The 144179-nt window shown below is 41.8% G+C and overlaps 1 long non-coding RNA gene across 1 annotated transcript; it reads right to left on the minus strand.

The window, feature by feature from the left end:
- Nucleotides 1–4915: 4915 nt before the first annotated feature.
- On the minus strand, nt 4916–105776 carry LOC129136813 (uncharacterized). The gene is made up of 5 exons (XR_008538766.1): nt 105147–105776; nt 104761–104844; nt 101024–101147; nt 71555–71620; nt 4916–5366 (listed from the first exon to the last, which is right to left on the minus strand). It is a non-coding gene; the product is annotated as an uncharacterized LOC129136813 (long non-coding RNA).
- Between the last annotated feature and the right edge of the window lie 38403 nt (nt 105777–144179).

Raw genomic sequence — 144179 nt, forward strand, 5'->3', positions numbered from 1 at the left:
TTATGTGGGATAGATAACTTCTAAACAGCACGATGACTATGGTTAATAATACTGTTATTATATATACTGAAATTTGCTAAGAGAGCAGAGATCAAGTGTTGTCACCACACACACACACGAGTAACTAGGTGAGGTGTGGATATGTTAGCTTGATTGTGGCAACCATTTCACAATATATACGTATATCAAAATATCACATTGTACACTTCAAATGTATACACTTTTTATTTGTCAAGTATACCTCAGTAAAGCTGGAGAAAAAAATAATAATAAAGAGTAAGACCCTTGGAAATGCCTTGAGGTACTTGGTGACAGTCAATCTTCTGACCTCATCTATATCCACAACCCAGGTTATATTTCTGTTTAAGAGAATAAGGTTGTATTTTTGTTTACTGGATTACAGTGTCAGCATTAGTCTTAACTCTGTCTCCTTCTCTCTCTCTCTCTCTCTCTCTCTCTCTCTCTGTATCTAGCTCTGCTTCCCTCTCTTCCCATCTCCCTCCATCCATCTAGTAGGAATATTGCGCTAGCCTTGGTTTCCATGCTCTCTCTCCCCTATGGCTCCCTCACTCTGCCTCGGCCTGAGCGAGCATGAATCACTTCTGCTGGAGTGTGCTCTGCTGTACTGCTTTTGTTCTCAGAGCTGTGATGTAAATACGACTACTTCAGTGTTTTAATTTTCCCTTTCTCTGGTATTGTGCTTCTTAACTCAACATATTCTAAACAAATCTCTTAAGAATCTTTACACAATTGTTAGTGTTTTATGTGTAAATGCCAAGGTTGACAAACTGCTCTGAGAAATTTAATTATAAACCGAGTAAGCTTATTTGAAAATTGAAAGTGGTATTTTATTTGCTCCTAAATATATTTACACATAAAGAGAACATAATGTGATGCCAGACCCCACGAGAGACTGAGCACACATTAATTGATGCCGATGGCAAAAGCTTAAGGGTATCATTCCATTCAAACTCTGCAGATCCAATTTAATTCAATAATGCAAATATCTGCATAGCTAATGGTTGTCAAACCTTAACAATAGTCACTTATGTCAGACAATATAATCTAAATATGAAAGATTTGAAGCATTTTTTAGAGATCGTTGCAATTTGTTGTCCTATAATGTAAGGATGTACTACCGTCTTCAACAGGCAACATGGCCTTTCAGAGTTCAGTTTTCTTAGATCAGTTTGAAATGAGATTGTCAGATCAATACATTGAAACTCTGAAATGGCAATCTCACCATTCAAACAATTATAGCTGGCTGTTTAAAACTTGCATTTTGTAAGGTAAACTTTTTACCACGGGAAGTCTGGAGACATCCTTAGATTTTAGCAGAAAGCAACAGCTTGGTTAATTACATGAACTCTGTTGGGCTACTTATTAGAATACTATTAGGTTTGTGTCAACATGATATAAACATCAATTGCTGTCTAATCTCTGTGGATCTAGAGAATTAATGTTCTGATTACAAATAATTTATGTGTGGTAAGAACAACCCTGCTGTTAATAGGAATAATTGCTGTGAATATTTTTTACAGTAAAACTGGTTTTGAACCTTCAAAGTCAGTTTTAAAGACCTCGACATGATGAGAGGATAGCAAAGAGAATACACTTTTCTTTCTAGTTAGAGCTTTTGTTAGGTTTAGCTGCCTTGTGTATAATTATCAGGTTTTTATTCTTTGCTCTATTGCTGAACAAAAAAAAGAAGAAAGAAAGGAAAGAAAGAAAAAGAAAGAAGAAAGAAAGGAAAGAAAGAAAGAAAAAGAAAGAAAGAAAGAAAGGAAAAAGAAGATCTGGAACCAAACCAATTTCCAGTGGGTTAGAAGTAGAGTTGTTAGCATCTTTGAATATAAAATTCAAATTCAAGTTCAAAATATCAAGAAGATGACTTGTTGGCAAAACAAGTTAAAATTATGTTTATTGGGAACAAGAGTATATTTGAGTGGAAAGCCTACGGCAGTGAAAAGAGCCATGGATTAAGAGTGAAAAGATGCCATCCTGGCTAACACAGTGAAACCCCATCTTGACTAAAAATACAAAAAAATTAGCCAGGCGTGGTGGCGGGCGCCTGTAGTCCCAGCTACTGGGGAGGCTGAGGCGGGAGAATGGCGTGAACCTGGGAGGCAGAGCTTGCAGTGAGCTGAGATCGCGCCACTGCACTCCAGCCTGGGTGACAGAGCGAGACTCCGTCTCAACAACAACAACAAAAACGAGTGAAAAGATGTAGGTTCTAGCACTGGCTTGAGATCCTGAAAAATTCGCCAGACCTTTCTTGGCCTCAGTTTCCTTATGTGTGAAATGGCTGATGAGACCTGGTAGTCTGTAATGTATCTTCCCAGTAAGAAAAAAATGATTTCCCTGAAACAAAACTGAGAAAGGATTCATTACATACAAATACAGAAGAATTGCTAGGGTTGCTAGTGGTAGATGAGATGACCATGTCATGTAAAAGAAGATTGTTCTTGTGCTGAGAGGCAGCCCTATGGCAACTCTCTTCATTAGACGCCCACTTGTGTCCCTCTGAATCACTCTCTGCTCTTCAACCCTGTGGATGAAAAATGATATGGGCAGATGTCTCCAACTGTTGCTGAATATGTCTACATTTCACCTTCTTGCCGTTGGGCACTCAGCGTGCAGTCAGCTCTCTTGAGGCATGCAACTGTTATACCATGTGGGAACCTCAGGCTTTGGGCTGTATCACGCTGTCATGCATTACAGAAGTGCAGCTTCATGTCACCTATGACCTTGGCACAGGATGAAGTGCTATATGTTTCCGAAGATGCCTCTCTGTAGCATGACTTTTCTCGTCAGAACTTTTCCTCTAACCATGACCCTTGGGATCATTCGTTAGTTCACCTTTCCTCTTCCCTGTTCCCTGGAGATGCTGGGAATCTTTTCTACCTGGATCCAGCGGCTGTCTTTTGGGCCACACTATTTTAATGCCATATATGTACCCTGAAACACTCTCTCCTTTTAAGTCTATATCTATATCCATATTTATCTTTTGTAAAATCTCCAAGAGCATGTATAAATGTCCAGGACACTTTTATTATTGGTGCTGTTTACCTGGCTTGCATGCTCTGAACACCAGAACCTTGGTGGTAGTAGAAGAGTTACTGAGGTCTTTAGTAGAAAGTCTGGTTTGGCTGCAAGAAAAAGAAAACTCCCAACTCAATTGGCTTAAACAAAAAGAAGATGTATCACATATAACAAGAAGTCTGGCTCCAATGTTGACTGACTCATGAACTAAACACATCATTGAGAACTCGGGGTGGGTAAAGTAATAATCCAAGTTCAAACCTCTCAGCATCCTTGCTTGTCCTCATCATTGCAAAATGGCTGCAGCAGCTCAGTCATCACATGTTATTGTCATCATGTCAGCAGCAGAAGGGGGATTTTCCTGTGTGTGTGTGTGTGTGTGTGTGTGTTTGTTGTTGTTAAAAAAAAATACCCTTTTTGTATTGCCCTCCCCAACCACCAGATTTTTCTTAGTATTTCAATGACCAGAGTTGTATGCCCCATGCCCTCACCTGTTACTGGTAAGAGGAATAAAACTATCATGGCTCCTATTTAACTGCTATCTTGTTTTATTTCACAAGTTTATTCATATAGGCATAATAAGAGGTGTTAACTAATAAATAAATACCTTTTTTTTGGTATGGCTAACAAAGCTAGAGCCACATGATATTGAAGCTTTAGAATGAACTTTTTTCTGGAGGCTTTGCACAGTTCCCAGAGGGGTAAATTTCTTATATGTGTGAGAATAATTTTTATCATTGTTATTAGCACTATTTTCTCTGAGATCCTCATATTTGTTAATATTTCTGGCCTGCTAGGAAATGAATTTACTGTCTGTGAGTCCTAATGTCACAAGTCATCTAGTGGATGAGTTTCCTAGGGAGACTTTGTAGATGTCATTCCCACATGTAAAATATAGGCTTTGTTCTGTAATAGTGAGCTTATCACATCTAATTAAAAGGAACTTTTGGCATAGGCAATACCCAATTATATTCTGGTAAGAAAGGGAAATGATCATAAGTATTAATTCCCCCCAGTGGTGAATAAGCTATATCAATTTCTTTAGCTATTTTTTTTAAATTTATGAAATAGAAAATTTCATTGTGAAAAATAAATTAAAAAGGGCACTATCCACATTATTTAATCTTTGTTATTATTGTTTTGTTGACAAGGCCAATGAATGTATGTCATACTCTACAAAATTGTTATTTTAAAATTGTCTTGATGACATATTAGCTTACAATTTATATCTCATGGGAGAAGATCGCTCATGGGATTTTTTTCTTTTGAATTTTGACAGTTCCTCTGGGACAAAATACTAGGTAAAGAGTGCTTTATTCTAGTGTGTGAGTAGATTATAATCTGTTAAACTGAGGGTGAAGGATAGATTAAGAATAACTTTTTTCTAATGTAGATTCAAATAAAATATTAATCATAATGAAAACAGTTCATTTAGTTCAATTAGTCCTAGGTAATTTTTGTTATGTTGAGCTTGGGCTTTTGATTTTTTAAGAACATTTAATACCATGAAGTTCAGTTTCTGAAAAATGTACAGTTCAGTGGATTTTAGTATATTCACAAAATGCTGCATTAATCACCAGTTTTACTGCAAAACATTTTTATCACCTCTAGAAGAAACCTCATACTCACTTTTCCCTTCCCTCAGCCCGTGGCAAGTACTAATTTACTTTCTGTCTCTATGGATTTGCCTATTCCGAATATAGCATATAAACGGAATCATAAATACATGTTTTTTTGTGCTTGGCTTCTCTCACTTAGCACAATACTTTTAAGATTCATCTGTATTGTATAGCCTGTATCAATACTTCCATTGTGTGGATGTACCACTGAATTAGTTTCCTATGGCTGCTATAACAAATTACCACAAAATTGGTTGCTTAAAACAGCACGCATTTATTGCCGTACAGTTCTGGGGGTCAGAAGTCTGAAATCAATTTCTCTTGGCTGAGATCAAGGGTCAATAGGGCCATACTTGCTCTACAGGCTCGGGGAGTGTCCATTTCTTCACCTTTTTCAGCTCCCGGTGACTGCTGGCATTCCTTGGCTTATGGCTCCTTCCTCCATCCTCCAAGCCAGCGTGTAGCATTTTGCTTCAGTTGTCACATTGCCTTCTGTTCTGTAGTCAAATCCTCCTCTACCTCCCTCATATGGGGACCCTTCAGATTACATTGGGTCCACCTGGATAATTCAGGATATGCTCCCTCTTTTAAGGTCCTCAAGGTAGCCAGGCATGGTGGGTCATGCCTGTAATCCCAGAACTTTGGGAGGCTGTGGCAGGAGGGTCGCTTGAGCTGAGGAATTCAAGACCAGACTGGGAAACATCTCTACAAGGAAAAAAAAAAAAAAAAAAAAAAATAGCCAGGTGTGGTGGCATGCAACTGTAGTCCCAGCAACTTGGGAGGCCAAGGTGGAAGAACTGCTTGAGCCCAGGAGGTTGAGGCTGCAGTGAGCCAAGATGGCGCCACTACCCTCCATGCTTGGGTGGCGGAATAAAACCTTGACTGGAAAAAAATTCTTAACGTGATCCCATCTGCAGAGTGCTTTTGCCATATAAGATAAAAACCACAGGTTCCAGGGGTTAGGGCCACTGGAGGCCACTATTCAGTCTATCAGAACCACGGTTTGTTTATCCATCATTAATTAACGAGCATTTGGTTTGTCTACATTGTCGCTGTTATGAATAAGGCTGCTCTGAACATTCATTTACAGGCTTTATGTGGACAAGTGTCTTCAGTTCTCTTGGGTGTATACCTAAGAGTAGAAATGCTGTGTCACATGTCACAGCAATTTGAGGAATTGCCAAACTGTTTGTTTGTTTATTTATTTATTTATTTAGACGGAGTCTCGCTCTGTCGCCCAGGCTGGAGTGCAGTGGCGCCATCTGGGCTCACTGCAAGCTCCGCCTCCCGGGTTCACGCCATTCTCCTGCCTCAGCCTCCTGAGTAGCTGGGACTACAGGCGCCCACCACCATGCCTGGCTAATTTTTTGTATTTTTTAGTAGAGACGGGGTTTCACCATGTTGGCCAGGACGGTCTCGGTCTCTTGACCTCATGATCCACCCACCTCAGCCTCCCAAAGTGCTGGCTGCACCATTTTCCATTTCCACTATCAATGTATGAGGGTTTCAATTTTTCCACATCCTTACCAACATTTGTTATTGTCTGTCTTTTTGAGTATAGCTATTTCAGTGGATGTGAAGTGGTGTCTCGGTGTGGTTTTGATTTGCATTTCCCTGATGACTAACGACGTTGAGCATCTTTTCATTGGCTCATTGATCATTTATCTGTCTTTCAAGAAATATCTATTGAGGTCCTTTGCCTATTCTAAAACTAGGTTATTTTGTTGAGTTGTAACAGTTCTTTCTATATTCTAGTTATAAGTCCCTTATTAGATATAGGATTTTCAAATATTTTCTACTGTCTTGTACATTGTCTTTTCGATTTCTTCATGTTGTCCTTTGAAGCACAAAAGTTGTTAGTTTTAATGAAGTTTACCTATCTTTTCTTTTGTGCTTTTGGCATCCTATCTAGTACCATGGCGACCTACCATGGTTCAGACCAATGGGAACCACCCCTTTTGACACTTATAGCTGTGTGGGTTATCTTAGAAAAGCAGGGCTAGAACAGGTGCGGTGGCTTACGCCTGTAATCCCAGCACTTTGGGAGGCTAAGGCAGGCGGATCATGAGGTTGAGAGATCAAGACCATCCTGGCCAACACGGTGAAACCTGTCTCTACTAAAAATACGAAAACTTAGCTGGATGTGGTGGTGTGCACCTGTAGTCCCAGCTACTCAGGAAGCTGAGGCAGGAGGATTGCTTGAACCCGGGAGGCGGAGGTTGCAGTAAGCCAAGATCGTGCCACTGCACTCCAACCTGGAGACAGTGAGAATCTGTCTCAAAAAAAAAAAAAAAAGAAAAGAAAAAAGAAAAAAAAAAGAAAAGAAAAAAAGAAAAGAAAAGCACAGCTGGCCATCACCAGGGTCCCCTGCAGGTCCCCCAGGTCAGGCAGTTATTTATCACAGTACTTGGATGGGTTTTAACCTCAGAACTCTATAAAGTCACAGAAAAATTACTTCAATGTGACAGAACCCAAACTAGGAAATAAGATCTCTTTGCAGTTTATGTTACACACACACACATACTCTCTCAACCATAATTAGACACAGCAAACCATAAATAAGACACAGCGGGGTTCACATGTCACCTTCCATCTCTCTCATGAGAGAGCTGGAGGGCGCCTTCGTCAGTGTGGATCCTGTCCAGCCTGCTCCTCTGTGAGCTCCCTGACATGGGAGCAGTGCTGTTCTGTGCTGATCTCGCCCAGCAAGTTGCTTCCTCCTTTTGAGCCTTTGTTGTCATTTGTATTAAAGTCTTGGCCTCCACTTACTCTCGATCTGTGTTCACTGAATCAACCACCCAGGGCTGTTGCTAGTGTCACATAACCTGGGAATGGCTTTACAAACAAAACAACACCCATTCCTGGGACCTGCTGCTCCTTTCTAGTCTCTGACCTGCATTCAACTGCCTCTCTATTGCATCCCTGCTTTAGCCACAGGAAGGGTGCTTTGTATTCAGCATCTTTTTTCTTTAATTAAACAAAAACAAAACTTCTGAATTGGATCTTCTGTTGTAGGGAAATGCAATGTGTGTCATTCCTGGGGGACACTCCAGTGGGCGTCTCTGCAGCTCCTGCAGCCGGCAGTGCTCACTCATTATGGCATGTCTACTGAGGCACAGGTGGGACAGGGACCCCACAGGGCCTGAGAATCATGTAGTAGGTCTTCAGCAAAGCCTGACTGAATGAGTACAGGTTAATGATGGAAACTGAGATCCTTAGAAATGGAGTAACTCTCTCTAGAGACAGAGGACGAACTAAGTGGCCTTTTCTAAGTGAGTACTCATCAATCTTTGGGGGAACAGATACCCAGTTTCATTATAATTCACTTTTCAATTTATTGGAAATACTGAATTTATTATTCAGTTTATTGATGAAACGGAAGTAACAGTCCCCTGCAGTGTGTGTATGTGTGTGTTTGCTGAAGGAGGTGGCCATGTATTTAATGGTAAATTTCAGTATCCAGAGCATTTTCTGCTTTTAGTTTTGATTTTCTTTTATGTTACTAGATACATTCTTAACGTGATCTTAATGTAGTTAAGTTAGCTTATAATGGCTACGGGATAAAATAGGCTCCTAGACAGCACATTATAATGACCCTTCTGAGAAAAGAATTACAGCAAAAGCTGGACCCAATTGTAAGAACATTAAACTTATAAAAGCATGAAATTGCTTCATAGGGTGTACATGAATTAATATCTTCTTTGCACTGGTGGTTTTCCCATATAGTACATCACTCAGGCTCAACAACACACAAGTATGCTTTTGTACCAGCGAAGATTGCATTGCAAAGCTGTATCATCTACTGGAAAAAAAAGAATAAAAAAGAAAAAGAAATACCCAGAATAGTTTGGGCTGGTCCAGGAGTGAAGGACACTTTAAAGATTGCCTTTCTCCTGAACTCCTACCCTGCTCTCTGCCCTTTCTTGTGGACTGATGGCCTTTCATGAGTTGGCAGGACTTACCTAGCTTGATCTTCTGGTCTCATGTAAAACGCACGTTCTTATATCCAGAGGATCAGAGCCAGCCTAGACAGCCCAACACCATGCAGACAACCGTGCCATGGACACTTCAACTCAACTGCAATGTCGATTTGTTTGCAAAGATGGGCCAGTACGGTAAATGTCAAGCAACATTGCTCTGTGCAGCAGAGTCAGCCATCTTTGAACTCACCAGAAAGTACCTATGAGACTTGCGGACTTTTGAGCATATTACATTGATCATGTTGAAAGGTAGAGGCAAAAAGAACCTGTTCCTGCCTGTGTAGAAGTTTTTATTCTTTTGATTTTGAATAAGAGTAACATTTTTTGGCCAGCACTTTGAAAATGCCCCTCTCTGAAGAATGGTTCTCTAGCATACTTATAAAAGGGCGGTAACTTTTTTACTTTGGAATGACCTGCAAGGAGCTCCATCTTCCAGAACAGGTGAAAAGGGCATGGGCTCTGGAATCAGAAAAAGCACGTTTAGCTGCAGGCTCTTAACACAGCGGGCCATATTAATCTCTGTATTGTTCCAGTTTTAGTTCATGTGCTGCCAAGGCAAGCACAGCCATAGCCTTTTAACATGTTTCCTGGCTTTACTAATAAATCCACAAAAATGGGAAAGATTTAAGACTTAATATTTTTAAAATGCAGATCTGATTCTGTCACTCTCACCCCTACCCTGATTTCCTCAGTGGCTTCCCACTGCACTTGGAATAAATTCACACTCTTTGCCATGGCCTAATGGCCCTGCACAACCTGGTACTTTCTACTCTCAGACCTCACTTTATACCTCCTTTCCCTGGCCCCCAGCTCCAGTTATAGTCTCTCTTTCCTAGAACACCCCAGACTTGTTCTGCCTCTGGGCTATTGCACCTGTGATTCCCTTTGCTCGGAACTCTCTTTCCCTAGAGCTTCAGCTCTTCATATGCCTGCCTCTCACCCTTCAGATATCAGCTCAGCTGGGTGCAGTGGCTCACATTGGAATCCCAGTGTCCCCATGATTTGGGAGACCAAGGCAAGAGGATTGCTTGAGACCAGGAGTTTGAAACCAGCCTGGGCAACATAAGGAGCACCCCCTCACTACAAAATTAGCTGGGTATAGTGGTGTGCACCTGTGGTCCCAGCTTCTTGGGAGGCTGAGATAGGAGGATCACTTGAGCCTGGGAGGTCGAGGCTGCAGTGAGCCACAGCACACCAGCCAGGGTGACACAGCGAGACTCTCAGAAAAACAAACAAACAAACCAACCAAAAAACCAATCCCACTCCCTTAACAAAATTCAAATATCTAGCTCACATGAAAGTAGCACCTTTTCAGAGGTGATCCTTTTTTTTTTCTTAAGTCAACTTTTATTTTAGATTCAGGGCGTACATGTGCAGGTTTGTTACTTGTGTATATTGCATGATGCTGGTGTTTGGGGTTCATAGTTGACCCTATCCTCCAAGTAGTGAGCATAGTCCTCAATAATTAGTTTTACAACTGTTGTCCTTCTTCTCCCTCCCCCTGTATTAGTTCCCAGTGTCTATTGTTGCCATCTTTATGTCTATGAGTACCTGATATTTAGCTCCCACTCATAAGTGAGAATATGTGGTATTTGGTTTTTTGCTCCTGCATTAATAATGGCCTCCAGCTGTATCCATGTTGCTGCAAAGGACATGAATTCCTTCTTTTTAATGGCTGCATAGTATTCCCTGGTGTGTATATACTTCATTTTCTTCATCCAGTCCACCGTTGATGGGCACCTAGGTTGATTCCATGTCTTTGCTATTGTGAATAGTGCAGCAATGAACATAATGAACACATGTGTCTTTTTGGTAGAACGATTTATTTATTTTTGGATATATACCCAGTCATGGGCTTGCTTTAAGTTCCTTGAGAAATCTCCACACTGCTTTACACATTGGCTGAAGTAATTCATGTTCCCAGCAACAGTATATTAGCATCCTCTTTTCTCCATAGCCTTGCCAGCAGCTGTTATTTTTTGACTTTTTAGTAATGCTTCAGACAACAGAATTGCTGTCATGGTGGGCTATAGACTGCATTCTAGACCCTGGAGCTATTGTAGCCCACGCCCCAGACCCTGGCTCCTCAGCTGCTGTACTAACACCCATTCCTGGCACACCATCTCCAACACTGCAGTGGAGGAGGGGGTGGTGCCTGCATCCCAGGCACCAGTGCCACTGCTGCCTCAAACCCAGGGCCCATGGTTCTTCCACAAGTACCTGAATTCCCAACCTTGGCCCTGTGGCTACTTCACAGGTGCTGCACACCAAGAGGATTGCTTGAGACCAGGAGTTTGAAACCAGCCTGGGCTGGTGGCAGTAGTGCCACTGCCACCATGAGCATGCCTGTGAGCTGGCTCTGGCCTCAAGAGGGATCTGTCACAACTTCACCTGTGGGAGAAGAAGAGATCGGGAAGACCCCAGCATCCTTCACCACCCCATAAGCCCTTGCTGTCTTTGTAGACACCTGCAGCCTTGGCCACTGAGGACCCCTACCTCTCTACAGTTCTGTCAGCTGAGGTGAGCATTAGTGAAGATTATAGGGGAGGTTCTGGCCAAAGGGACCTCTTGGCACAATAAATGACAATAGTTAGTTCTTGCCTTTCAATAATTACTTTAAATGTGAATGGATTAAATTCTCTAATCAATAGACATAGGATTTAAAAAGTAGGATCCAACAATATGCTGTCTACAAGAGTTTCATCTTAGCTTTAAGGATACAAATAGGTTGAAAAAGATATTCCTTGATAAAGATATTCCATGCAACTGGAAAGCAAGAGAGGGAAGAGGTAGTTATATCAGACAAAATAGACTTTTAGTCAAAAACTGTAAGAAGAGACAAAAATGTCAATATGTAATGATAAAGGGGTCAATTTATGAAGAAGACATAATAATTATAAATATATACACATCCAACACTGGAGCACCTAAATATATAAAGCGAATATTAAGGGATCTGAAGGGAGAAATGGAGAGCAATGAAATAATAGTAGATGACTTTAATACACCAATTTCAACAGTGGGTAGACCATCTAGGCAGAATACTAATAAGGACACATTGGACTTGAACTACACTTTAGACAAGGGGTGTCCAATCTTTTGGCTTTCCTGGGCCATATTGGAAAAAGAAGAATTGTCTTGGGCCACACATAAAATACACTAACACTAATGATAACCGATGAGCTAAAAAAAAATCACACAAAAAAATTTCATAATGTTTTAAGAAAGTTTGCGAATTTGTGTTGGGCCACATTCAAAGCCATCCTGGGCTACATGTGGCCTGCTGGTTGTGGGTTGGACAAGCTTGCTTTAGACCAAATGTACTAAACAGATATATGCAGAACGTGCCATTCAACAACAGCAGAATACTCATTCTTCTCAAGCTCACATGGAATATTCCTAGGATAGATCATATGTTAGGCTACAAATGAATTTTTATCAAATATCTTTACTGACCGCAATGCTATGAAACTAAAAATCAACAACAGGAAGAAAATTTGAAAATTCACAAGTACGTGGAAAGTAAAAACACTTCTAAATAACCAATGGGTCAAAGAAGAAATCAAAAGGGAAATTAAAAAAATTTTTGAAATAAATAAAAATGAAAATACAGCACACCAAAACTTATGAAATGTAGCAAAAACAATTCTACAAAGGACCTTTATAGTCACAAATGCCTACATTATGAAAAAAGAAAAATCTCAAACAAATAATTTAACTTTACATTTCAAGAAACTAGAAATAGAAGAGAAAAAAGAAGCCCAAAGTCAGCAGAAGGAAGGAAATAATAAAGATCTGAATAGAAATAAATGAAATAGAGGCTAGAAAAACAGTAAAAAAAAGATCAATGAAACCAAGGGTGGGGCTTTTGAAAAGATGAAATTGACAAAACTTTAGCTAGACTAAGAAAAAAAGAGAAGACTCAAATAAATAAAATCAAAAATGAAAGAGGTGACATTACAACTGGCACACAGAAATACAGAAGATTATAAGAGTTTGCTCTGAGCAATTATATGCAACAAATTTGATAACCTAGAAGAAGTGGATAGATTTCTTCAGGTAAATTTCTATATGTACCCATGTAGGTACATATAACCTACTTAGAATTCTGAAGAAATAAAAAATCTGAACAGACCAATAACAAGTGATGAGATCAACTAGTAATAGAAAGTAATAAAAAGACTCTATCAAAAAACTGTTAAACTAGTAAACAAATTCAGTAAAGTTGCAGGATACAAAATCAACATATAAAAATCAGTAGTGTTTCTGTACAGTAACAAGAACCTATCCAACAAGGAAATTAAGAAAACAATCCCATTCATAATAACATTAAAAAGAATAAAATACTTAGGAGTAAATTTAATGAAGGAGGCAAAACATCTGTACACTGAGAACTATAAAACATTGATGAAGGAAATTGAAGAAGACACAAATAAATGGAAAGATATCATGTTTATGGATTGAAATAATTAATATTGTTAAAATGGCCATACTACTGAAAGCCATCTACAGATTCAATGCAATTTCCATCAAAATTCCAACGACATTTTTCATAGGAATAGAAAAAAAATTCTTAAATTGATAAGGAACCACAAAAGACCCCAAATAACCAAAACAATTTTGACAAAAAGAACAAAACTAGATTTTAAATTATGTTATGAAGCTATAGTAATCAAAACAATATGCTACTACTACACCCCCCCAAAAAAACCGCAGACATATAGGCCAGTAGAGTAGAGAGCCCAGAAATAAACCCATAAATATGCAGTAAAGTAATTATCAATAAAGGCACAAAGAATACACAATGAGGAAAGGATAATCTCTTTCATAAATTTTGGTGCTGGGAAAATGGAATATCCACATGCAAAAGAATGAAATCGAGTCTTTATCTTTTTTTTTTTTTTTTGGAGACAGAGTCTCTCTCTGTCGCCAGGCTGGAGTGCAGTGGCACCTCCGTCTTGCGGGTTCAAGCAATTCTCCTGCCTCAGCCTCCCAAGTAGCTGGGACTACAGGTGTGCACCACCATGCCCAGCTAATTTTTGTATTTTTAGTAGAGATGGGATTTCACCATGTTGGCCAGGATGGTCTTGATCTTGTGACCTTGTGATCCGCCCACCTTGGCCTCCCAAAGTGCTGGGATTACAGGCGTGAGCCACTGCGCCCAGCCGAGCCTCTATCTTACACCACACACAAAAATCAACTCAAAATGGAGTAAGGAGTTGAAGGTAAGACCTAAAACTGTAAAACTCCTGGAAGAAAACATACGGGAAAAGTTCCTTGATAATAGTCTTGGCAATGAATTTTTTTGACTTGACACCAAAAGCACAGGCAACAAAAGCAAAACTAAACAGATAGAACCACATTAAACTAAAAAGTCACAAAGGGTACATAAAGCACAGCAAAGGAAACAATCAACAAAATGAAAAGCAGCCTATAGGATGGGAAAAATATTTGCAAACCATGTTTCCAACAAGGAATTAATGTCTTAAGGTACATGAGGACTCATACAACTCAGTAGTAACAAAAGCCAAATCACCCAATAAAAAATGTGCAAAGGACCTGAGTAGATATTTTTCCAAAGAAGACATATAAATAGGAAAGAGGTATATGTAAAGATGTCACTAATCATCAGGGAAATAGAAATCAAAACCACAATGATATGTCACTTCATACCTGTAGGATGGCTATTACAAAAACGTTAAAAGTTAAGTGTCAGTGAGGATGTGGAGGAAAGGGATCCCTTATACATTTTTGGTAGGAACGTAAATTGGTGCAGCCATTATGAAAAACAGCGTGGAGATATCGCAGAAGCTTAAAAATAGAACTACCCTGTGATCCAACAATCCCACGTCTGAGTATATATCCAAAGGAATTGAAATTACTATCTTGAAGAAATATCTGCACCCTCATGTTCATCTCAGCATTATTCACAGAGGCCAAGATTTGGAAACAACATAAATATTAGTCAGTGGATGAATGGATAAAGAAAATGTAGTGTGTGTGTGTGTATACATATTTCATTTTATATATACATATACATTGTATATATAATGGAATATTATTCAGCCAACAGAAAGCTACCCTGACATTTGTGACAGCATGGATTGACATGAGGTTGTTATGCTAAGTGATATAAGCCAGACCCAGAAAGACAAATATTGCAGGATTTCACTTACATGTGGAATCTTGGAAAAAAAAAATTGAACTCATGGTAACAGAGAGTAGAATGGTGGTTACCAGGGCTGAGTGATTACAGGTGGGGTAGGGATTAAGGGTACAAACTTTCTGTCCTAAGATGAATAAGTTCTGGATACCTAAAGTACAGCACGATGACTATAGCTAATAATAGTGTATTGTACACTTGAAATTCTCTCAGGGAGTAGATCTTGTGTTACCAGGGACACGCAAAAAGACACTATGTGAAGTGATGGATTTATTTTATTTTAGTTTATTTATTTTTTATTTTTTTTTGAGAGGGAGTTTCACTCTTGTTGCCCAGGCTGGAGTGCAATGGCATGATCTTGGCTCACTGCAACCTCTGCCTCCCATCAAGCAATTCTGCTGCCTCTGTCTTCTGAGTAGCTGGGATTACAGGCGCCAACCACCATGTCTGGCTAATTTTTGTGTTTTTAGTAGAGACGGGGTTTCACAATGTTGGTTAGGCTGGTCTTGAACTCCTGACCTCAGGTGATCCACCTGCCTCTTCTCCCAAAGTGCTGGGATTACAGGCGTGAGCCACCATACTCGGCCAGAAGTGATGGATTTGACTGGGGTAATCATCTTACCATGTATACATATATCAGAACATCACATTGTACACCTTAAATACACACAATTTTTGTTAATCATACCTCAATAAAGCTGGAAAAAAAGAATAAATTCAGTTCTATCATCTCTCTTCTTTTTAAAATTTTCACTGACTCTCCTGCCCTCATACACACATTTGCACAACTAGACACGTCCTAGCACATGTAGGTACCTTTCTTAAGACTCTCATTCAATCCTCACTCATCGATTTACTACGTTAGTCATTCATCCATTCACAAACCTATCTGCCTACTTCTTTCTTCTATGGGCTTCTTGAGGACAGAGTGAATGCATTTTATCTTTGTGTTCCAAGCACATAGTGGGGATGTAATACATCTTTCTTTAATGAATGAATGAATGTATGAATGTTTTCTCCAAAGAGCAGAAGTGAGCAGACAGTTGGCAAGTGAATTGGGAGAAGAGGAGAGAAAAATATTTTTAAAATATTAAAAAAATCTAATATGATGCTCTGTGGCATTACATATGCTTCCTTATATAGTTACTGATTTGATCCTCACAAAATCCTCCAAATGGGAGCAGATAATACTATTTGCCTTCAGAAATGAAGGGCCAGAGGCCTAGTGTGTTTGAGTCTGGACTGACAAAGTTAGCAGGTAGCGAATCTAAGACAAAAAGCCAGGTTATTGGATTCCAAGTGCAGTGCCTTTTTGTTTTGTTTTGCATCCATCTAGGGTGAGTTTGTTTCTGATACAACACAATGAGATGCATGCTCTTTTTTTTTTTTTTTTTTGAGACCGAATTTCACTCTTGTTGCCCAGGCTGGAGTGCAATGTCATGGTCTTGGCTGACTGCAACCTCCGCCTTCCAGGTTTAAGAGATTCTCCTGCCTCAGCCTCCCAAGTAGCTGGGATTACAGGCACCTGCCACCATGCTGGCTAATTTTTGTATTTTTAGTAGAGACAGGGTTTTGCCACATTGGCCAGGCTGGTCTCGAACTCCTGACCTCAGGTGATCCACTCATCTTGGCCTCCCAAAGTGCTGGGATTAAGGGTGTGAGCCACTGTGCCCTGTGGAGATGCATGGTTTTTTGTGTGGCTGATACACATGTGAAGGCAAATCCATAGAGGACAGCTGACATTGCTTTAGGCAAGTGCAGCATCACTGGAATAAGAGTGTCACTGCAAAAGGGCTAGGGTGGGAAGACCCACTTAGGTGTACAAAGCCGTGGGGTTTTTTCGCTTGTTTGTTTTTAATTGTTTTTAATTAAGAGTCTCAGCTGGGTGTGGTGGCTTACACCTGTAATCCCAGCACTTTGGGAGGCCAAGGTGGGCGGATCATGGGGTCAGGAATTCGAGACCAGCCTGGGTAACATGGTGAAACCTCGTCTCTACTAAAAACACAAAAATTAGCTGGGCATCGTGGCGAGCGCCTGTAATCCCAGCTACCCAGGAGGCTGAGGCAGGAGAGGCAGGAGAATTGCTTGAACCCAGGAGGTGGAGGTTGCAGTGAGCCGAGATTGTGTCACTGCACTCAAGCCTGGGCAACAGAGCAACACTCCATCTCAAAAAAAAAAAAAAAAAAAAAAAGCCTCAATTTCATTCCTCGACTAAAACAGGAGCTGAGAAACAAACGAAGCATGGGTCAGAACTGGGGGTAGCGTAGGGAAAAGAGTGGCCGGAGCAGGGCATGGTGGGCCAAATGAAGCCGGCAGCCTTGAGGACTAGAGGAAGCTGGGTGGTACTTAAAGGGACAATGAACCTTTGGTGGCAGGAAAGTGGCCAGAGGCCAGAGTGCCTTGTGCCAAGGTGAAGGACAAAGTGAATGCCCCAAGGCAGGCACTGGGAGCCGGTGTGCCAATACCAGACATTCTCCAAATCCACAGCAGTGTCCTGATCTCGGGAAGCCTCTGCAGGGAGCCCTCAAAGCATGGCTGCGTGCATTTCCTATGGGCTCTTTTACTCTCTCTATACCTCAAGCTTTGTCTTTGAACAAGCTGAACGGTCTACACTGGATCCTGAGAGCAAAATGCCGTAAAGTTGCAACTTCATTCTTCTCTTCCTTCATCCTTCGGGCAGGGCGCTTTTGCTATGTCTTTGTGTCCTCTCTGGGTGGTGGATGCAGGGGGATAAGAACCGGCTGAGGAGTCCCCCTGGAGCCCTTGAGGGAGCTTGGAACATAGACAAGTCCCCCTGGCTGTTCGAGGCCATTTCACCTTCGCCAGCGGTTCATCCCTGGGGCTTGGCAGCAGCCTTGCTCAGCGTTGGTTGCCTTTTCTGAGCACTGGCCACTGCTGTGGCTGGTAAAGGCATTTTGGAAGTCCTTATTACGCCCACCAGCTTCACCTGTCCCTAAAATTTTGATCCCTAAAATTTTCCTCACTTCTTCAAACAACCCCCAAATGTTGCTGCTTTTCATAATCTCAGATTTTTCCTAACTCTTCCCCTCCTTCTTTCCTTTGCAGCACAAAATGACCATGGGAACCACACCCCTGACATCCATCACCACCCTTTCAACAGTGGCCCTCAAACCTGTCTGGAAAATGATGACATCTGAATTATATCATTTATAAATCATTTATATAATACCAAAGTGCTGGGATTACAGGCATGAGTGGGGGCAATTTTAAATTAAGAAAATTCTATCAATGAACATAGTCTCCCGTCCCCAAATGGGGATGGAGGGATGATGAAATCCTGGCAGTGGAGCCCCTTGTGCTGCTGTTGGGAGGTGGCAGTATTTTAAGGAAGAAGTAGAAAGGGGGTGAGAATAACATGGATTGAGCACCTGCCATTGGCCAAGGCCGGGGCTTTACAGTTTTCACCCAGGAGTCATTGTGGGTGGGCCCAGAGGACTGGAGAGAGTTAAAAATGGCCAGCGGGTCCCTAGGAAGCTCCAGGCCAGCATTTTTACACCCTGGAGGAGAGCTGAGAAGAAGCTGGAAAGGATAATATTGTAAGAGCTAACACTTATAGTGCTGATTATGTTACACCAAGCACTGTTTTAGGTGCTTACGTATATTAATTTGTGGAATCCTTGCAACACTGTGTGAGTAGGTGTATTTGAATTATCTCCATTTTACGGACGAGAAAACTGAGGCACAAAGAGTTAGCTAGTCACCCAAGGTTACTTAGTAAAGGTGGGATTTACACAAATTATGCTTTTTCACTGCTGCCTTATACCACCTTGCTGAGAACTTCTCCACACGCCACCAGTGTGCTGGCTCATGAAGTCATGTGTGTGTGTGTGTATGAATGTATGAGTGTGTGAGTGTGTGCCTGTGTGTGTGAGCTTGGGGTGAGCACTAAGCTCCAGAGGTGCTGAGACTGTTTTACTCACTGCTTTGTCCTCGGCCCCTAGCACAGTGCTCAGGAAATGTTTGTGGAATCAATGCAGGAATAAATACACTTAGATTTTTCTAAGTACAGGCTCCTGTAGCTCCTTTGTTAGGAGTTATTTTGTGGCTGTCATTATGGCCCAATTTTCTTTTTTCATTTGGGTGAAAAATGATTTTGGCATTTAAACAGCATGACTTCATTATTGATTTTTTAAAAAAAATCTGCCCCTACTATCAAATTCCCCTCTTGGCATTTTGTTACTCTGGATATATTTAGAAACATCTTTGTAGTGTTCTCCTTCGTTCTTTTGTATCTAGGATGCATTTTAACAAGGAGTATTCTATGTATGCAAAATTGCTGTATTTTTATTTTTGTTTATCTCCTGCACTCCATAATAGAGGTTAAGAGTATGCCATTTTGATAACAAAGAACTTTCTTACTATCTTTTTGATTGACTGAATAGGCAAAGGAAACACCATAATTGTGTGAAATGGTCTCATTTAGAAACCAATTATAAGGAATGTAATTATCTACTAATGAAATATGCATGTAAGTCCTTGGTTTGCTGCTTCTAATGTCACTGTAGACAAATGCATAGCCAGGAGAAAACTTGCATAAAGTAAATTGAAAATCACCCATTTCTAGATTATTACTGAAAATCTCATGACACCTAACATCTCAGAACCAAAAAGAATACCTGCTTTTCACCTGCAAGTGTCTCACTGTGTGTGTATGTATGTGTGTGTGTACATGTAACATGTATGTGTATATGTGTATGTATTTGTGTATATATGTGATATGTATGTGTTTATATGTGCGTATGCATGTAATATGTGTATGTGTGTACTTGTGTGTGTATGCATGTGCATGTATGTGTGTGGGTGGGTAAATGTGTGTGTGTATGTGTGTGTATATGTGTGTGCGTGTATATGTGTGTGCGTGCGTGTGTGTATATGTGTGTGTGTGCGTGTATATGTGTGTGTATGTGTGTATGTGTGTGTGCGCATGTATATGTGTGTGTTGGGGGGTGAGTGGGGTAGTGGGGGCTCAGACGGGGTGTTTTCTGGTCAAACCTTAAGGTCCACAACTCCCCCTTACTGTCTACTGATAATTCTTGATGATTAAATCCATAGGTTTCTCTGGGCTACAAAGCCAGAACTCTAAGGTCCTTTTTTTAAATTATAAGAACGAAAATAGAAGAAATTCCCTTTGGTTCTCTTAGGAAATGCATGATTGAGAAACAGCCCGTTGTCCTCTTCAGTTTTCATAAGCCGTGCACAGTGAGACAGGGGAGCAGAGCCCTGGGAGCCGGCGCGCACTCGAGACGTGGGCTTTCGGCCCGGGGAGAAGACAGCAGACTGTGCTTCTGAGCTTTCGCCCTCTCCTTCCTTGGCAGAGGCGCTTGTGAAACGTTTGCTACAGTTGGGGCAGGATGGAGAAGGCAGAGTCAAGCTGCACAGCCCCAGGGCAGTGTTGCCATTCTCCATGGTGCTAACAGACTGTGAGTGGGATGCTGAAATTTTAGGGTCCCATTTCCCACAGACGTTTGCCTTGCTCATGGCTGTGGTATCAGAGCAAATTCTCCTTATCCTAAGCCAACCAAGCTTGCTTTATTAAAATATCTTTTATGCCCTCTTGTCCCCACTTCACTGCTCCAGTCTCTTCACTTCCTGAATTTTGTCAATTCTAAGACACGTTTTGGGTACATTTGAGCAATTCGAAGTGAGGATGCCTCTTACAGTCAATGCTTGTCATAGTTTAATTGGCAGCCTTGGGACATAACATAATGGTATGCTTTATAATCTATGATGCCCTAGGTTTGATGAAATATGACAAGAACTCTATGGGCTTTGCAAAACTGTCTCCCTTTCGAGCCTTGTCATATGCTACTGCTTCATACAAACTCTGTCCCATAGGATGTTTTGTGATGACTTGTGTCCCTGGAATGCACTTTCTTCCCGGGCGATCTTTGCTCTGGTTTTTCTCTGCCTCTGACGCTTTCTATTATAGCTTCGTCTCTGCCTATGGAAATCCGTCCTCTTCTTCAGGGCCCAGCTCAAAGGCTCATCACCACCTGGAGTCTCCCCTGATGATCTCATCCTGAAATCATCCCTTCCTGCCCTAAAATCTTACAGGGATTTGCTTGTGCTTCCTCATGGCATTTAGAGGCCTTTAAAAAACTAATGATCAAATTATTTATCTTTCTTAATAAATTCTTATCCTTATCTTTCTTGGTGTTTGGAAGCAAATATTACATTTATATTCTCAAACAGTTGATTTTTCATGGGCAATGTGGTAAGGAATGTTGGGCAAAACTCAACTCCAATTCAGCTGGAATATCTGTAGTCAATTTTATGCAAAACCTTTCTTTTTTTTTTTTTTTTTAAAAAAAAACACTTTTTGAGGTATGATTGAGATATAAAAACCTGTACATATTTAATGTATACAATCTGATGAGTTTGGAGATGAGTACCATCAGCCTTCCAGATCTACAGTTTCTGCATCTGGGGATTTAACTAACTCGAATCAAAAATATTTGGAGAAAATATATACAAATAATACAAATAAAAAACAATGCTGTATAGTAACTACATAGCATTTAGGTATTATAAGTAATCTAGAGATGATTTAAAGTGTATGGGAGGATGTGCTTAGGTTATATGCAAATACTATACCATTTTATATCAGGGACTTGAGCATCTACCAGTTTTGGTATCTCAGGGGGTCTTGGAACCAATCCCCCTCAGATATTGAGGGATAACTGAAATCGCCTTTGCCAAAGTATAACTGAGGAAATTATGACAGTGAAAGAGATCAGACCTAACTGACTCCATCTTTCTTCTAACCTTTAAGCTGTCCTTGTTCATTCCTGGGCATAGGCTGAACTAACTTTGGGAAGGAATTCAGTTTATGGATTCCTTAACTGTTTTTGTTCTGAAACAAAATTGATAATAGCCCTTTCTTGAAAAGACCTCTTTCCTGCCTGGGGACAAGTTTGCCTTTGCAGGACTAACAATTTAGCTACAATATTAGAAATTACAGTTTAGGAGTCATGCAACCTCTGGTTCCAGGAGTCTGAATCTCCCCACCTTGCTCCTGGAGATAACATCATTATTGTAAAACCTAAGATCAGTGCTTGAGATATTTTGCAGACTCTGCACTTGATGGATTAGCTGACACCATGGAGACTGGTAATTTGGCTCAACCAGTTCTGCAACCCCACCCAGGAACAGAAGACAGTAAGAAAACCTCACTTCGACCCTTACCCGCCAAATTATTTTTAAAAACCCTACACCGGGCCTGGTGGCTCACACCTGTGATCTCAGCACTTTGGGAGGCCGAGGTGGGTGGATCATATGAGGTCAGGAGTTCGAGACCAGCCTGGCCAATATGGAGAAACCCCGTCTCTGCTAAAAACACAAAAGTTAGCCAAGTGTGGTGGCGCATGCCTGTAGTCCCAGCTACTCAGTAGGCTGAGACACAAGACTTGCTTGAACCCGGGAGGTGGGGGTTGCAGTGAGCTGAGATTGTGCCACTGCCCTCCAGCCTGGGCGACAGAGGGAGACTTTGTCTCAAGAAAACAAAAAACAAAACAAAACAAAAAAAACTCTGGTCCCCAAATGCTCAGGGAGACTGATTTGAGTAATAATAAAACCCTGGTCTCCCACACAGCTGGCTCTGTGTGAATTAATGTTTCTTCACTGAAATTCCCCCGTCATGATAAATTAGCTCTGTCTAGGCAGCGGGCAAGGTGAACCCACTGGGTGGTTACAAATTTGGGGTCTTTCCCGGGATTGCCCTTGTGGTTACCTGACCATGGTTTGGTAGCCCCTCTCTGGCAATAGATCCAGAGGCCAGCCCAAGTGGCTGCCTAGTTCTCTTGAACTGGGGGCTGACTCTGCTACCATCTCCATCCATGGGGCACTGCCTACCCAACGTATATGGATTTAATTGCAGTGGAGAAATAGTCCTGGGGAAACATCCCATAACTGGCCCTATCACAGGGTGTGTCTGTCTGTAGCCCTATTGCAGGGTGTCTCTCTGTAGCCCCATGGGGGGGTGTCTGATTTGTTGAGTATTGTAGGCGCTGCCCACAGCCCCTTTCTTCTCCAGATGTTGGCCTCTCTGGAGGTGCTGTTGTCTCTTGGTAGCCTCTTGGGGTATCTATCTGCAGCCCCATCATGAGCTGTCTATTTGTAGCCCCGTTATAGGTGTCCATAGCTGTAGCCCTGTTACAGGGTGTCTTATTGGACAGAGAATAGGGGACTTGTTTGGAGGAATACTCTTGGTTTGAAACTGGGTCTGGAATTTGTGTCTTGAAGGCCTTCTGTTCGTTTTACTCTGTGTGTGTGTGTGTGTGTGTTTATATGTGCGGAGGGGAACCCTGAAGGAATTGCTGATGAACGAACGTCCAGCAGGCCTAACTCAGGGTGACTGCTCTTCTATCTTGCCTAAAGATGCCCATTGAGTCCATGGTGGGAGGTTATCTCTCCCCACTGTGAGTGGATTAAAGACAACAGGGACCAACAGGAGACGGTTTGAGCCTTGCCAGATATTGGGTGCTGAACGAGGTGACTAGTGTCTGGTTTGTTACGTGTATTTTGCCTCGGCTGGGATGAAAAATGTTAATTCGTTTCCCCGTGCAACCTGCTGGGCAGCATCTTGCAAAAATAAGAATCTTTTGCCTACGGTTCCGTAAAAGAGAAAAGAGTGATTTTCTTTTATAAAGTGGTTTGACCTCTATAGCTATGGCACAGGGAACTGGGTCATCAAAAGCCGCTTCGTTCTTCTGGAAGCTGCAAAGAAGGGGAACCTGGAAACCTAATATGCAGGCAAAAAGGGTAAGAATTTCTTACCAGACAAATTTCTGGTATTTCTCTCTCTCTTTCTCTCTCTCTCTCAATCTCTCTCTCTGTCTCTCTATGTGTGTGTGTGTGTGTGCTTGAGTGCAAACAGTAAACAACACTGTCTGTCTCCTCTGCAAAGGCAGACTGGTCCCCAGGCAACAAGGGGGCCTTTTTGGGAAAGGGTTATTATTAATTTTGTTTCAGAGTCAAACCATGAACTGAATTTCTTCCCAAAATTAGTTCAGCCTATGCCCAGGAATGAACAAGGGCAGCTTAAAGGTTCGAAGCAAGGTGGAGTCAGTTAGGTCTGGTCTCTTTCACTGTCATAATTTCCTTAGTTATAATTTTTGCAAAGGCAGTACACCATATATCTGTGAAACCATCACCACAACCAATGCCATAAGCCTCCTTCAAAAGTTGCCTCTTACTCTATTAATATTTTAATGTGAATCTTTCCATTTAAGGCTCAATTGGAGGATACAAAAATATAAGTAATTAAGAATATTTTACCCTAAACATCTTATTAATTTTTCTAAAAATTCCAGATATATTTTTTCAAATTAAAAAATTTCAGGAAAAGTACAGAAATAAACAGATTTTAGGCCAAGCGCAGTGGCTCATGGCTGTAATCCCAGCACTTTGGGAGGCCGAGATGGGCAGATCTCCTGAGGTCAGGAGTTCGAGACCAGCCTGGCCAACATGGTGAAACCCTGTCTCTACTAAAAATACAAAAATTAGCCAGGCGTGGTGGCGGGCACCTGTAATCCTAGCTACTGAGGAGGCTGGGGCAGGAGAATCACTTGAGCCCGGTAGGTGGAGGTTGCAGTGAGCCAAGATCACACCACTGCATTCCAGCCTGGGCGACAAGAGTGAAACTCCATTAAAAAAAAAAAAGGTTTGAATCTGAATTTTTGTCCTTCGTTCTCCAGTTCTAAGCCTTTCATTTTTGGCATTGATGGGGACAGGGAACTAGCCCATATTCTGAGGGATTTGCCTTAAATGCCAGGATGAATGTTTGGGTTCAATTCTCCTTAGCTCTGAGAAGCCATGGAAAGTTTTGAAGTGAGGGAAGTGGTTGAGAGTGACACCAGTTGGGTGGGGACTGCATTTTCCCCTGTCATGGCCATGGGAAGATGAGCATGGCACCAAGTCAGCCCACAGTTAGCGCTTCGACTGTGTGTCAGGGAGAGGAGGAACGCACGTGTTTGTGAGGAATGCATACCTGGCACCGGGCTTTCCATGCTGTATATAAAAATGAGTAAAACTTTGGACATGTCCTAGGTTAAAAGTGTCAAATGTTGAGTCTGAATAAACTGAAGGATGGGACCACAGTAAAAGTAGATAAATAAGATAGAGACATAATTTTAAGAGACCAAATGAGGAGTTCAATTAGGCTCCCCAAGGAAATCTGTACTGTCTTGTGAACCCCAAAATATCTGAGTCAGGTCTCAATCAATTTAGAAAGTTTATCCTCAGGAGGTCCTGACAACATGTGCCCAGGGTGGTCGGGGTACAGCTTGCTTTTGTACATTTTAGGGAGACATGAGACATCAGTCAATACGTGTGAGATGTACATTGGTTCGATCTGATCTGGAAGGGTGGGACAACTCGAAGTTGGCAGAGAAGAGTTATTATCAGTAGAAAGGAATGTCTGGGTTATGACAGGGGGTTGTGGAGACCAAGGTTTTATCATGCAGATGAAGCCTCTAGGTAGCAGGCTCCAGAGAAAGTAGATCATAAATGTTTCCCATCAGACCTAAGGTCTGTGTTGATGTTAATGCTGGGGGGATCTAATGAGGCATGTCCACACCCGTCTTTCATCATGGCCTGAGCTAGATTTTCAGGTTAACTCTGGAAGGCCCTTGGCCAAGAGGAGGGGTCCATTCTGATAATTGGGCCTCTTAGAATTTTACTTTTGGTTTACAGTCTCGGCCTTAGATGAAAAACTTCTTTAAGCTGTTATCAGCATGTCTGCCTCAGTGTGAGTGAGTTTCAGTTTTCACAGAGCAGGTTTTAGAACAGCAGGAGTGGGGAGCTCTCTGCATCGCTGGTGTAGGGAAAGGGTGGCTGGGGAGGAGGCTCCTTCCCCATGAGCCCAAGGCTGCCCTGGAGGAAGAGTCAGGGCCCAGGCCTGCTCCTGTTTTCCTCTGGGCAAGGGTTATGCCTGCTGGGTGACCTGCAGATTCCTGAGAAGCTGAGTTCCATCTCCAGCACCTCCCCTGCAGGACACACAGTGAGTCAGCCACTGTCAGCCTCTGCTGGGTCTGAATGCTGTGAATAAGGTGGCCTTTGCAGCCACATGCCTTGCACGCACCTTCATCAGCCCTCTTTCCACAAGTCTTACTTACACCTGTGATGCAGCACATAAAGAAAGCTGGGTGAGTCACCGAGTGTCATGGTGAGAAACGGACTTTCTGTCATTTCTCCTGGAGACACCGAGAGTTAATATTGCATGGGCGTTGAGGCAGCCGGTGTCATCCGGCAAATAAGTATTCCAGTGTGTTCTCACTCCCCCATCACTCAAGATTCTTCCCTGCAGGAAACTCACAACCAAACAAAAGGGTTGTTTTCTTACTCCCTTAGGTGACAGCAATATTGAATCATTGCATCGATCTGTCTTCTTATGGCTGGCTTTGTGTCTTTTAAGTGAGAATGGGATACACAGCCTAACTGTACATCTTAAGAGCTTTGCCTTGTTTTTCAGAGCACGGCATGGCAATGGTAACAAGCATATACTGTCCACAGAAGGCCTTGTGGTCTCCCCACGGAACGGTTTATTGGCAATGCAATTTTCTTAATTCAGCTCCAAAGCAATTAAACATATTGAGCATCTGTTATGGGTAGTCTCGGGGCAGGGAGGGGGAGTGCAATAATGAATAAGAAATCATCGTTCACTGAGAGTTTCATTCATTTCTTTATTCAACAAATCCCTGTTCTAGGCACTGGTGACACCACAGGGAATAAAATAGAAAAAGTTCCTGCCCACATGTTGTTTTATTATAGCAGGGGCAGGAAACACCGTCATAGCAGGCAGTGATATGTCATAGGAAGCAGGATGGTCAGAAAGACTTCTCTGAAGAGGCGGCATTTGGGTAGAATTGAATACCTCAGTGAGTGAGTGTGGGTTACCTGGGGGAGGAAACCCCTAAGTGAGGGCAGAGGCCTTGAGGTGGGAGCCTGTCTATTATGTCTGAGGAACAATGAGGAGGCAGTGTCGCCAAGCTTAGGGAGCAAGGGGGGCTCTGCAGGCCATGAAGGTCAGAGAGCCAGGCCAGATGGTGCAAGGGTTAGGGGCCACTTACGGACCTGGATTTTATGTCATTTCAGTTTAATTTTTGCATTTGGGTTTTTTATTCTTTTTTTAGCATATGGGACTTTGAAAAGTAAAACTTTTTACTGAAACATAACCAACCTGAATCCTCAATGCATAGACACAGCACTTGTGTCTGTGTTACACTTGTGTAACCAGTGCTCAGAGTGAGCAATCGAATTTCACCAGCGCCCCCACCCTAGTGGCCTGTCTCAGTCACCCTCCCCTCCCCATGGAGAGCCACTATCTGATTTCTAGAAAGATAGACTGAGTCTGAACTTTATGTAAGTGGAATCATACGGTATGTACTCTTTTATGTCTGGTTTCATTCATTCAGTATTATGGTTGCGAGATTCTTTCATGTTATGGGTTATAACTGTTCATTCTTGTTGCTATTTTCCAGTGTATGAACATTCCACAGTTTATTTGTCTATCCACTAGGGTTGTTTCCAATTTTTGGCTAATACAAATACAGCTTCTAGGAGCATTCATCTGTGTGTCTTTTGGTCTATATATATGCGTTTCTGTTGAGTATAATAAACCTAGAAGTGGAATTGCTGGTTCGTGGGCCATATATGTGTTCAACTTAGTAAATATTGCCAAATATTTCCATAGCGCTTGTATCAGTTCACTCCCACCAACATTAAATAAAAGTTCCCATTGCTCCATATTCTTGTCAGCACTTGGAATAATTTGTATTGTTTGTTTTAGCCATTTTGATGTATATGTAGTGGTATTGCATTGTGATCTTAATTTGCATTTCCCTGATAACTCATGAAGTTAAGCACCTTTTCATATGTTTGTAGGCCATAATTAGGAAATCTACTTTTGTGAAGTACCTGTTCAAATCTTTTGCCCAGGATTTTTTCTGTTAATTGATCGTCTTTTAAAAACAGGTTATAGGCATTGTTTGTGTATGCTGGACATAGGTCTTTGACTGGATATTTATACTGCAAGGAACTTCTCCCACTCTGTGGTTTGCATTTTCATCTCTTAACGATATCTTTTAGGGGAAAATTTCTTGATTTTAACATAGCTCATAGGTTTTGATGACAGTCCTCATAAGTAAGTTACAGGGTAATACTGGCCTCATAAGTGAGTTGGGAAGTATTCCCTCATCTTCTAGGTTTTTTTCTTTTTCTTTTTTTTTTTTTCTTTTTTTTGAGATGGAGTCTTATTCTATTGCCTGGGCTGGAGTGCAGTGGCTCAATCTCGGTTCACTGCAACCTCCACCTCCCGGGTTCAAGCGACCCTCTCTCCACAGCCCCCTGAGTAGCTGAGACTACAGGTGTGCGCCACCATGCTTGGCTAATTTTGTATTTTTTAGTAGAGACAGGGTTTAGCCACGTTGGCCAGGCTGGTCTCGCACTCCTGACCTCAAGTGATCCACCTGCCTCGGCCTCTCAAAGTACTGGGATTACAGGCGTGAGCCACTGCACTCTTCTCTGTTTTTTAAGAGTTTGTTAAGAATTGGTTTGAGTTCTTCAAATGTTTGGTATAATTTCAGTGGTGAGGCCATCTAGGCTTGAGCTTTTCTTTGTGTATAGTTTATGGATTACTAATTTAATCTATTCACTTCTTATAGATCTATTCAGATTTTGTATTTCTTTTCAAGTTAATTGTAGTAGTTTGTGTCTTTCTAGGAATTTGTCCATTAATCATCTAAGTTATCCAAGTTATTGGCATACAATTATTTGTAGTATTCCTTTATAATCCCTTTTATTTCTGTAAGACTAGCAGTAATGTCCCCTCTTTTATTTCTGTTTCTAGTAACTTGAGTCTTCTTTCTCTTTTTTTCTTGGTCAATATAGCTAAAGGTTTATCAATTTATTTGATGTTTTTGAAGAACCAGGTTTTGATTTCATTGATTTTGTCTGTTATTTTTCTATTATTTTCTTTCATTAATTTCTGCTCTGATCTTTATTATGTCCTTAGTTTTGCTTGATTTTGGTTTATTTCGCTTCTTTTTCTATGTCTTCAGGTAGACGTTTAGGTTAGGTTATTGATTTTAGATTTTTCTTCTTTCTTAATATAGGCATCTAGAGTTAAAAATTCCCTCAAATCACTGCCTTCACTCTATCCCACGAGTTTTGGTATGTTGTGTCTTCATTTTCATTTAGCTCAAAGTATTTTCTAATTTCTGTTTTGATTTCTTATTTGACCCTTTTTTAAATTGAGAAATGTATTGTATTATTTCCACATATTTGTGAATTTCCTAAATTTCTTTCTGTTACTGATTTCTAATTTCATTTAAAGATGGTCAGATAATATGCCTTATATTATTTTTATTCTTTTGAATTTATTAAGGTTTGATTCATGGTCTAGCATATGGTGTATACGGGAGAATGTTCCATGTGCACTTGAGAAGAAAGTATATTCCGTTGTTGTTGGGTGTAGTGTTCTATAGATGTCTGCTGGACCTAACTGATTTATAGTGTTGTCCAAATTTCTATCTCTTTTCTCATTTGTTGCCTAGTTGTTATATCTATTATTGAAAATGAGGTGTTGAACTCTCCCACTATTATTGTTGAATTGTCTATTTTTCCCTTCATTTCTGACAGTTTTTGCCTCATATATTTTGGTGCTGTGATATTAGGTACATATATGTTTATAATTGTTATATCTACCTGATGGATAAAACTTTTTATCATTATAAAATATTCATGTCTGTTTTGTCTGATATTGGCAAAGTCATTCTAGTTTTCTTGTGGTTTCCGTTTGTACGATATATCATTTTCCATCTTTTTACTTTCAATCTATTTGTATCTTTTAATCTAAAGTGTGTCTCAGGTACGTAGCTAACATATAGTAGGATTTTTAAAAATCCAATCTGACAATCTCTGCCTTTTGATTATATTGTTTAATCCATTCACATTTAATGTTTCTAGTTGGATTTACATCTGCCATTGTACTTTTTTTCTATGTGTCTCATGTCTTTTATTCTTCAATTGCTTCTTTACTACTTTCTCTTGCATTATTTAAATATTGTCCAGTGATATATTTATGTTTCTTTAATTAGGTTTTCACTATGTTTAAAAAATTTCTTTACATTGGTATCTCTAACACTTACCATATTCACCTTGATTTATCAGAATCAGCCTCTGATTTACACTAGCTAATTCTAGTGAGATATAGAAGCATTACTTCTGTTTAGCTTTATTCTCTTCCCCTTCTTTTGTATTATTATTATTATTATACGTGTTACATTTATTCACATTACAAGCCCAACAATATATTGCTATAAAGACTTTATCATTTGTAATCATTTTTATACAGCTTTGCTTCCACCTGCCTCCTTTTTTCTATCATTGACAAATATATTACACAGAAATACATTACATTATGGAAATTTAATATAGATATCACATTTCTGTATGTTATGGGTTCAATAATATGAGGAGTCTTCACAAAATTCATGGAAAATGAATATTATGAAAAACTATGCATAGGTTTCAAACTTTTTTTGTACCAAAATAAACTTGTACTAATGTTTTATTAATGTCTGAATAGGATGTAGTTTGAGTTGATGTTGAAGATGGAGACCATGGTGCAGACTATCCACATCAATTTTTGGTGCCCTAATTTATGCACCAATTGAAGATAACTAACAATAATACTACAAATAATGCCAACACCACAGACATCTCAGTTGGTTCAGCTTACACAATTCTGAAGGAAGAATTAATGTTGAGCAAAGTTTCCCCTTGATGGGTGCCAAAACTGTTGTGCCCACACCAGCTGCAGGCAACAGAGCTTTTGATGGAAATTTTAAACAAGTGGTATCAAGATCCTGAAGCATTTCTTTGAAGAATTGTAATAGGAGATGGAACATGGCTTTGCCAGTACTATCCTGAAGACAAAGCACAATCAAAGCAATGGCTACCAAGAGTTGGAAGTGGCCTAGTTAAAGTAAAAGGAGACCAATCAGAGCAAAAGTCATGGCAACAGTTTTTTGAAATGCTGAAGGTATTTTGCTTGTTGACTTTCTGAAAGGCTAAAGAACAATAACACCTGCTTGTTATGAGAGTGTTTTGAGAAAGCTAGCCAAAGCTTTAGCAGAAAGGTGCCCACAAAGCTTCACCAGAGTCCTTCTCAACTACTATGAATGCTTTTGTTCATTCCTCTCATCAAACAAGGGAAGTTTGGCAAGAGAGTTTTGATGGGAAATCATTAGGCATCCACCTTACAGTTCTGATTTGGCTCCTTCTGATTTCTTTTTGTTTCCTAATCTTAAAAAAGTCTTTAAAGGGCACCCACTTTTCTTTAGTTATAGTGTAAAAAAGTGGCTCTCAAGTGGGGACATGTTTAACTAACCAGGGACTACAGTTCTTTAAGGATGGGCTAAATGATTGGTGTCATCACTTACAAAGTTGTCTTGAGCTTGATGGAGCATATGTTGAAAGGTTAAGTTTATACTTTTTGTTTTTATCTTTTAATTTCATTAACTTTCTGAAGGCCCTTTGTATATTATATACATATTATTATATACAATTGCTTTTAAAATCAGTGAAGAGAAGAAAGGAGAAAAAATTGCAGTTAAACTGTCTTTTATAATGGCATAATTATTTTACTGTTGCTCTTTCTTATTTTCTTGCAGATTTGAATTACTGCCTTGGGTCACTTGCTTTCAGCCAGAATCTGTCCACTCTTTTTTAGGATCTTTCACTGGTTGATTCTCTTCTTCCCACCCAGAGTTCATGTTCCCTAGGATTTAGTCTTTGGCTTTCTTCACTGCCTTTAAGCAAAAATTTGTTTTCTCATGGCTTCAATTTCCATGTAGTTGACAAGGACCAAATTTATGTATTAATCTTCAGTCTTGATTTCTCTTTTGATCCCCATATCCATCAACTTACTATACAACTCCTCCTATATATCCCTCCCCGTGGGGTACCTAACACAAAATGTCAAACCAAATTCATTACCTTTCCTAATAAAATTTATGCCATGGGATTCCCCCATCCACCCCAGACTACGTATCTACACATATTCCTTTATTGCTTTTCTTCCTTGTCTTCCCTAGACCCAGTGCTCACTATGTTCTTCACAACATCTCTGTTCTTCCAAAGCTCCTGTCCCTCCTTTCATACTCACCTCTCCATCTTGATTCTCTTCCTCTGCTTTTATAGCCATTTGTAACCTCTTTTATAGCTTCTTTTGTAACCTTTTACGATGGTGGCTCTCAAATGGGCACATTTGGCAATGTCTGGAGATTTTGGTTGTCACAACTGGCAAGGAGGTAGGGGAAAGTGCTACTGGCATTTAGTGGGTAGAGGTCAATGATGCTACTAAACATCCTACAGTGCACAGGGCAGCCCCCACAACAAAGAATTATCCAACTCCAAATGTCAACAGTGGCAAGACTGAGAATTCCTGTTTTAATGCAAAAAGGAATAAGTTCAGATTTTATAGCAGCTGAAGCAAATATAATTTGGGGGAGCCTCTTTAAGCAAAAAATATAAAATCACAAATAGAAAATTGGCTAGATTCTTTTTTTTTTTTTTTTTGAGATGGATTCTCACTCTGTGTCCCAGGCTGGAGTGCTGTGGTGCAATCTTGGCTCACTGCAACCACTGCCTCCCGGGTTCAAGCAATTCTCCTCCTGCCTCAGCGTCCTGAGTAGCTGGGACTATAGGCATGTGACATCACGCCTGGCTAATTTTTTTGTTTTTAGTTGAGATGGGGTTTCACCATATTGGCCATGCTGGTCTCAAACTCCTGACTTCAAGTGATCCACCCGCCTTGGCCTCCCAAAGTGCTGGGATTACAGATATGAGTTTCAGCGCCTGGCTGAAAATTGGCTAGATTCTTTGTTTGGTCTGCTATAACAAATGACCACAAACTGTGTGGCTTATAAACAAAAAAAAAATTATTTCTCATAGTTCTGGAGGCTGGGGAGTCCGAGATGGAGGTGCTGGCAGCTTTGGTGTCTGGTGGGGGTCTGCTTCCTGGTTCATAAATGGCTGTCTTTTCACTGTGTCCCCGCAGGTGAAAGGGACAAGAGAGCTCTCTGGGGCTTGTTTTATAAGGGTAATAATCCTATTTGTGAGGGCTCTGCCTTCATGATCTAACCATCTCCCAAAGGCCCCACCTCCAAGTACCATTACTTTGGGGATTGGATTTCACCATGTGAATGTGATGTGTGGGGGGTTGGGGTACAGACATTCACATATAGCAGCTAGGAATGCAAATATTAATCTAGCATAAGAAAAGAAATCACAAAAACTACTAGAGTTTTAGATATCCAGGTCTCATTCTTCAGAGATATTTTTAGGGACATTTTCAGCAATGCCTCCTGTTTGCAACCTGACTTCCACTCCCCACCTAGACCACCCCAGGAACCAGTCTGGTGCAAGTAAAGAGCCCAGATGCTTAAGCTTCATTATCTTCAGGATAAATCTGCTTCTGACTGTATCATTTGTCATATTTGCATTGCAATTGTCTATAGCAGGAAGGGAAAGACTAGAAACCTAACACAATTTGCTTCCTCCTTCTAGAAGATGTTCATATGCATGAGTGCGTGTGTGTGTGTACATGAGTGTGAGTATGTATGTATGTGTTTATGTATGTGTGTGTAAGTGCATGTGTAAATGAGTGTATGAAGATATGTGAGCGTGCATGCACGTGTGTGTCATGAGTCAAAGCATAAATGAGATAAATCTCCACTGCATCTTTCTGCTCAGAGGTGCTATTAAGAGGGGGAGGGGCCTGAGAATCTGATCCTGTTAAAAGACTGTAATTTGCACTGTCAAAACCTGGAGTCTTCTACTAGATGGCGCTTGGTTAGCAGTCAACCCAATGAGGCTTCTAACTTATAAGGCAAGATCTGGAGAGATACATGGGCAGGGAAGGGACTTTTCATGACAAAAGTGGGAGAGAATCAGGTTTTTCTGCCACAGAGAGAGGGGAAGCTGGGTGCTCTGCCGGAATGACCCCAGCAGAGTGGTTTCTAGAGTGAGCTCCAGGATGCAGGCCAGAGCAGTTTGTAAAAGCCTCAAGGCCAGGTGAGCTATGGAGGAGGGAATTTGGAAGGCGCAGAAACTAAGAGCCAAAGATCAGTAGGCGGTGGGAGGGGGTTGGGCTCAGAAAAGCTGTTTTTATTAAAATATTACAAAATGTAACTTCCCAATGTTGGTGACATCGTGAACACCTAGGCAGCCTGATTTGTTCCTGTTACTGTCTCCCAACATGGGAAGTGAACTCCTCCGGAAAAGGAAAAGGGCCTTCATTTGAGCACACCTAGAACATCTGACATCCAGCACAGCAGGAGGCTTGGTTGTTGAATTAATCAATCAATGAGTGAGGGATGAATAAGGATGGGAGAGAATCAAGAGAGAATAGAGAGACTAGGCATGCTAGAGCGGGCCAAACAAGCCCGAGTAATCTAGGCTGGGATTAGACACGAAATCCACAAGATCAAATTCGGCTGGGCTGAGACGCGCAGCAGCCACATTTTCCTGAGCAGAGAGGTGAGAGCGCTGCAGGGTCCCATCCAGCTGGGCTGTGAGGTCGCAGAGGAAGATCATTACTCTGGCTGGGGACTGTATTTCCAGGCTTTTTTTTTTTTTAAAGGCAACCACTGACCACTTGCCTTGATTATAAGAAGTATTGCTTGAGTGACTTTGCTCTGCCTGGACAATACTCAGTGAAGCGATGATGTATGGCAGCCATTGAGAGCAGTTGCAAACCCATCCCTGGGCCAGCGAGATAATATTGCTGTGTTCTCCAGAAGGTCCTTCTCCGGAATTTACTATCCTTCTTGTGGCTGTAGTTGAACAAACTTACATTTGACTTGAAGGGAGGTGTTTATCTAAGCTGTCTTCCTTTTAGGAAAAATAATGGACACAGTGACGTGTAAATCCACTGAGCACCTTGGACATCACAACCAGAGGGTCATGTGCCCCTGAGATTGAGTGGACTATACCTTGGGGGATGGGAAAGGTGGGGGCGGAGTGAAAGCCCGCAGTTACATTCAGACAGCACAGCCCTGGAAATGGATCTTAATTCATTTCACAAGCTGCTACAGCAGCTGAGCCCTGGCTGCATTTGCTTGTTTGTTTAGCAAAGGGAAATGTCCTTAGCCTAGCAGCCTGCACGAACTGTTTGCCTAGAGACAGTCACAATAATTGAGCCAACCTGGAAGGCAGGAAATAGGGCTCTAAGAGTAGGTTTTGGTTTCTTTTTTTAAAGAGGTATTTAAAAAATGGCTAGGCAATTTTCCATCCCCCCAAAATGAACCATATTTTTAAGACTGTCTCTGTTTTGTAGCTCTTATTTTCTGAGTGTCACATAGAAAGCACTCAAATAAATATTGCTTCAATACATTTGGTTTGTTTCCAGTTTTTGCCTTTTTTTTTTTTTTTTTTTGAGACAGAATCTCACCCTGTTCCCCAGGCTAGGGTGCAGTGGCGCCATCTCGGCTTACTGCAACCTCCGCCTCCTGGGTTCAAGCCATTCTCCTGCCTCGGCCTCCTGAGTAGCTGAGACTACAAGTGTGTGCTATCATGCCTGGCTAATTTTTGTATTTCTAGTAGGGATGGCGTTTCTCCACGTTGGCCAGGCTGGTCTTGAACTCCTGGCCTCAAGTGATCCACCGCCTTGGCCTCCTTAAGTGCTGGGATTATAGGCATGGGCCATCAGGCCCGGCCCCAGTTTTTGTCTTTTTAAGCAATGATGCATTCAACCCATGGGTACCTGCAAGCTGTGCATGCATCTGATTACTTTCTTGGGATAAATTCATTTATTCCTACAAATAAATTAGAGCACCTTAGGGTGTGTATAAATCACTTGGTGGGCTGGGTCTTATTTCAATGCAGGATCTGATTCCATAGGTCTGGGATGGGGCCTGAAAGTCTGCTTTTTTAAGAAGCTTCTGAGGTGTGCCAGTGCTGCTGGTCTGGGGACGACACTTCGAGATGCAAGGCCCTAGGTACCACCATAAGCAAGTGGAGCAGTGCCCAGCCAAGGTGGTGGCTCACCTCCTGGAGGCAGCTTAGAGCAAACCAGGCCCCTGTAGATTCGGGGAAAGGAGAACATTAACCCTGTCTCCAGTATCAACCCCCAGACTCTCTGGTGTGAATTTCTGCCTCTGCTCTCATGAAATGTCAGAAAGGGTAAAGATATCTCAGTGGCGAATTTTGTGATCTATTTGGAATCAAATGGTTGCTTTGGGAGCCCAGAGGAATTATTAATGAGCCAATAAATGGGATACTGGCAACTTGCCAATTGCTAATAGTGTCCCTCCAAGCTGCAGATGGGGAGCAGGTCATAATAGTGGTCAGCTCAGAGGCTGGCTTTGCTGGGGATAGTCACACTGTGGTCCCCCCAACTTTGCTTAAGGCTTAGAGCAAGCTGCTCCCCCCCTTTCTCCTCTGTGGAGTTGTGAGGAGTGCTTGCCTTATCCTGCCCTTGGTCAGCAGAAAACCCTTTCTTAGGGGAAATTTGACCCTTGATGGCTATTTTCCTTTGTCCAGTTTTCCGCCTTTATTTATTTATTTTTAAAATTATTATTATTATTATTATTATTATTTTGAGACAGGGTCTTACTCTGCTGCCCAAGCTGGAGTGCAGTGGCATGACCTTGGCTCACTGCAACCTCCACCTCCTGGGTTCAAGTGATTCTCCTGTCTCAGCCTCCTGAGTAGCTGGGACTACAGGCGTGCACCACCACACCCAACTAATTTTTTGTGTATATTTTGGTAGAGATGGGGTTTCGCCATGTTGGCCAGGCTGGTCTTCAACTCCTGACTCCAGTGATCCATCCGCCTCGGCCTCCTAAAGTGCTGAGATTACAGGTGTGAGCCACTGCGCCCGACCAATTGTACTCCTTCTTATACTTCCAGAAACTGTTCTCTTCAAGGCAGTATCCAAGGGGGCTTGTCAGAGAGAGGCAGGAAGACCCTGTGGGTAGCACGCAGCATCCAAGAACATCCCTTCTGGCAGATTTCCAAATGAAATCTGAAATCTGGCTTTTGGCTGACCTTCAGGGATAGCCTTAAAAGTTGCTGCGGTTTTACCTGGTCTTATGAATGGTTTCATTTGGAGAGCTTTGCCCCTGAGGTGGAATGCAATCTAAAAACTAAATAAAGAAATGATTCATCAAAAGCATCTTTTGACCAACGAGGGGAACAAAATGACTGCTTCCATCCAGCCCTGTGTCTGCTAAGAGCTGAATGACTTGAGAATGTGGAAGGCATGTCACTAAATGCTGCAGTTACTTTCAGGTGGTCTGCTACATCTGTGTTTCTGCTGGTTCGACCACCTGAGAGGAAATTTTGCCCTCAGCAGGCAGTTCCAGGGAGTTGAGGCATGCAAGCCACCATCCAGGCCCCCTAGGAATGTAGGAGAGGCCTGGAAAACTTGGGTGTGCTTTAGCTCGGCTACATGACCCAGCTGGGGAGACAAACTGGAGCCATGCCCACTGTCCTGGGACCCCAGCCAATGTGGCACATTCACAGGAGTGAAAACTAGAGACCAGCCTGACCCACACATCAGTCTGATTTCCCAGGGGAAGCCGTGTCTCCCACCATGAAGTTCGGTGATTCCTGTCTCTTCTGTGTAACACTCTCATGTCACTTCTGCTTTTCATCTTGAAAAAGTTATTTACCAATTCATCTTTACTCCCTAACTTCTAAGCTTCTTGGAGACTCTGTTAGGTCCCTCTCCACTCGGTAGCCTTTGCACATAATAGACTCTTGGGCTCTTTTGAGTGAATAACTAGTGGAGGATTAGATAGGGCCCAGTCAATCTAAGAGGGCTCCCTGGAGGAGATGACTTTCCTCCTAGGTTTTAAAGGAAGCGGTGGTCTTGGATTTGTTGAATTATCCCCTAGGTTCTCCTTTTCCCTATTTTATTTATTCTCTACCTCCCTGTTCTTATTTTTAAATGTGACTGATCCTCCATGTCCATATATATATGGGTATCTATATACACACACACACACACATATACATTACAGGTTGAGCATTCCTAATCTGAAAACCTGAAATCCAAATTTCAAAACTTTTTGAGTATCAACATGACACCACAATTAAAAATTCCACACATAAGGACTTAACATAACTTTGTTTCATGTTAACATAAACTTTGTTTCATGCACAAAATTATTAAAAAATTGTATAAAATTACTTTCAGTCTACACACAAAGGAATATATGAAACGATGAATTTTGTGCTTAGACTTGGGTCCATCCCCAAGATATCTCATTATGTATATGCAAAGATTCCAAAATCTGAAAAAATCTGAAATCTGAAACATCTCTGGTCCTAAGCATTTCAGATAAGGGATACTCTTTGTGTGTGTGTATGTGTATGTGTGTGTGTGTGTATATATTATCAAAGGAAAGAGTATTGTGCGCGCACACACACACACACACAATACTCTTTCCTTTGATAATATTAACCCTCATCTACATTTAGATGACTTCTCCCTTGCTCTCAAACTTCAATTTCACATTTCTAAATACCCTGTGGCTGGCAGCCTCTGAGATGGACCCTAATGATTCCTGCCTCCTGGTATTGATGACTTTGTAAGATTATATTCCCTTTGAGTAACTTGCTTCTAACAAATATGGCAATATGAGAGATGTCACTTCCATGATTAGGTTACAAAAGATTGTAATGTCCCTCTTGCTAGAAGACTGTCTGTGTGACCTCCTTGGCTTGCATGCTTCCATGCAGCTGCTGTGTTGGAGAGGCCCACATGGCAAGGGACTGAGAGTGGCCTCTGGCCAGTAGCCAGCAAGGAACTGGGGTCTCCAGGCCAACAGCTCATGAAAAATGGAATTCTGACAACCATATGAGTGGGCTTGGAAGTGGACCCAACCCCAGCTGAGCCTTCAGATGAATATGCAGTGCCAGCTGATGCCTTGACCACAGCTTTGTGAAAGATCCTGGAACAAAAGCACCAGCTAATTCCTGACCCACATCAGTTGTTAGATAATAAATGGGTATTGTTTTAAGCCACGGATTTTTTGAAATAATTTGTTACACAGCAACAGATAACTAATACATACTGTCAATCTAAATAACAAACAGAGAGAAGCTCTCTAGAAGAAAAATATATTTATTCCGGAGTAGGGCATTGCAATGGGAATAGAGGTGTATTAGCAAACTGTGTGTGTATCCAGGGAGGTAAAGGAGGGAAAGGTTTTTAAAGAAAAATGAGGAGGATTACATAATTGTTTTGAGATAATTATCCTTGGGTACAAGGATCAATAACAAGGGTGACGCCAGTTTGAGGTTGCACAGGCGGTTGCTGGGCAGATGTCCTCAAAGACATATATTTCTGTGTGTGAGGTTGTGATGGTCTTTGTGCAAAGTTGTGGCTTTTGCAGTTTTTTGAGATAGTTTTTGTTATCAGGCATTTAGGTATGAGAATCCTTTCATCATAGCCTTCCCTGGCTCTATTTGTCAGGGTTTTTTTGTTTTTGTTTTTGGTGCCACACACTTTTAAACAACCAGATCCATGAGAACTCACTATCATGAAGACAGCACCAAGTGAGGATGAAATTAAACCATGAGAAATCACCCTCCCCCCAAGTCCAATCACCTCTGACCAGGCCCCACCTCCAGCATTGGGGATTACAATTCAACATGAGATTTGGGTGGGGACACAGATCCAAATCATATCAATGGAGAAACAGTGTGGGAGGCTCTCTGAGGTCCATACAGTTCTTTCTGGGCTGCAGTACCCCACAAAGGAGGCTTCCCTGCCAACGTTTGTGTGGTCACAAGCACTCATTTGTTTATGGTGTATGTCTTATCAAAATGGCAAAAATACTCCTTTTTACTGCCATTTTGGAGGAAAAATCCCATTAAGAGCTGATCATTTGAAAGGGAAAAAAGTCTACATGCCAAGAAAAAAATTTTCTCTTCTAATAAAGACCTTTTCCTGTTAAAAAAAAAAAAAACCCAAATAACCCAAAAAACACTGGTGACTCCAGTTTAATTCTGACAACTTTCACAATATGCCATGACTTTTGTTGCTGGAATATCAAGACTGAACTCATCACCTTCACCCTAGTTTTCCCTGACCAGCTCCTTCTGCTAATCCCCCTGCCCTGGTTCTTGGCCTCTCAGTCCCTATCTACCCAGTCTGTAGGCTTGGAAGCCCTTCTCACTCCTGCTCCCTCATCTGTATTTCTACATCTTGGGTCCTGCTCATTCTCCTTGTGCTGGTCCTAGGAGTGTCTGCCACGAAGGCCTTTGCCAGGTGGAAAGCTCCTTCCTCTTTCCCAGGGTGGGCCTGCATCATCGGGCTCCTCTGCTTCCAGAGGCTTCCTCCTCCAAACAAGATGCCAAAGGAACCTATCAGTATCACTTTCTCTAGGCAATTCCTTTTTTTCTTTTTTTTTTTTTTGAGATGGAGTTTCGCTCTTGTCACCGAGGCTCGAGTGCGATGGCATGTCCTTGGCTCACTGCAACCTCCACCTCCAGATTCAAGCGATTCTCCTGCCTCAGCCTCCAGTGTAGCTGGGATTACAGGCACACGCCACCACACCTAGCTAATTTTTTTGTATTTTTAGTAGAGACTGGTTTCGCCATGTTGGTCAGGCTGGTCTTGAACTCCTGACCTCAGGTGATCCACCTGCTTCAGCCTCCCAAAGTATTGGGATTACAGGCGTGAGCCACCGTGCCCAGCCGGCAATTCTTTTTATTACAGCCCTTCAGTGGCTCCCTCTTTTCTTCTCCTCCATTGGTGGTCAATGTTGGCCTGTCTCTAAGGTCCTCCCAGATCCACCCCCTTTCACAGTCCTGCCTTCCCCCCTGTCTCTTCTACCCTGTAGGGTGCTCTCCTCACCACTCACACATATGCCTCATTGATGCCAACATTTAGGTCTCTGCTCACCTTGGTGTGGTCGCTCATGCCTGTCATCAGCATTTTGGGAGGCTGTGGCAATAGGATTGCTTGAGGCCAGGAGTTCGAGACCAACCTGGGAAACACAGAAAGACCTCATCTCTACCAAAAAATTTAAAAAATAAAAAAATTAGCCAGGGGTGGTGGTGGGCACCTGTATTCCCAGATACTAAGGAGGCTGAGGCAGGAAAATCGCTTGAACTCAGAAGTTCAAAGCTGCAGTGAGCTATGATTTTGCCACTGCAATCCAGCTTGGATGATAGAGTGAGACCCTGTCTTTAAAAAAAAAAAAAAAGGTGTTCATGTTGAAATCTCACCTGAGGGGATACAAATCCTGTACTTTCCTGGAAGCCCAGCTCAAGCTCTATCACCTGTGCTCAGTGGCAGATCCCACTGGAGCACCTTCTGTGTGCAGGCTCTGTGCTGAGGGTCTGAAATTCAGCGATGAGCAAAACTGACGTATCCCTGCTTTCAAGGTGTTAACAGTCCAGCAGGAAGAGAGAGAAAGTAGCAAATACACAAAGCAAATCAACACTGCAAATTGTGTCAAAGTCTCCGGGGGAAAAGACTCAATAGAGGATCAGAAAAGGTACCTTGAGGAAGTAGGCAGTGAAAGCAACCCCTGAGGAGGATAGGAGTTAACTAGATGAAGAGATGGGAAAAGCACGCCAGGCAAAGGGAACAGCACATGCAAAGACTCTGAAGCATAAGTGAGTGAGTCTCTCACTTCTTGTCTCCATCTCCTCTGATTCCCCACAGACAATCAACTCTGTGCTGCAATATTTAGCAATTAGCCTCATGTCTTTCTCTCTCTGCCATTTCATGGATTAGCCTTGTCTTCCCAATTAAACTGGAAGCTGCGACCATATCTCATAATTATTTTTTCTTTAGGGCACTGAAGCACAATGAGAAGGACAGAGCGGATTATAATAAAAAGGCATCAGCTGCTCGGCCTGAGGCCCAATGGTGCATGTCCCCTGGAGCTCCCAGTGTGGGTCTTAATTCAGTGATGGGACTGAAGAGCCACTGCGTGTGGGCACCAGCCAGCTGTGGGCGGACGTCCAAATACACAGAACAGACCATTTCTACCTTCATGAGTGAGCTACCCCACTGGGGTGCAGGTGGGGGACCTTCAATTTTGGCCCACGTGATTCTGTGAGGACCTCCTGTGCAGCAGGCTTGTTCCCACTCACTGAACAGTGCATGTCAAGCAGATATGACCTTGCTGACAATCTGACTCTTTTTGTAATTCCATCGCGGAACTGTTGATTCACAGTTTCCTTGCAGCCTTTTGCTGAGTGTGACTCAAATAATCTGTGACATTGATTCAATGACAGGAGGCTCACAGCTCAGGGGGAAATGTGCTGTGGCATCAGAGTGGGCAGAAAATGTCCACCTCCTCCTGTTTGTGCAAACATTTCAGATCCAAATTCAAGGTGCTCTCACCTTTGGCTCTGCTTGATTTATGAACTAATTAGTCATATTTGCAGTGAACCAAGCAGCGCTATAGGAATGACCTGATTTATTTCCTCTTTCAAGAATTCGTTATCAGCAACCTGAACCAGAAATATCTATGGAGCACATACCGTAGACACACATCTGGGAGGGCTGAGATTTAAAAATGAAGGGGAAAGTGGGCAGGGGTGATTCTTTGGTCATTAAACTTAACTTCCCAGGCATGGACAGGCAGGTCTCTGGGGAACAGGAGACACGTTACCTTCTGATCCACGGCAGGCAGGGGTGACTTCAGCTCTGCTGTATTCCATGCTTCTGGCTTTTCATAGGCAAACTAGAGCTCAATGGGGTGCCCTGGGGGGAGATCGTGAGGCAGGAGCAGAAGCAGAAGCCTTTTAGAAGAGCCTAGCATATTGGAGACCAGGAGAAAGCAGGAGAATAACATTTTATAGCATTGTATTTCGTGCATATTTCATCATGCAAATAAGAGTGTGACAATTAGGTGAGGGCAATAGTGAAGGATAAGACCATATTCATGTTGTCAGCAGTGTTTAGAGAGAGGAACACCAGGACACTAACAAGAAATAGGTACTTAGGGCTTCACAACTCCAGCTCCATAGGCAGATCAGGCTTTGATTGAGGACTGTACTCCTGGAATAAGTACAATCTTCCTTCATCTTCTTCTGCCTCTTCACTTCACTGAGCTGTTATTCCTTTTTTTTTTTTTTTTTTGAGATGGAGTCTCACTCTGTTACCAGGCTGGAGTGCAGTGGTGCGATCCCAGTTCACTGCAAGCTCCGCCTTCCGGGTTCAAGCGATTCCCCTGCCTCAGCCTCCAGAGCGCAGATGGGAGTACAGGTGCAGATGGGACTACAGGCGCCTGCCACCATGCCCAGCTAATTTTTGTATTTTTAGTAGAGATGGGGTTTCACCATGTTGGTCATATGCTCTCTATCTCTTGACCTTGTGATCTGCCTGCCTTGGCCTCCCAAAGTGCTGGGATTACAGGTGTGAGCCACCAGGCCTGGCCACTGCTATTCTTAATTCTGGTGCTGCTCAGTGCTTGGACACCAGCGACGGGGTTTGTCAGGCAAGTTTCCTTGTGTAATGTGCGCATCATGTAATCATTGCTTAACTTGCAGGGTTTACTTTGACAAATGATTTGCTCTCCATAGCGCCTCTTATGTCTGCTTTTTCAAAAAAAAGCTTCTGGTAGCTCTTCCAGTTAAAAGACAATAGTCTTGTCAGTGAGGGGGGAGTGTGTGTGTGCGCGCACGCATGTGTGAAGAAGGGAGAGGGAGAGATTAATGCTGAGTTGATTCTTTAGAATGTTTTTGACTTGACTATCACCAGAACTAACAGTCTACTTCTCAAAAGGAGCCTAATTCTTTTTTTTTTTTTTTTTTTTTTTTGGTGAGATAGAGTCTCCCTTTGTCACCCAGGCTGGAGTGCAGTGGTGCGATCTTGGCTCACTGCAACCTCTGCCTCCTAGGTTCAAGTGATTCTTGTGCCTCAGCCACCTGAGTAGCTGGGATTATAGCCACCCAGCACCACGCCGGCTAACTTTTTTGTATTTTTAAAAGAGACAGGGTTTCACCATGTTGGCCAGGCTGGTTTTAAACTCCTGACCTCAAGTGATCCACCCACCTCGGCCTCCCAAAGTGCTAGGATTACAGGCGTGAGCTGCCACATCTGGCCCCTAATTCTTTACAAACCAAACATGAGCAGTTTCTCTCCCTTGGCAGCGCCTAACAATAGCAGAGGCTATTTATAAAAGACGAGTACCCTGGGCACCATTTGAGCCGCAGCGCCTCTAACTCTGAGACAACTTGGTGATAAAGGGTTAGCACATCAAGGGAAATGGGTGTTCCAGTTTCTCTCCCTGTCTTTGACCATTTTTCCTAACAACCTGTTTTTAATTCACTGTGTTCTCTAAAACCTACCAAAAAGACTGCAGGATTTTGTAGCAGAATTCTAGAGTCCCTAACTACCAGTAAGTAAAGAAAAAGCAGCAGCAGGAAACACAGAGCACAGGGAAGACCAGTTTTCAGATGCAAGTGAGTCTGGCTGGGGTTAGAAACTCTGTTACAGCAGGGCTGAGTGGCCTATAGCCCGACTGCACATGGCTTACTCCACAGTTCAGGAAGAAATGACAGGAAGGTGAGAAAGCCATCTATGGTGTCATTCCTCAAATTGGCCCAGATATGCACTTTGTGTGTAGGTATGTGTAGCAGAAAAATGATGGCGATTTCTTCCTGGGCATTCCTCTAATTAATAAAGCAGATACAGGCTGGGTGCGGTGGCTCTAGCCTGTAATTCCAGCAGTTTGGGAGGCTGAGGCAGGTGGATCACTTGAGGTCAGGAGTTTGAGACCAGCCTGGCCAACGTGGTGAAACCCCATCTCTACCGAAAATATAAAAAATTACCTGGGTGTGGTGGTGGATGCCTGTAATCCCAGCTACTCGGGAGGCTGAGGCAGGAGAATTGCTTGAACCCAGGAGGTGGAGGTTGCAGTGAGCTGAGATCGTGCCACTGCACTACAGCCTGGGTGACAGAGTGAGACTCCATCTCAGAAAAAAAAAAAAAAAAAGGCAGATACATCTAGGACTTTCAGCCCTAAATTGGTTCTTACACAAAACACCTGCTCCACTCAGCTGTGAAACCCTGCTCACCGCAGAGTTTGCTTTCTAGGAACCTTCCAGATCCCCTGGATTTGAATTTCAAAGAGCTTTCTGAAGGGCCTAGAAGTCTATCTGTGAGCCTAGAAGTATTTAAAACAGGATGGAACATGAAGATGATTCTCTTTCTCATCATCTGTGAAAACAATTTCTAAAATATCTCTGGTGGGTCAGGGTCATGGCCAAGGTGGGAAAAGCAATGAGTGCCTGAAACACAGGCTTAGACCATCCCATAGGAGCATGTGCTCATCAAACCCTTGATTCAGAGTCTTGGGAGGAAGGTGTGTGGATGTGGAAGAAGCCTGGGACCCAGGGAACAGTGTGGAAAGTGGGACCAGGAGAAGAGTGGGGAGAGGAGAGACAGTGATTCATGGGGACACCTCCACCGTTGTCTTCAGACCTTTTGCTACTGAGCACCTTGAGTGTCCTGGGCGATGTACTGGCTCCGTGGGGTCCAACGATGCCATGACTCAGCCGCTCCCACCTGCTTCTCAGAGTCTAGTGGAAGAGTCGGTGTGAGGACTGCAACTCTTTGAATGCATGGAACACTGTATTGTAATAAAGGTTTCATAAGCGCTCTGGGAACCCGCAGGAAGGAGAGACTAATTGTATCTCGGGCCAGAGGGAAAGCCTTCACGCAGGAGAAGGAAGCTGAGTTCTTGCAGGAGACTGTTACCTAAGCCTGGGTTCTCCTCTCGGATGAAAAGCTGGGGGAAGACCGCGAGGAACAGAATTCTTTTTGGAATACTCCAGGGACTTGAAATAAACTCAGGATACTATTGGCATATGGAGACTGTCACAAACTATAAATAGAGACCAGAAAATATATTCCGAATAGTTTCTGAATGTAGAGGAAATCTATAATCTTTGGCAGCACTGAGGCATGTTCCACTCAAGCTGGAGCACTTGGCAGAATCCATTGACCGATCGCTTTCCTTCCACAGGGAAGCTGATAAGCTCCGGAGCCTGGGGGCTGACATGGTGCTCAGTACTCAGTGCTCGATGCTGAGTGTTCAGTGCTCAGGGCTCAGTGTTCAGCACTCCATAGTCATATGGAGGACAGAAGACACTCTGGGATGTTAATGGTTTAATGGAATTCACAGACTTCTCAATAGCTTAAGAATATTGGACAATTATAACTTCCACTCTTCTTGTAGAGAAATCCAAAGAAAACAGTTCTTTGGGCTGTAAGGGCTTTCTGCATTTTTCAGAAAAAGCAGTCCTGGAATGAAAGAAACAGATGAGGGTTCTGATCCTACCTCCTCTCTGGCCTCAGTTTCCTCATCTGTACCAAGAAGGGGTGGGACCAATGAGGCACAAATATTGCTTTCTGCGGTGACATTTTCTCAGTCTGAGCTCTATGCAGCCCAGCAGCTGTTTGCAATTACTTAGCCAGGCAGGGTATGTTCTCTCCCCGCCATACTTCTGCATCTGCCAAACTGAGTTCTTTTTTGGGGCAACATCTGCTTTTATTTCCCATGCGAAGTTGTCTCAGTTGACCACAAAAATAATTACATACTTATTCCGAAGTAATCATTTCATCCCAAACCTTTTCAACAGGATAGCAAATTTCCCTGGGAAAGGTGACATCTCAGGAACAGAGTTGCTCTGGGGTACCATAAATCAGGGAGCTTACCAGTGAGTGTCCTTGACTTTGGTGTTGGGGTGGGGGTGGGGGAAAGGCAGAGATGACCCTGTCATTTGAGCCATGCTAGACCTGAAAATCAGCCTCCTTTTCCTCCCCTCTCTTCTTTCCTTTAGTGCTGAGCCGTGGGAGTGGGGTGTGGGAGGTGACTCAGATGGAGAGCCAACTCTAATATAAAGTTTATGGTCGTGTAGGCAAAAGGAGCAAGAGATTTTATTACAGCCAAGAGTAACAAAATTAAATACATTCTATTTCCTTTTATATGCACCTAAAATTCATAAAGTAAGAAAGTAGTAAAATGAATAAACAGTATGCTTGCAACAATATCATGTCTTTTTGAGCTCTTGTACGTAACATGACTAGGGAGGTAGGGTCCAGGGGTGGTTCAGGATGATATGAGATGCATAGTAATTTCAGGGAAGTGACTGAGGGTCTGTATAGCAGAAGACAGTACTGGAAAGATAGACTAGCTGTTAGATCTTGGATGACCTTGAATGACAGGCTGAGGCTTTGTAGTCATCTTTATGGTAATTCATCGGAGGGCTTTAAACACTCCGTTTAGTCGGATTTCATGTCTTTCTTATCTCAGACAGCCCACTGTGAGGGAGAGGGAGCACAATGTATCATCTATCCCGGGGGTGTCGTGTTCTGAGCTCTGTATACTACCTTCTTTTTCCCCATATGATGGTTTGGCATAAATGTTTTCCAGGGAACTGGAGCTTTCCTGTGTCTGGGGGTATTGTTAAACTTTTTAAAGGCAATCATTACGGAACTGATCTGTGTTTATTTATTCGGTTAACTAATGTATTAAACACCTACTGTGGGTCAGATACTATGTTAGCTTCAGGGATGTGACAAGTAAATTATGGTCCCAGACCTCAAGTACCTTACAGCGGGGAGAGAACCACTAAGAGATCATTATATTATAATATAGTAAGTGAGATAGGAAAACCACCAGGATTTGTGGGATTATAGAGGTTCAAAGGAAAGGCTTCTTAGAGAAGATGAAATATGCCCTGCAGGTTAAAGGATAGTTAAGAATTCAGTAAACAGGTCAAGAGGGGTACAAGTGCATTTCAGGCAAGGAGAGCAGTTTGGTGTGTACGGTTTTGTGTTATTAGAATGGAGTGCTTCAGAGAGAGGAAAGCAAAAGCCAGATTGTCACCCTTGGGAACTGAAAGGAACGGGAAGAAGTGGAGGCAGGGAGTGAGCAGGCCTGTTTCAATAAACATGCTGGTTCTAGAAATATGCAGAGCTAGAAAATCTCAAATCCTTCTGCAAATACCCAGAAATTCTGGAAACAATGTAGCAAATAGTCCTTTTTTTTTTTTTTTTGAATGACTAGCTAGCTTTTTGTGAAAGAGAAGAAATCTCTTGCTTTTAGAAACAGAGAGAAAACTAAAAACCAGAATGGTAAGCTCTTGTTTATTACCTGGGTTAGGAAAGAGGAGGGCAAAGAAGGCTGTCGGTCTCTGTAGCCCAGGAACTTGGATTTTAATGTTCATTTGGCAATAGGACTTGAGGCCATGAGCTGATGAAAAAGAGCTTCAAATGAGCCAAACCCTTCCTTTAATCCAGATGCTTAAATGGCTATACCCTCAGCAAAAGGTTTGAGTAGGAAAATCTGTGCACTGGCACAGAAAGATAAAGGAAGCTGGTTTGTCTTTGAGTAGAGAAAAAGAGACCCTCCTTCCCCCAAATCCATAACCACAAGACCACGTTTCATCCGAGTTTTGGGTAGTAAATTTACACTACCCATATAATCCAAACCAAACTACCACTACCCAGCAGCCAAACCAAATTTTTTTTTTTTTTCATAAAACCTGGTCCTAGATTGGGGATATAGCTAGGACTCTCTGCAGGAATGAATGCAAAAATGTCCTGGAGGGAACTTGTGCATGCAGGAAAGAGCTGCTGCATATAATTTTAAATATTATTTAAATACTTAAATAATATTTAAAAAATTCAAATATGACCAGGTTACTCTACTGCTCAAAATGCTTTCTTGACTCTGTGTGTGACTCACCAGCAAACAGTAGGACTCTGTCTCCACTTCAGTAACAGATTGTTCTGCATTGTCTTCCCAATGTTAACAGCAAACCAGTGCATTTGTATTTATTGTTTTATAGTTACGCAAAGTGCTATTACTCAGGTTCTTTTTACAGATTAATTTTGGAGTTGCACAAATATTTACTAAACACTTTCCCAACAGTGCCTTGATTCCACATTCATTCCAGCTGCTTCTCTTTCTTAAAAGAGAAACTTGAAAGTTTCTTAAAAGCCAAACTTTTTCAAAGAATGACTTACACTCACATCTCCATTTTCTTACCTCTTATTCATGACTCAGCCCTCTTTAATCAACCTGAACAGCTCTCATCAAGATCACCGCATCATTAAATCCAACAGAACTTCTTCATTTTCATCTTACTGGCTTTCAATAGCGTTCAACCCAGTTGATGCCCCCACTTCTTCTTCAACAACCTCTTCCCTGGGCTTCCATGAAATCATTCTCTCTCTTCTCATATGTGATCCACTATCCAGTCTGTTAACTTGCTTTCTTGGTAGTCTCTTAATTCTTTTACTACACTTCAAGCTACCTTACCTCTTGCATGGATTACTACAGTGGTTTCCTAATTGATTTCCCCTCTTTCCTCATTCACTCAAATTAGTTCTCCACCCTCCAGACAGAATAATATTTAAAAAATTAAAATGTGATCAGGTTACTCTAGTGCTCAAAAGTATGTAATGGTTCACGATTGCTCTTAATATAAAGATCAAATGTCCTAATATAGCTTAGGAGACCCCACGAGCTCTATAGCCTAGGACTCCAGCCTCATTTTTACATACCACTCTTTGCTTCTTGCGTGGCAGCACATTGGTCTTTTTTCCCCAGTCTTTCAAATTCACCATTTTTCTCTTGCAAATGCATTAGTTTTTGCACGTGCATCACTTCTTGACCATCTACTTGGTCAAGGCCTACTCATCTTTAATTTTTTTTTTTTTTAAAGAGATGGAGTCATGCTATGTCGCCCAGGCTGTTTTCAAACTCTTGGGCTTACATAATATCCTCTTCCCAGCCTCCTGAGTAGCTGGGACTGCAGGCACATGTCACCTACTCATCTTTCAACTTTTACTTCAGAATTTACTTCCTGGAAGAGGACCAGCTAACCATACATGAATAATTGAATTAATTCTAAGGAATGATAGAATTAGTCAAAGACCATTCTGCAACTGCTGATATAGTAACTGATTCAAGCTATGGATCCTCAATGGATGCTGAAACCATTGGGGGAAATGTTATTGAGAAACATATATATATATATGGAAACATATACACACACACACACACATACATATAGGGGGAAACGTTATTGAGAAATATATATATATCTCCTATTTGTAATTTTTCAAAATAAAAAGGGAAAAATACGGAAGGCAAGAAGGGTTTATGTGGCATAGGATTATAGTTGGAGTCATAATTGTGAACTCATATATATATATATACACACACACATATATACAATGCTATACATGGTCTCCAGGGATCTCCCCACAGACCACCTCATATTACCAGAGGAAGATATGTTGTTACATGGAGAGGCCTGGTGGATGCCACCTTGACCAAGTGATCTCATTTAGCCTTCCTAATGGAGACAGCCTGACAAGGTGTACCTCCCAGTTCATCAATAAGAAGAACACAACTTCACCAGTGAAGTCCTCTTGCCAAAAATGTTTAACCTGAATTTAATAATAATGAAATATTAGATAAACACAGAATATGAGAATTTTTACAAGATAACTGGCTGAATTCTTCAAAAGAGTCAATGTTATGAAAAATAAAGTAACAACAACAAAAAAGACAGGAGACTAAAGACTCAAGTGATTAAAATAGATTAAAATGATTTAACCCAATGCAAATGTGCACTTGCATTGGATTATAAAACAAACAAACAAAATCCAAGGAGATATAAAATATTTAGGACAATCAGGGAAATTTGAACATGAACTCTATATCCTCATATAAGTATATGAGTATATAAAACTCAGATATGAGTATAACAAATATAAAATATTTAGGAAAACTGGGGAGATTTGAATATGAACTTTACAGTAGATGATATTATAGAATGATTGCTAATTTTCTCAGGGATGTTAGTGGAATAGAGGTTATGTAGGAAAGTGCCTTTGTTCTTATTAAATACATGCTGAAGTGTCAAGGGTAAACCATCATGATATCTACAACTTACTTTCAAATATTTCAGCCAAAAGAAAAAAAATTCTCTCTTTCAACAAACCAAACATAGCAAAATAATTGGTGAATCTAAGTGAATAGTATATCCTATATTCTTTCCTGCTCTTTGTACTATTTTTTCAACTTCTCTGTAGGCTTGTAATTTTTAAAATAAAAGTTAGGGAAAAATAGGGAAAGCTAGAAGGATTTAAGTGGTATAGGATTAGAGTTAGAGACACAATTATAAACTCATGTTTAGCTTAATATAGGTACAAATGGATACATCTAGAATAGTTATAGTTGTGTGTATAAACAAGGGTTCTTATGTACACATGCATCCCCCTTGCTCTGTCATCTGGGAAGACTTAGAAACAATGACACCCCAGTAGCGATGAGCATAGCTAGCCTCTGATCTTGGTTTCTTTCTTTCCTTTTTTTCCCTTTTCCAAATGTCATCTTTTAATTGAAATCTGAAACAACTTCAACTTTTTTTTCTTTTGGTCATAAAATCTTTCATGGAGTTTTAAGTTATTATTCATTTTCATATCTTTCTAAGTGACCTATGCATACTTTTATGTACAAAGCCGTCTATTTTAATTGACTATATTAAGATCTGAAACTTCCAGACTAGTATAGGAGGTTCATTTTCATAGTCTCACTGTTCTTTCCAGTTAAATAAGTAGCTTCTAAAAATATTAAAAAGATGTTTGTTCTTCTCATCAAGGGAAAAAAATAAGTAAAATAAATTTCATACTCAATTAGGCAATTGTGCTAAAGGAGGAATAATATATGAGTAGCTGAATCCATAGTATGAACAGAAGGAACGATGCAATGAAGGACTGCAATCCAGGTCTTGGTTTCTACTAGCATTCTCCAGTAAAAGAACCAGGGCTCTTTGGAGGAACGGTTGATTCTGTGACTGGGGTAGAAAGTAAAGAAGAAAAAGAAATCTCACAATGGTGGGTGGGTGAGGGTGTCAAGGCACCACAGGAGCCGACTGGAAGAGTTCCCAATAACCAAAGCTGGGACGACTTGAGTAACAAAATCAATGTATAACCCAAAGCATAAAATAGATATCCACGAGTCCATAGTGAATAAATAATTATATAGTTAAATACCGAGGAGAGAGAATAGACATATCTCCTGTGCAGACAACTTCCAAGTAATTTGTATAGCTACTTCATCCTCAAGAAGGTGGAGCGTAACTCCCCACTCTTTTAAGTTTTTAAGTGTGGGATTCCCAGAGCGACTTCCTTCCAAAAAGTACTGTTTGGAAAGGTGGGGAAAGAGTAACTTTACAGTGAAAAGGCTGATGGACACTACCTCCACCAGGTGATGAGGTCAGTGTCAACAGTCATGACCCATGTTGCCATTATGTAGCCTCGATATGATGTAGTGAAGCATGAACTTTAGCTAAATAATGATGTATCAATACATTTTATTTATTATAATAAATGTATATGTTAATGTTAGCAATAGAGATACCGGGTGTGGGGTGTACGGGAACCCTCTATTATGATCTTTGTAACTTTAAAAATAAATCTAAAACTATTCTACAATAAAAGTTATCTTAAAATATTAAAAAAAAGGCGGGGGCGGATAGGAAGATGCTTACTTCTCCAGGGAAGACTTTCCTGACTCCTGAGGGAGTCAGATTCTCATTAGGTGTTCCTGTGGCACTGGACTTTTTTCCTTTATGAACCAGCAGGCACATTTGCATCCTTCTAGAACATAAGCTCTGAGGGCAGAGGCTTGGTTTTCTTCTCCACTGTGTCTTCAGTGACTGGAATCATGCCTAGCACAGGGTAGACTCTGGGTAATATCTGTTGGGTAAATGTGTGAGAGCATGTGGGTTTTTGATTAATGACTCTCTAATCATCTGTAAGTTTCATAAGGCCGGGGCTTGGCTTTGCTCACTCTCAGAGCCTGGCCAGAGTTGGAGCTCAGGAGTGCAAGATGTGTGAATAGGTGAACACCAGGTGTGTGCTGGGCATGTGGATATGATAAGCAAGACTCAGCCTGGTCTACGCTTGGCTTTGTAGGACAGAATTGGCCAAGCTGGAAAGCTGGGAAAGCCATTGTTCATAGGGAAGGAGATCTTCCTCCTGTGTGATGTCTACATAGGCTTACACACTCTCCCCAGCCAAGGAGTGAGGGAACTAGCTGTCTCTCCTCTGTGCTGGGGAAGTGGTCAGTGTAGACCACTCAGGCCCGTTAGACCTGCAGGAAATGACAATGAGTGAGAGGCCAGTTTGACGCCATGGTCAGGGCAGCCAAGACAAGAAGCAGTCATGGTCAGTGAGGAGTTACAGGCCACATGAGGGCAGGGCCCACATTTGTCTCCTTCATGGTTGTAACCTCAGGTCTAGCACAGCATCTGGTGTGGTAAATGCTTGTTATGGGCAGAATCATGTCTTCCCCTAAATTCACATGGAAGCCTCAACCCTCAGTACCTCAGAATGTGACTGTATTTGGAGATAGGGCCTTAAAGAGGTGATGAAGTTAAAATGAGGCTCTTGGTGGGGTCCCTGATCCAATCTGACTTGTTTCCTGATGAAGAGATTTGGACACACAGAGACACCAGAGGTGCACGCCCAGAGGAAAGACCAGGTGAGTGCATAGCCAGAGGAGGCCATCGCAAGCTAAGGAGCGAGGTCTCAGAAGAAAGCAATCCTGCTGCAGCTTGCTCTTGGACTTCCAGCCTCCAGAGCCATGAGAAAATATATTCCTATTGTTGAAGCCGCCCAGTCTGTGGTATTTGCTCATGGCAGCCTGAGCTGAGGAAGGCAGTGCCGTGTAGACACCAAGGAAGTGACCCAGTGCTGAGGCTGTGGACCTGTGCTCCAGAGGTCTAGGGCAGCCTTCCTAAAGTATTTCTTCTTGCACTTTAAATGCCTGCAGACCACCCGGGGCTCTTGTTAGAAGTGGGATTTCTGGTTTCCAAGGTCTGGGATGGTACCTGAGCTGTTGGATGTCTGATGAAGTCCCAGGGGAAGCATCAGGTCTATGGGCCACAATTTGAGCAGCAGGGTTTGGGGAGCACTAGCTTAGGAGTCCTAGAGTCCCGAGGTTTGTCTTTGAATTGGACCATCTTTGGTGACTTTAGAAGAATATGGTGGAACTTATTCAAATTCAATTCAGCAATTACTTTGAGCAGTTTTTCACATCTGACTCTGTGCCAGCCTGTGTGCCCCTCCGGAACACCGGGGGGAGGGGAGAGGTGGCAAGACAAGGGCCTGCCCACACCCCAGGCTGTCTTTCGTCCAGGAGAGCCAATTTTATTCCACTGCAGGTATAAAGGATGAGGTCTGCCCATCAGTCATGCAGAGCCGCTAGGGAGACAACTTTTTCATCAAAGCTTAAGAAAAACTAGATGAGTTTTTGAAAAGAGTGGGAGGCAACTGGGAGTTATTTGTTGATGTCGGTGACCTTGGTAATTCCAAATGAGATTCTCTTTCATTTTCGTGCCCTTGGGTCGGGCTCCTTCTGCCGAGGCATCATTCTCCTCCCGTACCTTGCCTGCTAGGATGCTGGGCTGACCATCAGGGGTCAAAGTCAAGCGTGTCCCCCCTGGGGTCATTTTAATACACCTTCCTCTCCGCAGAAGCAATCAAGACTCCTTGAGGAACAATGGCATGAACAGTTTCTAGTGTTCATGTGAATAAATAACCCAGTCTTCACGTGGCTCATTTTCCAAAGCTCCAGGAAAACAATTTGTGATGAAAATTAGGTCTGAGCCATTGCTGAGAATTACAAGATGGTGGCATTTTTATTATTATTCGTTAATAAATCTATAAATAACCTAAAAAAACCCAAGTGACTTGGTCATCCCGAGAGGGCAGAGTCTGGGCTCCCTTGGATTGCTCTAGTGAGCTAGGTCAGGCTGGAAGAGCAGAGCTTTGAAGGGTGCAGGCCAGGCCTGGGGAGAGGCCTGCGGCAGATCCTGCAGGAAGGGGGCCCTCTCTGTGGAACATTTTGGGTAGAAGCTAGGATTTCCGTAAGGAGTTATTTGTAGAGGGTGCTGGGCCCTTTGAGTTTTTGTTTTTCTTTCAATAGAAAGGACCCGCAACCACAGTATCTGCTTTAGAGTAGAGCCAGTCTCTTGGCCCCTAGGAGGGTGCCCCTGGCACCGTGGGCCTGGGAGCAGAAATGCCCTCCACTGCCTCTGCTCTAAACACAGCCTGCAGCTTCTTCCCAGAGCACAGGGAGAGTCCCGAGATCCACCCCTTGCTTGTCACTGCCCCTCGGTGGGATTCTGTTCAGAGAAGGCCATTAGAACAAATTTGGGGTTCTGAGACCTGGCCTTCCCTCATTTAAAAAAGCCTGACAGCTTTCACCCTTTTTCCTGGCTCATAGTGACATGCCAATTTAGGTGTCAGGCAGGTGAAGTTTCATCCAGAGACTGGGTTCAGGATGTAAGGCTCTGCCCAAATTACACCTCAGCGACTCGTGGAAGGGGCAAATCAATCACCAGAAACACCAACTGAGGGCAACTAATTTAGCTGTATATTTAATGTACAATCTGGACATTGCCAAATAGACTCCATCACTGCTGCGGCTCCTCTGCCTTCTTGTCTTTGCTGTTATTATCACTATTATTATTATCACACCTCCTCTTCCTGGCTCATCAAATGAAAGCTGTCTCTCCTACCAGCCAAGGCTAGTTACTCCACCTGTGGGTCAGACCTCCCTGCCCTCATCCGTCATCTCCAGGAGCGTGATCCTCTCCTGTATCTTCAGCTCCTTCATCCTATGCAGGCTGCCTCGTCTCTTTGTCATCGTTAGACTGAGGTCTTTCCCTGCTTTTTATTGGTTGGAAAGAAAGAATATCCAATTGGGGAAAACAGGCAAGCAGGATTTATTCTCTGGCTAGAGAAGGAGTGAGCACTCGCTCCCAAGACACCTCCTCCTCCCGGAGCTGTGAGGAGCTGGGGAATTTTAAGGAGTTAGATAGGGGGCGGGAGGTTTGTATGTGCAGGGAGGAACTTTAGACGCGCAGGCGCAGATCATGAGCATGATCCTTCCTAGGGGGCATGTTCAGGAAATGGCGGCCATATTCTTCTAGACGTGGGGATTTTAATATTATAATGACGTGTTAATGATCTGAAGGTCACAGGAGTCACTGGTTCTGGGTCGCTCTGGTTTTGAGCAGGCCTTCTCTTCCTCTGATGATGGCAAAGGGTCCTGAAGCTCCCGGCCCACCTGGAGTCTTTGTAAATGAGCATAGCTAGAGATTGAGGGACTAAAATAGACTGTTTAAGAGACAATACAGAGCCTTCTCAGCTACCTACTGCTTCAGAAAATAATGAGCTTTTTCAGCTGTGCTACCTTCTCAACTATTTCTCCAGGACTGCTCTGGTAACATCTGGAAAAGCCTCCATGCTGGTGACAATGTCAGGGACAGGAAGGCTGAGTTTCTGGTGCCTGGTGGTTAACGGTGACATTGATGGTGGTTTCCTCAGCAGGATAATTCTGCAGAATGGTTTGGGTATTGTTCTAGAAGCAGCCTTGAGTCTATTTCTCCAACTCACTTTCTAGCAGATTCCATTATTTCAGTGAATGAACACTCACCTTTATCAGCGACTTCTGCCCCTTAGCACATAATCAGGCACACATCTCAACTGTCTTAAACATCTTTCCTCAGCACTATACCTTTCTCCAACTAGCCTTCATTGCAGCCAAGCACCTTAAAAGCTTCAGTTGTTGTTTCTGCTACCTCGCCCTCTACTTGACTTACCTATCCCACAACAGTTGAGATCTTGCCCTCACCAATCTATGGAAATCACTCTCACTGACCACTTTGTCACTGAGTACTTTGTCATCAAATTCAGTGGGGGCTTCTGGGATTTCCCAGTTCTTCTCATACTGGACTATCATAGCATGGAATAGCATAGATTGCCTCATTCCTTCCAGCATTTCATCTTACTGTATCCATCAGAAGGCAGTGCAAGCTGTAGAAAGCTTCTTCTGTAGTTACTCTTCTTAGGAAATACCATCTAGCAGTTTTTCCTCTCCTCTGTGTAAGTGAAACCACCTCCTAAAAACCTCTTCATCTGAATGACCACCTCACCTTCTAGGTAGTTTTCTTTCCTCAAGTTGTCTGTCATAGATATACAGGGAATCATGTGCTTGCAAAGCCACTGGGAGAGCTGCAGGAGCAGAAGTAGGGATGCCACTGCCAGGATAGAGCTTCAAAGTTACCACTGCAGGTGCAATCAGAGCAAGAAAATTGCTGTGGTCATCACTGCCACCTTCACAGACACCGAGGCTCACAAAGCCAGTGCCTAGACAGGAGAATCTGGCCTCTGCCACACTGGCATATATTAGAGCTTGCCTGTTGGCCAGCTCTAGGGCTGAAGGAAGGCCTTTGTCTCCCATCCACTTTCCTGGTATATCTTATTGGTAGAACCTAAGTTACATAGAATCTAGCTGCAAGGGAGTCTGAAAATACAGCTATTAGTCTTTTAGCCTCTGTAATACAGAATAACACAGCAGGGAGTGAGATGCCAAGGGCGAGCTGATTAGACCCAGGGTCACTTTGGTTCTGTGACTTCTTTCTCTTTCTTGGATCACCTCTTACCAATTAGATTATTCCTTCTCTGCCTCTTTTATGTACTCTTATTCCTCAGCTTATTTCTTAAACTCAGTGTTGTCCAGGAATCTCCTTACATACCACTTTCCATTTCACCCCACTTATTCTCCTGATTGAATTATCATGGTTATGCCTATAATCTCAGCGCTTTGTGCATATTGGTGACTCCCAATACACATCTCCAGCTCCTACACTATCGTGGGCTCCTGCCTTGCACTTCTGTCTACTGGGCATATTCACATGGTGATCACACAGAAACCTCAAACTCCACATGTTCAAAACCAAACTCACTAGCTTCTCCAAGCTTGTTTGCTTTTGTGTTTGCGCCCTTGGTTAGTGGCATCTGCCCAGTCATCCAAGTTAGAAGCCTGGTGTCAACCTTGCCGCCTCTCTTTTACCCCCTACTTCCAAGTCAATTACCAGGACAGTTGGTTTGGCTTCTTTTGTACCTCTCATATCCTTCCTTCCTGTCTGATTCCATTATTACTGTTCTCATACAGCACGTTTTCCTCTATGCTGGATAGGTGAAACCACCTCCTAAAACCTTTTCACCTGAATGACCACCTCACCTTCTAGGTGGTTTTCGTGCCTCAAGTCTGTCACCCTCCCCTTCCATCCATCTTGCTCATTAACATCATTGTGGTCTTTCTAATGGGAAAGTCTAGATATGCATATTAATCTCCTATGGAAAACCTATTCCATTTCCCTACACTTGTGGAATTAAGTCTAAACTTCTTAACATGGTGTTATGGTTTAAATTTTGTCCCCAAAAAGATAAGCTCAAGACCTAATGCCCAATATCTGCAAATGAGACCTTATTTAGAAATAGAGTCTTTGCAGATATAATCAAATGAAAACGAGGTCATAGGGGATTAGGGTGGGCTTTAGTCCAACAATTGTTGTCCTGATAAGAAAAGGGAGGCTTGGCATGGTGGTTCATACCTGTAATACCAGCACTTTGAGAGGCTGAGGTGAGAGGATCACTTGAGCTCAGGAGTTTGGGACCAGTCGGGCAATGTAGTGAGACCCAGTCTCTAAGAAAAATAAATCAGATGCATACACCTGTAGTTCCAGCTCTGTGGCAGGCTGAGGTGGGAGGATCATTTAAGCTCAGGAGTTTGAGGCTGCAGTGAGCTATGATTGCACCACTGCACTCCAGTCTGGGCAACAGAGCAAGCCACTGTCTCAGAGAAAACAAACAATAACAAAAAAGAGAAATTTGGACAGAGACAGGCACACAGGAAAGAAGGCAATGTGGAGACAAAGTGGGAGATTGGAGTGGTGTGTCTACCAGCCAAGGAAGGCCAAGAATTGCTGACAACCATCAGAAACTAAGAAGAGGCAAGGAAGGAATCACTCCTGCAGCCTTCCGATAAATCATGATCCTGCCAACACTTTGATCTTGAATTTCTAGCTCCCAGACTGTGAGACAACACATTTCTGTTATTTACGCCACTCTGTTTATGGTACTTCATCACAGCAACCCTAGAAGATCAATACACATGACTTCATTGTCTTCATCTACCTGCTTATCTCATCTCTTGCCTTTCTCTCAAGTAAATCAGTCAAAGGAAAGCTTCTCCCTGCTTCCAGCCTCTGGATCCTCTCCTTTGCCTCTGGGCTTTTGCTCTGGAAAGGGTCCCTACCTTGCATGCAGACTCCTGCTCTCACCTTTTGAGATGACGTCAATCCCATCCTCCGCAGGCTTCTGTCATTCACACAGATTAACCATTCTCTCCTTGTGAGCTCTTGGCAAGCACTGGCAGCATAATATGGATAATACTGGGTGATAATTATGTTTGTAGATTTGTTTCCCGCACTAGGCCAGGAGCTCTTTGAGGGCAGCAATAAGCAGATCTTTCCGTCTTTCATATTCGGGGTAGAACCCAGAAGTTAGTTGCTGACCATTTGCTGAGTGATGGTCCTTTGATCCCAGGTCACTGGATCATATTTCTGAGAGGGTGCCTTCTAGAATTGGTGAAATGTGATACTAAGTGTAGAGGAAGGTGCTGCCAAAATGTGAAGTGGAGCAGTTAGCAATCCTTGTTCTTGAAGGGGACTGGTGGGTCCCTGAGCAAGTGCTTGCTGCTCTTCTGGCACTCCTGCATTCCAGAGCGTGCTGTGTCAGAGGCTCAGGACTGACCATGCGGGGCATTATTCAGAGTGTGGATATAGTATTTATATTTTATGGACTGTCATTGAGAAAGTGGATTTTCCACTCAGACTGCAATCTGGTATTTCTGGGCTGTAGGAGAGGAGAGTGAATGTCAGGTTGCTGGATGGTTCCTTTTAGTCTGCACAAGCACCACTGTGTCACGTTCAAGTTCATGTGCAGATCACTTGAGCTCCACTGGAAATTGGGTGTAAGTGAAGGGGTGAGTCTTGACATCTTGCCTTGCCTAAACAGATTTCTATCAGAATAATTGGTAATGCCTTCCTGAGAATTCATTTTTCTCTTCTGTCTCCTCTCTGGTCAATTCTGCCTGCTGCTGTTATATTTCAATCATGTCACCCTCTGCCCCCAAATTGTGGAAAACTCCACATGTCACACAGGATAAAGTTCAAGCTTCCACATACTCTTCACGTCTCTCTTCTCTCTGGCCTCAGTCTGTTATTGGGCTTGCTGCTGGCTCCCCTCCCTTCTCTCCTATTCTTTGTTGAAGGCCTTCCACTTAAATGCAGCTGTTGAATTGCTGTTCATTCTTCAAGGTTGAATGAGATGGCACCTCTTCCCTGAAGCCTTTTTCATTTCCCGATGGAAGCCATTGCTTCCACTTTAGGACTCAGAGAGTTTTGTTGATATAGTCCATCCTGCTCTACACTGGTTTCTTTTATGTGAATTTCTTCAAGTGTTACTGGAAATAGGAAGTAATTTCAGTACAACTGAGGAATTGTGATAGTTCCCTGTGACTTTTTTCAGTATGCTAATGTTTTCCAGAAATCAAGAGCATGCCTTCTCATAATTAGAGAGCAATATATGAAGACATTAAAGAAACAGCCAAAGATCTATAGAAGTGCCTTCCTTTAGTGCAAGTAGTGGCTAGTTTGGTATATTAGTCTGTTCTAATGCTGCCAATAAAGACATACCCAATGCTGGGTAATTTATAAAGGAAAGAGGTTTAATTGACTCACAGTTCAGCATGGCTGAGGAGGCCTCAGGAAACTTACAATCATGGTGGAAGGGGAAGCAAACACGTCTTTCTTCACATGGTGGCAGGAGAGAGAAAATCAGTGAAGGGGAAAGTCCCTTATAAAACCATTAAATCTTGTGAGGACTAACTCACTATCATGAGAACAGAATGGGGGAACTGCCCCCATGATTCAGTTATCTCCATCTAGTCACTCCCAGGATGTATGGGGATTATGGGAACTACAACTCAGGATGAGATTTGGGTGGAGACACAGCCAAACCTTATCATTTGGTGACCTCAGGCACCACTATTCTTTGTACATTTAGGTATTTAGTGAAGCTGTGTTGATGAAGAAGCTGCAAAGACATTTACCCATGTGTTAAGACAATGGGTTGTTAAAGAAAGCCACATTCCAGATCTGATGTTTAATTATAAGAAACAGATTTCTGTAAGAAACAAATGGCATCCAGAATCTACATCTTGAAGGAGATCATGGTATCCCTGGGTTGAACACTGCACAGGATTAATTGGCTAATTCTGGGTGCAAATGCTGGGAGGGTCTTAACTATGCTCCTAATTTTGTTAGAATTTTTACTTTTTGTAAGTGGTTTAGATGCAAAGTTATATACTTCTTGAATGGTTTTCACCTAACCCTTTTCCCCCAAGGTCTGTTATTTCTAGTGTGTACTTGTGCAGAACCCCAGGTTTTTCAGAAGCACACATATGGTGTAATAGAGGAGACTGCTGTAATGTACATCTGGCACATACATCTTTTTGTTGCTTGTCTACTGATGTCTCACTTTTTCAATCATAAAGGCAGAAACCAGGCCTTATTTTTTAAAATATATTTTCCACATTGGTGAAGGGGATATTTTCATAGCTTTTGACAGTTGTAATGGTTAATACTGAGTGTCAACTTGATTGAATTGAAGGATACAAAGTATTGATCCTGGGTGTGTCTGGGTGGGTGTTGCCAAAAGAGATTAACATTTGAGTCAGTGTACTGGGAAGGCAGATACACCCTTATTCTGGTGGGCATAATCTAATCAGCCACCAGCGAATAGAAAGCATGAAGAAAAATGTGAAAAGGTGAGACTGGCCTACCCTGCCAGCCTACATCTTTCTCCCATGCTGGATGCTTCCTGCCCTCAAACATCAGACTCCAAGTTCTTCAGTTTTGATACTTGGACTGGCTCTCCTTCTCCTCAGCTTGCAGACAGCCTACTGTGGGACCTTGTGATCATGTAAGTTAATAATAAACTCCCCTATATATATATATATCTTATTAGTTCTGTCCCTGTAGAGAACCCTAATACAACAGGTGTCTAGGTGAAGACACATCGTGTTCTATTTGAAATTGATTGAGCTGATTCCTTGTCCAACTTGGTGTCCTCAACACAGCAGCCATATTTTCAATGTAAGAATAAATGTTCAGGCAAGGGGGTTCTTCCTGATTATTTTGCATAGGGGTTGTCTCAACCTTGAAGATGTATTAGGATCTCCTAGAGGGCTTTTAAAATGTTATTAGTATCGGGGCCACACCCCTAGATATTCTGATTTAATTTGTCTGGAGTAAGACCCATGATTGAGGGCTTTTAGAAAACTCCTTATATTAGTCTAACATGCAGTAGGATTGAAAACCACTGGTGTAGACCATATGTGCTATAGAAAGAACAATAGGCCAGGCATGGTTGCTCATGTCTGCAATCCCAACACTTTGGGAGGCAGAGGTAGACGGAGCGCTTGAGGCCAGAAGATGGAGACAAGCCTGTGCAACATAGAGAGACCACCATCTCTAAAAAAAAACACACACACACAAAAAAACAAACACTCCAGCATGGTGGTTAATGCCTCTACTCCCAGCTACTCGGGAGGCTGAGGCAGGAGAATCCCTTGAGGAGCTCAGGAGTTTGAGGTGCAGTATGCCATGATCACGCCACTGTACTCTAGGCTAGGTGACAGAGTGAGACCTTGTCTCTGGAAAAGAAAAATAGAAAGAATAATAAATTAATTCAGCTATGACCAAGATGGTTTGGCTTTGGGATGCAAGCAGGGGTCCTATCACCACAAGGGGGTGATGGTTCTTTTGCTGCAGAGATCACAATTGAAGGCCCTGGTACCCTTCTCAAAGACTTTCAGCCTCTGCCTCTGCTGGACTTATGGTTGCAGCTTCACTAAGGCTAACAATCCAGCTGCCATCACTTTATTGACTCTTCTAGAATTCTCTCTCACTTCCCTTTGTACTTTCATACTCCTCCTCTGGGATTCCAGTTTTATTTCATTCATCTTTCTCCGTGTACTTTTAGGGTTCCCATCTGAATTCGCTTCCTGCTCATCATCTCTCAACTCTGGATCTTTTACATTCCAGCCATTACCCTCACTTTAACAGTTTAACTATCAGCCAAAAATGCTTTGGGAGTTCCCCATGGAAGCTCTCTGATATTTCTATTTGTCCCACAGGAAGCTGTTGCTGTTTTAAAATAACTTATTTATTTCTGACCCTTTAGAGTAAACTGTTTCTCTTTAAAAATAAATTCTAATTACATAAGGGAAAATTCATGAAGACCTGAGCATGAAGAATAAAGATAGATCTTCACATTCCTCTAAAAGGAAGTATAAATACCACTATTTCATCAGGGCCCTACCAAGAAATTTGATATAGTGGTAAATCCAAGGCTTTGGCTATCAGAAAGATCTAGAGTTAAATTATGAGTCTACCATTTATTAGTTGTGTGATCTGGGGCAAGTTATTTGTGATTTATGAGAATCAATTTTCTCATCTGTAAAGTAAGTATGATAATATCTATTTCATTGGGCTGTAAATATTTAAAAATTAAATACATGCAAAACAGGAGATTTGATTTTCTAGTCACACAGAATAATTTGTATGAGACTTATCCTTCACCATAAACAATGATAAAACTAGACAGAATATACAATGCAATTACCTCCAGTCACTGGACAAAGGTAAAGAAGGACTGTGATCCCTGAGAGTAGGGGAACACATGTGGTGAGCCCTACATTCTTCCTGGTTCCCTAACCGGGAACACTTTTCATACTACGCTTCAGGGAGGCAGAACCCAAGCATAGTAGCAGTCTTTCTGAGCAGGGATGGCAGATACTGGAATTGGTTCTTAAAGCAGCTGAAATTGGTGACTAGGGTACCTAAAAAGGGAAGTGTGTAGGATGGAAACTTTGGAATTCTGTGTGGAATTCACCGTAGGTCTGTGGCTAAGAGCTGGCATTTAACACACATAGCAAGACTCCACAAGTCAAATTGAGAGCTACTGTATGTCTGAGAGCTAGAGAGAGATACCAGATGTGCCACAGTGTTAGGAGGCATGGAAACTCTAGCTAAGCCAGAGTGGGGAGACCATACTGAGTGTCTCAGGCAATAAGCGGAGAATCAAGAGAGGCCACACATTGATTAAGAACCATGCCCTAGCATAAGATTATGTCTTAGGACTAAGGGCAAAACCAAACTAGACCTATCCTGTTATAGACTGAACGTTTGTGTCCCCTCTCCCACCCAAATTCATATGTTGAAATCCTACCCCCAGTGTGATCATATTAGGAAGTGGGGACTTTATGAGGTAATTAGCTCATAAAGATAGAGCCCACATGAATGGGAGTAGTGCCTTATAGAAAGAAACATGAGAAAGAGAATCTCTGTCTTGGCCATGTGAGCACACAACAAGGTGGCTGTCTGAAAACCAGGAAGAGTGCCCTTATCAGTCACTGGACCTGCTGGTGCCCCGGTTTTGGATATTGCATCCTCCAGAACTGTGAGAAATAAATGTTTGCTATTGAAGCCACTCAGTCTATGGTAATTTTTTATAGCAGCCTGAATTGCCTAAGGTATAACTTAAGAGAATTAAACTAAAACTATCTTGTTGAACCTAACTAGATAAAAGAAGCCAACAGTTATTTAACTTCGTACCAGAAAAAAATTCACCACCTTTTAACAGAAAATGACATAATACAGATTCCATATAACATTCCATTACAACATCTAGTTTACAATTAAAATTACTGGACATGTGAATAAACAGGAAGATGTAACCCATAGTCAAGAAATGAAAACAGTTCATTTAAACATATTGTTGAGATAACACAGATGTTGAAATGAACAGAGGAGGACTTTAAAGTAGCTATTATAGCTCTGTTCAAAGATTAAAGGAAAAGATGGTTGTAATAACTGCACAGATGGAGAATCTTTGTAGAGAAATGGAAACCAGAAGAAAGATCTGAATATAAATTATAGTGTTATAAGAAAAATATCTGAAGTAAAAATTAACTGTGTGGGATCAATAACTGACTGGAGACTGCAGAATAAAGTGTTGGTATATTTAAAGATGTATCCATAAAAATTATTTAATCTTAAGAACATAAAGAAAAGGGACTGAAAAGAAGACACAGAGTCTCAGTGAATCAGGAGATAATATTGAGTGATCTAACATGCATGTAATGGGGGCTCCAGGAGTATAAAAGAGAGAAAATAGGTAAGAAAAAATATTTGAGGAACATTTGGAGAATTAATGGCTGAAAAGTTCTAAAATTTAGTGAAAAACTCAACCTATAGATCCAAGAAGCTTAGTAGACCCCAATCAGGATTTTTTAAAAAAAGCCTACCAAATTTAAGTATGTTAAACTGAAATAAAAAAACCTGTTAGCATTGAATTTTATACCTAATGACAATATTTTAAAAATATGATGTGAAATAAAAGCAGTTCACATAAAAGCTGAGAGAATTCATCACCAGGAGACCTGCATAAGAAATGTTACAGGAAGGTTTTCAGACTGAAGTAAAGTGCAACCAGAGAGGAATTTGGATTTATGGGAAGGAATGAAGAAAATCTAAAATGGAAATTACATATGTGAATATGAAGACTATTTGTTTCCCTTAATTTTTTAAAAAGACAACTCAGTGTTTAAAACAAAAAGGATATTGTATTGTCATTTATAAAATATGTAGAAGTAAAGAATATAACAATAATAGCACAAAGAATGGGAGTATATGGGGACCGTCTTCCTAGTTGTAAGTTGTAAATTTTTACATTTCCATGTAAAGTGGTAAAATTTTAACTCTAAGTAAACTGAGCTAAATTAAGGATGAACATTATCATCTCTAGAGCAATCAAAAGGTATATCTAAAAAAGGAATTAAAATGAAATACTAAAAATAGGCAATTAACCTATGATAAAGTAGGAAAGAAAGATCAGAGCAACAAAAACCACACAGCAAAAGAGGAAACAAATAGCAATATGATGGACTCAAAACGAACCCTATCAGTAATTATATTAAGTGTAAATAGCTAGTCATTTCAGTTAAGGAAAGATATTGTCAGACTATATGAAAAATAAGGTTCAAATATGTGCTATTTACAAAAGATGCACTTTAAATATAAAGATACAAAGATTAAATGTAAAGGGATGGAAAAAGATATACCATACAATGGTAAGCATAAAATTAAAATTAGAGTGGATTTGAAGGTAAGAAATATCATCAGAGATGAAGAGAGACATTGCATAATGATAAATATATATTCATTCAGAAATATGAGGAATGAAAGAGGCAATATTATCTCAGATCCTATAGACATTAAAGAATATTAAGGGAAATGTTATGAAACTCTTTATGCAAAAAACATAATAACTTAAAAAGGACAAATTCCATGAGAAACACAATTTATCAGAAATGTAGAGGCTGGGCATGGTGGCTCATGCCTGTAATCCCAGCATTTTGGGAGACCGAGGCGGGTGGATCACGAGGTCAGGAGTTCGAGACCAGCCTGGCCAACCTGGTGAAACCCCATCTCTACTAAAATACAAAAATTAGCTGGGTGTGACGGTGGGTGCCTGTAATCTCAGCTACTCAGGAGGCTCAGGCAGGAGTATCACTTGAACCTGGGAGGCGGAGTTTGCAATGAGCCGATCGAGCCATTGCACTCTGGCCTGGGTGACAGATCGAGACTCTCTCTTGAAAAAAAAAAGAAAAAAAAAAAAGAAATTCTAAAGACATGCATGTTTCCTGTGAGAATAGTGAATTCCCACATCTCCCTGAACCTTCTGGGCCTGCAGAAGTAGCCCACTCAAGCCTGATAAAGGCTAGCACCTTCCTTGCTTAAACATAATGAAGAGACCTCTGCCTTGCAATACAATGTATACTTCTCTCAGGATCTATTTCCACCTCCTCTCCAGGTGTCAGATGAATAATGGGTTCAAGTGTCAAGCCAATCTGGCTGCATAAGGATTGGTTCTGTTTAGGGAGGAAAGGCACTCACTGAAAGAGCCACAGGTCCTCCACATTTACTGGCAGGAGCTGAGAAAGTCTATGTGGCACTAGATTCTGAGGAATGGTTCAAGGGTGGCAGAACACACACTTGGGAAGGGAAAGTTTATTGATATGTTAGCATTCTCTAGGGATAAGGACTTAACACCCTGACATGGTGCTAGTATGGCTTGTGATGGAAGCTTGGAAAAAGTGATGGTCCAAACAAAATGAAGTAGAAATGTCAGAATTGCTGTGGCAGACAGTGAACTTCTTCCACTGTCTAAGACCAAAAGGTGTAGAGAAGTGGGCAGGATAGAGTTAACATGCTACACAAAGGTGAAAAACCCACCAGCCAATCCCAGGGGACACCATGTTTACCAAAGAGACAGGTAATGCAAGGGTGAGGGCCACCACCCAGGCTGCTGGTAGGCAATTCTGTTAAATAACTGGGCTCCTTGATAGTAATGCGGATAAGACCCTGAATAACAGAGGCCAGATGGCACAACGTTCTTAATGAGCATCAAAGTTGAAAGCCGCCTCATGGGCATGTGATGCTGAGCTATAGAGATGAGTAATGGGACATGGTGTCCTATGGGCAAGAGAGATGGGCTGCCAACAAGGGTATTGTTCAACTGAAGCAAGTAAAAGAAATCAAGGATAGATTACCATGAGGCTGAAGGCAGCTGCCCCAATAAAATAGCGTAATCCCTTGCCCTATTTCCTCATTTGAACCAGTTTTCAGGCCTAGAGCCCATTGACTGAAGGAGAGGCTGGGTCCCCAGGAGGAACAACCCTGCCACACCACAGCAAGTATATATGATAAGTCTCCCACTCCTTCCTCCAGGGACCTATGGCCATTTACTTGGGTAATTGTACAGCATGGAAAGGGATAACCAGCTGTTTCAAGGACTGTTGGACACAGGTTTTGAGTCATTGGTACCTGCAACTGAAGCATCATCGTGGCCACCCTATGAGAGTGGGGACCTATGGAGGCTGGCTAGTGAATGGAGACCTGGCTCAGATTTGTTTCATGGCTCTCTTATCGAACCCAAGCTCCCTCCTGGTGGTCACTTCTCTGGTTCCTGGACACATATTTGAATGTGTGTCCACATTCAAACATGGTAGTATGGTAGTATGTAAACTACCACATACTTGGTAGTTTAAATAATTCCCACATTTGAGCCCAAAACTATGCTATAAAAGCTAATATAGGCCAGGCGCGGTGGCTCACGCCTGTAATCCCAGCACTTTGGGAGGCTTAGGAGGGTGGATCACCTAAGGTCAGGGGTTTGAGACCAGCCTGGGCAACATGATAAAACCCGTCTCTATTAAAAATACAAAAATTAGCCAGGCGTGGTGGTGGGTGCCTGTAGTGCCAGCTACTCGGGAGGTTGAGGCAGGAGAATTGCTTGAACCCGGGAGGCAGAGGTTGCAGGGAGCCGAGATTGCGCCATTGCACTCCAGACGGGGTGACAAGAGTGAAACTCCGTCTCAAAGAAAAAGCTAATATAGTGGGGAAGACCCAGTGGAAACCGCTGAATCTTCACTCTGTCCCCAAAGATAGTAAAACAAAAATCATATTGTATCTGGGGTTGAATGGTAGAGATAGTGCCACTCTTAAAGATCTAAGGTCAGGGCATCGTGGCTCACACCTGTAATCCCAGCACATTGGGAGACCGAGATGAGAGGATCACTTGAGGCCAGGAGTTTGAATCCAGCCTAGGCAACATAGTGAACTACAAAAAAAGTTAAAAAATTAGCTGGGCATGGTGGCAGGTTACCTGTAGTACCAGCTACTCAGGAGACTAAGGCAAGAGGATCACTTGAGCCCAGGAGTTCAAGGCTGCAGCAAGCTATGATCACATCACTGTACTCCAGCCTGGGCAGCAGAGTGAGACCCTGTCTCTAAAACAAATACATAAAGAAATTAGTTAAAAAAATGTAAAGGATGCGCAAGTGATTACCTCCTCACTTGTACATGTTGCTCACTTGACTGTCTCCTACACTGGATCCCAGGAGTGGGCTCCCACCAATTCAACTAGGTTAAAGCCCTAATTACAACTACTGGGCTAGATGTAGTATCATTACTATGGTATATGAACATGGCCTCTGGCTCATGGAATATGGCCATTCATCTAGCAAATGTGTTGTCTTCTCTCCATTTCAGGAAAGGATACCAGAAGCAGTTTGCATTAATGTGTGACAAACAACAGTATGGATTTATAGTCTTTCTCTAGGTTTTATGCTAACTCATGCCCTCTGTCATAATATAGTCCCATGGGACCCAGACTATCTGGACATTCTAGAAAACATTATATTGGTCTAGTATGCAGAGGAATTACGTTAATTGAACTGATGAGCAAGAAGTGGCAAGTATGTAGGAGGCCTTGATAAGACACATGCACTCCAGAGGGTAAAAGATAAACCCAATAAGGTTTCAGAGGCCACCTGGGCAATGAAATGTTAGAGGTCCAGTGGTCTGAGGCATGCCGGGATATTCCTCCAAAATAAAGAGTGGATTATTTCTTCTTGTACCTTCCACTAGTAGAAAGGAAGCACAATGCCTGATTGGCCTTTTGGGTGTGTGGAGAAAGCATAGTCCACACTTGGGCATAATGCTCAGACCCATTGATTGGAGGATGTGGAAAGCTTCCAGCTTTGAGTGGGGTCCAGAGGAGAAAGGGCTCTGGGGCCTGGACTTGGCAGACTTTGCCCAATTTTGATAGTAAATGGATAAGGACAGTGGTAAGAGGCCAAGGCCTGAGAAGCCATGGTGACTAGGACTCAGACCCCTTAGGAAGGAAGTTCTGGTTCACTCCACCAGGCAAGTCACTAGAACAGCAGACACACTAGTCTAGGGTGAGGGAAATGTAGAATGGGTGGTAGAGGAAGGAAATCATGAATATCACTTGGGGTCTGTGACAACCTGCAGCAGCTGGGACTGTAGTTTGTCCTGTTAACATTCAGAATCCTAAAGGAGCTATTCCCAGAGGGGGTAAACTTACTATACAAGTCAAGTGAATACAAGCAGTACAAGGGCTGCACTATAGTGGAGTCTGTGCTGGTCACCCAGATGCCCCCTCTGGGACGGAAGAGCTTATTTTCCTAGCTGCTAGGGTTGCTGGCTGCTGCTGGCTGCTGGCTGACGCCTACCCTGGGTGAAGCCCACAGTTAATGACGGGTCAAGGTGATGTTTTGAAGGCCAGACAATGTGGCCTCAATTGGTGACATCTATGAAAGGCCCTCCCCGTTTCAGAGCTCCCTGTGGTGTCTGCTGGGGCCTCTCTTGCAATTGTTTTATGGTTCAACTTCTTTCCCTGCCCAGGTCTGCTATCTAATTCCCTGATAGGTGTTGTTTCCCAGATCATGCCCAAATATGCTTCCTATACATGAGGGTTTTTCTCAGATATTTTCCCCCCAGAGCAGACCCACAACACTAGGAAATCCAGTATGTCATAGCCCCATCCACCTCCCCCTGGCCATCAGATTTGAAGCATTTGAAAGTCTGCTGATAGACAGAGTCCAAGCCCATGTCACAACTGGTCCAGAGTGTACTGACCCACCTGTGGTCATTTCCCTGGTCCTTGGGCGTATAATGTAAATGGATATATTAGTAGACAGAAACCTCAGATTGGTTATTTTACTTGTGGTTCTCTGACTCATAGGGAAGGCCAAGTGGAGGCCTCTGAGATGACCCCCACCCATTCCCACATCTCCAGCCAAGATAATAAGTCAAAAACAAAATCTCATTTTGGTGGGATGGCAAAAATTAGTATCCGCTACTGCCCCAACCCCTGCCCCAGAGATTTGCAGGGATGGTTGTCTTGACCTTATCCCCATGCAAGTCATCTGCCTGACAACGGCTGCTGTGAATTTAATCAAGTGGTAGCTCCAGATTATAGTTGTGTATATATTGTATCTTTACTTGAACAAATTAGCCCAGCCTCTGTCAGTTAATATGTAGCTATCAATCTGGCAAATGCGTGCTTTTCAATTTCTATCAAGAGGAAGGATCTGAAGCAGTTTAAATTTACTTGTAATGGACAGCAGGATACATTCCTTGCCATGTCTCAGACCTATGCTTTTGCTATTGTCTGAATATTTGTATCCAATATTTCAAGACTATGCTTTTCTATTGTCTGAATATTTGTATCCAATACAAATCCATATATTGAAATCCTAACCCCCAAGGTGATGATATAAGGAGGTGGGGCCTTTGGGAGGTGATTATGTCATGAGGGCAGAGTCCTCATGATTGAAATGAGTACCCTTATGAAGGAGACCACAAAGAGCTAGCTAGCCCCTTCCACCAGGTGAGGATGCAATGAGAATGTGCTGTCTATGAGGAATGAACCCTAACCAGACACCAAATCTGCTGGTGTTTCGATCTTGGACATGTTAATTTAGATCTGGAGGAGGAGGCGGCAAATACTTTGGATGCCCTGTTAGGACACCCATACATCAGAAAATAGGAAATAAATCTAAAAAATCCAGGGGCCTCTCAGATTAGTGAAATTTTAGCAATCCAGTTGCCTGGGGCAAACTGATGCTCTATGATGTAGCTATGGTGTACCAGAATGTTTTATGGTGTCTTTGACAAACATCACTGGGAGGGTTGCAGGGCAGAATCCTAGAGTTCTAGAGCAAGACCTTGCCATCTGTACCACAGAACTATTCAGCACTTGAGAAGCAGTTCTTGGCTTGCTACTGGGCCTTGGTATAGACTGAATAACTGACCTTGTGACAGCAAGTGGCTGGAGTCTTCCATCATATCTTGGGTATTTTCAGACTTACCAATCAGACAGGTGCAGCAGCAACCCATCATACCATGGAATTATTACATTTGGGACCTGGGCATCTCTGAAAAACACAAGTTATAAGAATAAATCATCCATATCTATGTACACCTATCTCTTTTGCACCAGTGTCTGCACTATGGTCTTATTGGTGCTTCCCTAGGACCAGCTGATGAAGGAGGAAAAGTCTTGGACCTTGTTCATGGGTGGGTCAGCTCAATGAGTTGGTACAATTGGTATGTTGCTACATTACAGCTCTGCTCAGTGATCGCTCTGAAAGACAGTGGTAGGGGAAATTCTCCCAGTGGGCAGAGCTTAGAATAACATGCCTGGCAATCAATTTTATGTGGAGGGAGAAGTCTGAGGTAAGGAAACACTCAGATTAATAAGCAGCATTGAATGGCTTAGCTGTTCAGCCAGAGGCTTAGGATAGGCAAGATTGGAAGCTCAGAAACAAGATGTCTAAATAAGAGGTGTGTGATACATCTAGGGGAGTGTGAGGACCTTTGTGTTCTCATCAATGCCAATGAGAAGCATCGTCTGCACAGGAGGCACAGAACAACCAAGGGAGTAGGACGATGCATTCAGCGGAAATCAGTGTGGACCCTTTCCTTGGTCACCCTAGTTATTGCATAATGAGGCTGTGGGCATGTTAGTAATGGAGGTGGAGACAGAGGCTATGCATGGGCCCAATAACGTGGGATTAATTGCAAGGCTGATCTAGCTTCTATCATTGCTGACCGTCCGAACTGTCAGCAGCCAAGACTGGCTGCTGACAGTTCTGACAGTCAACAATGATAGTAGCTAGATTCCTTGATATGGAATCACCTGCTAGGAGACCAACCAGCTATCTGGTTGCAGGTTGATTACATTAGGACTCTTCCATCCTGGAAGGCATGCTGAGTCATCCTACTGGGATGATTTCAAACTCCAGGTATGGGTTTCCTTTCCTGCCTTTAGTGTTTCAGCTAGCATGAGTCTACAACGGTTCTCAGTCTTTTTGATTTGTCATCATGGGATCCCACACCATACCACCTCAGACTAAATGACCCACTTTACAGTGAAGGAATGTGACAATGGACACATGACCTTGCCCTCCACTGGTGCTACTGTATTCCACATCATTCAGAAGTGGCTGGCCTGATAGAATGTTGGGATGGCTTCTTAAAGGTGCAGATTACTTGTCAACTTAGAGATGATACCCAGAAAGGATGGGACACCATTCTTCAAGATGGAGTGAATACTTTAAACCAATGACTAGTATACATTTTTCTCATAGGTAGAATACATAGGTCTGGGAACCCGGTGGTTGAAGTAGGACCCTGTGACCTTGCCTTAAAAAAAAGCAGCACAAGTGGATCTGAGTGGTACAAGGGCTGGACTGTGACAGCCTCTCTTAGTGCCCTGCTCACCTATCTGGGATCCTAGCATTTCATTGCATTCTGGATGACTTTCAACTCCCAGTGTCTACTTCTCTGCACTAGAGAACTTTTCCTACAAGTGCAGAAAGCTGCTCTGCCTGCTTGCCCAGCAAGCTGGAAATACTGGGGAATTAACAGCTCTCTGGGATCAGCCCTCAGCCCAAAGGCAGACAGAAGTGAATGTATAAATACCCCAGGTCCTTCATCAGTCAAGTAGGATAGCTTTGAGGCATGTAATTTGCAGTTTCTTAGAGTTTTCCTGTGGGATTACTCAGTAGCTGCCCATTGTTTCAGCTGGTTTAATATGCACAATTTATTCGCCGCTTTTTCCTGTCTGTATCACTTTTCTACTTCTCTGCAATTTTTGCTTGTGACTTCCAAATAAACTACTTGTGCTCAAATCCTTGTCTCAGAGTCTGTGTCTGGGAGAATCCAGATGAGATAGTTTCCTACAATGTTTCTACCTTTATTCTCCATTTGCATGGGTTTCTTACTCATATGTCCCATTCTGTTTTATCATACGTCATCTTTTGAATTATGTTTCCCGGCAATAGACCCCTACAGTTCCTTTTCCTTCACTGAAGGCAATCTAGTCCCTGTTACCTTCAGGCTCCAGACCAAGTGGAAAAATATCACCCGGGGCTAACTGAAAAACAGAACTCAAATATCTAAGGCAGTTTAACAAAAGCCATATGCAATTAGTAGTAGAACTGGGAATAGATATGCCTTTTCAAAGACAACAGAGCTGGCATAAGTTTCACCAGGTTGGGAATACAAATGATAACCTTAGGCCATCATCTTGCCCACAAGTTCTTAACATCCCTCAAAGATGATACCAATTATTTCTGAGTGATTGATTCCAAGTTGGCATTCCAGAATTTGGGTTCTTTCTCTCCCTTTCTGGCTCCCGTTCTAGTCAACATCCACAGCGCTGGAACTGGCCAATATGTTCTTGGTGATAATGCCAATGACTTTGCCAAGGGGATTGTCTCTCAAGGCTCTGGCTCCTTTGGTTCATGACACAGTCCAGGAAGCTGTCGAGTGTCCCTGTCAGCCATTGTGATGATGTCCCTGGTGAGAATACCCATGTCCTCACTAGAAGCCTGTCTCTGAAGCTCTCAGAGCTGCCATTCCTGGGGTGCAGGAATAGTCCAACCAAAACCACAGAGCGTGGCCCCTTCCAGACTTCTGAAGCTACACGGTTGGTGCTTGAGTTTTCATTTCATTTCTCAAGAGCATCTCCTTTAGCTTCTGAACCTCATCCCCAATTCTCTGACAGCCACCGATTAAACAAAAGCATGCATATCAACCCAAGAACAAACAGCAATTTTCCTGCATAAAAATGACTCAAACCATTCTTAAAATATCAAATGAAGTAAAATTTCCCCAAAGACAACTCAATGTATAGAGTAGAAAGTGTACTTTACATGCAGATAATATTTTTTTGTGAGCACAAAGAGCATTTCAGTCTCAAGAACCACAGCTGTGTCTCAAAAGCCTCTTCTCCAATTATGGTCCTGGCTTGATATTTACATACCCAAATGGCCCATTTGAGTGGTTTTCCAGAAACAGTGTCCTCCAATGTCTTCCTCTCTTTCCAACCCAAATTACTTAGAAATGGCAGTGCTTCGCTTCCAGCTTCCTCTTCACTCCACACAGATTTCCTTCATTTCTATAATTTTTTTCAGTGATTTTCGGGCCAAGTTTTAAGAGACCAGCAGTATGTTCAAGGGATCATCTCAGGTAAATGTCTTAAAAATGGACCATTTCCCCTGCGGTGAGGGAGGGAGGTGGAAAGTCCTGTAGCTTTCCTGGACAGACTAGACCATGGATGCTGACCAACCCAGAGCCATAGGTCTGGGCCCTTCTCCAGCATATTCAGGCAACTAAGAGTCAGCTTTTAAGCATAGCCTCATGTCAGAGACCCTGGGTCCAGGCTGATGACCAATGGTCTTTCTGACTCTAAGTGCAAGACTGTTTTCTGATGCCTCTTAGAAAAGACGCTGGGATTTTGAGGATGGCAGGGCCACTTCCATGAGTGTCCCCATGGGGACCAGCTCTGGGCAGCTCTTGCCAACCACCCCAGTAGGAAAGTGACCATTGCAAACTTTCTGCAGGTGAGACAGACCTGCTAATCATTACAAAATGGCTGAACCATGTGCGGACAGCCTGGAAAAAGCAGTCATTTTCAATATGAGTTTTAAAGCCTTCACCAAGTCCCTTGCCAACCCAGCTAATAGAAGGGAGGCTTGGGAAAGCTTACTCATCCTGCTTAGCCCAACTTTGTTCTGCCTCCTACTCAGTCATAAATTGCTGCACAGGCTGTGCTGGCTAAATCGACATTAAGAGTTATTAAAGGAATGAGTCTACAGTTTAGGAAATGTGCATTCATGATAGGCTTCTGCAGTCTTAGGAAGATCCAGGGCAGGGAAGGGGAAGCTGACAGTTGCAGAGGTGGGGCCTCACAGCTTGGAAAGTTGGAAGAAATCCTGATGCTCTTGGAGGCCCAGTGCCCCCCGTTAAGGAGACACAGCCATAAAGGAACCCTATGGTGACTCATGCAGCCTTGTCTGTGATACTGACTGATGGTCTGTGGGTTTATGTCTGGTTTCCACACACAGGTTTGTGTATGCATGTCTTCCTCCAAAAATCATCATTTTAATTTTTTGGCAGCCTAGTGGTATTCATCTTGGAGTGTGAGTGGAGGTTCCTCCTGTCTGTATATTGGCAGCTCTAGCTTCCTGTCTACCATGGCCCATGGGCCTCCCTACACCCAGAAGCAACACTTGTTCCTCTGTGTTGCTTGGTTAACATGGAACACACCCAATCTGCTCTTGCACTTGCTTCTTTAACTCTTGTGGTGTCACCTACGCATTTGTGTATAACTTGTTTTCTCTACCAGATTGTGACCTCCTGGAGTATGGAAAATATCTGGTCTTCTCACTGTGCTATGGAGACAGTAGGTGTTCCACAAAAATAGTTTGCATGAGTAATTATGGAGCTGCTTCTGGGGCTGGCATCTGGAGGAAGACAATTACCTGTTACTTTAATTTTCTATACAGGGAGAGCAGATATACTTGTTAGAATTTATTGTAAAACAAGATGAAGCTTGTCTATGACTTAAGCAGCCAAGACGTGGTGCCCAGGTTTTGTTGAAAGGTTTACTTTGGCACTTTTCCAGATAACTGTGTTTGCCAGAAGAGTGACCACTGGATAGTAGTAGCGAAGGTTTAATGACATCTTTGCTGTATGCCAGAGAACTTTCTGTGGGCTGTATGTGCATTAACACATTTAATCTTCAAAACAGTTTGAGTTAAGTTCCCCATCACACCTATTTTACAGATGAAGAAACTGAGATAGGCTGGGCACGGTGGCTCACGCCTGTAATCCCAGCACTTTGGGAGGCTAAGGTGGGCAGATCATGAGGTCAGGAGTTCAAGACCATCCTGGCCAACATGGTGAAACCCTGTCTCTGCTAAAAATACAAAAATTAGCTGAGTGTGGTGGTGTGTGCCTGTAATTCCAGCTACTTGGGAGGCTGAGGCATGAGGATCGCTTGAACCCAGGAGGCAGAGGTTGCAGTGAGCTGAGATTGCGCCACTGAACTCCAGCCTGGTGACAGAGCGAGACTCCGTCTCAAAAAAAAAAAAAAAAAAAAAAAAAAAAAGAAACTGAGATATGTAGAGATTAAGTACCCCACCCAAAATCACATAACCAAAAAATTATGGAGCTGGGATTTCAGATCAGGCATTCTGACTTGAGAAACTGTACTCTTAACCGGGATGCTATAGGACCTCTCAAAAAACTTGAAACACACTGACCCACCCACCCATCCATCCACCTATCCATCAAATGTTTAAGCCCCTTTGAAATAAATAGCTTATATATAATGACTATATCTTTAAATCTTCTGCTCCACACCTCTTCTCAATGCCCTTCTTAGCTCTCAGACTTGGTAGAGGGCATCCACAGTGAATAAAACCTCTGGCTAGGGTTTTGGAAGCAATAAAGAACACTGGAAATGATGACAGTAAGTTGGAGTCCACTAAGTTTATCCTGGAGAAATGAAGAGAAGGACTTGCTGGAAATTATATGATTTGGGATACATATGAAAATTCTAGGAATGATTTTCTCTGGCAGCATTCATACTGGGTAATGTTTGGGAGGAGTCTTTCCATGTTTTCTTTATTATGTTCCATATGTTGGTTTATATTTTTCTATTTCATTCTTCCAAAAGTTATAAAGGATATTTTTGTCCATTAGGTCTTTAATAGAGTATCTGCCTCTTCTACTATGATTTGAATAGTGTACCTTTGGTCTAACTGAAACATCAGGGGTTGCTTAAAATGGGAAAAGGGGAGATCTGGGTTTGGTACAGTACTAATCTCACTGGGACCGTTTCCTCACCCGTAAAGTAATGGAAATAAATGAGATGACCTCTAAGTTCTGTCTCAGTTCTGAGTCTGGTCCTGAGTATTTTTAGCCACATTTCTGGAAGGCTCACCTTCCTACACATTTTTCTTAATGTGCATATCAAAACTTTTCATCCTTGGCACTGGGTTTTTGGCATAACAACATCTTCAGCCCATCCTTCCTATCTTGGAGAATAACATTCAGGGAAAGGGTTGATTTAATTTTTCATTTTAGACAAGTTAAAGGTGCTTTCTTCTGGTCTTATAGGCCTTCTCTTTATTCCTTCCCCTAACTATTGAGTGGGCAGGATGTCCCAGTCAGCAAATAACCTTTAAATTCAGAGGACTAACCCACAGCTGCTTCCAGAGGCTGCTTGCAGGCATCACTTTATAGATGAACAAGTCTTTTAATAGGGATAAAATGCTGGTGCTGCCTGCTGGTCTGTTGGCACATGTCCCGGAATTCTGCTAATGTTGCTTTCATATTCAGGATTTGGACTTTCTGTCCTCATTACCTTAACACCTCTTCGCTATTAAAAAAAAATTCAATGTCAGTCAAAGATGAAAACAACCAGTGTCAAGGCAGTAACAGCTTAGTGATTCCAGTAATAATAATATGTGCTAACATCTGCTGGATACTTACTATTTGTCAGGCACTGTTTTAAGTGCTTTGTATTCATCAGCTTGTTTGATTTTCTATGAGGTAGACATGATTATTCTTTTACAGTTCCTCAACAAAGGCACAGAGAAGTTAAGTAACTTGATTACAGTCACAGCTAGTGGTAGTTTTCTGAACTTTGGCTCTTAATACTGGAGATGAGGTGGGGGTAGGCAAGAAACTGCTGAAGAATAAAATGCATCTCAATAGACCTGAAAGACTGTATTTGGTGGGAGATTTGCCCAGCTGGATTCTAATAGCTTTAAATAAGCACTTACTGGGGAGAAATAGAAAATATTTCTAATCCTGGATGCTGCAGAATGGTGGGCATATATAATATTTTTGCTGCAAAAATATTTATGCAGTATCTGCTATGTATCAGGAAGGCTGCTAGGTGATTTAGAAGACTAAAAAGAGAGGAGTTACATGTGCTTCCAGAAAAAAAAAAAGGAAAAAAAAAGCCAAATGATTGGAAACAATATTTCTGGCCTCTGATGATTTTATACAAATGCACAGAGTATGGAAAATAATAAAACCTTGCAGATTTAGAAACATCTAGACAATGGCCCAGCACAGTGGCTCACGCCTGTAATCCCAGCACTTTGGGAAACCAAGGAGGCGGATCACTTGTGGTCACGAGTTAAAGACCAGCCTGGCCAACATGGCAAAACCTCGTCTCTATTAAAAATACAAAAATTGCCAGGCATGGTGGCGGGCACCTGTAATTCCAGCTGCTCAGGAGGCTGAGACATGAAAATTCCTTGAATCCGGGAGGTGGAGGTTGCAGTCGAGATTGCACTCCAGCCTGGGTGACAAAGTGAGACTCTGTCTCAAAAAAATTCCAAACCAACCAACAAACAAAAAAACACCCAGACAAATATCATCTTTCCTATATGACCAAGATGGAATGGGCTAGGACTGACAAGTAGAATGGGTGGGCTCCAAAGAAATAGATCTGGTAGGAGGCAAGTGACATTTGTCAGACCAAGAGATGTGACACATGGCAGAGAGAAGAAAGCTGGACATGTTGGTCAAGGACATTAGCTGTCAGGAAACCATCTTTCACAGAATACAGAATGGGAGCCCATGGCCAGAGACGTCAGAGGGAAGAGCTGCCGATGGAAGGAAGACTTTAATAAATTAAATAAAGGCAATCAGACCCTAAGAACCCACAACAAAGAGATTGGTGGGGCAGGTAAAACATTGTGGGATGGCCCAGGAAGTTCAGTTCATTTCCAACATCTTGGCTGGGTTTTATAAGGCCAAGTTGGGTGATAGAAGCTAATATGAATGCCCACCAGCTAAAACCCAGAATGACCTGAATGAAAATGGACAGCAAACAGCACATTCTAACTGTAATTGTAACAAGAAGAAGATGGAGGAAAAGTGGTTTCCATTGCTTTCAGCAGGTGATAAAATAGAAACATTACAGTCTAACTAATTGGTAAAATCCTTGCTATTATTGAAAAAAATTAATTTAAAAAAATTTATAATTGACTCAATAATAACATATTTATGGGGTACAGTGTGATGTTTCAATGCATGTGTAGTTGTATACATCAAATCAGGGTAATTACCATATGCATACTTTAAACATTATCATTTCTTTGTAGTGGTAGCATTCAAAATCTCTTCTAGCTGTCTTGAAAGAATCCTGGCTCTTTGATTAACTGAAGCAGCATTGACTAATGGATTGATTGAAAAACAGAGGGAGAGCTTAAAACATTCTTTGCCCTACCTTATTCAACATTTAAACTTTTAATTTCAAAGACAAAATATAAAATATGCATAAAAGAGGAAAGAATAGTATAATAAGGCCTAATATTACATTTTAATATTAATTATATTATATTAGTTGTTACATGAATATAATATCTTAAATGTAATCAATGATATCAATTGTTACATTATGCATAGAGTAATATTCATGCTCTATGCATATTAATAGTATAATAAGTTTCCATCTATCCAATACCCAGTTTCTAGACTTAGCATGATTGTGCTACACTTGCTTCATTTGTCCATCATGTGTTCTCTGCTGAGGTATTTTAGAGCAAATCTCAGAAAGCATGTTATATCATCACCGTATAATTCAGCAGAAATTCATGAAAACAGAACATTTTAAAAAATAACACAACGATTGCATCAAAAGTAACAATAATTCCTGGTACCTTCTGACATCTTGATTGCCTCAAAATGGCTTTTTAGTGTTGGTTATTTAAACTGGGATCTAAATAAGATCCTCTTATTATATTTGGTAATTGGATCTACTGTCTCTTTAACCCAAGAGCAGTTTCCCTGTTTCCCCTGCTGCATATGTTTTTTTTAATTCCAGTTACTTGTTGAAGAAACCAAGATAGTTTTCCCACAGAATGCCCATATTCTAGAATTGTTTGTTTGCTTTCTTGCGGTGTCATTTAAGTTGTCCATCACATTTCCTGGAAGTGCCAGGGAAGTTGATTTGATTCAGATTAAAAAAAAAATTTTTAGCAGCAAAACTTCATAGGTGGTACTTCGCATTTCATATTACAGCACACAGGAGGCACGTGACGTATGCCTGTTCCACCTTTAGTGTTGCTAGTGTTGATTAAGGGTGACAGTCAGTCTTTCCAGTATAAATTCCCCCATTGATAGGGTGACAATAGCAGTTTTCATGGATCTGTCCCAGTTTATGACTATTCTGCTGGTGTCCTGCTCAGTGTAATCATTTGTTCTAGATTTTTGATTTTTAAACAAACTATTATTATTAATAATTGCACTAACATTAACCAAGATGATTTCCACTTCGTATTTCCAGCTTCTACCATACTCTCATCTAGAAGTGTGGGATACACACATACAGTGAGCAGAATTCTTTAGCATGTGGTTAATGTGGAAGGCAACCAGCAATAACCCACTTCTAGATGGAATGCTCTCTTTCAAGGACTGTGCAGGTGTTTGTTGATAAAACAAGGTGTGCTCAGATGCAACTAGCTGGAGATGGCTAACTCCATCCAATTTCAGATGGTAGTGGAAGATAGATTCAATGTTACTGCCCTCATCAGACACTTGGTTTACCACACAGTTGGACAGAGGCCTGTGCTATGGCCACTAGGCTGCTGGTCACTGTGGTCATTGAGAAATGTGGGATTATAAGATAGGTTTACACAAAATGTTTATAGAAGTAGAGGCTGTGCTATTCTGCCATGGAGAATAGGAAAAGTAGTCTGAATACTCTGGCATTATCATTTATTTTATGGTTAAACGACTACAACTATTTATTTATTTATTGAGATAGGGTCTTTCTCTGTCACCCAGACTGGAATGCAGTGGTGCAATTACATCTCATTGCAACCTCTGCCTCCTAGGCTCAAGCAATCCTCCTGCCTCAGCCTCCTGAGTAGCTGGGACTACAGGCATGCACCATCATGCCTGGCTAATTTTTTGCAGAGACGGGATCTCCCTATCTTGCCCAGGCTCCCCCATCTTGTCCAGCTGGTCTCTAGCTCTTGGACTCGAGCAATCTGCCTGCTTTGGCCTCCCAAAGTGCTAGGATTACAGGCATGAGCTACCGTGCCTGGCTTATTTATTTGTTTTTGGTAAACTCTTGGTAGCAAAAATCTACAAAAATGGTGGTCTATGTTTAACGAAAACTTTAATACATTTTTACTTCTTAAAAAAGTTGATGATGAATATGTAACTTGCTGCCAATGTTTGTCAACATTTACCACCCATCAGGGGGCCCATAATGATATTACTGACTGTTACTGGTGGAGGATCTTGACTAGGAGTTGTACAGGTGTTTGGTGTGTTGAGCAAAGAATTGGACAAAATGCACAAACCAAGCAATGGAAGGCAAAAGCATAGATTTAGTGAAGTGAAAGTACACTCCACAGAGCAGGAGCTAGCTGGAGCAAGAAGCTCAAGAGCCCTAGTTGCAAAGTTTCTGGGATTTAAGTACCCTTTAGAGATTTCCTATTGGTTACTCCCTGTTTAAATGAAGACTTGGCCTGCCGCCAGTTGGAGGCTGAAGTGAAGGCTTGGCCCATGACCAATCAGAGGCTGAAGTGAAGTTACACTCTATGCAAATGAAGACTTGGCCCATGACCAATTGGAGGCTGAAGTGAAGTTACCCCCTGTGCAAATAAAGACTGGGCTGGTGACCAATCAAAAGCTGAAGTGCTGCCTGTCTCCAGACCCTATTCTGCCTCACTGACCACATAAAAAGCAGAAGACAAAAATCTCATGAAGAAGCTTCATCATCTGCTTCAAAAATTGGTAATTATTTCAAGAAGACTGTGCCTAAAGATGACAATTTAGCACCTGCAGTTGCAGAAGGTGCTTTTACACATACTTGGTTAATCATGACTTTTCATTTAGATCAAATAACTAGTCTTCTAAACTAATCTTCCTCATTTGAAATTCCAAATTTTCTCATTCATTTATAGAAAGTGAAATGATAGCTATTTATATTTTCATGACATTAGCAGAACTTTGTAAACAGGTAAATGAAGATGGATTCAGATCAATGTCCTTAGAGCCTTCAAATTGAAGTTAGTTAATTCCAAAAATGTTTGTGTTTTTCATCTGCTTCATGGAATCAAAATAAAGCTTTTGGAAGTTCACTCTTTGAAGGGAACATTATTGTAATAAAGTTATTGTAAATAAAGTTTGATATCAGAGATATTTATAGTTATAAAATTAGTTATATTTATGGTGATAATGACAAATACTAATTTTGGTAGGACCAACTATTGTGGTCAAAGCAATGTTTTTACTAAAATAGGAGCCTATGAGGCATAAATCTGTGATTAATTGTTATACACATGATTATAATTTTATTCAAATAAGCTAAAACATTTTACTAACCAAAACAGAAGCTGTTGTTGTCAAAATTTACATATATTTACACTTTATCACAGTTGCGGTATTTGAGCTACAACATTTTCTTTTGTAAATTTTTTTTTTAAAAGATGATGCTTTCTCTCTTCACTGCCAACTATGAGCTGGAGTTCAGTTATGCTTGAGCCTTTGAAGAATGACTTTGTAAACCAACCTTTGTGTTCTACAAGGGCATTGAATTTTCTATTTATGCTTCTGAGAAATTTGGGTTATAGTTTGTTTAAAATCAGCTGGAAGTTTTTAATTATTGTATTCAAAGGATGACACACCAAAATCTTCAGCTTTTGAAGTTTTTGGTCAATTGTAATTATTGAGAGAAAAGCTTGCCTGGGAAGACATTAGAATTCACCTCTATAAAAGGCAAGAGAAAAACACAAGAAATTAAACAATGAGAATTCAAACTATATTTAAAATTTGATTTTGAGTTACTATAATTGCACCTTGGAATATATAGAATTGCAGGAAGAACTTTTTGATGAAGTTTTTACTTTAATTGTAAGTCTATATTCTGTATTGAAAGAAGGTCTTTGATTTGCAGCCCCTACCTTTGGTGAAACCTTAAAATAATCATACAGACAATGTATTTAATGAGTTTTATCTTGTAGAAATAGTTGTTGAAAAATAGAGTCAAATAACTAGTCTTTAAAAAATACTAGGGCTGAAATATTTACGCATTTAAAAATGGGCAATGTATTCCTCTTTTTTTTTTTTTTTTTGAGATGGAGTCTTGCTCTGTTGCCCATGCTGGAGTGCAGTGGTGCCATCTTGGCTCAGTGCAACCTTCAGCTCCCTGGTTCAAGCGATTCTACTGCCTCAGCCTCCCAAGTAGCTGGGATTACAGGCATATGCCTGGCTGACAAAACATTCTTTACATCTAAGAATAGGTGTCGGTGGAAGTGCTGAGAAGGGAGGCAAATTCATATTTTTAATGGATCTCTTCATGTGAAGACAAAAGGTTAGCCTTTCCCCAAGGCACTGACTGTTTTTCCCAGGGGATCGTGCCATACTGGGGACTCAGTGTTAGCCTCTGAGTTTGGGGCGTTGGGTACCCTGGAGTCGTGGTGGCCAGATCAGACGTGGTGAAGGAAGATCGTGCCGTCGAACATGCACAGCCTCCATGGAGCAGGCCCTGGAGTGGCTGACTGACAGGCTTTGAATGGGCTCTCTTTTCCACCTGGCTACTAGGACACTCCTCTGTCAGGAGTGTCTTTGGCCGACATATACATGAGCCATAAACATCTTTGTGTTACACGCTCATTCTAAAAGAGCCAACTATGTGTCTCTATCCTAGACTTCCTTGTCACTAATTTTTCAATTCTTTCCAAGTCTGTGAGCAAGCAGCCAAGCCATTAGCTGTTGCCTATGAGTCATTACAGATTTGTATCTCAGGCCATTTCTCCTTCCGCATGAAGTAGAAGACTAGATGTACCACTTGAAGTTCTGCCCACCAGGATAATTTGCCTTCATCACTGCCTTTCAGGGCCATCTTAAAAAGTGTAGTGCTAAAGGCATCCACATCTGGCTCATGCCTGCACACCATGAGGATTCAGTTGTAGACGAGGCCTGTGCTTTATCTTTTCCTGCTAACTGGACATAGGGGACTCGCCCTGAGGTCACAGGTATGGATAAGGGTGAGGTGGTGGAGCAGTGGATGCTGGAGTCATGGCAGTGAGGGGCAGCTGTTGGTGCAGTTCGTGCTTGCTTTCTGGACCTGCTTGGGCTTGGTCTCCTATATACCACTTCCAATTTGTAATGGAAAGTTGCTGTACATGTCTGACTTGGTGGTTTGGTGAATTTAACTTATGATGGACAGTTGGGTTGCACAGTCAAGTTGGTATACCCTGGTGAAGTGTAAAGCCTCTACCAGGGCCCAGCAGCCAGACATCAGCTGCTTTTATGATGGACAATAGTTGTCAGCAGAGGAGAGCATTTGGGGCTTGCCAGCTACCCCAGTGGAGCTCCACAGACACTTTCCGTACCATTGGGTCTGTTGGTGATAAGGTTTAAGTGGCAGGGCAGCTTGCACCAGAGCATCAACCTGCTGAAGAATCCTTTTTTGATTTCTGCTAAGCTCTAAACTGTCAGCCTTATGGTTTTCCTGGCAAATGAACTGTAATTGCATATACTCATACTTGCCATATATTGCCTCCCCAAACAAAAGAGGGCCACCAAGCATCATGCCTTCTTTGGGGTAGTTGGTGCAAAGTGCAGCAACTTGGCTCTTATTTTAGAGGGAAGTCCCGCCACACTGCACTCCTCTGGACCCCTAGAAACTTCAATATTACAGGCCCACGTGAAGTTCCACAGGGAATTATCTCCTGGCCTTTGGCATGCGTATGTCTCCTTAGGCATCTAGGATCCTTAATATGATCTGATCATAAGACCAATTAGCATAATGTCGTTCAATATAATGGACCAGCATGATGCTCTGTGAGATATCAAGTTCATCACAATCCCTCCAAGCTATGTAGATAAAGCTGACTTAGTCCTGAGGGTCAGGGGTCAGGTAATAGTAAATGTTGGCCCTGGCAGTAAAGATGCTACAAATGAGACTGCAGCTTTGATTGTCATTATCATCATCGGATTTTATTTCTGATAATCTGTGGTCATTCTTCATAACCCAACTGACCTTTGTTTTAGGCAAAAGTGTGATAAATTAGGGATGTGATGGGAATCACCATCACTTTGTCTCTCGGGGCTTTGATGGTAGCACTAATCTCTCAATCCCTCCAAATATGTGTTTTGCCTTTGCTTTTCTACCTTGGCTGAGAGTGAGCACTGGGGAGAGGAGGATAGTTGCTGGGGTTTCCACTTGATTCTTCCTACCATAATTTAGCCTTCACTCAACAGGTTAGGAAATGAGTGTAGAGATTTTGCTAGTTACTCTGTTATACCTATTTCTCCTGTACAATACATCTGGATTTGGGGATGGAGCTACCAGATAGGTCCACAGCCCCACTAGCCCTACAATTACATGGACTTGGGCCACAGCTGTTTCCAACACAGACTTTCATTAGGCCCTACTCTAACAGATGCCCCACACTGGGATTTTGGATTTCTGTGTGGCCAGTGTGTACATAACCAGTGAAATCTAAATAAGGTTTATGGATCATACCAATGTTAATTTCTTGCCTGTGCTATTGTGCTACAGTTGTGTAAGATTTCAGCATTGGGAGCAGGGGAGTTGTGGGCAGAGCTTCCCTGTACGTTTCTCTGTAATCTTGTGAATCTACAATTATTCAAAAGAAAAGAAAATTTTAACAGGTGTAAAATTGTTTGTTTTGCTAGGCTATTGAAAGGATTAGAGTAAAATGCATTTGGTATTATAATGTCTAGCACAGAGTAGGTTTTTAATCCATTATATTCACACAAACACAGACACACACACACACACCCCTGAATGCTTGACATTCCTAGCTTCCTACCAGCGAGGCATGAGCTTTGAGTTGTCTGCCTGTTGGCTGTATTACGCAGGCCTCACGCTGTATTCTTATTTTCCCTTTTGAACCAGGGCACCACTAGTAAAGCAGCTGTCCGAGATAATGCCTACATTGTTGGCCTCTGACCCAAGGAGCTCCCTGGCTACTCTGGGGTGTGATGGTAGCCACAGACTCACTTCACAGTACCTGGGGTGAGTGAGATCCAGCGAGGCAGCCCCACCCATGGTGGTAGAGGGTGGTGGTAGAGGTGACAGTAGGAAGAGTCAGGTATAGACTGAGATGAGGATGCTGAGAAGGCCTGGGGGTGATTGGAAACTCCACCCTGGCTGCACCTCACGGAACTGTGGCTCTGGCCACTCACGGGCAGTTCTGCTGTGAAAGACGGGACACTGCTCATCTTCCTACTGATGCTTGTTGAAGAGCTTGGGCACGATGTCTAAATACGTAATTAAAGTTAATCTTGTTGCCATTACCTTATTCATTACAAAGATTTTCTTGTGGCTTTTATGGATCATTGTAAAACTGGTTTTGAATGAAGTATGTCTCCTCACTTTTTCCGTCTTAATTTTTAAGAGTGCCTATATTCTTTGGTTGCTAAGTAACATGCCTATAATGTGTTATCACAGTGGTTCTATCTGAATAATTTCAGTAATCACTTAGGAGATTGCTTTAATAGTATATCATCTTAAATGGGAAGAAATGACTAATTCTAGGCTGTTTGGAGTAAACTGACTGAAGCATTTCCTCAAAGACAGGAGGTTTGTCAGCCAAGGAACTTAAAGACAGAGCACATAACCCCTAACTCAGGGCAGTTCTCCTTCAGAAGTTTCCCCCCTGCCTCCAGTGTCTCCAGAGAGAACACATCTGCTCCAGGGACTTCAAAAGTTTTAAAGAACCAAAGGATCCAGAAGAGGAGATATTTAAAAAGGAATATTTGAGAATATTAAGGAACATTTTGTTGCCATGACTGGAAAAATTGCATTTATTACAACCCCGTAAATACAGATATGAGATGCGGAAGTAAGGCAGTGTTGGTCTTGTGAAAGCCGGGCAGAAACACGAGCAGAGTTAACTATGGAGCTATCATTATGGTTAACCCATGGGAGCCCTAGATCTGAGACCAATCAGCGACACTGCAGATGCAGCTCTCCGAAGCTGAGTTTTTTTCTTCCTCCTAGATGAGCATCCTGGAAGAGGAAGCCAGGAGCTCAGAAATGTGTTCATCTGAGCTGGAGACCAACAGGACTAAGGCTGTGAATCTGAGCCCCAAACGCAGGCGAAGTGTGTGTTGTTCTCATGTCCAGATCCTACCCCAATCCTGACCATTTCATGGAAGTCTACAGTCTGGGTCGGGTGTACAAATGGCACGAGACGTATTCAGGTTTTTCTTGTTCTGCAGAAATGTCTCCCTCAGCCTTCCCTTCTCTCACTTCTTGACTGGCTGTTTTCCCTACTTTAGCACCAAACTTTCACTGTCTCCACCGTCTCACCTCTCATTCACTATTCATCCAGTTGTCATCTGGATCCCTACTCTCCTTCCCAACTAATGACTAAACTGCTCTTCCTAACGTCAATCTGATGTCCCTAACACCGGCTTCCCTGCCTACCTTCAACCCTCTACCTGACGGGCATCTCTGCTGCACCTGCTGTGGGACACTGGCCTGCCCCTGCTTCCTCTCTCTTGGTCTTTCTGCAACTCCAACTCCTACTTCTCCTTCTATTTCTCTCCCTGTTTCATCTTGGTCCCCTTCGCTGCCTCCTCTTTGTCTTTCCACTCTGTGATTGTTGGTGTTCGGGAGGATTCATTCCTTAGCCCTTCCTCTCTTTGCCTCTGTCCTGGGCACTCTTCCCCCACAAACCCAGAGCCATCTTATTTGTGATACTTTGTGCCACGTGCTGTACAGAGATGAATAAAACATAACTCCCGACCTCACGGCACACACTAGATCTAGAGGGAAAGACAGGCAAGGAAATAAGGAAAAGTAATAAAATGTTAGTGGTTCCATGGTACAAGTTTGGATGATATGGTGGGGGCAAAAATTCATTCTACATGAAAAGGAAGAACAGGCAGAACAATGCCCCATTGGAGGACTTACCATGTTGCATAATAATTAGAAGTGAAGGGTTGTCAGGTCTAAGGTATGCATAATAATGCGCACAGAAAATGAATAAACACACACGTGTGTGTGTGTGTGTGCATTTCTGGGCGGGGATGGGGTGCATGAGGAGGGTTTGAGGTAGCTAAGGCAGAATGGAGGAGACATCTAAGCATCTTGGGTCAGTGCTATTTCCCAATTATATATAAATATTTCTTTATTTTAACATCCTGTACAGCCATACAGGAACATTGCTGCCTTACTCCTTGGACTGGGAATTCCATGAGGACAGACTACATCTTAATCATTTCTGTGACCCTAGCTCTTAGTATAGTACTCTGTTTATAGTGAGTGACTGATAAATGTTTTATGAACTAAATAGAGTGCAATTAATGGCTTAGATTCACCTCTATTCAGAAAAGCAACTCAACTCACAAGAGTACATTGGCAAATGAGTCATGTAGAATAGGTTTGGCTGTGATTACAAATAGCCCCAAATCTTAGTGGTTTATTACACAAAGGCTTATTTCTCACGCATATGACTTGTCCGTCGCAAGACATCTGGGGGCTCTGCTACATATCTCCTCTCTCAGGGACCCAGGCTGATAAAATAACCACTATCTGAAACAGGTGGTCAACACTGCAGAGGGAAAAAAGAGAATGTGACAAATTGTGCGCTAACTCTAAAAGCATATGCTGGAAAATGAAATGTCAATCTGCTTACATTTCATTGACCAAAGCAAGTCTTATTTGATGCCACATTTTCTTTTATGAAAGACAGTCTTCATAGGTGCAACATGATTGCTAGCTGTGGGCCCCATGCTCTGCTAGGATCTGTCAGGGAAACAGGGATAAGGGAGTGCCCCCGCTCTTTGGAGAGAGGATCACACTATAGTGAGGAAGATGGGTATGTAAACAGGTGTACTGTAATAGGTCTTGCTGGGGGAATGAGCTTTTAATGGACTGAAAAAAGATTTCTCTTTTCCTTTCTTTCTTTCTTCTTCTTCCTACTTCTCCTTCTTCTTCCTCTTTTTCTTCTTCTTCCTCCTTCTCCTTCCTCCTTCTCCTCTTCTCCTTCTCCTTCTTCCCCTTCTTCTTTTTTGAGTGAGGCTGAAGTGCAGTGGTGCAATCAGAGCTCATTGCAACCTCTGGCCTAACTCCTGGGCTCAAGCCATCTTCCCGCATCAGCCTCTTGAGTAGCTAGGATCACAGGTGCATGCCACCATGCCTAGGTAGTTTTTTAATATTTTATTATTTAGAGACAGGATCTTGCTCTGTTGCCCAGGCTGGCCTTGAACTCCTGGGCTCAAGTGATCTTCCCTCCTTAGCCTCCCCAAGTGCTAGTATTACAGATGTGAGCAGCCACACCCTGCTGAAGAGGGAGTTTCTTCCATAAACTCCACAGGAGTTCAATTTCATGTCAGCTTACCAGCCCCTCATATGGATAGCATACAGGCTTGAGGCCTGTGAACCTCTATATCCAATATATATTTTTGTACTTGTACTAAATAGTACAATGCTTGTACTATCAAACATTGCTGGGACTATTTGTTATGTTTCAGTGTCTCCTCTCACCCTCCAGCTAGAGAACGAGGACACCAAGACAAACAGACACAATTCCATTAGGTAGCAATTGGTCTCTGTCACCTCAGTGCCTAGTAATGCTGGTGGAAGGTGGTACTTACTATGAGGATGTACTTGACACATAATGAATGAATGAGCAGATGAATGCATGAATAAATGAATGGCCATCCTTATATTAAGCACCATTCTTCTGGCTTCTCATTTCTGGTTCTTCCAGGAGTCTTCACCTAGCTCCTGTGTACACACCTCTCAGTTTGGACATAGATTTCATTGCCTGTTTTCCCACTTTTTCCCTGCCTTTGTTCTTAGCATGTGGCTCCTGACAAATAGCATCACTGTGGCCCTTGTCATTGCAGTTTCTGTTTGTCTTCCAGGGTTTCTCCACCTCTCACACTCTCTTGCCCCCTCTGAATTGAGGCCTGATTCACACTGCAGTGTTCATTCTAAGGAGCAAGAAGCAGCTGGAAAATCAACACTGTGTTTTATGTTTGTTGTGTGTACTGAGTTGAATAGTATTCCCCCAAAATTCATGCCCAGCCAGGATCTCAGACTGTGACCTGATTTGGCGATTTGAAATCAAAATGTCAAAGAGACATCTGCACTCCCATGTTTTTTGAAGCACTTTTCACAATAGCCGAGATGTGAAAACAATCTAAGTGTCCATCAATGGATGGATGGATAAAGACAATATGGTGTGTAGACATAATAGAATGATAGTCTTAAAGAAGAAGGAAATTCTATCACTTGTCACAACATAGATGGACTTGGAGGACCTTATGCTAAATGAAATAAGCCAGGAGGAGAACAACAAATAAGCCAGGTAGAGAACAAATGCTGCATGTTCTTACTTATATATGGAATCTAAAACGGTTGAGCTTATAGAAGCAGAGGGTAGAATGGTGGTTCCCAGAGGCTGCAGGTTTAGGAGAATGTGGATATGCTGGTCAAAGGCTACAGAGTTTCGGCTAGAGAGGAGGAATAAGTTTAATAGGTCTATTGCACAGCATTGTGGCTATAGTTAATAATAATGTATATTTCAAACTTGCTAAAAGTAAATTTCAAATGTTCTCACCACAAAAAATGAATATCTGAGGTGATGAATATGTTAACTAGCTTGACTTAATCATTCCACATTGCATACCAGTATTATAACATCATATATTATAACATCATATTGTACTCCATTAGTATATTATAAAATTATAATTTGTCAATTTACAAGGACTAAAAAAGAAATGTGACCTTATTTGGAAATGGGGTCTTTGCAGATCAGATGTAATTAGTTAAATGAAGGCAAAGTCATACTATAGGAGGATAGACTGTAATTCAGTGACTGGTGTCCTTATAGGAAGATAAAACAGGGACACAGACACACACACACACACACACACATACACACACACACACACATACACACACACACACACACACACACCATTCCACCACCACCAACAACCATCAGAAGCTAGGAAGGGGAATGGAAGCTGTCCTTAGAGCCATTAGAGAGAGCCTGGCCTCTCTAATGTGAGAAAGTACATTTCTGTGGTTTAAAGCCACTCAGTTTGTGGTGATTTGTTAAAGCAGCCCCAGGAGGCGAATCCATGTTGCTCTTGTCTGGTCTTGCACTGGTAAATGATGAAGCAGCTTCTTTTCCCCAGCGGTCTTCCCAGTCCTGGCACCTGGGCAGGTGCCGCAGCCTCCAAGCTTTTGCAAACTGAGAGGGTGAGGCAAGCGGCTTTGCAGTAGTCTCCCCAAAGGTCCTCAGTCCAAACGCCCATTCCCTGCGAGCTCTGCTTCCTCATGATGGCCAGTTGTCTTTGTTGTGCTCAAGTAAGGTCAGATAAGAGCTAAAGGAGAGGCAAGAAAGAAATCTTCCTAGGTCTCTAGAGGTGGGGGCCAAGAAAGAAGGGTCAAATGGGAATTCTCTCTTCCAGCCTTACTCTCTGGGGCCGAGAAGGTGGTTAGTGAAATGGTCAAGGAAGTCATAATAAATGTCCTCGTCCTACAGCTTCTGTCGTTCTTATGGCTCAGTTATTCTTTCCTGTTCTCTACCACCCCCACCCCTCTCCCAGCTACCACAACTCCCCAAATGTAGAATTAGTTCACTCCTATACACTAATGCCAATAGCTCATAGGAGGATGAGTAGCATCAGTAATGCCAATAGCTAATATTTATTATGAAGTACTTATTGTGTGTCATGCAGCCTATTTAGTGATTTACAAATAGTAACCCCTTTTATCCTCACAACACCCCTATGAGGTAGGTAATATTATTATCTGCACTTTATAGATGATGAAACCAAGACCCAGAGAGGTCACATAACTTGCCCAAGATCAGCTAGCAAGTGGCAGAGGAAGGATTTGAACCTGGCTAGTCAGACTACAAAGCCCCTGTAACCTAATGACTACTATTCATTCCAATTCAACAGACCTTCCACTGTGGCCATAAACATTTCTAAGATATGACTATTTTTAATCTACAAAATGGCAATTTCTTATAGTTCAAACCAACACATACCAAGCATCCTGAGCTAAATTCTGTACGTAACAAGCACAAGATGCCTGGGATCATGTAATTCATTTTCTTCTTTTTCTTAGCATAGCACCTTCAAACATTAGGTATCATACAATGAGAATTGATTGTGGAGTAAGACAAACTTTGATTCAGATCTGGGCTCTGTTACTTACTGACCATGTGCTTTTATGTACAAGCTATTTCTCTTCTTTGAACTTCAGTTGAACTTCCTCTCCCTTATCTATAAAATGTGGGATACTAGTTCTTATATCCCAAGGTGGCTGTAAGGATAAAATGAAATAATGTATTCAAAAGTATCTAGAGCACGATAAATATTATTGATAGGAAAGGGAGACACACTGCACCCAACATCCAGTAACTTACAGTCAAGAGGAGGGAACAAAGTTATTTGTAAATAATTCTTACACGATGAACAGCTGGCCAACCAGAAGATGGCCCACCAGAAATTAAATTTGGGTTCTTCTCTCACTTGAGAGAAGTTGCCAGCTTCTTCTGTTGTGTGCATCGGTGGACAAATGCACAGAAACAGACCTCCTGGGAAGAAATGATGGAGATGCTAGTGGAGGGTGAGCGGTCCCCTTATCCCAGAAGAAGTGTGTAAAATAAGCCTTAGTTTCCTGAGTGGCTGAGGCAAAGCCACCTCAGCTCTAGGTATAACCTGTAGCCTAAGGAGTCCAGGGTTTCCTGGGAGGCAAAGCAGTGATACTCCAATAAGAGACATTGGTAAACCGAGGGTAGCACTGCAATTCAATTGACATATATCAAGAAAGGCAGGGTCAGCAGGCTAGAGAGGAACCAGGATGGCAGTCTGGTGGGCCCAAAACATTTCTATTTAAATTATGCTATAATACTATATAAACAAAAATTGCTACAAGTAAGATTTGCCCTCACAATTATTCTCAGAAAAGAGTCACTTATAAGAAAAGTTTCTTATATTTCAGGGCATATACTCAATTATGTAATTGTGAACAACAACCTTTTCTCCTCTTTGTTGAAAAGAGCATTAGCCCGATATAACCTCCTTTAATTCTAGTTTTAGGCACATATGAGTCATCTGATAGAATGAGAGCTGGAGAGAGATTAAATAAATTTTACCAATTGATCCTAGGAGGAATGGCTTCATAATAGCATGTCTTCAATATTGTTTCAAGTAAGCCCTTTAAAGATCACTTAGAGGCCTGGCACAGTGGCTTACGCCTGTAATTTCAGCACTTTGGGAGGCCAAGGCAGGCAGATCACTTGAGGTCAGGAGTTCGAGACCAGCCTGGCCAGCATGGCAAAACCCTATCTCTATCAAAAATACAAAAATTAGTTGGGCTTGGTGGCGCACACTTGTAGTCCCAGCTACTTGGGAGGCTGAGGCAGGAGAATTGCTTAAACCTGGGAGGTGGAGGTTGCAGTGAGCCCAGATGACACCACTGCCCTCCAGCCTGGGTGACAGAGCAGGACTCTGTCACAAAAAAAAAAAAAAAAAAAATTACTTAGTAGAGTGATATAGGATGTGGTTCCACCGTGAAAATCAAGAACATCAAGATTATGCATTGTGTTACTCTATTATCAAGATTATGCATTGCATTACTCTATTTTCATGGTTGCTGTAACAAATTACTTCAAACGCAATGGTTTAAACAACTCCGACTTATTAGTCCCCCAGTTCTGGAGCTTAGAAGTCCGAAAAGCATCTCACTGGGCTAAAATCAAGGTGTCCAGAGGGCTGAGTTCCCTCTGGGGTTTCTATGGAAGAATCCCTTTTCTTGCCTTTTCCAGCTCCTAGAGGCTGTACGCTTGGCTCACGGCTGTCTCTTCCATCTTCAGAGTAGGTTGGGTCATTCTCGTATCACATTACTGTGACCTACCCTTCTGCAGTCTCTTCCACATTTAAGAACCCCTGTGATTACATTAGATGTACCTGGATGATCCAGGATAATCTCCATATTTTAGGGTCAGCTGATTAGCAACCTTATTCCATCTGCTACCTTAATTCCCCTATGCTGTGTAACCTAACATATTCACAGGTTCTGGGGATTAGCACGTAGACATCTTTGGGGGACCATTATTTTTCCTACCACGCGCACCTATAAGATTAAAAAAACAAAAATGAAAGGCTCTCTCCTAACATAATGTGAATGGCTACTTGAGGCCTGGGATAAATCCCCTCTGACAGTGCCATGTGTCAAGCAACACATATTACCAGGAAGTTAATCTACTCAGAAAATTCTTAGATGACTCAAAAGTCATTTGTTAGAAATTGACCCTGATGATCAAGAAATATAAAAGTTTGGATAAAGTTGTTGCATAAATGAGAGATGAGAAAAAGCAATATTTAAAAAACAGTATGAGTAGTTCATTAAATATGTTAAGCAGATATTTGACTATTTTTGCTACACCCCTAAGGTTATGTATTTGAGTTAGCCAAAACACTGATTTTTTAGGTATTTTTATTTAAAAGCCGGATCCTGTGGTATTGGGGTCACCTTATATTTGAGCATATGATAAATATTTGTTTATTATAAAATTAATATAAGATCTAAATAAAAATTCAAATGGTCAGGGGGTAGATAGCAAAAAATAAAATTTTCTATTTGTCTCCTGATCCTATCCACTATTCCATCCTCTAGAAGTAACCACAGTTAACAGTTTCTTATGTGTCCTTCCAGAAATATTCTCTCCTTATAAGCCTAAGTAATCCGACTTTTGTTTATTTCTCTTAACACTCTTCTCCTGTCTCTATGCTCCCGCCCCACTGCCTGGTTTTGTTCTGCATCATTCCTGAAGCCCCAGGGCCTTTGCACTTTCTGTTTCTCTTCCTGGATGGAATATTTTACCCCCAAATCTTTGCATGCTCAGCTCCTCCTTGTCTTTCAGGTATCAGCTCAAAACCTCTTCTTCAGTGAGACTTTTCCTACGCCCATATACTCTCTATCAAATAATTCTGTTTGTATTAGTCAGCTCAGGCTGCCATAACAAAATACCACAGACTGGGTGGCTTACCCAACAGGAACTTATTTTTCTTACAGTTCTGGAGGCTGCAAAGTCCAAGATCAAGGTGCTGGCTAATTTGGATCCCTGGTGAAGGTTCTCATCCTGCTTGTAGATGACTGCCTTCTTGCTGTGTCCTTAAATGCCAGAGAAAGAGCAAGCTCTTTCGTATCTTTTCTTATAAGGGCACTAATCCCATCACAAGGGCCCTCATCTAACTCTGATCACCTCCCAAAGGCCCAATCTCCAAATATCATCACAGTGGGGTTAGGGCTTCAGCATAGAAACTTGGGGGGACATAGTTCAGTCCATAGCACTGTTCCACTTCTCATAAACTTATTACTAGTTGAAATTAGCATCTATTTAATTGCTTGTTAATGGCACATATCCCACTATTAGAACATAAACCCCACCAGAGAAGACCTTATCGGTCTTTCTCAATAGCCCCGGTCTTTGAGCCTCCATGAGCTGTCCCAGAATGGCACCAGCCCTTGAAACAAACTAGTCATTGATTTTACTGACCTATTTGCTAAAAAGACTATCTCACAATGTCTTGACTACTTATAGACTTTGCCATGCTTTCTCCACAACAGAGTAGAAGGAATTATACCAGGATTGATTAGGTGTGGAGAGTGCCCAATGCTGGACACATTCAAGCACCAGCAGTGCTCTTCAGAGCTACGTTGCTCAACTTTACAAAGTGAAGACATTTGCATGGCTTATGCCTCAAGGCACTGCTCATCTGGCCAGTCATGTGAAAAACGAATGTTGAGGATCTTTCCCTGGCTGCAAGCCTGTATGTTGATGATGAAACAAAAGCTCAGAGAGGATGAATGACAAGCTTGAGGTCTCACCTCTAGGGACAGAAGGAATGGGGGTTGGAATCCAGGTCCCCTGGCTTCCACTGAAGAACATCCTCATGACAGCCCCACTGCCTCTTCTCATTTTAGTTGAATAGCCATCTAAAGCCAGCCTCTGCTCAGATGGAGCCTCCAGTAGTTTGGCATCAAAGGCCATCCTTTGCCATCAAAGGGAAATGAAACAGAAAAAAGTTCCAAATGTGTTCCCTGGTGTGGTGTGTCTGCTCATCGCCTGTGTGGCTTGGCAGAGGCAGCCTGTGTTTGGGGCTGAGAAGACCTTGTTCCCTTTACTAGTTGTGAACATGAGGTTATGGCAAGAAAAACTGAACCAAGAAAGGAGGAGAGGAGTGACTAAAGCTAGGATCATCAATCCAGCTGGTCTGTAGGGCTCATCAGAAATCCACCCTCACTCTGAAGGTCTTCCTCAATTTCCACCATTTCTGTTGAAAACACAGACACACTACTAATGTATTCATTACAGAATACACTCTTTAAAATTGGCAAGTAAGCAAATGGCGAGCAGGCTGCATTCAGTATCAATTTGTTTTTCGGAGAGTAAAGCCTATAAAGCAGGCAAAAGACGACTTCCTCATGAGTGCTCACTTAAAATGCACACTGAGAAGGAATGAAGCGCAGATTTAATCCAAGGTTTGGGTCATGCGTCGGGGCTTTGGGACGGCAGCACTGCCAAAGTGCCTTCAGATAAACAGACGCTGTGTCTGAAAAGCCTCCTTGGCCATTTGCATTCAGGCACAGTCATGTAAGATTCCCGAGGCCTCTGGCAGGCTCCATGGTGGAAACACCAGCAGGATTGGCTCAGGCCCGAGTCTGGGAGGAGCCAGGTGTTGAGGTCACACTCCTCCTACTGTCCCTACACATGTGGGGAGGCAGAGCTCCACTGCTGGGTGAGAACACTGCTCCTGGTTGCAGGGGCCATGGAGCACCCCACTTAGTGCTGACAGCACCCTATATCCCACATCCACTCACTCTCCACCAAGAACTTCCAAGGCCACCCCACTGTGAACAGAGATATAAGAAAAAAATTGGTGATAGAGGTGGTGGAGGAGAGTAGAGAAGGAAGCAAAAGGAAAGCACAGTGAGTGCGGTTGGAGAGGGTGATTGGGAGTGAATGAAAAAAGGTGGAGCACACAGCGTTGATTGCTTAGTGAGCCAGATCACATCACTGGCCCCACATCATCACTTTTCTTTTTCTTTTGTTTGAGAGACAGGGTCTCACTGTGTCACCCAGGCTGGAGTCTAGTGATGATCATAGCTCACTGCAGCCTTCAATTCCTGGGCTCAGGTGATCCTCCCCCTTCAGCCTTCTGAGCAGCCTGGACTAGAAGTGCACACCACCACATCCAGATAATTTTTCTATTTTTTGTAGAGACAGGGTTTCACGATGTCGCTCAGGCTAGTCTCAAACTTTTGGGCTCAAGCAATCCTTCCACCTTGGCCTCCCAAAGTGCTGGAATTACAGGCATGACACTATGCATGGCCACATCCTCACTTTTCCTTGGATCCACACTCTGTGCCAGGTGACTTTGCAGCTCCTCCCACTAGTAGGTTTCTCCAGCCCTGATTTCGGGTTTGGCCATACAACTAGCTTTGGCTGATAGAATGAGACAGCGGATAACAGTGTCCTGGTCATGAGTCTAGACCGTAGGCGGCCCTCTATGATCCTGCTTTCACTCCTGTGTCTGGGCCGTTACCATGATAAGAGCATTCCTCAGTAGCCTGCTGGTCCAGAAGTAGGAGGGACACGTGGAGCAGAGCCTAGCTCTGTGTGGATGTCCTGGTGACCTATAGTTCTCTGAACAAATTCAGCTGAGAGCAGCAGAACCATTCGACTGAGCTCAGTGGTATCAGCTGACCTCTATGTCCCAGAGAAACACTCAGAGAAATGGGTGCTGTTTTAAACCACAGAGTTTTGGAGGAGGTTTGTTGCATGTTGTTAGCGTGAGAGTTGCAGATACTAGGATGAAATCACTTTTGTCAGACCCAGGCAAAATAGAGCTGGAAGGCCAGATGGAGAGGAGGCTCATGCTTATGTGTCTGGGATAAGAACTATTTCCAGTGACTTTCTAAAAACCTTTGGAGTCCTTCATGCATCTCCTGCTTTGATAAGGTTCATCACCAGACATTCTTTAGAACTGCGGTAATTCACACAACATGTTCTTGAAGGAACATTTGCTCGGTAATGACATCTCCACCAATGAATTGACAAGAACTCTGGCTTCAAACCTCTGGAACCAATGAACTCTGTTTCTAAGCATCTTGTGTAAATCTGTTTTTTTGCTAATAAAAGTCCCCTTACCCTTCCCTCACTGAATGCATTGGTGGCTTGCCATGTCTTGCATTCCAGATTATAGTCTTATCTCTATTCCTGAGTTAACCCAGCATATTTAGAGATAATTTTCTCTGGTGTCTTTTTTGTGTAGTTAACTGATATACTTGCCTAACAGCCACACACCTTTCTTCCTTGTGACATAATCCTGTTTTTTTTAATGATGGCAATGTTACCATTTGCCAGATAATTTCTCTCTTAGGTTTTCTTTCAGCTTCGGATGACCACAGAATCTAGTTTTGGCCAAGGAGAAATAAAAGGAAATCTTATTTCTGGAAAAGATTTTCCTCCCTGATCCAAAAGCAAAGTCCTTTTCTGCCCATCCCTTTCTTTTCTGCTTGGGCACTGGCATGACTACATAATGCCTGGAACTGTGGAAGCCATCCAGTCACCATGAAATCACAGGTTCAGAGATGAAGGATTTGCACACTGCGGGTGCCCAGACAGAAGGATGAGAAAAGCTTGAGTTCTTGATCACATCATTGAGCAGCAGACAAATCCTGGGGCCACCTACATCCAGCCTCTCACCTAGGAAACAAGAATTATCTTTATGGTTTTAACCACTGTCTGTTAGATTTTCTGTTGTGGCAGAAAAATGAATTCTTCAGTGGCAAGGGACATGATGAAGGTGGAGGAGAGAATGTGGGTGATAAGTCAGGATGTGTGTCATAGAGCAGTGAAATGAATGTTGTACTGAGAATTAGGAGACCTTTTCCTAATTAGTAGTGTAACCCTGAGTAATTTGCACAACTCTCTTGGCTGCAATGTCCTCTTCTGAGAGAAGAAGGCATGTACCTGGATGATCTCTAAGGTTTTTACAGTTCTAACATTGATTCTGAACCTACAGCAAGGGCTCTGGGTGCCATAGCTGGGCAAATATTCACAGAGGATTTTGGGGAACTATTAATTATGTTCAAGGAAAGGATTGAGAATGGTGGTTTTATAGCAAATGCTTAGGTCTGGGCTTGCAGATAATGAGTTTCTTTTTCATTTTTGAGTTTGTGCCTCATGTAAGTGTTACCTGCTCTAGGGTTCTTCCATGAGAGTGCTCATTAGATGCTTCATTTACAAAAAACGATTTGCATGCAAGGGGCAAATGCTTCCTCTTCAGCAGCAGGTGTTGTGGGAGGGAGAGAAACATGCTGGCTAATGCCTTGTCATCCAAATTCACAGAAATTTCTGGTATCCTGGGCAGGTTTAACACCATTCTAGGGAGAGAACGAAGGGAACACATCTGAATAAATTAGTCTATTTAGTTTTTGGTTCTGCAGAATAGAGCCTTGGCAGGATCCCAGAGATGCATCAGCAGGGGGAAAAGTCACGTTATTTTCTGTTCTAGCCAACAGCATTTTCCTGCCCGGACTGTGCAAAATGAACTTGCTTAGCTTTGCAGCCTTCTCCAGCTGCTGCTGTTTCTCTCTGGCCTTCTGGTCACATACGGCCCTGGCTCAGTTAGGTTTATTCAATGCTATCATTTTTCTCCCATACCATTTTTCTTTCATCTCTCTTTGTGCTTCACCACAATGATATTCATTAAGCTCTTTTTCTTCCCTTTCCTCCTACCTTCTATTCTCTCTCCTTTATCATCCCACCCCCCTTTCTCCATCATCTGCTACATTGTGAAAGCATTCTTTGACATTTGCACATCAATATTCCTAAAATCTACCAAGAATTCTGGGGAACACGATTGCTCTGAGGGGGTCACAATTGTCTGATGTAATCGTACAAAAGTATTTTTTAGCAGCTACTATTTGCTGTTCAAAGAGAAGTTCAAAGCTAGGATCCTGGCATGTTGGATAAAAGTGGAATTTGGAAGAAGGGCTAATTCTAGAGCAGAACCAGGGCAGGGCAGTGGAGACCCCTTGAACATGTGAACTACATTCATTCGTAGACATGTTTTACATTTACCAAAGATGACTGCCAAATTCCAGGACACTGAGCTTAAGACTATAAAGGGAGACAAACCACCAAATGCACACCCTTGTCATAGATGGAGCTTTTTTTTTTTTTTTTTTTTTTTTGAGACAAAGTTTCACTCTTGTTGCCCAGGCTGGAGTGCAATGGCACGATCTTGGCTAGCTGCAACCTCCGCCTCCTGGGTTCAAGCAATTCTTCGTGCCTCAGCCTCCCAAGTAGCTGGGATTACAGGCACGCACCACCATGCCTGGCTATGTTTGTATTTTTACCGGAGACTGGATTTCACAATGTTGGCCAGGCTGGTTTCGAACTCCTGACCTCAGGGGATACACCTACCTTGGCCTCCCAAAGTGTTGATTACAGGCATGAGCCACCGCGCCTGGCCCTGGATGGAGCTTTCATAGAGGAGGAGCAGATGGAGTTGTCAAGGCAAAAATGTCCACTTTCAGCCACGTTTGCCCTAGGAGATATCAAAATCAACGTTGTGTCTCTTCCTAAACCATTCTAAGCAGCTGAAATGGACCCAAACACCAAACCCCTACAGGCCCAACCAAAGACTCTTGCTTGACCAATGAATTACTGGATTAGTTTGAGCCAACTGGGTTCAGGCCTTTGGGTTCACTGGGGCCACCTGCAATGCTGGTGTTCAAACCCTAATCTGTGAGCCCTCATTTTCTAGATTGAAAAATCCCTAACTTTCCCCCTCTCTGCTAACTATTCAGTGAATTTCTTTACGAGTGTGTGCTTCCTTGCCTGGAAAGTTAACAAACTTGGTTTTGTGGTTTTTATTTATTTTATACCTCTGGTGGCCTATGTTTTATTATTTTTCAGAATGCAGGCTGTCGGGGAGCCAACTATCACTTAACATCTGGCAGCAGCACAGAAAAAATTCTGAACATTAAGACCAACTGAAAGAAAGCCCCAAACCAAACCAAACCAAACACAACCAAACCAAACCAAACAAAAAACATAAACCAGTAACAGCAGCACCAACAACATAATAACAGCAAATCTCACTCATCAGACCACCTTGCTGGGAAATGCTACCCAAAATAATTTCCTGACTCAGGTCATTTAAACTTGGAGTTGATTTCAACCGGACTAAGCCAATTTCAATAGTGGTCTAGATTTGAATACTGCTTCTAGATGTTTGTGTGACCTCCTTGTTTGGTTTAGCATTCAAAGTCTAGTAGACTGATAAAGAACCAAGGCCATAGGGCCGGGTGCTGTGGCTCCTGCCTGTAATCCCAGCACTTTGGGAGGTCGAAGCAAGTGGATCACCTGAGGTCAGGAGTTCGTGACCAGCCTGCCCAACATGGTGGAAACCCATCTCTACTAAAAATACAAAAAGTTAGCAGGGCATGGTGGCGGATGCCTATAATCCCAGCTACTTGGGAGGCTGAGGCAGAGAACCACTTGAACCCGGGAGGCAGAGGTTGCAATGAGCTGAGATTGCGCCACTGTACTCCAGCCTGGGCGACAAGAGCAAAACTCCATTTCAAAAAACAAACAAACAAACAAACAAACCCCCAAACAAAACAAAGCAAAACAAAACAATGAACCAAGGCCATAAAGTTGACAAAAATCACTTGTCTGTTACTTTTGAATTATTCATCATGTGTGCAGCACAATCTGGTGAACTTAGGTGGAAGCTGTGCATGTTTGACTTTTGTTCTATGAAACATGGATTTGCTCAGAAGAATCCTCCCAGAAGTTTAGTTCACTTTGGTTTGTGGTATTATTAAAGGAACCCAGGAGATTTTCAGTTCTAACTGGTGTTTCTGCAGCACAACTTTCAAATCCTGGGAATTCTGAATCCTGTATGTAGTTCCTCACTGAAAGAAACGTCCAGCACTTTCCCCATAAGTGTACTTTCCTCTTACATCAAGATGCTGTTATGATTTGCTTTCCCCCTCACGGCAAACTACTAATGTACTTCATACTTGAAAAGGGAGTTTGCTGAAAATGTAGCAGAATCTATTTGATGTACATCTTGCTGTAGCCTTAAAGTATTACAACCCAATCTTGTTTCTGCCTCTGGCTGTTCTGATCTTTAAAAGATTTTGGTTTTTAAGACAAAGTACATGATGATTTGCATGTACTGAATAAGATTGTGATCCAATGTCTTTGATGGTGGCCTTCCCTTTTATTGCTATCTTCAAGTAAGGTTTATTCAGTGCCTACTGTTCAGGGCTTTATCCTGGGAATATACAAAACGATGTTTGAGTATCTTGCCTCTGCCTTCTAGGAGTTCAACTTAAGCCATCTTACTTCTTCCCTCCCTCAAACGTTTTTAACAGGCAGAAAAATGAACATAAGAGGAATTCTTCAATAATTTAAGAGACAGGCCAGAACAAAGGCTCCTCCGAAGAATGAATGTTTAATGGCATGTTTCCAGAATGTAGGCTGCAGGAGAATGTGCACCCGGGGTGGGAGTAGATCAAAGGAAGGAGGTTAAATTATGGTTTATTTCTCATCCTTTTGTAGAACTCTTTCTGCAAGACATAGTTTCTTGGAGGATGTACCAGTTATCAATTGCTGTATAACAAGCCACCCTAAAACTGAGTGGCTTAAAAAGCACAGTGATTTATTATCTCTAAGGATCCTTGGGCTGGAAATCTGGGTGGTTCTGTTACTTGTCTTGCCTGGGCTCACTTACTGGCTGTCGTCACCTGGGAGTTTGGGGCTGAGGGTCTAAGATGGTATCACTTACTGTCAGCAGATGGTGCTGACTGTGAGATGGGGTGTCTCTGTTCTTTTTCACACAGTCTCTTATCTTCCAATAGACCAGAATGGACTTCTTCACAGCATGGTGGTCTCAGGGTCCTAAGACCTAGCCTCTAGAACTTGCACGGTGCTACTTCTGCTACATTCTATTGGTCCAAGTGGGTTTCAAGGACCTTCCAGATTCAAGAGGTGGAGAAATAGACTCCATCTTTTAATGGAAGGATCAAAGGGACATAGACCCAGAAAGCCATGATTCACTGTCATTATTATAACAATCTGTCACAACAGAACTGGGGTCAGATGAATGGGGATGAGGGGAGGGCTAGAAGATGGGGGGACAATAATCTAAGAACTGAAGACAGAGACTTCCTTTAGAATCTTTGTTCCTGTCTGCAATTATAGGATTTTCATGTGTCAGCAAAGGATAGGTTGTCTCTAGTTATTTGTTTCTGGGGAAACAGGCTCAAAGGGATGTATTAGTGAAGGAAAAATCATCAATGCTAGCAATTTTATTAATGTTTGGCACTTGGGGAAAATATGTAAAATGGAAAAGCAGAACAAATAAGAATACCAAAGAGATGTGGGGAGGTTATGTACCCAGATGCAAGTACACTAAAACAGAAGATTTTATCAGGAAATTATACATACATTATATGCTATATGTATATATTTAGCATACACATGAAATTCTTTCTTCTATAAGATAAAGTCAACTTAGGGTTGAAGCTTTTAAAGGTGGTTTTCCTTTTTACAGCCCTGCAATTTAGGCAGGCCATCACAGGGCAAAAGACATGTGGGTCCTTTTATTCAAGTCTCTTAGAGTCACATTCATGAATTTCTTATACATAGTCGGGAAACATTAACCCTTTATTAAAGGAATTTAACCTAAAATCCATTATAAACTCGTTTTTTTAAACGTGACTTTTAGAAAAAATTCTCGTAGCACATTGTATACCTTTCTCATCAATCTTAAACTTTTCCTTATTCATTTTCTCTGAATCTAAAATCAATAGTCTTTCCAAGCAGTTTCTGTCTTAGCAGCTACTATCATTTGTCTGTTGAAGCCACAAGAACACTTCAGTCTTCCTTCCGAGGTTAGTGGACTTCATTAAAGAAATAGCTTTAGTTTTCTTTCCAGCATGCCATGTCTCTATTTTCTTTATCATGCGGAAGTGAAAAAATGTCAAATAAAAGAGGAAAGAAGTCACAGAGATCAAGTTGTGTCTTTATCCACTGCTAGTTGACCCTTGAATTTATTTTTGCAGAACTTCCTCATCTTTTCCTCCTTTTAACTGATTTCTCTAACCAGAGCTAGTATGAGTCTGAATGAAACATAGGCAGCTTACACTTTCTCCATCCGTCATAATCGATAACCACTTCCTTATAAGCTGTCGTAACTTCAGGCTTCTATGGCAACTTTCTTGGTGGACCTACAAGAATTTTTAACAGTTTGAAAACCAATCTTAAAGGTTAGAAAGGTTGACTCACACCACTTTTATTGTATAAATGCCTTCTTTATTCCTTGAGCCAGGACAACTCAAGTAAATCAGGAAATAGGCAAGAAAACAAAAATCACTCATTTGGAGATGTTTACTCTGAAATATATGTCTTAACTATGCCCCACGCTGAGACATCATTTTGAAAAGTGTTCTAGTTAGTTCTAAATGAACTTACCTAATTCTCTTCCCTCCACAGCCCTCAGATAACACAAGCAATGGCCCTCCTCACTCACCAACTCAAGCAACGGTGCATCTCCACCTGGTATTGTGGTGTGGCAGGTCTATGTGGCAAGGGTTTTGTCTCCGTACTCTGGGTGAAGGTGTTGAAGATGATCCTGAGGCCCCAGTTCTCTGGAGGGAGTCTTGCGGGTAGTTAACTTCTGCTGAATCTCAGTATAGCAGTGCAAGGTCAAAACCCAAAATGCGCTCAATCTTGAGTTGTTGAAGTTGGATGAAAAGTGAAGTCATTATTGGGCATGACATCTGGTGTTTCAGTCCCAAGGCCACAAGCAGAATGTTACAATCTCTGAAGCTTAATGATTTTGCATTTCATGTAGCAGCTTAAGTTTTTCACAGCCTGAACTCAATTAATTTTCACAGCCCACTGTGGAGGTGGAGAGGGAAGTGCCATATATTTTTGCAGTAGGTGTGATAGCCTGTCATTGATCACTCATTTGATGAACACCAAAACTTTGCTTGCACTTCTGGGAGGACAAAGAAGCCTCCTAACTGTCTGGTCTGTGGATCAGGTGCCGCAGGTCCTCTGCTCTAGACTATCAATCTTTTCAGCTGGTCATTTGGAGGGCATTACAGGGCAAACCATGCGCAGTTGAGACCAATGGCCTGTGCCCATGGGCAGAACTGTCTGTTGATGGGCAGAAAGGACAGCTCTAGATAACAAGCATGTGAACAACACCCCCTGGTGTTGGTGAGGATGGATCAGCAGGCATAGACATAAACTGCTGTCAGGGCTGTAACAGGAGCAGGCTTTCCTACCAACAGTGCTCAGGCAATGGAGTATCAGTGTGGTGATATATCATTATTCTAATTGGCTGTTTGGGTTTCATTGTATGGGTATGCTATAATTTATTTAATCAACATTTAAGTTGTTTCCAATTTTTCACCATTACAAAAATGCTTAATGACCATCCTTGTATATCTTTCTCTGTCACCTTGACCCATTATGGCCTCGGGGGAAAAAAAATCCCACGAATGGAATTGTTGATTCAAACTTTAAAATACTAATACATAGGGTCAAGTGACCATCTAAAAAGTTGTGTGCTAAGATTATAAATCAATTACCTAAGTTTTATTTCAGTACTTTAATAAAAATATATATTTTTATGTCTAGATATTTGCTCCTTCTGAAGTTTAATTTGGGCATAGAGATTTGTTATTTCTATTTTTTCCAAATGATTAGTCAGTTTTTCCAACTCATTTTGTTGATAGTCCACCTTGATCATATATCAAGTTCTCACACACATAAGAGTCTGTTTCTGAATTATGGATTCTGTGCTATTGGGCTTTCTGTTATTATATAATGGTTTAATGTTTATACTTGCATGCTTATAATATCCAATAGGACAAATGCTCTCTCATTATTTTGCCTGGCTATTTATGCATGCTTATTCATTCAGAAGAAATTTGAAATAAATTTTTTTCCATAACAAAGAAAAAAGTCCCAAATGATTTTTGATTTGGATTTGCATTAAATTTAGTTTTATTTCAAAGAATTGTTATTTTTACAATATATAGTACATGTTAAAAAAGAGGATGTAGTTTTCCCTGCAGTCAAACATCTTATGTTTCTCAATAGAATTTTCTTATTTTCTTCACATGTCATGCACATGACTTATTAAACTGTATTCCTAGCAGTTATATATATATAAAACTATATATTATATTTATACATATGTGTTATAAATGTATTCCTAGGAGTTATGCATATATATAAAATACAGTTACACATATATAGCTCTATATAGATAATATTTACAGATAGATAACATATATAGTAATATATAGATAATATTTACAGACAGATAACATATATAGTAATATATGTTATATATTTATATATGTTATAGCTGTATTCCTGTATATATGTTATAACAACCGTATATATGTTATAACTATATTTCTAGGAGTTATATATAATATATAAACTATTATATATAAAATATATATGTAGCTCTCTATATAGAAATATATATATATAACTATATGTAATATATATAACTCCTAGGAGTACAGTTATAACATATATATAATATTTATATGTATAAGTTATACATATATTACATATATTATCTATTAGGTAGAGATGGGGTTGCCCAGGCTGGTCTCAAACTCCTGAGCTCAAACAGTTCTCCTACTTTGGCCTCCTAAAGTGTTGGGATTACAGGCATGAGGCACCATGCCTGGCCTGGAATTTTATATTTTTTGATTTTATAATTCAAGGGATTCCCCCACTCCCAGTTATAGGTCTCTAGCCTGCTCCACTGGAGTCGGCTAATCTGCTCGGCCCCTGGTTGTGCAGTCATCCGGGAGCTCCACTCAGGACTTTGAACTGACACCTGCAAGGGTCAGCGGAGTGAAGAGGCTGGGCCAGGCCCCCTGCCTTCTCCTCTTCCTCCTTCAGTCCTCATCCACCTCTGGTTCCAGTGTGTGGAGCAGGCTCTGTTGTCCTAGTAAATAAAGAAGAATCAACCAACTTCACAAAATCCCCCAGAAGTGACCAGCCATAAAAATATAAGCTTATTCCAAATACCTGGGACCCTGTACCTGGAGTCATCTGCCACAGGCCAGGTCAGATGTCCCATGGCCGAGGGCTCAGGAGCTGCGGCTGGCGGCTGGTAGCAGCACTGGCTTCTTACCCTGGCCGTGGCCCTGAGTTCCCACATGTGGGAAGTCAGCCTAGTGTGCCATGTGGGAAGTGTCCAGGTTCTTCCTGGGGACACTCTTCTGCCTACATATGTAAAGAGACAGATTTCTGGGGTGAGAAAGGCAGCCCCAGCTTTTAGAGGAGCCAGGAAATCTCCCCAAGGCTCTGCCCTGAAGAAAGAACAATCTCTAGAGAACAAGGGAGCTCAATCTTTTTTTAGTTCTGATTTCTATCTCCGTCATTAAAAATCAAGCTTTAAAAATAAGACCCTATCCATTATGTTTTAATAATCATCACTTGGGCTTAAAGTGACTAATAATAAAAGGTTTTTGTTTAAATATTAAACACTAATGGTTTTGTTCTGCTCTTGAGAACTGGAAGCAGACAGTTGAAAATGGGTTCACAGTGTGCCCTCGCCCTGGAGTCTGGGCTGATGACTAAGGTGACCCCTGGGAAATGGCACCTGTAATCAGAGGTTTGACTGTCTCCCACACTACCCTTACCTTGGCCCACGTCACAGTCCCAGGCTGCCTCCTCGCTCTGGCAGCACTGTGGGGCTTCCCAAAAGGCTTTTGCCTTTTTGTTTTCCCAAATGACCAATGGATCTTTTAGAGAGGAATCTATTGTCAATTGCTTCCTTTTTTTTTTTTTTTTTTGATGCTACAAGACTACTTTGAGGCTCAGAAAGCCAAATCCTTGATCTTAATAATAGTAGCTATTATCTGGCACTGAGCTGAAGCTTTATATACATTATGCTATTTAAAGTTTACAAGAACTCTGAAGGATACACAATATTTTTCCTATTTTAAGTATGAGAATTCTGAGGCTTAGAAATTTTAAATAGCTTTCCAAGGACACCAGCTTGTAAGCAGTAGAAGGAAGATTTGGAATCAGTTTTTATCTGATTCCAGATAACATGCTCTTTCCATTGCCCTAACTCACATAACTAGATAATAATTACATAATGGGTGTAGCCCTCTTGAGACATAATTTTACTTTTATTGGACAAACCTCTTTTTTTTTGAGTGAATGGTATTTCAGGGATGATTTCAGAGCATGAGCAACTGGGCATAGTGGCATAAACATAGTAGAAAATACACTGGCCTTCACCATGTGCCAGCCACTGTTCTGAGTACTTTGTAAAGATCAGATCATTGGATCCTCACAACCATGCCATGATGTAGTGTTTCAGCATGTTCAGGCGACTATACCAAAATACCATAGACAGGAGATGGCTTATAAACAAGAGAAATGTGTTACTCACAGCTCTGGAGGCTGGGAAGTCCAACCTCAAGGTGCTGGTGGATTTAGTGTCTGGTGAGGGCTTGCCTTCTGGTTCATAGATGGTGCCTTTACTGTGTCCTTGCATGGTAAAAGGGGAAACAAGTTCTCTGGAGTTTCTTTTATAAGGACATTAATCCTGGTTATGAGGGCTCTGTCCTCATGACCTAATCATGTTCCATAGGTTCTGTCTCCTAATACCATCCCCTTGGAAGGTAGGATTGCAACAGAGGAAATTTTGGGGGACATAAACATTCAGACCATAGCATGCAGGTTCTGTTACTATCCCTCCATTCTATAGTTGAAGCACAGAGATGTTAAGCAAATTGTCTAATGTCTGATAACCAGCAAGTGGCTGAGCTGGGATTTGAACCCAGACAGGCTAGATGCAGAACCCTGTGCTCTTAACCATGTATATAGGGCCTCTCTAACCAAGACAAGGGAGGCTATAGGAGGAGGCTTCATGGTGGGGTGAGGACCAGTGGTTAAGAGTTCCATTTGAGCATATTGTATTTGAGGTGGACTATTATGTATCCAAATGGAGCTATCAAGAAGGCATTCAGGTCTCAGTTTGGAACACAGGTAGTACGTAAAGCCTGAGATAAGTTGGAATCACCTCTAGAGAGTGTGTGAATGGAGAAGAGAAGAGACCCATGGCCCTTTCCATATCCTAAAGTTGGGCAGAAGAGGGAGGGTTGGCAAAGGACTCAAGTGGTTCTTCCCTTTCTCTCACACCCACATCCTAATCCTCAAGCAAGTCCTGTGGATTCCAACTTGACTCCCTCCACTCCTTATCACTTCCCAGACATCCACATGGCTCTTTCCTACAATCTGCAGAGTCCCCTCGCGTCTACTCTGATTCCTTTCTGGCTGCCACCATCCTTTCTAAGCTCTTACCACACTAGCCTTCTTGTTTGGAATATGCAGGCACAGATCTAAGTTATACCAAACTTAGCCAGGGACATCATCACTTATTTTCCTTAAAAACATTTTTTCCCCCATATGCCTAGAGTCTGCAAAACAAACTATGATGAGAACATGGCATGCAAATCCAGCTCTTCTCTCTTCTACATGCATCATTAGCCCAGTCACTTTTGACAAAGATGAGCAGTGGGACACATTTGGCTTGCTTCCTAGGGATTTCAGGGTAGAGTAAAATTCACTTTTATTGAATAGGTAGAAATCAAGGTCAACCTCTAAAACGGGTGTTCTTGGAAAAATGGAAACTAGTAATTTACCCCATGAATCATATTTTTAAAAATTAAATTCTACTTCAATAATAAGAGGTGATAGAAGATGCTATTGTATTTCCTTTTTTGCTTTGTTAAAGAATCAGGATTGAGGCCAGCTGTGTGTGTAGGAGAAAGAGTCAGCAGAATCTCTTTTTATTTCTTCCCTAATCTAACTCTTTCTGAAGGGTCAGAAAACTAGTTGCTGTTCCTTTCTTGTTTCTTGATCTTTTCTCAGCCCTCTGCAATATTACTTTTTCCTCTCTGGCTTCTTATTGCCTGTCTTCATTCATTCTTACTCCTTGCCTACCACCCACCGCCAGGAGACTGTCCTGTGTCCCAAGAGCCTACTCTGGTTCCCGATGTGTAGTAGCCCTCCCCGCACAACATAGCCCAGTGGCCCAAGCTCTCACACACTGCTCTGCCTTTGCTTAGGTTGTTCTTATTGCGTGGCATGTATTTCCCTCATTTTTCTACTTAAAAAACTTACTGCCCATGACTGGCTCAACTGTCCCTTCCTCGGAGAATATTCATCAACCACTCTCTTCCTCCCCCAGGGAGAACTGAGTCTTCCTAAGGCTGTTCCCATAATACTATGAATAGATTGCAATGCAGGGGATCAGAATATGCCAACCTTGAAGATGCCACTTTGGCTTAAGAATAATTTTAAGCCGAAGGCGGTTGAGAAGCAGCAAATGGAGGAAAAGCTTTCTATCCTCCCTTTTCCTATCTGAAGGCAGAATATGAATTTCCCTTGGTGAAGTTGTTCCCCTTTCCTTTTCCCATATCCAGAGTTGAGAAACGACAATTATCACTAGAGACAAAGAGGGCACCAGGTTGGGTCTGCACAAACAAACATTACCAAAATAACTCTTATCATCCATTAATTTTCCCCATATATTTACCTTTCCACAATTTACCACCCCTAGAAGTCCCAATCCCCTTTTGCTTGCTTTGTCATTTTTCCATAAATTTATTGCCTTTTGTTAAGATGGTATATAAGCTCCACATTCTAACATCCCATTGAGTTACTCATCACTGTTCTCCAATGAGTACATCTATTGCATATATAAATAAATTCTGTTTTTTCCTCATGTTAATCTTTTCTCATTTTGATTTGCGGGTCCCAGCCAGTCAATAAAAGAGGGTAGACGGGGAGCTTCTTTCCTCTCTTATAGCAGGTACTGAGCTTACTTCAAAGTCACTGTGACTTCATGTCTCTTTCTTTTATTAGACTATGTACTTTTGCATTTTTAGTATTTAACACAGTACTTGGTGCAGAGTAGGTGCCCAGCCCATGGTTGCTGAATAAATGAATGAATGATTCACAGTGAGGCAAAATTCATAATTTTGCTGGAAGTTTGTCATCCTGATTATAAAGAGTCACATGCATGTCAACTCCCCACCCAGTTACCACTCTGACTATCCTTCCAAGTCTACATAGTAGATGGCCCCAGAATTTTAAAACTGATAAAATTCCTGTTTCTGATTCTGTTTCTGACTCACTCTATCCCTTTAAATTATTCACTTCCTGTCTACAATGGTGTTTGTTGGCTTACAAAACAAGGTGACCCTTGAGGGATGATAACAACTAAGGGCTTACAAATGATTTCAGAATACCATGAACTGTGTAAATGTGAATACTGTTACGAATCAATAAAGTGGGTGAGGGAATCGAAACTGCTCAGCTCTCTCTTGAATTGCTAACTGCTTTATCTGTCAAATTAAAAAAGTACTAAAACCACCCCAAGGGGAGAGTCTTGGTATTCACTCTTCCTGTGAGTAATTTTTTATTAAGAATAACAAATTAGACAAGAAGCCAGAATTCCAGACAAGGGGGTTGGGTGGGGGTGTGGGGGTGGGAGGTTACGGGGGTTGGGGCTGTCTCTCTTGCTCTAATTCCCACTTTTGGTGTGTTTATTTAAGTATGTGCTTGCAAAGAGAATGATGCATAAATTATTAGTACCCAAAGGCAGTTCCTCTAAAGGGAAGAGACTTTACAAATGTTGCAGCAACTTTTTTTCCGTGGGGTGCTGAGGGGTCCTGAAGGGATCAAGAGCCATTGCGGATGTTTCTCCCTTTATGCTGTGGGAAAAGGAGGGGAGGACCTCATGTTTTCTCCTGTAGTCAAGCCAGGGTGAACATCCGGTGCTGCTGGACCCCTGGACTACACACAATGGGTAGCTTATGATGGGAAATAATTAGCTGATTCAGTCCATGGCTGGAGGAGAGAAGCCATACTGAACGCGAGCTAGCCTGGCGTGAGAAGACGTGCCTTCCCAGCAGTCAGACCTCAGTTAATACCAGGACTAAACAAGGACAAGCAGTCTCTCAGGGAATGAGGGTCCCCTTTTAGAGGATGATTGGCTTTAGGACTAAAAGTGAAGACCCTGGTGTGCTGGCTTGTCTCACGTGCTTTGTAACCATGGCCTGCATGCCACCCAATATTATCAGATACAGACGGTAGGCTGTGTCCTGAACTCTGCCTCCCCACTTCCCTGCGAGGTGTTCAGGGGTCTTCTTTTGACTTAGGAGTGTCCTGAGGGCCCTGTGGGGAGGAGGAAGGGCCCATGGGGGTGGCAGGCACGGTGGTGCTCAGAGGCCTGGCGCTCATTTTGCAGACGTCGCTGGGAGAAGGAAGAACAATTCCAGCTGTGTGAAGACTGAGTGGCTGCAGGTTTTCCACTCTGGTCAAGTGCAGTTTTCAAGGAAGAGGTTTGCATCTCACCCTGGGGAGGACCAGCCTTACCCTCAGGCTGAGCCAAATGCCCCTTTCCAATGCCAAAATGATAACCAAAAAACTGTGTTCTGACAGTTTAAAAAAGCTCAATATTCATATACAGCCACATGCATATATAAAATATGAAAACATAGTGTATAATTGTTCACAATAATTGTGGGTGTGTTAGTGTGTATTTTGTATGCGTATGTGTAATATGTGTTGTGTACATTCTCATATTCTGAAGATAATACATACAACCCCTTCTTGAATCACATTTTTTCCTGGAAAACTTGGGAAACACCCCCTTTGTTTCTAGTTTCAAAGACTCAAATAGGAGGAAAGAAATTCTTTTCAAGTTAAAGCAGCACACATGAAGTTAAAACTGGAAAAGGCCCATTGAGATTTTTATTCAATTTATACTTCATTTTAAAAACATGAGAAGTATCTTGGAAAGCACTTAGAATCGATTGAGTCGGGAGACCCTGAGTGGGCACTGACTTGTCTGTTTGGGACATGTTTACTGATGTATGAAGTGGATTGGGGGCTGGGGACAATCAGATCCTAATGGACTCCAGGAGGCTCCCTGACCCTTTTGAATCCATTCCAGGGTCCAATACTGATATATTTGTAGATTTCATTTTTGTGACTAGATCCCGGAACATACTGTTGAGTTAAACCACTCCTGCCCTGGAAAGATATTATACGCTTAGAGAAACAACAACCACAATAACAAACTGAAGCTTGATGAAGAACTACAGAAAGATTGAAATCAATCACTTTCAGAATGCTGAGGGACCTCTGCGATTGGAGGCCTGGCAACACTGCCAGTTTGTTTACATTTTGTGTTCTATGGTCATGACCGCAGAAGGTTGGCCCTAAAATGTAATCTGTTCTCCTATTTTACGGGGCAACTCTTTGCTATGACAAAATAAGAATGGGCATCTTAGCTTCTTGGATATTCCATCCAAGATTACAATGGTTTCCTTACTGATAAACCTTAGGCCTGAGCTCCTCAGGTAAGTATTTCACAGGACAAGTATGATTCTTGGCCATGGCTATTTATTCATAAACACATTACATTTTGAATAACTTTGTGAACAAATATGTTAGGAGTTGCATACAATTATGGTGGTTGTGGACTCTGCCTTAGAGTCGGTGGACAGTAATCAGCTACGGACTGGTCTGAGGGGCACAATAGAGGCCCCTGGAGATGGATATTTCTATAGAACTTGTTCATAAGTACTGATGGGTTAGCTGGATCATCTTCTGATAAGTCAGGTTAAAAAAATTATTTTTTAAGAGACAGGATCTTTCTCTGTCACCCAGGCTGCAGTGCGGTGTTGCTATCACGGCTCACTGCAGCCTTGGCCTCCTGGGCTGAAGCGATCCTCCTGCCTCAGCCTCTTGGGTAGCTAAAACTACAGGTGAATGCCACCACACTTGGCTAATTTTTAAATTTTTTTTGTAGAGATGGACCCTCACTATTTTGCCCAGGCTGGTCTTGAACTCCTGGCCTCAATCAATCCTCCAGCCTCAGCCTTCCAAAATGCTGGCATTACAGGTGTGAGCCACTGCACGCAGCCTCAGGTAACAAGTTTTAGTGAAGTAAGATGGATGTATTTTCATGTCTCTCTTTTACAGTTTATAATTTAATGATTTAAAAACACACATACACATGCACAGGTGTATCAGGGATGGCAAATAGGTGTCATCTTTCATGGAAATGCCAGTTGATTGGTGAATACCACCCTGAGCTCTGTATTGAGAAGAATGATGAATCTGTGGGAAGGCCTTATGGGAAAAAATTGTAACAGTTGATTAGAGACATCCTCTAAGGGAATGGACATTCTTGGGGGTTGAGGGCGATTTTCTATACAAATACGAGGGCTTTTCTTGTAGGGGGATGCTGAAGTAGTGTGGAAGAATGAAATATCACATAGACATGGGTTTCCAACCTGTCAGGTGCATTATTATTTGATTCCAGCTTGTTAAAATAACTGCAGCACTCATTTAATACATAGTAATAGCTTCCTTAAAAATATCAAAAGTTCAACTATAATTTGTGTAGTAAGTATAAAACAAACAACTCAACTGAAGACAGGAAATGGGAAAGAAAAATAGTGAGTTCATTTTAAGCTAGTTATATACACAAAAATTAACATTAAGTTAAATTCCTATGTTATCCCTAAACTTACATTCGCCATGTTTCCTGATTTCCCACTATTAACTCAAACATTGTTTCACAAACTTTGACCTCCATAAACACAGGAAGCATACATTTTAATAGGGTAAAGATGGGCTTTGTAGCAAAATAATTTTGTAAGAGGGCCCTTATCTCTTTGCATTTGATAGCAGGGAAGGAACCTCTGACTTATGAAGGAGGAAAGAGAAGAGTCAAATTTATGTGACTTGAGCCCTTTGCTTCAATCTGATTAGTTAGCAAATCGTTTTTTCAAATTGTTTAGTTCACTAAGCCATTAATTCAGCTTCCTTATCAGCACAGAGCAAGGCATTTTATAGAATAGCACTGGAATAAACAAAAGCACTTTAACTCCAAGTGATTTGCTTCATCGTTTCATTAAAGCTGACTCTGTTCAAATTGTGTCTGATTTCATATTTTCCTCTCTTAAAGAAGGGCTTATGTTATTTTATTGGCCCATAGGTTAAAAAAGAGAAACAAAAAAGGATGTTTTCAGACAGTGATTGCGTCGTTTAGATATTGCATTCAGCTACTAGTCACAGACACCCAGTGAGAGTCCCTTAAGCAAATTAGAAGCTTATTTTTTCTGCTGTATTAGAAGGATGGATGATGACATGAGCCAAGTGGCGCTGTGCAGTGCCAAGGACCCAGGCTCCTTGAGACTTCTTGCTCTTCATCTTTGGTCGCTGGCTTTCATCCTCAAACTCACCTCATGGTGCAAGATGGAAGGAGCTTCAGCAGCCATCATGTCTCCATTCCAGGGAGGAAGCAGGAGGAAGAGGGGCTGGTCTTCTTTTAAAAAAACTTTCCAGAAGTCACACCCCACCACTGGCCATGTTCCAGACGACTCTCACTGGCCTTTTGTTGACCTCACCCACCTCTGTGGCCCTTGGCCACTCAGTCACCCCTGCATGGACTCTGATCCAGTCCGACAGCACCTTGCCTCCTGCCTGCATCCTGCGTATCTTGTTCCAAGGTTTCCCCATTGTTGCTGAGACCTGAGGAGCCACAGAGAGTCCACGTGACACCCATGCTAGCATGATCCAGAAAGGCAGATGAGTTGTTGCTTCACAGGTGGAGCTTTGGCTAAGGGGAGATAACAGTCAGTGTGAATGAGATAAGCTCTTCTCCCCTCCAGCCCCCACCTCCAGTAGTTCAGTTGCCTTTTGGGACGGGGCTCCGTGAAATTAAGCAGTCAGTTGCACTGTCCAGCTTAGTAACATATCCTCATATAGGCTCTCTCTCCTCCCCTGCTTTACTTCCCCTGTCCCTCACCTCTGCTTTCCTGGGATTGCATTCTCCAACAAATTAGTAGCACATATAGTTTTATGTCAGGTTCTGTTTTCTTGGGAACCCAGGCTAAAGCAAGGCAGAGCTTGGTGACATGGCCATATTCCATTGCTAAGGGGCCAAACAATGTAGTATTTTAGCTGGTAATATTGACATCTCTAATAACATCAGATTTGTATTGCTAAGGAAGGATGGTAGAAGCCTCTGCTGTAGTGACACACGGCATACAGAAAAGTAAACTGAGTGATGGCAGACAGTAAGCAGGAGCAGGGCCACATCAAGGACTGTGTCTACAACTGGCTCAGTCTCAATTGCAGGCCAAGTCAACATTGAAAAATTCCATCACCTGCATTTTTGCTAAGCTGGAGATGCTGGTGCCTTTGGGAATGCAGCACAGGGACAAAATCAAAGCGAGACAAATTGCACCAGTTGAGATTGTTTTTTCCTCTTGAGTCTGGAAGAGTCCCACTATCTAGATGCAGCTTGCAGCTACAGTCCCCCAAGGCATGGTGTAATTCAAGCTAAGCTGCTTCTAGAGAAGACGGTCTTAGGAGATCTTGGCCTCTGTGCCAATAAAGTGACTCAAGAGGCTGCCCAGCTGCCCCCAGAGGTCTATTATTTTTATCAGGACTGTGGAAAGTGGTAGTTAGTAGGTGCCAGTGGAAGTGAAGTAAGGTGGGGAGACTAGATGAAAATAGAAGTTCAAGATTTAAAAAGATTTAAGAAGACTTACTCTCATGGGGCAGGGCCATCAGCACCAAGAAAGCAGCTGGTTAAGATGCAAGTGAGTTGGGCATGGTGGCTCACGCTGTAATCCCAGCACTTTGAGGGGCCGAGGCAGGAGGATGACTTGAGTCCAGGAATTCAACACCAGCCGGGCCACGATAGCAAGACCAAGTCTCTACAATAATAAAAATTTTTTAAAAATTAGCTGGGCATGATGGTACATGCCTGTAGTCCTGCCTACTTGGGAGGCTGAGGCAGGAAGATCGCTTGAACCCAGGAGTTTGAGGCTGTAGTGAGCTATAATGGTACCACTGAACTCCAGCTTGGATGACAGAGTGAGCTCCTGTCCCTAAAAGAAAAAAAAATTAAAAAGAAGAAACCAAAATAGTTGAAGTAGGAGAAACAAAATGGGGTTACCCAGAGACCTTTAAGGATGGAAGATGAGAACAAGTCCTAAGGAGTTTGATCTGTATGGACGTTTTTCTTGGTTGCGCGTACAGGGGCTGGCATCTTAGCTTGATTCTTTTGGATTCAGCTTGTTTTTTCTTTCTAATTTTGGACATTACTTGCAAAATACAAAATCTCTGGAAAGCTTCACACCTTAAACACATTATTGATCAGTGAATACCTAAATAGGGATTAGTTGATAAATCCTGACAGCCACAGGACCCTTGGTTGTGGGGTGTGGGGATGTGGGGCTGGCATGTGGAAGAGAGCACCTGGGGCCTGAAGCAGACAAAAGGACAGAGTTACCAGTAAAGGGCTGGCTGAAGTCCACAGCGTTTGATTCCCTTCCGTAAGCAGCTCATCAAAGCTGCAGAATGTTAGAAATACCAGGAAGAGTACAAACAGTGCCAATCATATCGCAAACCATTAGTCCAAAATCACAGTGCAACCCAGATTGTCTTAATAAATGAGCAAAGCCAGGACAAACTACACAGCCTAATTTTATTAGGTGCTTCTCAAAGTGCAGAGAGAAAGGATGAAACCAGATAGGATGCTTTAGGCTGCAAGTAACAAAAAATCCAGACACAGTGCTCTTAAATAATATGGCCAGTTGCAGGGCTGGTTATTCAGAAGTTCAGCAGCATCTTCACAGGCCCAGCATTTTCTTTCTCTCCTTCTGTGTGGTTCTACCATCCTCAGCATGCCAGCTGGGATCTCCTCTTGGTCCCAAGGTGGCTGCCATGGACCCAGACATGGAGCAGAAATGCAAAAATGTTTTGTTCTCCAAGTATTTCTTCTCAAGTTCTCATTGCATTAGCAAGAAAACTTTTCCAGAATCCCTTCAGCCAACTTTCTTTCATGTCTCATTGGCCAGAACTGCCTCTGCCCAAGCCTCACCCTGGAAGGGAAAAGGAGCTACCCCAATTGGCGTAAACTTATCTTGATACACCGCTTAGGGCTGGAGCTGGGGCCCATTTTCCCTAAAGCACTTAGCCACGTGGAGGAGGCTGGACACCTGGTGGAAATCTTAATCTTTCTGAGACTCAGTTCATCTGTAAGACTGAACTAATAGTTGTGTGTACTTCACAGACTGGTTGTGTTGAATAAATAAGATAATGGGTGTGAAGTGTGAACCACACAGCAAATGCTCAGTTAGTGGTTGCTATGATTACAGGAGTTTCAGCTCTAGAATGTGAATCGCTCCTGTCACAGAAAAAAGATCACAGCAAGGGGAGAATCACAGTTGCAGTGCCTGTGGCACTTAGAGAAGGTGTTCTTTCTGTTTGATGCTGAAGCACTAGTCCTCACTCTTGTGTCTAAATGGTAGTCTTTCTATCTCCCCACAAGAATTCAGGGACGTTTCATGATGCTGGCATTACAATTGTCTTGTCAGCTTTTGCTGCGACAGATTAGACACAGGCTGCAGAATTTGGACAGTGGAATGGAAGATTAAGCACATACATTCCCTGTGTACTGCTCAAGGAAAAACAAATGTTCTCTGAGGTTTCCATCTCTGGGGTCTCAATAAGCTGCCTGGCAGATAAGGACTGCAGCTTCCTTACGTTTTGACTGCATTCAAGGCAGGGCCTCAGGCTATAGGCCTGAAGCTCCCCCAAGCTGTCCTGTTGCCACTCTGGCTTCCCCAAACCGGGGGACAGACAGTGAAACGGGCATATGCAGCAGACACACCAACCTGCATTTGAACACTGGCTCAGCCACCTACCAGCTGTGTGACTGTGTGCAGGTCACTGAACATCTCTGCAGCTCAGCTTATTATATTTTATTTTTTCATCTGGAAAGTAGGTTTCATACCTATCTTGCAAAGCTGTGAGGTTACAGATAATGCATGTGAAGTAGCTATCATCTAACATACATTCAATAAGTGATAGCCACTATGATTACTGATTGGGTTCATTTTTGTGCATATGTATGCATATATTTTATTTTTAACAGCTTTATTATATTTATTATGTTATATGAGGTATAATTTACATACAGTAAAATTTGTTCATTTTAAGTGTATGGTCTAAGAAGCTTTGGCTAATGTGTATCCATGTAACCACCACCATAATCGACATATGGAACATTTCTATCACCCTAACACTGTAGGCAACCCTGACCTCCCTCTCTGGCCTCAGACAATCACTGATTTGCTTTCTGTCATAGGTTTTTTGCCTTTTATTGAGTTACATAAAAATAGACTTATATAGTATACAGCCTTTTGTGTCTGGCTTATTTCCCCTTGCATAATGTTTTTAAGATTTATTTAGTATCACATGTATATTCATAGTTTGCTCCTTTATATTTCTGAATAGAATTTCATTTGCCAGTTGATAGACATTTGAAATATTTTCAGCTTGGAGCTATAATTAATAGTGATGCTATAAACATTCACGTACAGTGTGTGCACCTATGCTTTTATTTCTCTTGGGTAAATACCTTGAAATGGAATTTCTAGGTCATATGGGATGTTTAATTTTATAGGAAACTATCAACTGTCTGCCAAAGTGGCTGTAGCATTTTGCTCTTCCGCCAACAGCGCATGAAATTTACAGTTGCTTTAAATCCTCCCCAGTACTTGATATTGCCATTTATTTTAATTTTAGCTATTCTAATGTGTGGCTGGAGGTGTCTCATGGTTTAAATTTTCACATCTCTGATAGCTAGTGATGCTGAGCATCTCTTCATGTACTCGTTGGCCATTAGTATGACTTTTTTGTGAAGTCTCCATTCAATCTTTAGCTCAATTTTTAATTGAGTTGTTCATCTACTTATTGTCATGTTGCAGAATTCTTGAGATATTCTGAATTCAAATCCTTTGCCGATATGTTTTACAAAAATTTCCTCCCATTTTGTGACTTGCATTTTCATTTTCTTAATGATACCATTTAATAAGCCCAAGTATTTTATTTTGGTGAAGTCCAGAGTATTCAATTTTTCTTCTATGGTTTGTATTTTTGTGTGCATGTTATATCTAAGTAATCATTGCCTACCTTAAGGTAACAAAGCTTGCCTGGGCCGGATGTGGTGGCTCATGCCTATAATTCCAGCACTTTGGGAGGCCGAGGTGGAAGGTTCACTTGAGGCCAGGAGTTCAAGATAAACCTGGACAACATAGCAAGCTTCTGTCTCTACAAAAAGTAAAAATATTAGCTGGTGTGGAGGCATGCACCTGTAGTCCTACTTTGGATTATGAGGCGGGAGGATTGCTTGACCCCAGGAGTTCGAGGTTACAGTGACATATTGCACTACTGCATTCCATCCTGGGCAGCAGGGTGAGTCCCTGTCTCTAAAATAAACAAATTAAAAATTAACAACAACAATAAAACAAAAACAGAGATTATATCCTACTTTAGCTTTTACATTTAGGTTTATGATCCAGTTCAAATTAATTTTTATGCATGGTGTGAGGTAAGAGTCAAGGTTCATTTTTTCCCCCATATGGATATCCAATTTTGTAGCATCGTATATTAAAAAGACTATCCTTTCCCTATTGAGTTACCCTAGCATCTTTATAAAGAAATTGATCATATAAGTGTGGATCTATTTCTGGACTCTGTTTTTGTACCACAGATTCATATGTCTACCTTTATGCCAATACCACATTGTCCTGATTAATGTAGCTTTATAGAAAGTTTGAGATCAGTAATTTCCTTTGTTCCTTTTCAAAATATTCTGGTTATTCTAGGTCTTTTGCACTCTCAAATACATTTTAGAATCAACTCGTGACTTTCTACAAATAAGTCTGCTGGGATTTTGATTAAGGTTGCATTGAATCTATAGGTCAATTTGAGGAGAAATGGCTTCTTAACAAGACTGAATTTTCTAGTCCACAGATATGGTGCATTTATCCATTTATTTACATCTTCTTTAATTTGTCTCAGTAATATTTCATAGTTATTAATGTAAAGATATTGCATATGTTTGATCCAATTCATTCCTAAGAATTCTTTTTGTTATTATAAATGAATCGTAAAATTTTTTTTTCTAGTTGTTTCTGGTATTTAGAAATGTAATTGATTTTTTTTTTCTTCGAGTCAGAGTCTCACTCTGTCGCCCAGGCTAGAGTGCAGTGGCATCATCTTGGCTCACTGTAGCCTTAACCTCTCAGGCTCAAGCTATCCTCTCACCTCAGCCCTTCAAGTTGCTATGACTACAGGCGTGTGCTACCACACCTGGCTAATTTTTGTATTTTTTGTAGAGATGCGGTTTCACCATATTGCCCAGGCTGGTCTTGAACTCCTGAGCTCAAGGGATCCACCCGCCTCCCAAAGTACTGGGATTACAGGTTTGAGCCACCGTGTCCGACCAGAAATGTAATTGATTTTTGCATAGTCACCTGATTCCTGTGACCTTACTAAATTCGCTTATTAGTTCTGGTAGCATTTTTTATGTTCTTTGGGATTTTATATATACATATTAATAATAGGTTATTTAAAAATATAGACAGATTAATTTCTTCCTTTCCAAACTACATGCCTTTATTTCCCTTTCTTGCCAAATGCATTGACTAGGACTTTGAGTAACATGTGGCATAGAAGCAGGGGGAGCAAAAATTCTTGCCTGGTTACTGATCTTAAGTAGAAAACATGCAGTGTTTCACCATTAAGTATGATATCAGTTGCAGGATCTTCACAAATTCTATTTATCAAATTAGAGAACTTTCCCTCTCTTTCTAGTTTGATTAGAATTTTTTATCATGAATGACTGTTCAATTTTGTTAAATACAATTTTTTTGCGTCTATTGAGATCATCATAGCTTTTCCTACTTTACTGTATTAGTATGATAAATTATATTGATTTTCAGACATGAAATCAACCATTCCTGACATAAAAGTTACCCAAATTTAATGTATCATTCTTTGCATATGTTGCAGAATTTGATTTGCTAATATATTTTAAGAATTTTTATATCTAAATTTATGAGTGATATTGTTTTCTTTTGATATTTTTGAATGCTTTTGGTATTGAAACACTGGGTTTATAAAATAAGTTGGGAAGTGTGGTAAGCTAAATAATAGCCCCAAAGATTTGTCGATGCCCCAAGTCCCCAGAATCTCTAAACATTACCTTTATGGATAAAAAGTTTTGCAGATATGATTAAGTTAAAGTTCTTGATATAATATTATCTTGAATTATCAAGGTTGTCTGTAAACACAATCAGAAATGTCCTTGTAAATTGGAGGCAGAGGGAGATTTCACACAGACAGAAGAGGAGAAGGCACACAGAAGAGAAGGCAATGTGATCAAGTAGACATAGCTTGTATTAATGAGGCCAGAAGCAGAGGGATGCCAGCAACCACCAGCAGCTGGAAGAGGCAAGAGAAGGCTTCTTTCCCAGACCTACTAGAGGGAATGTGACTCTGTCCACATCTTGATTTTGGCCCAGTGATGTTGATTTTGGACTTCAGGACTTCAGAACTGTGAAGGAATACATTTCCATTTTTTAAAGCCACCTAGTTTGTGGCATTTTATTACAGCAGCCTCAGAAAACTAATAGAAAAAGTATTCCCTTCTCCTGTATATTCTGAAAGGGTTTGTGTAAGATTGGCATTATTTCTTTTTAAAAATATTTCTTAGAATTCATTTGTGAGGCACTCTGAGCACACATTTTTTAATGCAAAAGTTTTAAAATGACAATTTCAAGTTTTAAAAATTAATATGGGGCCAGTCAGGTTTTCTATTTTGTCCTGAGTTAGTTTTGGTTATTTGTGTCTTCCAAAGACTTTGTCCATTTCATTGATATAGTTGTGTTTATTGGCATAAAGTAGTTCATGATAATTTGCCTGTTCTCTTTTTAATGTCTGTAGGATCTGTGGTAATGTCCTCTCCTTCATTCCTGATGCTAGTAATTTGTGTGTTTTCTCTTTGTTCTTAATCAATATAGCTAGATATGTATCACTTTTATAGATCTTTTTAAAGAGCTACTTTTAGTTTCATTAATTTTCTCTATCTTTTGTCTAATTTTTACTTATTTTTAACCCATTTGCTTTTACTTATTTTGAACTTAATTGGTTCCTTTTCTAGCTTCTTGAAGGAAAATCATAATTGATTTCAAGCCTTTTTCATTTCAAATATAAGCATTTGAAACTATAAATTTTCCTCTCAACATTGCTTTAGCTAACATAAATTTTAATTTCTAGCATTTTCATTTTCATTTAGTTAGAAATACTTCTGAGTTGTTTTGTCATTTCTTTCTCTGACCCATGGGTTATTTAAAAATGTAATACTTAATTTCCAAATATTTGGGAATTAAAAAATATTTCTGTTATTGCACTCTAATTTTATTCTGTTGTGGGTCAATAAACATGTGCCATATGAATTCATTTTTAAAGATTTTATTGTGATTTATTTTTTGGCCTGGTATATAGTCTATCCTGATGAAAGCTGCATGTGCACTTGACAATCCTACTGTTGTTAAGTAGAATGTCAATACATGTCAATTTGATCAAGTTGGTTAGCAATTTTATTCAAGTTTTCTATAGTTTTAGTGATTTTCTGTCTACTTGTTCTATCTATTACTGAAAGAGGACTGTGAGACCCTTGAACTCTTTTGTCTATTTCAGTTTCATCAGCTTTTGCTTTATATATTGTGGAGTTCTGTTATTAGGTGTATAGAAAGTTATAATTGTTACATCTTAAAATTTTCCTGTCTCTGGAAAGCTTTCTTGTATTAAAGTCTATTTTGTCTGATATTAATAGAGCCTCTCCATCTTCCTTATGCTTGCTGTTTACATGCTATGTATTTTTCATTATTTTATTTAATTTCTTTTTCTTCTTTTATACTTTAAGTTCTGGGATACATGTGCAGAATGTGGAGGTTTGTTACATAGGTACACACTTGCCATGGTGGTTTGCTTCACTCATCAACCTGTCATCTCCATTAGGTATTTCTCCTAATGTTATCCCTCCCCTAGCCCCCCATGCCCCAACAGGCCTCGGTGTGTGATGTTCCCCTCCCTGTGTCCATGTGTTCTCATTGTTCAACTCCCAATTATGAATGAGAACATGTGGTGTTTGGTTTTCTGTTCCTGTGTTAGTTTGTTGAGAATGATAGTTTCCAGCTTCATCCATGTCCCTGCAAAGGACATAAACTCATCCTATTTTTATGGCTGCATAGTATTCCGTGGTGTATATGTGCCACATTTTCTTTATCCAGTCTATCATTGATGGGCATTTGGGTTGGTTCCAAGTCTTTGCTATAGCGAACAGTGCTGCAGTAAACATATGTGTGCATGTGTCTTTATAGTAGAATGACTTATAATTCTTTGGGTATATACCCAGTAATGGGATTGCTGGGTCAAATGGTATTTCTGGTTCTGGATCCTGGAGGAATTGCCACACTGTCTTCCACAATGGTTGAACTAATTTACCTCCCACCAATGGTACGAAAGCATTCCTATTTGTCCACATCCTCTCCAGCATCTGTTGTTTTCTGACTTTTTAATGATCACCATTCTAACTGGTGTGAAATGGTATCTCACTGTGGTTTTGATTTGCATTTCTCTAATGACCAGTGATGATGAGCCTTTTTTCATATGTTTGTTGGCTGCATAAATGTCTTCTTTTGAGAAGTGTCTGTTCATGTCCCTTGCCCACTATTTGATGGGGTTGTTTTTTTCTTGTAAATTTGTTTAAGTTCCTTGTAGATTCTGGATATTAGCCCTTTGTCAGATGGATAGATTGTAAAATTTTTCTCCCATTCTGTAGGTTGCCTGTCACTCTGATGATAGTTGCTTTTGCTGTGCAGAAGCTCTTTAGTTTAATCAGATCCCATTTGTCAATTTTGGCTTTTGTTGCCATTACTTTTGGTGTTTTAGTCATGAAGTCTTTGCCCATGCCTATGGCCTGAATGGTATTGCCTATGTTTTCTTCTAGGGTTTTTATGGTTTTAGGTTTTCCATTTAAGTCTTTAATCCATCTTGAGTTAATTTTTGTATAAGGTGTAAGGAAGTGATCCAGTTTCAGTTTTCTGCATATGGGTAGCCAGTTCTCCCAACATCATTTATTATACAGGGAATCTTTTCTCCATTGCTTGTTTTTGTCAGGTTTGTCAAATATCAAATGGTTGTAGATATGCAGCATTATTTCTGAGGGCTGTGTTCTGTTCATTGGCCTATGTATCTGTTTGGGTACCAGTACCATGCTGTTTTGGTTACTGTAGCTTTGTAGTATAGTTTAAAGTCAGATAGCATGATGCCTCCAGCTTTGTTCTTTTTGCTTAGGATTGTCTTGGCTATACAGGCTCTTTTTTGGTTCCATATGAAATTTAAAGCAGTTTTTTTTTCTAATTCTGTGAAGAAAGTCAATGGTAGCTTGATGGGGATAGCATTGACTCTATAAATTACTTTGGGCAGTATGGCCATTTTCACAATATGGATTCTTCCTATCCGTGAGTATGGAATGTTTTTCCAGTTGTTTGTGTCCTCTCTTATTTCCTTATATGTGAACTTACTGCTAAAAGCTGAGGTATTTGCCAAGAGAAAATTTGAGAAGGTAATTAGAACAAGGGGGGCCATATGATAGGTCATCATGCATGCAGACTTACAAAAGGCAGAGGAATTCAGAGAGGTGGTGGCTATTGGAGAATGAGAGAGGGGAATGTTGTCACTGAAAGTATGACAGATCCGAGGTTCAACTCATGAGCTGTAGCTCATAAAAGACATGTGGCTTTTGAAAGATAAAGAGAACTGGGGGGTAGGAGGCAAGATTTGGAAACTTAGTTGAGGCACTTTTTAACTAAAAAATCTACAAAAATTGTGCTAATATGAAAAAAGCATATTTTACTGCAACTTTGACTATTTTATACCTAAGGGTAAGCTGAGTTAGAGAAAATCTGACAGTGAAAATGTTTAGAGATATTTATAGAAAGAAATAGAATGAAATGAAATAAATATCCAAAAAAGAATGACTGGAACTGGAATGTCACCATGACTAAGAAACTATTAAGCCCACTTTATAGATGAGGAAAGGACTTTATGTTTTTGCATAATCTCTAAGTTTAGGGTGAATCAACACATTCTTGTTGTGTGATAAAAGATTTTTTTTTTCTCCCTGTAAAACACTAGCAAGTAAAACGTGCTCTTCCCTGGGTTTGTTATGTTTGTTCCTAAGGAAAGTCTTCAGTATTGCACTCGTTCTGCTACTCAAAAAGCACCTTTAATCACTTGGCAGATGTGTCAGTGGCAAAGGAAAACGTGAAATCCCGAGCAGCTCATTAGATGAGCTGTAAGATAGAATTGGTTACATTTAATTTCAAAGTTCTCTCACATTTCTCTGTAAAGGGCTTATTGCAATATAGAATTGTGAACTGGGAGGTTGTCTTATCTTGGGAAAATTTAATATTTCATCTTGTCCTTTAATGTGCTTGCCAAGATATTTAAAGAGCTGAGTAAAAATTAGGATGACTGGTATTAGAATGATGAAAAATGCTTTGAGCACTTTAAACCACTGGGTGTAAATTCAGGAAGATAAGGTTAAGAAGCCCGCGTATGCTGCCACATGGTAATGTCAAGGTTGAAATGGACATGGTGACATTCCACAGTGCAATGACTGACAACCGAGTGCAATTAGCTGCCTCGTGTAGCCAGGTCTCCCAAGACTCATCAGTGGCACTGATGGGGGTCATATCAACACCGATAGATCAGCTTGTGCCCTCACCTACTGACAGCACCTCCTGCCTTGGCAAAGTTCCCTCAAGGCAGGTTTCAGTGTTCGTGGGGTTTCATGTGTGTATTTCTGAGTGATCACTCCCCTAATAGCTTTGCCATGTCTCCCTTCTCTTCTATGTTGAAGCCTGAGGAAGAGGTGTGGGGAAGGGTGAAAATGTCCCCATCTAGTTCATCTTATGCTCTGTGAGCCATGGGGAATGCAGGCTGCTAGTGCTCTCAATGATAGAGGCTGCAAGGAAGCCTCTCTCTTATTCTCCTTGCAACCTTTCTGTTCCTGGGATGCAGTCCATGAAGATAGACATGGGATAGTCCATAGGACAAACACTGCCAGACTCAAAATAGCCGTTCTCCTCTGGTTCTGAGGTCTGATTACCTGGCCAAGTGGATGCTTCTGTTGTCTTGGTTCCTTAAGGGGGATTTTTTACAGTTAGGCTTTCTGTTCTGTGAAGGCAGGGGCCATACTTGTCTTGTTTAACTCTATATCACTGCAGGGTGGGCAAACAATAAGTACTTGTTATTGCTCTGCCTGGGACTCTCAAGTCTTTTGGAAAACAGGTTCTCCTGGGGCTGGCCCCACAAGTTTGCTGGAATTGCCTACGTTCCGTCTTGGGCTCAAGCTGGAACCCTCACTGAATTTAAAATGTCTCATAATATATCTTCTGGTAGTTACTTTATGCTTAATTGTTTTATTCCTAGAGAGCTTCGAAATTGTGATAACCTTTATTGCCCAGGTTGTTATCATTTCAACTTATGTTTTTCCTGACCTCCACCGGTTAGTTTTCTGTTTAAATGTAGACTAACGTGAGCATGTCAACATTTTAATCATGACGAAATAATTGCCCCTTGTCTTGACACTAACAAATCATATGACCTTGGGCTAGGGTTGCTAGAGAAAACACTGACCATCATTCCGTGTGAATTTCTGGTAAGTAATGAATAATTTTTGGTATAATTATGTCCCATGCATTTTGGTGGTAGAGCGTAGTGCCAAACTTATGCTAAAAATTCTTTTTGGTCTGAAATTCAAATTCAGTGAGTTTTCCTGTTTTTCTTTTTCTTTTTTATTCTGGACAAATCATTTTTATTTTCTGTGTTTCTGCTTCTTCATCTACAAAATGAAGTATCAACCTTGTGTACCTTGTTAATCTAAAGCTCAAATGACATTAAGTACATTAATATTTGTTCATAAGAATTTTCAATAAAATGTGAGATATTGTTAGTCATACAATAATGTTTATTGGGTATCTGTACTTGCTCTTGCTGATGTTAGCCACATTTGCTCTAGTGAATTAAAAACAAGTAGAAGACAGGTTTTGCTTTTAGGAGCTTTGTAGATAGCTAAGAAGATAAGCTCTATGGCCTTTCAGACACTACAGAAGATAAGCAAACACAGTGTAAGGTAGTAAGAACTGTAGTGTAATGCTAGATGAGACTGGACAGGCAACACTCCAGGAGGATGCTGAGGATTGAGTCTTGCATTGGACCTGAAGGACTTAGTGGATCCTGGACTCCTTGCTGGGAATCCTCAGCAATCCTGTGTGTGCCCCTCTGTAGAAAGACAGAAACAGGTAACATTATGAAGTCCAGAAACAAAGCTGAAAAACAATGAAGAAATTTGCCTCTGGAGCATAACTTCAGATCCATGTTCCAAGTTCCAATGTGAGTTAATTTGTTCCCATTTTTAATTTATTTTCAACTTGGAAAACAAGCTAACATAATGTTCTTTACAAATGAGAAAATCCTCCAGTCCCCCATATAATCCCTCTCTTAAGTACATATTCAAAATGGAAGATTATGCTGTTTTTTAATTCATTTATTAATTATTCATTTAATAAACGGGTATTGAGCACCTGCTATGTGCCAAGCAGGTGCTAGGTGTATAGGGTTTTTTTTTTCATTATTATTTCAATAGGTTTTTGGGGAACAGGTGGTGTTTGGTTACATGAATAAGTTCTTCAGTGGTGATTTCTGAGATTTTGGTGCACCCATCACCAAAGCAGAACCCAATGTGCAGTCTTTTATCTCTCACCCCCCTTCCACCTTTTCTTCCAAGTCCCCAGTCCATTTTGTCACTCTTATGCCTTTACATCCTCATAGCTTAGCTCCCACTTACGAGTGAGAACATACGATGTTTGGTTTTCCATTCCTGAGTTACTTCACTTAGAATAATGGTCTCCAGTTCCATCAAGGTTGCTGCAATGCCATTATTTCGTTCCTTTTTATGGCTGAGTAGTATTCCATGATATATATATATATACCACAGCTTATCCACTTGTTGATTGATGGGCATTTGACTGGTTCCATATTTTTGCAATTGCAAATTGTGCCGCTATAAACATGCATGTTGATGTATCTTTTTCATATAATGACTTCAAATATAATCAACTATCAAATGATAGTTGTACTTTTAGTTATTTAGGGAATCTCTACACTGTTTTCCATAGTGGTTATACTAGTTTACATTCTCACCAGCAGTGTAAAAATGTTCTGTATAGGGTATTTAAAGATAAAAATAGGACAACTTCATTGAGGAGCTCACTTCACATGCTTCTATAAATGGATCTTGAGGTCTTGTGTAGAGATTCTAGTGGGACAGCTAAGCTTTGAGTGTGCCCTTGACCTGGGAACCCTCTTTCTTTCTCTGTGAGGAATTACTTTTCCCAGTGAACTTGATATTTGTGTAGGATCATATGATCTAACCAGCTGATCAACTCTGGTCTTTAAGAAAGTACAGTTCACTCCAGCCTGGGCAACAGACGGGGACCCCGTCTCTTAAAAAAAATAACGACTGATCTTATAGTCAGATAACCATCATTTTTGAAAAACAAAACGAAGTCTGATGCAGAAGACAGGCGTGTCATGAACATAGCTAATACAGTAGGATAAAGAGATTGTGCAGATGCGGTAGAAGCAGAGGATACGGTGCCTGTGAAGGATTTCAGGTTGGCCTCTCAGAGTAGGTGGCCCTGGGCTTTAAAAGAGCAGGGAGCTCACTATGGTGTGAATGTGGGAAAAACATTCCTGGCAGGATGAACATCTTGTGCCTTTGAATAGCATTTATCGTATTCTGCCTCATGGCTTCCTGCCTTCTTTCCACAGTTCCACCACCAGATTGTGGGTGCTTCCAGGCCCAACAGTGCTGTGTCTTAATTGTTTTTATATCTTCATCATCTAGCATAGTGTCATTCAAGTTGCAGTTTTCACTCAATGGGCTAAAATTGTGTTGATAACCTTTTTGAGTAGAATTCATAGTGGCAAGGTGGTATATGCAGAATATGCTCTACTTATTATTAACAGGCACTGTGAAGACAAAGACTTTGGTTCAGACATTGGCTGGCCGCTCACTGGATTGTACAGTCTTCAGCAAGATACCCTCCCTGAAACTTTTCTTTAGAAGAAAAATGAGAAAAATAATATCTACTTTGTATGTTGAAGACTGAATGAAATTGTGTGTAAAATGTGACTGGCATAATTGCTGGCATCTTATTCAATATTAATTCCCCATACTCACCCATAATATACTCCTTAAGCTGACTTAGAATTTAGTTGTACATTTGTTGGAAGAAAAACTTAAGGACCTGAAATATAGCCCACTACAGAATAAAAATTCTGCTTGTGGGAAATATAACTATGTTTACAGCTTCTTACACATTGTTACGTACCCACATATTGCAAATAGATCATGTTTACAAGATTCCCCTGTGGGGGATGCTTTGGTTGGCGGATGGTTATGCATGCATCCCAGATGTGTTCTGCTGAGGCTGCATCTGGAAATCAGGAGGATATTTGCAAGACATCATGAACATTTGAAATGTCAAATTTAACAAGTATTGAATATATATTTTGATGCAGAATCATTATAGATAAAGAATAGTAACCCATGAGAAGTGTTTAAGAAAATAATTTTGGGGAAAGAAAACTATTCCCTCCACAAACCTCTGTGAATCAGAAGAGCTGATCATTATTTGATTTAGGGACATGGGCAGGGATTAGAGCTGTCTCAGGCCACCTACATTCCTGGGAAACATCTTCTAAGTAAGGAGCTGGTGAGGGGTGGAGGTCCTGTGAAATTGAAGACAGCCTTGGCCCTCTGAAGAATATCACAGCCTAACTCCCAACTTCTCCAGCTGCATCTCCTGGCACATCCTCTGTCTCCCAACACATCCAATATGCCAGCCACATTGAGCTGATAATGATGGTATCATGACCCCAGGAGGATTTCACAGAGCTGCAGAAGGGAAGTATGCTCCAAACACTATTTGTCCCTACACATGCTATTCATTTTGCTTGGAATACACTTCATCCCATTATTGGCTGGAAAGCTCCTATTCATCCTTCAAGAACTTCAGCAAATATCACCTCTTCTGTAAAATTTTCTTCAGCACCCCAAGGCAGTTAGTCAATTCTTGGGGCTCTTATGGCACATCTGCTATCTCAATTATAGTATGTTTTGCACTATTTTGCAAGTCACCTGCTTATGTGTCTGCTTCCCTGCTGCACACATTGTTTGCTGTCTATTAAAAACCTTTCCCTTTCCCCACCCCTTCTTTCTTTCTTTTTTTTTCATATTGGACAGAGATTTTAGTAGATTCTTTGAACCAGTAAGCTTCTAGTAGTTGTTGAGGGGCTCTGTGTGCATGTTAGGGCAGGGCTTTATTGCTCAGCTAGGCAGTTTATACTTCTGTCTTAGATTTCAATTCCTGGATATGCAGAACCTCAGAGTCAAACAAAAGAGTGAAAGCTTAGGTCCTTCTCCGGTCTGAGAACACAGCCCTTGGCATATGCACAGCATTACACATGCACATGACCTTCCAGGAATCTATCAGAGTTTTTTTAAAGCCTGCTGTGGACATCTAATTCTCCAGTTTTTCCTGTTAATCTTTTTGCTCAGCCTGCTGGTTGCTCTCCTAAGATCCACTTGCCTCAAGCAGCCAAAATATTTAACAGTTTCCTCTAATTGTTTTAAACAATTTCCCAGGGAAAAGGCTATCCTGCACTAGGTGAGCTCTGAGTGACATAAAAAAAGACAGCCTTAGGAGTGGTCTTCCTGGGAACCACCAGACAGAGCAAACAATGATAGTTTTCTGGCAATGGTGGTTTGAAGGAGCTCCATCCAACCCCATTTTGCCACCTCCAATGGCTGACAGGCTGCTGCTTTTCAAGACTAATGCCTCTTCTTTCTTACTGATGGAATCTTGATGTTGTTCAGGTAACCAGCTTCAAGGAAGGCTGGGCCTTCATTTCAGCTCCTGGGGGATGTATCTTGATGAGCCCAAGCCAATCATGGCAGTTCTGGTTTGCCTGCCAGTAACTGATTTCAGGATGTGAGTGTGAGGCACTTCTGGCTGATGATGAGTCACCTGGGAATCAGGGACAAGGCAGATTGCGATTGTGTAAGTCTAGGGTGGGCCTGAGTGTCTGGATGTCTCCCCAGGGGAGGCAGAACTAGATACTGCCAGTGTGAGGTCCACACTTTCAGGAGGCTAGATGATTTCTAGGTTAAGCCTCCTCCTTTAAAAAAAGAGATACAAGAGGCCAGGCATGGTGGCTCACGCCTGTAATCCTAGCACTTTGGGAGGCCAAGATGGGCGGCTCATGAGGTCAGGAAATCGAGACCAGCCTGGCTAACATGGTGAAACTACGTCTCTACTAAAAATACAAAAAAATTAGCCTGGTGTGGTGGTGCACACCTGTAATCCCAGCTAATTGGGAGGCTGAGGCAGAAGAATCACTTGAACCCAGTAGACGGAGGTTGCTGTGAGCCGAGATTACGCCATTGCACTCCAGCCCAGGAGACAGTGCGAGACTCCATCTCAAAAAAAAAAAAAGAGAGATGCAAGAGAAGAACAGGTCCTTTAAATGTCTCTGATGTTGGCTCTGTGAAGTGTGTTATCTGGAGCTGCAGTGTCTCGTGGCCACTAAAGAAGTAGCCAACATGCTGGGATGGCAGAATGGAAGGATGCAGAGAGCCCTGGCCAAGAGCTGATGCTGTTAAATTGTTGAGTGCAGCAACCCTGGAACTGCCAATTTTCAGTACATTTTACCGTGTGAGATGATTAATGTCCTTGTGGTTTCAATCATTTTGATGTGAGTCTTCTGTTGCTTGCAGCCAGAAGTATCTAAAGCACCCTTTGTGGGATGTGGGCTCCTTAAACACAGGGCATCCTGTGTTGCTAATCCTGGAATTCCCAGCACCAAGTATAGAGAACCTGGCCCATGGTAGTCGTTCCATACATGTTTACTAAATGAATGAATGAATGAATGAAGGCCTCGTGGGGTCAAGGAGATTGTCATTAACAGCTTGGTCCACAGGCCCTGAATTAATAGAGCAAGGCCTGAGATTTACATATCTGGATTTGAGGACTGTTGAATGTTGAATCCCACTTCTGCAACACATTCCATCTGAGATTTGGGTGATATTGATTAGCCTAAGTCCTGTAAAATGTTAAATGTTGTTTGTATTCCATCTCCCAAAAAACCCCAACAACTCCTTCAGATGGGTTTAGGTTAGCGTTTTTCAAACTGTGGATTGTAACCCCTTGGTACCTTGTGAAATGAATTTAGTGGGTTGCAACCAGAATTTTAAATCAACAGAATAGACCAGGAAAGAAAGTATCAGAGTGCGTCCTATGTATCAAGGATAAGGCATTGTTTTATGAAATGTTTATTTCCATTAGGTATGTGTATATATCTACTGGGTCATGATGTAAAGTATATTTCTTACTCTAGGTTATGGTCATAAACGTTGGAAAAACGCCAGCCTGGACCAAAGGGCCAGTGTCCCTCCGAGGAATTATGCATGTGCCACAATCCCACAGGGGCTCATGGCCACTCCTCCCATTCCTTCCCTCTTCAGTCTCCAAGCCCCATGCTGAGTGGCCCGGCCTAGGAACTGTTCCTTTTTTGAACTTTGCTGACTCTCCAAGGAAACAACATTTTGCGGGTTGCTTCTTTTACTCTTCATTCAACTGTTTCCTGTATTCAGCACTGAGGCTTCTGAGAGGCTCTCTGTATCCCTGTGAGTGGATCGGCCTCTTGCCGGCTGGCTGGCTCCAGGCCAGACCACACAGATCACAACCAGGGACTGCTTGGCTCCTGGGCCCAGCTGTCTGTGCTCTGCCCCAGCAGAGACCTTGGCCAGAGCCAGCATTTGGGGATCAAGGGGCTTTAACTATTTAGTGGCCTCCAATTTTGAGCCACATCTTGCTTTCCTGCTTCTGGTTTGGGGCTAGATCTTGCTTTGCTTGCTTCTAGTTTTAGGCTAGATCTTGCTTTGCATGCCTCTGGTAGTCCTGAGGAAGAGACATATTTAAGGACAGGACTTTGGTCCTGAGTTTGAGACATCAGTCTGTAGACTGTGTGGAGACCCAACAGCCATGCTTACCCTTTAGGGAGAGGATGTAGAAACTCAACCCCCATCTCTTTCCCTCCCTATATATCCCGAGTCCTACTTATAATCCCAGTCTCCCCTGGGTCTGCAAATCAGCAGATGTCGGAGGTGCTGGAGAGGGGCATTCTTACCTCTCCTTCTTCCTATACAGTTTCCGTCTGCATACAAACTATGTTTCAGCCAAAGCCAATCTTCTGCAATTTCCCACCTTTGGGCACTTTCTTAGGCTGTGCCCTTCATCTGAAATTGCTGCCCCTCATCCAGCTTCTACATGTGGAAATCCCATCCATTTGCCAAGGTAGAGCTCCCATGCCACCATGAGCTTTGAAAACTTCTCACATCTTCTTTGCTGGATTGAACTGTGCTTCCCTCTGGGTCCCCCAGGGTTTTGTTGGTGCTCATATCACATTCTGCCTCACACTGTGGTTATTCAGTTTCCTGTCTGAGCTCCTCTGTGGGATTCTGAGCTCCTTGCAACTGTATTTTCTTCGTCTCTTCTTAGCAAACTGCTAGGAACATAGCAGGTACTATACACGTTGTAGGAGTGATGTGCTGTTATTTCGGGGTTAAATATGGTCAGTGACATATACGATCCATTAATTTTCAAAAAGCGTGCTAAGACCATTCAATGAGGGAAAGGATGGTCTTTTCAGCAAATGGTGTTGGGGAAATGAATCTCCTCATGCAAAAGAACGAAGCTGGACCCTTACATTACAACACGTACAAAAATTACCTCAAAATAAATCCAAGGTCCAAACATAAGAGCTGAAACTGTAGAAAATGTAGAAGGGAAAAAGTTTCATGACACTGGATTTGGTGATGATTTTTTGGATATGACACCAAAGACACAGGCAGAAAAAAAGAAAATAGATAAATTGGACTTCATCAAAATCAAAACCTTTGTACATCAAAGAACACTATCAAGAGAGTAAAACGACAACCCACAGAAGAGGAGAAAATATTTCCAAATCGTGTATCTGATAAGAAGTTAATATCTGGGATACATGAGGAACTCCTACAACTCAAACAAAAATACAAACAACCCAATTCAAAAATAGGTAAAGGACTTGAATAGACGTTTCTCCAAAGAAGATAAGCAAATGGCCAAGTAATCACATCTGTTCACAATCTGTTCAAAATCACTAATCAGGCTGGGCATGGTGGCTCAAGCCTATAATCCCAGCACTTTGGGAGGCCGAGGCGGGTGGATCACCTGAAGTCAGGAGTTCAAGACCAGCCTGGCCAACATGGTGAAGCCCTGTCTCTACTGAAAATACAAAAATTAGCTGTACATGGTGGCGGATGCCTGTAGTCCCAGCTACTTGGGAGGCTGAGGCTGGAGAATTGCTTTAACCCTGGAGGTGGAGGTTGCAGTGAGCTGAGATCATACCACTGCACTCCAGCCTGGATGACAAGAGCAAAACTCCATCTCGAAAAAAAGAAAGTCACTAATCATCAGGGAAATTCAAATCAAAACCTCAATGAGATGCCACCTCATACCCATTAGGATGGCTGGTATATAAAAAACCCAGAAATAACAAGTATTGTTGGGAATATGGAGAAATTAGAACTCTTGTGCACTGTTGGTGATAATGTAAAATGGTACAGCTGCTATTTTTAACTTTTCAAGGAAGCTGTATACTGTTTTCCATAGAAAAATTAAAAATAAAATTCTCATATGATCCAGCAATTCCACTTTTGGGTATAAAAAGAATTGAACGCAGGATCTCAAGGAGTTATTTGTACACCTATATTCATAGCAGCATTATTCACAGGAGCCAAAAAAAAAGAAGCAACTCAAGTTTCCATCAATAGATGAATGGATAAACAAAATATGGTCTATACATGCAACAGAATATTATTCAGTCTTAAAAAGAATAAAATTCTGATGCATGATGAACCTTGAGGACATTGTGCTAAGTGAAATTAGCTGGACAAAAGAACAAATACTGTCTGATGCCACTGATATGACGTACTTAGAACAGGCAAATCCACAGGGACAGAAGGTGAAATAGAAGTCACCAGAGGCTAGGGGAGGGGAGGAGAATGGGCGGTTACTTAATGGGCACAGAGTTTCAGTTCCACATGATGAAAAAGCTCTGGAAATGGATACTAGTGATGGGTACACAACAATGTGAATGTGCTTACTGCCACTGAACTGCATTCTTAAAAAGGATTAAAATGGTAAATTTATGTTATGTATGTTTCACTAACATAAAACAAAGAAAAAAAAAAGCTCAGTGAATTGCTAGCCTAGATGAGTAGGGAGGATGGTATCTCTTCTCCCAAATGGAGAAGAGTGATCAAGGTATTCCCAAGTGCTCAGGACCCTGGGGGACCATGAGATGCCTAAAACCTGCCCCACTTCCATCTCTGCCCTCAAAGTCTCCAGCATCTCTACAGAGGTGCAGGAGGTTGCTAAGTCGCCTAGTTGTTCTCTAAACTTGTGGTTCTAGAGGGTCCTGGGGTTCCCAAACTTCTCAGGTATCACAGTCAGGGGAGAGACCAGTGCTCCATAATGTCTGTTTTTGGCTCTGATAGCCGGTCAAAGGAGGAGTCTGGGACCTCTGTTAGTGAGACATGAAATTGTGGTCTACTTGGGCCAACGTGAGGAGTTCCGGGGTACTATAGTATTGGAGGAGACAGTGCGTCAGGGCAAGAGCTTCCCATGGGGTGTCTGCTGCTCCCCGAGGCCTGTGCCCCAGGAAAAGTAGTCTGATGGGGACGCCCTGAGAAATGGTGGAAGGGCCAGCTCTCCTGAGAGCAGCCCAGAGTCCATGATCTGTGAGCTGCTGGCCCTTCTTGAGCAAAGGCCTGGCTCTGGATCCCAGTCCTTGAACCAGGTAGAGGATCCCAAGTATTGAGAAAACAACTATCTTTCCCTTTGAAATAGGAATTTAGTTTAGCCTAAATGAAAAGAGTTTCTGGTTGCTGTTCTTGTTTTTAGCCCATGGCTTCTTGTTGAACAGTGGTTTCCTTCATTGCCTTCACCTAGCTCTCTTATTCTTAACTTGGGCTCCCCTCTTCACCCATGTCCTGGGCACAGTGCAACTTCATACAGATTCCTTTATCTTTCAAAAGTCCTTCCAAGATCTCAAGACCCTCTTCAATGGGTTGTGGCCTAATGTGATGGCTGTCACACACCCATGGTGTCTGGCTGACCATATGGGAGTGTGTTAAAACCAGAGACTTTGGGATGCCAAGGCAGGAGGTCAGGAGTTTGAGACCAGCCTGACCAACACAGTGAAACCCTGTCTCTACTAGAAATACAAAAATTAGCTGGGCTTGGTGGCGGGCATCTGTAGACCCAGCTACTCGGGAGGCTGAGGCAGGAGAATTGCTTGAACCCAGGAGGCAGACGTTGCAGTGAGCAGGGATCATGCCATTGCACTCCAGCCTGGGAGACAGAGTGTGTGACTCCATCTCAAAAACAAAAACAACAACAAAAATAACAGAGATTTCTAGGCCCCATCACTCTTCATCCTGGGGTAGGACCCAGAGTGCTATATATATTTTTTAACAGCCCTATTGAGATAAAAGTCACATGGGACCTCTCTTTTTAATAGCATCTCTGGTGATTCTGATGAGAAGCCAGGTTTGGGGGCCACTGGCTTAACGGGGAAGTCAACCAGACCAGGCATAGTTCCAGGGGATACGGAGGGAACAACTTCAACAACAAAACAATCCCACTCTCATTAAGTCTACATTCTATACAGGAATATGATAGTCTATTAGTAGATAAATAAGTTTATTTCAGATGCTGAAAGGTGCTATGGATAAAACAGGGCCATGTGAAGTTGATTGACTAGGGAGGATGATTTAGCTGGAATCCAGGAAGATTCTCTGAGCAAGTAGAGTGTTGAATGGTGAGAAGAGACAGCTATGTGAGGGGACAGGAAGAGGGTTCCAGGCAGAGGGGGTATCCAATGCTAAGACCCTGGAGGAGAGTGAGGCTGGCAGGTTCGAGGACTGAAAGCAGGACAGGTGGCTGGAGCTTAGTGTGTGGGTGGGAGCTGGAGGCAGGTGAATTACAGAGGAGGCAGCAGGCTGGTCATGCAGGCCCTCTAGGTCTAGGTTGGGGTAAGACAGTGTGAATGTTATGATAACTGTAATTATCATGTTAAGCAGAGAAATGACATGGTCTTATTTATAAAGATCATGTGGCTGTTATGGGAAGATAGACTAGGGGCATGTGGAGCCAGGGGCTGTTGCAGAAATCCAGTTGCAAGATAATGAAGATTGGGTTAGGATCATGCCCTTGGAGATGGGGAGAAATGGGATCCCATCAGATGGGATCTACTTTACAAATAGAGCTGACGAGCCTAATAATGGATTGGGTATTGAGCACGAGGAAAAGAGGATTCAAGGATGATGCCTAGGTTTTTGGACTGATCAGCTAGAGAGTGGAGCCATTTCTCAAGATAGATAAGGCTTGGGGTGGGGATAGATGGCAGATGTAGGGGAGAAAATGAATATGTTTTAGTCATATTCATTTTGAGATGCTCATTGGACTTCCTAAGACAATATGTTAAGTAGGCACTTGGGTGTAAAGTCTGGATCTGATGGAAGAGTTCAGGGCTAGAAACACACATTTAAGAGTCAACAGAGTGTATGATCACCTGAGGGAAGAATATGGATTGAGATGAAGACCAAGACCAGAAAGCTGGGGTCAGTGGGACATTTAGAGGTTTGGTGTAGGAGGGTGTGATAACGCAGGAGATGGAGAATGATATGTGGGAGGTGGGAGAGAAGCAGATGAATGTGCAGCCTAGAGAAGGCGGCATTCAAGAAAGAGACAGTGGTTGACCTTGCTGAATGCCACTGAGAGAGCAAGCAAGAATGGGCAGTGAATTGAATGATGTCTTTAGCAAGATGTAGGCCTTACTGGTTTAGTAAGGCCTACATCTTACTTACTGGTGTTGTTTTAGTGGTAAGGGCAAAAGCATAACAGGAATAGAATCAAAAGAGAGTCCTTGTCCTAGTTCTCAGAGGACAGCTTCTCTTCCCCACTCAAGAGATTGACTCACAAAACTGAAACTGTGTACCCGTTAAACAACAATTCTCCATTCCCTCTTCCCCCAGCCCTTGGCAACCACCATCCTACTTTCTGCTTCTATGAATTTGACTGCTGTAGATAACTCATATCAGGGGAATCATACAGTATTTATGTTTTCATGGATGGCTTATTTCACTTAGCATAGTATCCTCAAGGTTCATCCATGTTGTAGCATGTGTCGGATTTGCTTCCTTTATAAGGCTGAATATATGTGTTAGACTTTCAATGTATGTTTATGTTCTGTTTCCCTCTCCACCACCCCACAGTTTCAAACAGATAGTTGTACTTTTGTTATTTCTCCTTATCTCAGGGATTTTTGCAGGACTAAAAAGAAGAACCAGTTGAAAATAATTGCTCCTGTATTTAAAAAAAAATCTAAGCCACTGAAGACATAACTCAAGATTGATGGAGGCAGGGCATAGGGGGGACAGAAAGGATAGATGACACCTCCAGGACAGGAGGGGACACATGAGAGGGTGGAGGAGTGGCACGATCCTCAGAGGAAATGGCTCGTGGGTGCTCAAGGAGTATGGGCTCCACGATGCAGATTCTGTGCCTCACCTGTTGCATGAAAAAGCACAAGCTTCAAGGGATCACATGAGCTGAGATCAGAGAATACAGTAGCAGCTGCTATGGACTGGAGGTAAAGGACCCTTTCTCCATTTCACAGTCATTTCTTAAGCCTCTTGCATCTAGGGCTATCATGAGTGATACTGAATTTTCTTCCAAACCGCCGGGATGAGGCCTCAATTCAGAATTAAGCTGCTCTAAATAGAGTACTATGTCTTTTACACCTGAGTTTGTGGAGTAAAATTCATTCCCACTATGCTCTGCAGTTTCCTTCTAAAGCATTGTAATTAACTTCCATGCATCATAGCATAGAGGTTTATAGAACAGTAGGATAATGGATGTGAAAACACTTTGAAAGGTTATAAACACCAAATAAATGGAAGGGGAGAAATAGCAATGCCGCACTCAGAATGAAAATCACCGTCCCATTAACCCAGAAAGCTCCAATAAACCAGAGACCTAACTAAACTAGAGAAGGTCACTCTTTTTAATAGTGTATGATCAACAATATTAGCTTGAATATGTTAACATCTTTTGTCATCAGAAGTTCCAGGAGAGTAGGAACTAGTATGAGATGAGCCCAGCTAAATGTTAAATATTATTAGTAGATTGCCACTTTTTTTGTTACAATTTATGTTAAACAGAGAGGAAATGAGGAAAGAAAGGAGGAAGAAACATTTTCTTTTCTCTACCTCCTTCCTGAAATTCTACCTTGCATCCTAATAATGTAAATACTGCTGGAAAGGGTAGGCTAGGGTAAGAGTAAGCTATTATCAGTCATTCATATTTACACTTGACTCTTTCATAGGAGCTGAGCAGATTTGCTGGAAAGTGTAGTAAACCTGTGAGCAGTTAGAGAAAGCCTCCTGCTAGGGAAAAGCACTTTCCCTCTCGCTCAAATTATTTAGGGTGATAAGAATAAACTTGAGTGACTTTGATATTTGGTCCAGGGCACTCCAATCGGTACCAGACCAATCCGCCTTTGACGCAGATGGTAATTTGATAATTTCTACAAGAAATGGTTCAGATTCCTGCCCTACACTCAACAGTTCAGGCTTCAATCTCAATGTAGTTTAATCTTTAGAGGACCATTTGTTTTTTGCCGCAAGGCATTCTTTAAGTAGGCAGCCTGGCTCACTTGAGCACAGGCAAACCTGCACGTCGCAGCACCCAATCCAAATGGAAAAAAAAGTCCAGGGAAAACATTAATCAGGTGTGAATCTTACAGATGAGAAAATTGTGAGGGGCAGCAGAGGAAAAGCATCTGTCTAGTGTTTGTTGGATCACCAAGCCCAGGAGGATGGGTTGCCTAGCAACTCCCAGTCACTTCAGACCAGTGCTAGGCAACAAGATGCAATCTGTCAGCCACATCTGATCGGTGTTTTCTCTTGGTTTTTAGAAGACATGTAGGTATTTCAGCAGCATCTAATTATCTTGATTTCATTCACTTCACTGTCTGCATCGGGTATCTAGTCTCCCCCCTATCCCTCCCTCCTTGTCATGTTCAAATGCTCTTCTCATACAGGAAGGAACCTAAACCTTGGAGGGAAATTTCATCCATTTCAGGGAAGAGGAATATGAAAATGTGTCATTTTTGTTACATTAGGCATTTCTCACTTTTCATTAAGCCAGCTCTCTATGATCATTTTCAGGGTTCCTTACAGACATACAAATCATTAGAGACACAAAGAGAAATCAACTGACAAATGCCTAGGAAACCAGGACCTATATTTCATGATGATGGTGGCCATTCTACTGCCTTCTTGCTTCCCCTTGGGAGGAGAGATGGGCACGTGGTAATATGGGTTCATCTGATTTCTGCGGTCCAGCAATCAATGGTGTTTATTGAGCCGATTGAGCACTTTCTGTGTATTCATTTTTTTTCTTTTTAAATTCTCACGGTAACCCTATTGCTAGTTCCATTTCACATTTGAGGAAAATGTCTCAGGAAGCCCAAGTCTCTAAGACACACAGTTCCTTGATGGCTCTAGGTGTCCTTTGGTGTCTTTCCAAAGGTATATGTGACATGGTCTGCGCTCATGGTCTGTGCTAGTTGGGAAACTGGTAATGATTTTGAATTATTGGATTTTTTAAAAATTCAAGACAAAATGGAATTTAGAGGGATTCAGAATAGGGGAAGTCTATGGTTGCCATCTTGCAGGGAATGAGCCTGTAAAAAGGCTTAAAGAAATTGAGGAGAGGATTCCATGCTCCCCTGAATATTCTTCCAGTAAAGCCACTAAAAAGCAGTGGCATCTTTTGGGTCTTCAGGTCAGTCTTTAACTTTCAGAGGGCAGTGCAAAAAGTGGAAACAAAAGTGAACCTAGACTGTACTCTGCCCCTGGTTTTGGTTGAACTTTAGACTCATAGTTTTACAAGCCCCTATATGCATAGGTCTCCAGGCACCCCACCACTTCATATAGGTCCTGGCTGCCACGTAAACATCCACCTATTCAGAGACTGGATTTAAAATGAGATAAATATTAATCTTTCCTGGCATGACAGTGCCTGATTTTCCAATTAGGAACTAGAAAACAAACAGAAAATCAAGTTGCCCAGAGAACAGAAAAGGGCGGGGGTGGGGGGAACGAATCAAGAGGATTGGTTCAAGGTCAAAGTGAATAAGGTGATAACTTACCAGCATGTGAGCTATCTTTTTATTTTTAGAATACCTCTTTCTAAGGTTTATTGCTTTTGGAGAGAAGTTTTAGGATATTATTATATTTGTATGTTCTAATGCCTGGGTATCATCCCCTACACACACACACACACACACACACACATAGACACACACACACTCACTCACACACATCATGGCTTTGTTAAGCTATTGAGTCTCAGATCACCTGTAAAGGGTATTAAGTAGGGCAATGATTCTTAAACTTTAATGAACATATAAATCATCATGCCAAAAAGCAGATCCTTAGGTGAGGTGAAGCTCAAGATTCTGTCTTCCTAACAGACTTCTGATCCAGAAATCATATTTTGAGTAGCAAGGCTTTAGAGGCTTACTGATTAGAATCAGAAATTGGGTTAGAGGATCCCACAAGTACTTCTGCTTTTTAAGATATTATTCGTGATTAGAGTGTTGTTTAAACTCAAACCATCAAAGGTAGCAAAAATTGGCAGACTCACTGAATCTCAGCATTGGAGACCACTCTGTTCTCCGGAAAACTCCCTGCTGATGTAACCTATTCTTTTTCCCCAGCAGCAGTGAGGTTTGAAGTGATGCTTGACACCACGGTACAGAACCTCTTGGAATCCTTGCCAAAATTCTTTGAAGTAACTGTTATTACTTTTATTTTCAAAGTGAGGAAATGGATAGGAATGGCCATGAAGTATGAGCATGAACTGAAGAGAGGTAAACAATGATTAATAGCAATGTCTGCTGGGCTGCTCCAGGGATCTTTATTGCATTTTATCTAACAGCCTCATTAATGGTCTAGAAGAGGTAGATGATGCTAACAGAACTTTAATTAAATTCATGGTGGATATTAAATTGGAAGTGATTGTGAGTCTCAGGAAAGGCAGAAAGGCAACCTCAGAGTACATGATGAGTAGAAGATAAAATGAAATCCACCATTAATAGGTGAAGAGAAATGCCTTCTGCACATGGCTGGCATGGAAATAATAAGGGTTTCAGAGACTGGCTTACTGTGTGCCAGACATTGTCCTGGGTGCTTTGGAGATTAAGTCTTTTGTTCTTTCCAATAACATGATGGGGTGGACGCTATTGTAATTCTAACTTTAGGTACCTAAGGAGATTGAGGCTGGGAGAGGTGAAGGGGCTGACAAGGTAC

This window comes from Pan troglodytes, chromosome 14, assembly GCF_028858775.2.
Source record: "Pan troglodytes isolate AG18354 chromosome 14, NHGRI_mPanTro3-v2.0_pri, whole genome shotgun sequence".
NCBI lineage: Eukaryota > Metazoa > Chordata > Mammalia > Primates > Hominidae > Pan > Pan troglodytes.